This window comes from Erythrolamprus reginae, chromosome 4, assembly GCF_031021105.1.
Source record: "Erythrolamprus reginae isolate rEryReg1 chromosome 4, rEryReg1.hap1, whole genome shotgun sequence".
Classification (NCBI taxonomy): domain Eukaryota; kingdom Metazoa; phylum Chordata; class Lepidosauria; order Squamata; family Dipsadidae; genus Erythrolamprus; species Erythrolamprus reginae.
This window is the reverse complement of record NC_091953.1, coordinates 69,614,426-69,758,604: the sequence shown is the minus strand read 5'-3', so window position 1 is coordinate 69,758,604 and position 144,179 is coordinate 69,614,426. Positions and strand designations below refer to the sequence as shown.

General features: G+C 41.5%; 2 protein-coding genes across 16 annotated transcripts in view; one reads left to right on the top strand and one right to left on the bottom strand.

Moving 5' to 3' along the window:
* The window catches only part of RPGR (retinitis pigmentosa GTPase regulator), a 298,707-nt gene extending 228,124 nt beyond the window's left edge, over nucleotides 1–70,583 (bottom strand). For 11 of the 14 annotated variants that reach the window (XR_011559019.1, XR_011559020.1, XM_070750561.1 and 8 more), the window contains exons 1-4: nucleotides 70,443–70,551; nucleotides 56,259–56,384; nucleotides 33,430–33,522; nucleotides 32,964–33,026 (exon numbers count right to left, since the gene is read on the bottom strand). Coding sequence is in view for 12 of the 14 variants with exons in the window: in XM_070750561.1 (XP_070606662.1) it covers nucleotides 32,964–33,026; nucleotides 33,430–33,522; nucleotides 56,259–56,384; nucleotides 70,443–70,470 (310 nt within the window). In the remaining 2 variants the exon portion in view is untranslated. Of the gene's footprint in view, nucleotides 1–32,963; nucleotides 33,027–33,429; nucleotides 33,523–56,258; nucleotides 56,385–70,442 lie in introns of all 14 variants that reach the window. The other 3 variants (XM_070750562.1, XM_070750560.1, XM_070750559.1) reach the window with 3 other exon arrangements.
* A 5,613-nt stretch (nucleotides 70,584–76,196) lies between these two features.
* Nucleotides 76,197–143,921, top strand: OTC (ornithine transcarbamylase). Of its 2 annotated transcripts, XM_070750572.1 has the most exons (10): nucleotides 76,197–76,267; nucleotides 78,913–79,057; nucleotides 79,559–79,640; nucleotides 81,483–81,570; nucleotides 84,722–84,875; nucleotides 91,747–91,869; nucleotides 110,832–110,885; nucleotides 110,965–111,114; nucleotides 140,515–140,652; nucleotides 143,731–143,921. In XM_070750572.1, the coding sequence occupies exons 1-10, from the start codon at nucleotides 76,197–76,199 to the stop codon at nucleotides 143,788–143,790; spliced, it is 1,065 nt and encodes a 354-aa protein (XP_070606673.1). In that variant the 3' UTR covers nucleotides 143,791–143,921. The 2 variants fall into 2 exon arrangements, with proteins under 2 accessions (XP_070606673.1, XP_070606675.1); XM_070750574.1 differs by lacking the exon at nucleotides 78,913–79,057 and having other exon boundaries at nucleotides 76,211–76,267.
* Nucleotides 143,922–144,179: the final 258 nt, after the last annotated feature.

Here is a 144,179-nt window from a genome sequence, read left to right as displayed (position 1 = left end):
TTAAAAATGTTATTTATTGTAATTTATTTATTAATTATTAATTATTGATTAATAGTTGATAAGTTTGGAAGTGCGATAACTGTGATAAGATTGATAGATTGATTCTTCAAAGTAAGATTACTACTCCTTCCGTTAAGTAGTTGGTATTGCTCATTATATTATCTGTGTACTAGCTTTAATATAAATACAGAAAAATCTGGGAACATCTAGAGAGAATTGTGAATATGTCAACAAACTTTTCTAAATACCAGAAGAAATCTACACCTGGAACTCCCTCTACATCCAACAAGAAACCAAATATAGAAATGGAGACAATAGAAAAAACCTCTCTCCAATCAATACAGACTTCACTAGATTTAATCCAAGAATTTATGGTACGAAGCCAGGAATCTGCTTCAACACAAGAAACAATAAAACAAAACCAGGAGGAAACAAATAAAAATTTCAAAAAAATGGCAGGGAAAATTGAAGGTTTAGAGATGTGAATGGAGAATATACAAGAAATCATTATAAACCACGAACAAAGAATAAAAAGAATAGAAACTAATACAGTAAGAACAGAAGACAAAATTGGAGAAGCAGAGGGAAGACTGAGAGCTGCCAACAAAGACCTGGAGGGCTCGATTGCAGTGTTGGAGATGGAGAAATCGGCACATTTCCTGCATTTCCAGAACATTCCAGAGAACGCAGAAGAAGATTTATTTAACAAAATAGCAGAACTAATAAGTGAAAACACACAAATTGAAGAAGAGGAGGTGAGAAACCATATTGATGAGACATACAGGATTCAGACCAACTATGCTAAAAACCACAGATTACCAAGAGAAGTGCATGTATGCTTTACAAAGAAATCTATAAGAGATGAAATCTACAAAACAACAAGAAATGGGAAAGTAATGTATCAGGGGAAAGAAATAATTGTTCTTAAACAGATACCCAAAAGAATAAGAGAAAAAAGAAGAGATTACCACTACTTAACGGCCAAACTCATGAGAAGGGAAATACCATTCCAATGGTTAATACCAAAAGGACTGTTAATAACTTGGAAGGGAAGAAAATTCAGATAGACTCATTCGAAAAAGCTGATTACTTTATCGGACAACATCTTGAAAAAGAAGGAGACACTAATTCGGATACAGACCATTAGACGCTGGAAGAATCAGAGGAAAAAATGAGAGAAAGAGAACAGGACAGGGAGGAGACACAAAGGGAGGAAAGAATCATAACAAAGCAACAGTAGAGGAAAGAGAAGAGGAGGGGGGAGGGGAGGGGGGCAGAGGGGGAAAGAGGGGAGGGAGAGGAAGAGAGAAGGAAAGGAAAAGAGGAAAAAAGAAAAAGAAAAATATGGAGAAAACACTAAAATTATTTTCAGTAAACATTAACGGATTGAATTCACCGATAAAAAGAAAACAGACAATGACCAAATTATTATGCCTACAAGAAGTACATATAAGAAATCAAGACTCTAAATTGTTAGAAAATAAAAATTAGGTAAACTATTTACAGCACTAACAGATTCAAAAAAAGGGGGCATAGCTGCATATATTAGGGAAAAACTTCAACCTGAACAAATCTATGCGGATACGGAAGGAAGAATATTAAGCATAAGAATTAGAATAGGAAACAAAGAAATAAGTGTAGTCCTAATGGTAATATGTGCTACAAACTCAAATCAAAAAGAATTTTATAAAAAATTAGAAGAACATGTAAGACAGATAAGAGGAAAAAACATATGTATTATTGGAGATTTCAATGTGGTACATAATAGACAAAAAGACTATAAAACAATTAAAAAAAAAATAAAGAGAGGAAAACCTTACCAAAAGAATTTTTTGAGATGGTGAGAGAACACAGACTTTCAGATTTATGGAGGGAAAGACATATCCAGGATTTAGAATATACAATCTACTCACCACCCCAGAAGTCATGGTCAAGGATAGACATGATTTGTGCAGATAAGGAAATAGGAAAAATTATTGAAGAAATTGAAATAGGACCAAATATTTGGGCGGATCACCACCCAATAATAATAAAGATAAAGGAACCAAAGAAAGAATATTACAGATGGACTTTAAATCAAACATTGACTAAAGAACAAGATTACATTAATTATATCAAACAAGAATTTAAATTATTTTTTCAGGACATTTGGAACAACGATACTACAGTCCAGAACATATGGGACACTATGAAAGCATATATAAGAGGGCTAACAATAGCATATTCAGCTAAAGTAAAGAAATCTAAAGATAAAAAATTGAATGAATATAAAAATAAAATAAAACACTTAGAAATAGCAATGCAAAAAGACCTACAAAATGAAAAATTAAGAGAAGAACAGAATAAACTAAAACATAATATTAATTTATTAATACAAGATGAAATTGCTGGTAAAATTAGTATAGCCAAACAAAACCAATTTGAAAACGCAAATAAAACAGGTAGGTGGTTGGCATACAAATTAAAAAAACAAGAAGAATGATATACAGTGAACCCTCGAGTTTCGCGTCCTCAAGTATCGCGAAAGGGCTATTTCGCGAGTTTTCAACCCGGAAGTAAACTTCACCATCTGCGCATGCGTGCCCTTCCACGCATGCGTAGATGGTGGAGTTTCCCCGCCGGGCAGAGGCTTCCCTGGGTCTTCCCCCTTCCCCCAGAGGCTTCCCTGGGACACCCCAGCTCCGCTCCCCAGCTGGGAAGCGGCCCCAGCAACAGCGTGGGCGGGCGGGCGGTGCCCGCGCGCTTGGGGACATCCCAGCTCCGCTCCCCAGCTGGGAAGCGGAGCTAGGGAGTCCCCACCGCGCGCGCGTTGCTGGGGAAAGCGCGCGCGCTTGGGGACATCCCAGCTCCGCTCCCCAGCTGGGAAGCGGAGCTAGGGAGTCCCCACCGCGCGCGCGTTGCTGGGGAAAGCGCGCGCGCTTGGGGACATCCCAGCTCCGCTCCCCAGCTGGGAAGCGGAGCTAGGGAGTCCCCACCGCGCGCGCGTTGCTGGGGAAAGCGCGCGCGCTTGGGGACATCCCAGCTCCGCTCCCCAGCTGGGAAGCGGAGCTAGGGAGTCCCCACCGCGCGCGCGTTGCTGGGGAAAGCGCGCGCGCTTGGGGACATCCCAGCTCCGCTCCCCAGCTGGGAAGCGGAGCTAGGGAGTCCCCACCGCGCGCGCGTTGCTGGGGAAAGCGCGCGCGCTTGGGGACATCCCAGCTCCGCTCCCCAGCTGGGAAGCGGAGCTAGGGAGTCCCCACCGCGCGCGCGTTGCTGGGGAAAGCGCGCGCGCTTGGGGACATCCCAGCTCCGCTCCCCAGCTGGGAAGCGGAGCTAGGGAGTCCCCACCGCGCGCGCGTTGCTGGGGAAAGCGCGCGCGCTTGGGGACATCCCAGCTCCGCTCCCCAGCTGGGAAGCGGAGCTAGGGAGTCCCCACCGCGCGCGCGTTGCTGGGGAAAGCGCGCGCGCTTGGGGACATCCCAGCTCCGCTCCCCAGCTGGGAAGCGGAGCTAGGGAGTCCCCACCGCGCGCGCGCACCCCAGGCGCGAGCAACGGGGTGGGCGGGCGAAGGGCGGGCGGCAGTGGAAGCAAAAACACCATCTGCGCACGCGCAGATGGTGTTTTTACTTCCGCACCGCTACTTCGCTAAAAATCGATCATCGCGTGGGGTCCTGGAACGGAACCCTCGCGATGATCGAGGGTTCACTGTATATAAAGATTAGAAGGCGAAAATGGAAGTGAAAAAGAAAATTGCGGTTAAATATTATACAGAATTATACCAAAAAGAGGAGATAAAAAAGAACAATTAAACACATACTTAGAAAATGCAAAATTAGAAGAGATATCAGAGTTAGATAGAACAATATTAAATAAGAAAATAACGTTAACAGAATTGGAAAATGCAATACTGAAACAAAAAAATAACAAAACACCAGGCCCTGACAGTATACCAGGCAAACTCTATAAAGAACTAAAAGATAGGGGGGACTTCCTGTGGCTGTGTCCCCAGACCTCCGTTTTTGCCTGGTGGTCGCTGTCACGCTGAATATTGACAGCCCCAGAGACATTCAGAGACATTCAGTAATTAAATAGATCCACCTATTATGATGTAATATCCTGCCACATCATTATACAGTGATCCCTCGATCATCGCGAGGATTCCGTTCCAGGACCCCTCGCGATGATCGATTTTTCGCGAAGTAGCGGTGCGGAAGTAAAAACACCATCTGCGCATGCGCAGATGGTGTTTTTACTTCCACCGCCACCCGCCCTTCGCCCGCCATTGCCAGCTCCGCTTCCCAGCTGAGAAGCGGAGCGGGGGGGTGTCCCGAAGCGCGCGCACGCTTGCGGACACCCTAGCTCCGCTTCTCAGCTGGGAAGCAGAGCTGGGGTATCCCCGCGCTCGCGCGCACCGTCTGCCATTGCCAGCTCCGCTTCCCAGCTGAGAAGCAGAGATGGGGGTGTCCCGAAAGCGCGCGCGCGCTTGCGGACACCCTAGCTCCGCTTCTCAGCTGGGAAGCAGAGCTGGGGTATCCCCGCGCTCGCGCGCGCCGTCCGCCATTGCCAGCTCCGCTTCCCAGCTGGGAAGCGGAGCTAGGGAGTCCCCACCGCGCGCGCGTTGCTGGGGAAAGCGCGCGCGCTTGGGGACATCCCAGCTCCGCTCCCCAGCTGGGAAGCGGAGCTAGGGAGTCCCCACCGCGCGCGGCGTTGCTGGGGAAAGCGCGCGCGCTTGGGGACATCCCAGCTCCGCTCCCCAGCTGGGAAGCGGAGCTAGGGAGTCCCCACCGCGCGCGCGTTGCTGGGGAAAGCGCGCGCGCTTGGGGACATCCCAGCTCCGCTCCCCAGCTGGGAAGCGGAGCTAGGGAGTCCCCACCGCGCGCGCGCACCCCAGGCGCGAGCAACGGGGTGGGCGGGCGAAGGGCGGGCGGCAGTGGAAGCAAAAACACCATCTGCGCATACGCAGATGGTGTTTTTACTTCCGCACCGCTACTTCGCTAAAAATCGATCATCGCGTGGGGTCCTGGAACGGAACCCTCGCGATGATCGAGGGTTCACTGTATATAAAGATTAGAAGGCGAAAATGGAAGTGAAAAAGAAAATTGCGGTTAAATATTATACAGAATTATACCAAAAAGAGGAGATAAAAAAGAACAATTAAACACATACTTAGAAAATGCAAAATTAGAAGAGATATCAGAGTTAGATAGAACAATATTAAATAAGAAAATAACGTTAACAGAATTGGAAAATGCAATACTGAAACAAAAAAATAACAAAACACCAGGCCCTGACAGTATACCAGGCAAACTCTATAAAGAACTAAAAGATAGGGGGGACTTCCTGTGGCTGTGTCCCCAGACCTCCGTTTTTGCCTGGTGGTCGCTGTCACGCTGAATATTGACAGCCCCAGAGACATTCAGAGACATTCAGTAATTAAATAGATCCACCTATTATGATGTAATATCCTGCCACATCATTATACAGTGATCCCTCGATCATCGCGAGGATTCCGTTCCAGGACCCCTCGCGATGATCGATTTTTCGCGAAGTAGCGGTGCGGAAGTAAAAACACCATCTGCGCATGCGCAGATGGTGTTTTTACTTCCACCGCCACCCGCCCTTCGCCCGCCATTGCCAGCTCCGCTTCCCAGCTGAGAAGCGGAGCGGGGGGGTGTCCCGAAGCGCGCGCACGCTTGCGGACACCCTAGCTCCGCTTCTCAGCTGGGAAGCAGAGCTGGGGTATCCCCGCGCTCGCGCGCGCCGTCTGCCATTGCCAGCTCCGCTTCCCAGCTGAGAAGCAGAGATGGGGGTGTCCCGAAAGCGCGCGCGCGCTTGCGGACACCCTAGCTCCGCTTCTCAGCTGGGAAGCAGAGCTGGGGTATCCCCGCGCTCGCGCGCGCCGTCCACCATTGCCAGCTCCGCTTCCCAGCTGGGAAGCGGAGCTAGGGAGTCCCCACCGCGCGCGCGTTGCTGGGGAAAGCGCGCGCGCTTGGGGACATCCCAGCTCCGCTCCCCAGCTGGGAAGCGGAGCTAGGGAGTCCCCACCGCGCGCGCGTTGCTGGGGAAAGCGCGCGCGCTTGGGGACATCCCAGCTACGCTCCCCAGCTGGGAAGCGGAGCTAGGGAGTCCCCACCGCGCGCGCGTTGCTGGGGAAAGCGCGCGCGCTTGGGGACATCCCAGCTACGCTCCCCAGCTGGGAAGCGGAGCTAGGGAGTCCCCACCGCGCCGCGCGCACCCCAGGCGCGAGCAACGGGGTGGGCGGGCGAAGGGCGGGCGGCAGTGGAAGCAAAAACACCATCTGCGCACGCGCAGATGGTGTTTTTACTTCCGCACCGCTACTTCGCTAAAAATCGATCATCGCGTGGGGTCCTGGAACGGAACCCTCGCGATGATCGAGGGTTCACTGTATATAAAGATTAGAAGGCGAAAATGGAAGTGAAAAAGAAAATTGCGGTTAAATATTATACAGAATTATACCAAAAAGAGGAGATAAAAAAGAACAATTAAACACATACTTAGAAAATGCAAAATTAGAAGAGATATCAGAGTTAGATAGAACAATATTAAATAAGAAAATAACGTTAACAGAATTGGAAAATGCAATACTGAAACAAAAAAATAACAAAACACCAGGCCCTGACAGTATACCAGGCAAACTCTATAAAGAACTAAAAGATAGGGGGGACTTCCTGTGGCTGTGTCCCCAGACCTCCGTTTTTGCCTGGTGGTCGCTGTCACGCTGAATATTGACAGCCCCAGAGACATTCAGAGACATTCAGTAATTAAATAGATCCACCTATTATGATGTAATATCCTGCCACATCATTATACAGTGATCCCTCGATCATCGCGAGGATTCCGTTCCAGGACCCCTCGCGATGATCGATTTTTCGCGAAGTAGCGGTGCGGAAGTAAAAACACCATCTGCGCATGCGCAGATGGTGTTTTTACTTCCACCGCCACCCGCCCTTCGCCCGCCATTGCCAGCTCCGCTTCCCAGCTGAGAAGCGGAGCGGGGGGGTGTCCCGAAGCGCGCGCACGCTTGCGGACACCCTAGCTCCGCTTCTCAGCTGGGAAGCAGAGCTGGGGTATCCCCGCGCTCACGCGCGCCGTCTGCCATTGCCAGCTCCGCTTCCCAGCTGAGAAGCAGAGATGGGGGTGTCCCGAAAGCGCGCGCGCGCTTGCGGACACCCTAGCTCCGCTTCTCAGCTGGGAAGCAGAGCTGGGGTATCCCCGCGCTCGCGCGCGCCGTCCGCCATTGCCAGCTCCGCTTCCCAGCTGAGAAGCGGAGCAGCTGCTACGAGGGGCATTTCACCTTCCCTCCCAGGCAAAAAGATGCCGGCATTCTGGGATGATGGGGCCGGATCTTTTTGCCTGGGAGGGAAAGTGAAACACCGCTCGTAGCAGCTGCTACGCGGGGCATTTCACCTTCCCTCCCAGGCAAAAAGATGCCGGGGAGAGGGGCACGCCTTCCGCCTGGGAAGTCCGGCCCCATCATCCCAGAATGCTGGAATCTTTTTGCCTGGGAGGGAAAGTGAAACGCCGCTCATAGCAGCTGCTACGCGGGGCATTTCACCTTCCCTCCCAGGCAAAAAGATGCCGGGGAGAGGGGCACGCCTTCCGCCTGGGAAGTCCGGCCCCATCATCCCAGAATGCCGGTATCTTTTTGCCTGGGAGGGAAAGTGAAACGCCGCTCGTAGCAGCTGCTACGAGTGGCATTTCACCTTCCCTCCCAGGCAAAAAGATGCCGGCATTCTGGGATGATGGGGCCGGATCTTTTTGCCTGGGAGGGAAAGTGAAACGCCGCTCATAGCAGCTGCTACGCGGGGCATTTCACCTTCCCTCCCAGGCAAAAAGATGCCGGGGAGAGGGGCACGCCTTCCGCCTGGGAAGTCCAGCCCCATCATCCCAGAATGCCGGCACCTTTTTGCCTGGGAGGGAAAGTGAAACGCCGCTCGTAGCAGCTGCTACGAGTGGCATTTCACCTTCCCTCCCAGGCAAAAAGATGCCGGCATTCTGGGATGATGGGGCCGGATCTTTTTGCCTGGGAGGGAAAGTGAAACGCCGCTCGTAGCAGCTGCTACGCGGGGCATTTCACCTTCCCTCTCAGGCAAAAAGATGCCGGGGAGAGGGGCACGCCTTCCGCCTGGGAAGTCCGGCCCCATCATCCCAGAATGCCGGTATCTTTTTGCCTGGGAGGGAAAGTGAAACGCCGCTCGTAGCAGCTGCTACGCGGGGCATTTCACCTTCCCTCCCAGGCAAAAAGATGCCGGGGAGAGGGGCACGCCTTCCGCCTGGGAAGTCCGGCCCCATCATCCCAGAATGCTGGAATCTTTTTGCCTGGGAGGGAAAGTGAAACGCCGCTCATAGCAGCTGCTACGCGGGGCATTTCACCTTCCCTCCCAGGCAAAAAGATGCCGGGGAGAGGGGCACGCCTTCCGCCTGGGAAGTCCGGCCCCATCATCCCAGAATGCCGGTATCTTTTTGCCTGGGAGGGAAAGTGAAACGCCGCTCGTAGCAGCTGCTACGAGTGGCATTTCACCTTCCCTCCCAGGCAAAAAGATGCCGGCATTCTGGGATGATGGGGCCGGATCTTTTTGCCTGGGAGGGAAAGTGAAACGCCGCTCATAGCAGCTGCTACGCGGGGCATTTCACCTTCCCTCCCAGGCAAAAAGATGCCGGGGAGAGGGGCACGCCTTCCGCCTGGGAAGTCCGGCCCCATCATCCCAGAATGCCGGCACCTTTTTGCCTGGGAGGGAAAGTGAAATGCCCGTATCCAGCAGAAGCGGCGGGATTCAAAGTGCTGCGGTGGGGGGGGGCTGTCAGAACAAGGAGCGAGGGGGCTGCGAAGGGGCGCACGCGGCAGAGCTCCGGCGGAGGAGAGGCGGCGGGGAGAAGCTCTCTCTCCCTCCCCCCCGGAAAAAAGAAAGCAGCCTCAGCCAAAGACGCCCAGCGAGAAAGAGACCTCCGCGCCGACTTTTCTCGGCTGCTGCCTACGCCCGGCTCTCTTGGCAGGCAGAAGCAACAAGTCCGGCTCGGAGGCCTCTTTCTCGCTGGGCGTCTTTGGCGGGCGGTGGGTGGGACCAGCGGCGCGGAAGCCAGGGCTGTGGCAGCTCGCCCCCCCATCGCACGTATCCAGCAGAAGCGGCGGGATTCAAAGTGCTGCGGTGGGGGGGGTCCCGACAGCGGCGGGTGAACGGGGCGAGCGAACGAGGCGGGGAAACGAGGCGGGGGAACGGGGCGAGCGAACGAGGCGGGGGAACGAGGCGGGGGAATGAGGCGAGCGAACGAGGTGGGGAAACGAGGCGGGTGAACGGGGCGAGTGAACGAGGCGGGGGAACGAGGCGGGGGAATGAGGCGAGCGAACGAGGCGGGGAAACGAGGCGGGTGAACGGGGCGAGTGAACGAGGCGAGCGAACGAGGCGGGGAAACGAGGCGGGTGAACGAGCCGGGGGAACGGGGCGAGCGAACGAGGCGGGGGAACGAAGCGGGCGAACGAGGCGGGGGAACGGGGCGGGGGAACGGGGCGGGTGAACGAGGCGGGGAAACGAGGCGGGTGAACGGGGCGGGTGAACGGGGCGAGCGAACCGGGTGAGGGAACGGGGCGAGCGAACGAGGCGGGGAAACGAGGCGGGTGAACGGGGCGAGTGAACGAGGCGGGGGAACGGGGCGAGCGAACGAGGCGGGGGAACGAAGCGGGGGAACGAGGCGGGGAAACGAGGCGGGTGAACGCGGCGGGGGAACGAGGCGGGTGAACGAGGCGGGGAAATGAGGCGGGGGAACGGGGCGAGCGAACCAGGTGAGCGAACGAGGCGGGGGAACGAGGCGGGGGAACGAAGCGGGCGAACGAGGCGGGGGAACGAGGCGGGGGAATGAGGCGAGCGAACGAGGCGGGGAAACGAGGCGGGTGAACGGGGCGAGTGAACGAGGCGGGGGAACGGGGCGAGCAAACGGGGCGAGCGAACGAGGCGGGTGAACGAGGCGAGCGAATGAGGCGGGGGAACGAGGCCGGCGAACGAGGCGGGTGAACGGGGCGGGCGAACGGGGCGGGCGAACGAGGCGAGCGAACGATGCGGGGGAACGAGGGGAGCGGCGGGCGAACGAGGGGAGCGTCGGGCGAACGAGGCGAGCGGCGGGCGTACGAGGCGAGCGGCGGGCGAACGAGGGGAGCGTCGGGCGAACGAGGCGAGCGGCGGGCGAACGGGGCAAGCGGCAAACGGCGGGCGGGCATCAGCGGGATCCGAGGCGGCGGGGAAGACCCAGGGAAGGTTCCTTCAGCCGCCTAGCAGCTGATCTGCTCGGCAGCGCAGCACCAGCAAGGAGCCGAAGATCTTCGGCTCCTCGCTGCTGCTGCGCTGCCGAGCAGATCAGCTGCTAGGCGGCCACTCGAGAGCAAGAGGGGAGAGAAAGAGAGAGAAGGAAAGAGAGATGAGAGAGGGAGGAAGAGAGTGTGAGAGAGGAAGAAGCAACATAGAGAAAGAGAGAGAGAAAGAAAGATGAGAAAGGAAGGAAGAGAGTGACCTCATCGGGTGGGAAAAATCGCGATATAGCGTTCGCGAAGATCGAGATGGTCACAATTGCTGAAAAATCGCGATATAGCGTTTCGCGAAGATCGAGATCGCGAAACTCGAGGGACCACTGTACCTCATATCTGTCTTTATGCCCTGTTGTTCTTATATTCTCCATTCTTGTTCTAGCTGCCATCATGTGAAGATGTATTTTACTTTTGCCCCTCGTGACATATTTTGTTTTGTACTTTTATAATAAAAAGAAATCTTGCTTTGAAACTAAATGACTGCGCTCTCAGTCCATCATCTCCGCGATGGATTAGTGTTCAAACGGACATTAATCACCCACATCGTGACAGTCGTGACCCAGCGTTACGATCGGGCCCAGAGATCCCGATCAATAACAGATGGTCTCCATGCATCGGAGGGGGTGTTCGCCACCGCCCCCAGGTGCATGATTGCCCCGCAGCGCCAGGCATAAAGATCCAGGGCCAGATTCCACCGGCACCCGGCCATAGCGGCATCTCTACACAGAGGAAGTACAAAGAAAAGAACTGGTGAAGTCAAAAAGAGTGTCTGAAATAAAGAAAATTGAGAAGAATGAAGATTAAAGGTACAGTAATCATTACCCTACAAATAAATCCATACGTTAAACTAATAAGTTTAAAATAAGGCAAAGAAGAATTTTTAAAAAAGAAATTCTGCCTATGTGAGCGGACTTTGGGAAGTGGAAACGGCTTTAGGTCATGTAATTTAAATATGGCAAACGGAATATCAATTTAAAACTTTTTTTAAATGTTATTCCTGGAAGGTTATTTAGTACATTGAAACCGAGGGAATAAGAACTGTTTAAATTGTATGTAAAACATTCAGTATCCTTTTTTTCTCCTTGCCTTGAAAGTGGATTGTGCATGAGACATTTGTAGTATTCGAATGCAGTTTAGAGGGGGGGAAATCTAACATACAAGATGGAGGATTAACACTTACAAGAACAAAGAAGCTGACTTGATTTGATATGGACATGTTGAATTGGGGGGTGGGGTTCCGCTTTTATTATTTTCTTTTTTGAATATTATACTCTGCTTGGACTATAGTTTATTATTTCCTGACTCTTTTTTCTTCTGTCTATTTTGGGAAAACATTGTTAACGAAGATATAATTATTTTTTTTAGTTTAAAGCTTTATTTGGATTATTTGGACTATTTGGAATTAAAACCTGATTTTCTTTTTTTTTTCTCTGAAGAACAATAAGAATACTTCATTGACTTAAATACTGGATTTACAAATACCAAATAAATTAAATGAAATTCGAACATTGAACACTGATTTATTCTTAACTTACTTTTAACCTGGACTTTGGGAAAAAAGAAAAAGAAATATAAGATTGAACTGTTTCATTCTAATCACGAGAAGAATAATCTAAAAACGTTTTGGAGTCTTATTTAACTTTATAAATGAATTGCTAAATCTTTCCTCTCCCCCCGCTCTGTCTGGTGGCTCCCTGCACTTCTCTTTCCCCTTTTCACATACAGTTGTTTACCAAGTGTTTCTTTCTTATGTTTTAGGACTGTTCAGATTTATAGAATACTGTACATAGAAATTGTTTTAAAGCAGATCTATATAAAATTGCATTTTTCTTTCTTCCCCCCCCCCTCTTTTTCTGACTCTTTCTTTCAACTACTCTTCTTATTTTAACAGATTTTAAATGAGTGTCTAATAATAATTATATTATTTGAATCAGTGATCTAGTGATTTGGAATTATTTGAAATTATAATTTTACATTTTTCAATTGAAAATTAAGTTTGCATAGTAATGGAAGCATTCTTTTATATATATAAGTTGTCTAAGTATTATTGATATATTGATATATTGTTGATATATTTTCTCTTTTATCTTTTTTCAACTCTTGTTTCCCCCTGCCTTTATTGATTCTTAGCTGTATCTTTTTCAAAAAAATTGTTTTCATATTATGTTTTATTAATATCACCGTTATAATAACAATACTAAAGACTGTAAGATTACTAAATTGATGCCACTTTGGAAACGATTAAAATTTATAGGTTTTAGAAGATCCAGAAAAGCATCTAAGATGTCCACTACTTCAACTATCATAAAAACTTCAAAGAAACAAACTACAACCCCAACTGCTACACCACAAAGCTCCCCCTCACCATCGCCATCTCCCTTATCACAAAGAACAATAACAAGTATGTTGAGCAAGGAGTAAGAAAAGGAAAAAGAAAAAACTCCGGTACAACCAACCTTGCAGACTATTCAAGATACATTGTCCTTGCTTCAAATCTCCATGAAAGCCAACAGAGATGATGCACGTGAAGAAGCCCAAAAATATTACGAAGGCATAAAAGCAGAAATGAGTAATTTGAAGGCCGAGATGGAGAATGTGAAGGGAAGTATACAAGCAATGGATGGGAAAATGGAAGCAATGCAGCAAACTTTAAAGGAAAATGAACAATGGATGAAAAAGGTTGAAGACAAAATGGACAAAGCCGAAAAGAGAATGGATGAATTTGAGGACCATAATACAGTGGCAAATAGAGGGTTTGACGAAGCCATCACCAACTTAGAATTACAACGAGCCTCGCATGGGCTGAGATTCCAAAATGTGCATGAAGAAAAAGTTGAAAACTTAGGTTCGAAAATGGCAGAAATAGTAGGCGAGATCCTACAGAGAAACACACAGGACGTAATTAAGGAGATTGATGAAATTTATAGAGTCCAAACTAGCTATGTGAGAAAACATAACTTACCAAGAGAAGTACACATTAAATTTATCAGGAAAACCATAAGAGATGACATCTTGAATTGGTCAAGAGATGAAAGTTTAAAATATAAAGACAAAGACTTTATAATATTAAAACAAGTACCAAGAAGAGTATGCGAAAGCAGGAGGGAATACTACTTTCTAACAAGAATTTTAATTAAAGAAAAAATAATCTTCAGATGCCTGATTCCAGAAGGAGTACCTTTCTATTGGCAAAGATCCAGAATAAAATTAGAAACTGTTGATGAAGCAAGAACCTTTTATGAGCAATCCAGACTGTATAGGCACGACACATCATACAGAGAAATCAGAGCAGGAGGAGAAGAGCGGGGAGCGGCCTCCAAGAGGGAGGAAGAGACTCAAGACCCTAAGAATAAACAATCTCAACCACAACAAGAATTGGTACCAAGCACCAGAAGATAAAAATGAAGATAAAGTTTTTGATTTTTTAAGCTCAATAGACTTACCCACTTTAACAGAAGATCAACAACATAAATTAAATGCACCATTCACTAAGATAGAATTACAGCAATTACAGTACTTAAAAGTCAAAAAAACAACAAGGCCACTGGCCCTGATGCTATCCCTGCAGAATTTTATAAACTAAATAGTAACATACTTATAACAAATATGTTAGAGATATTCAATAATATAATACAAGATGGTAAAATTCCTAAAACATAGTCAGAAGCACTAATAACTTTAATACATAAATCTGAAACTGAAAAAGATAAAATTCAAACTTATAGACCAATTTCATTATTAAATGTGGACTACAAAATCTTTGTTTCAGTATATGCCTACAGATTAAAAAATATCATGACTGGATTAATACATGAAGATCAAAACGGATTCCTCCCAAACAGGCAGATCAAAAATAATATGAGAACAATTATAGATACATTAGAATATAATGAACAACATCCAGGAAAACAAATGGCATTAATATTTTTAGATGCACAAAAAGCATTTGATAATGTGGATTGGTCCTTCATGAAACTGCAACTTAACAAAATGAATTTCGGAACTAAATTTTTTAACATAATTGATGCTATATATTCTACTAAAACAGCTAAAATTATTCTTAATAATGACCAAACAGAAAAATTTGAGATACAAAAAGGTATTAGACAAGGCTGTCCTATCTCTCCACTATTATTTATTTTAACACTAGAAGTTTTATTGATAAAGATAAGGAAAGACAAAAATATAAAAGGCTTACAAATTAAGAAAGAAATATATAAATTACAGGCCTTTGCAGATGACGTTGTTTTTATATTAGAAGACCCAATAAATTATATTTTAAAGTTAATAGACTCATTAGAAGAATACGGAACAATGGCCGGTTTAAAAATTAATAAAAACAAGACACAAATATTAACTAAAAATATGACAGATTTCCAGACAAAACAACTAGAAATAAAATCAAATATGAAAATAACTAAAAAAGTAAAGTATTTAGGCATATGGAAATCAGCAAAGCCTATGACATTAAAAGAAGATAATTATACAAAACTTTTAAAGCAAATTAAAAACGATTTAAAGATCTGGAATAACTTGCAACTGTCATTGTTAGGCAGGAATTCTACAATTAAAATGAATATTTTACCTAAAGTATTATTCTTATTCCAAGTAATTCCGATAAACCCAGGAAAAGACTTTTTTATAAAACTAAATAGAATAACAAAAAAATTTATATGACAAAATAAAAAACCTAGAATAAAACAATGCGCATTAGAAGATATAAAAGAAAGAGGAGGCCTGACCTGTCCAAATTGGAAGTTATATTACTAAGCTGCAGCTTTGTAGCTTGGACCAAAGAATGGCTCACTTTACAAAATAGAAGACTATTGAACTTGGAAGGACATGATTTAATGCTAGGATGGCATGCTTTTATTTGGTATGAAAAGTATAAAACGCATTCTTACTTTAAGAGACATATTATTAGAAAGGCACTTATAGAAGTTTGGAACGATGTAAAAAAATATCATTTCTTAGTCATGCCCGAATGGATATCTCCTATTGAAGCTATAACTCCCCCAAATTTAATACAAGAAGATAAGATTTGGAAATATAAAGATTTAGTAGACAATCAGTGGAATTTAAAAACAAAACAGGACTTGTTGGAAGCAGGTCTGGCTATAGACTGGTGGCAATATACACAAATTAAGTCAAGGTTTCACAAAGATAAAACAATATATATATACTTAAAAAGGATAATAATATACTAGGTAAATTATTAACAACAGACCAAAGAAAATTGATAGGAAAAACATATATATTCTTAATTAATTGTAAAAATATAGAATGGATATTAAAGGATAACATGATTAGTTGGTGTAGAAATGTAAATAAAGAGATAGATTTAAATACCTGGGAAAGGCTATGGACGTATAACTGGAAAATAACAAAGTCAACTGCTTTTAAAGAAAATCAGATTAAGATGTTTTATAGATGGCACTTATCACCAAGCAGAATTTCAAAAATGTTTCGAACTAATTCGCCCAACTGTTGGAAATGTAAAACAGAAATAGGTACTTACTACCATAGTTGGTGGACGTGCCCAAAAGCAAAAGAATATTGGAATTTAATAGAAAAATAGCTGAGAGAAATAACATAACAAGAAATCAAGAAAATACCAGAATTCTTTTTATTAGGCATATCAAATAATAAATACAAAAAAGATATATATTACTTAATGGTTCATATATTAGTAGCAGCCAGGATAATTTTTGCACAAAAATTGAAAGACACTGAGATTCCAAAAGAAACAGATATTCTTAAGAAGGTTCTAGATTGTGCCGAGTTAGATATGATGACGAAATGGCTAAACAACCAAGAAGAATCAGAATTTTATGATATCTGGCAGAAAGTATATACGGTGGGAAACAAGGAAAAAGAGATAAGTGTGTTGCTATATTATTTTGAATATTTGAATTTAGTAGTAGAACTGTGTTGGAGGGCAATTATTTACTAAAATAAACATAATTTTTTCTTTCTTCTCTTAAAATTTCCTTTTCTCATATATATTTTTTGCAAATTTTGATATAGATTTAGATTTATTATATTAAAATTGTTATCTTTATCTTACACATTTATATATATTTTGTAGATGGATTTTTTTTTCATTATTATGATGATGACTTCTACTTTGAGCGGAGCGACTGTAGCTCCACTAAATGTTGTATGTTATATTTGTTATGTTTGTTTTTTCCTGAAAAATTAATAAAATATATTTTTTTTAAAAAGAACTAAAAGATACACTAGGGGAAATATTACTAATTATATTTCATGAAGTCTTAGAACAGGGAATAACACCGAAATCTTGGATAGAAGCGTTAGTAAGTTTAATACCAAAGGATACCTCAAGAAAACAAAATATACAAAACTACAGACCAATATCGTTGCTTAACGTAGATTATAAGATTTTCATGTCAATTATGGCAGATAGAATGAAATCAGGTGGGGCCAGGCTGAAGCGACGTGCAAGCTAGTAGCTCCTGGCTTTTACTCGAGATTTCTCGTTTAAAAGACCACTTTTGTGGTGTTAATTCTTCTCGGTGAGAAGATTTATAGTAAGGGGAAGCACTCTGCTGCGGGGGGGTCACAACTCCTCCCCTAGCGGGTGGTAAAAACCCCGTATTTGAGCAGGGAAAAAAGCCGGGGTTTGTCCTCGGCCTGAAGGCCTGGTTCACTGAGCTGTCATCAAGGAAGCCAAAAAAAAAGAGCGGCGGTAGCAGCGGTTTGTAAAATATTATCTACTTACCCAGAGGATCTAGAGGTGGAAAACACGGTTTTGTGAGAATTTATATAGTCTCCTGTGACCAACGAGCGGCGATTGAAGAGAGCGGAGCTTTTTTTAAAAAGGAAAAAGTAAGTTGCTGATGGTGGGCGGAAGTAGTCGCAGCCGGTTGGAAAGTTAAATAAGGAAGTTCTGTGTGGAGAATAGACGACAACTTGACGGAGGAACTAGAGGGATTTGGAGCTGTGTTGCTGGTGTGGTTGGTGATAAAGAGAAAGAAGGAGAAAGAACAGAGGCGAAAAGCAGGTACAGTGAACATCATATCGTGACTACAGAAGAACGTTCGGACGGAGAGCGGAGACCGGGGATCGGAGTGAGCGGAGTGAGCGGAGAGAGCGGAGACCGGAGGCCTAGACCGGTCGGAACGCATCGGAATCGAGTTGTGGAGGGTACCCTGTAGTCAAATACCTACCTGGAGGAGATAAAGAGAGACCAACGGAGGAAGATTGAAAGCGGAAAATTTGAGACAACCGTCGCTTGTTTTTTGTCTTTTTGTGTTCCCTCCCCCCTCCTCCAGCGAAACCAGTATCAATCGAGTGTGATCGTAGTGAAAGAGAAGCACAGCAGAGAAGAAAAAGCCCGGCTGGGAGACGGTAGGAGAGGAAGCGAAGGAGAGTTAAAGGTTTAAAGGCTTGATGCTTTTAGAATGGTCTGTGGGGGTTTTGTGATTTAATGGGATCAAAGGAGAGAAGAAAGAAGAACTGAAGGAGAGAAGACGCCTTTTCTTTTGTCTGCTTGTAAGGAGAGCTTAGAAGCTGTTACTGACATCCACGATAAACCAGGATACCTCTATTATCGGTGAACAACATTGACTGAACTGCTGACCCTCATTTAAAGTGACCGCTGCAAAATTTTGAGCTGATTGGAAACGTGTTACAATAGTAAAAGCTAATTGTTTATTTTTTTTACTTTTGTGTGAGTTTAAGGTTAAAATCATTGTCCTCCCTACTTTATTAGTTCCCCCTCTCTCCTCTTCCCCCTCTCTCTTTCCCTTTTCCCTTTTCTAATTAAGAGTAAGAAATATATCTTTTTACTTTACTTTATTTTCTCTCTCTTTCTTTGTAGGATCAAAAGTGATTAATTGATTAATTGGTGTACTAATTGTTATATTAAGACTCTTAAACTAATTGATAACTGACAACTGATATTAATTAAAACTATTTAAGATTAACTATTAATTATAGTGATTATAATAGTGCTTATAGAGTGTTTTAAGGATTTTAGGACTATTATAGAAGAAACTTAAGTTAGATTTATATTAATTAAGCTATTTATTACTGTTGACAACTGTTAATTATTAATTATTTTTATTAATTAACCTATTTAATCATTTAATACTATTTAACTATTACTATTATTAGATTATATTATTACTAACGATTAATTATCCACTTCAATTGTCTATTTAGATTCTATTTCCATATATACCCTATTTATTTATTGAAACCTGTTATTTGCTATTTATTTAATTGATCAATTGATAATAAGTGACTAGTTAAGAAATATATATATATACATAGTTAATTAGAAATTAGAAATTAGAAATTTTATATTTGACTCTTCTTTTATCGGACGATATTGGAGAACCTAGTCACGTTAGAACAAATTTAATTACTCTAACTTGTCAAGTGAGACTAGCTTTGAATTGTGATTTAAATGACAATCTTCCCCTCATTAATTAACTGAATACATGGAACGGACTCTATTTTGGACAACTCTGTAGCTATTTTTAACTGGAAAGAGAGTATGACAACCAACTTTTCAAAATATCAGAAAAAAACTACACTAGGAACACCGACGACTCAAAGTACAAAACTAAATACAGAAATGGCAACAACTGACAAAACTTCTCTGCAATCAATTCAGGCCTCTCTAAACTTAATTCAAGAGTTCATGGTCCGTAGTCAGGAGGCATCTACAGCTACTCAAGAAACAATAAGGCAAAATCATAAGGAAACAAACCAAAATTTTGAAAAAATGTCCGGGAAAATTGAAGGTTTGGAAAATCGAATGGAAGGCATACAGGAGATTATAATTAACCATGAACAGAGGATACAAAAAATTGAAACAGACACAAAAAGAATAGATGAGAGAAGAATCGAAGCGGAAGGAAGATTAATAGCGGCCAATAACGAGCTCGAAAACTCCATCGCAATCCTGAAAATGGAAAAATCAGCTTACTTTCTCCGCTTTCAAAATATCTCCGAAAATGCAGACTAAGATTTATTTAACATATTAGCTCACTTAATCAGTGAGAACACACAAATTGATCTAGACGAGGTAAAAAATCACATCGATGAAATTTACAGAATTCAAACAAATTATGCTAAGAACCATAGATTACCCAGAGAAGTCCATGTAAAATTTACAAAGAAATCCATTAGGGACGAAATATACAAATCAACAAGAAATGAAAAAATTATGTATCAAGAAAAAGAAATAATAATCCTCAAACAGATTCCGAAAAGAATAAGGGAGAAAAAGAGAGAGTTCCACTACTTTACGGCAAAGTTATTGAGAAGGGGAATCCCATTCCGATGGCTAATCCCGGACGGTCTCCTGGTAACTTGGAACGGAAAAAAAATCAAAATAGATTCGTTCAAGAAAGCTGATTATTTTATACAAAAACATCTAGAACAGGACTTAGAGGTCCGCCAAGTTGTAGAAGATACCACAAGAGGAGAGACGGGAGGGGGAGAGAAGAGAGGAGGAACAGGACAAAGGAGAACAACAAAAAGAACAAAGAGTTACAACAAGAGCGGCGGCTAAACGTCAATAAAGGAAAGAAAAGTAACCGGGAAAAGAAGGGAAGAAAATTACGTTAAAAACACTTGATTTAATCTCTGTAAACATCAATGGATTGAATTCACCGATAAAAAGAAAACAGATAATGATGAAATTATTAAAACAAAATTCAGATATATTATGCCTTCAAGAAGTACATATAAGAAATCAGGATCGCAAATTGTTAGAAAACAAAAAACTAGGCAAATTATTCACAGCTTTAACAGATTCAAAAAAGAGAGGGATTGCTCTATATATCAGGGACACACTACAGCCGGAAAAAAATTATTCGGATGAAGAAGGAAGAATATTAATTGTAAGAATCAAAATAGGACATAAAGAAATAGTGATAATTGCGATTTACACTACAAACACAAAACAGAAACAATTTTACAAAAAATTAGCAGAACAGGTAGGACAGATACAAAAAGGGGACATTTGTATCATTGGGGATTATAATGCGGTGAGTGACATTAAAAAAGATTTTAAAACTATGAGGGAAAAATCGAAAGATAGGAAAACATTACCATCAGAATTCCAGGAAATAGCGAGATAATATAGATTAGTAGATATTTGGAGAGAAAGACACCCATCTGCCCGGGAATAGACTTTTTATTCACCCCCCCCAGAAATCTTGGTCCCGAATAGACATGATCTGGGTAGACCAAAATATTGGAAAACTAATCCATGAGATTGAAATAGGCCCAAATCTATGGGCAGACCACCACCCAATACTGATGAAAATTAAAATGCCGACCCCAGGACAGCACCGCTGGTCCATAAACCAAATGTTATTCCAAGACCAGGATTATATTAAACATATTAAACAAGAACTCAAGCTATTTTTACGGGATAATTGGAATACTGATACTACTATTCAGAATATCTGGGACACAATAAAAGCATTTATGAGGGGGATAACAATAGCTTATTTAGCAAAAAAGAAGAAACATAAAGATTAAAACTGGATGAATACAAAAGTAAACTAAAATATCTAGAAATAGAAATTCAAAAAGACCTTCAAAATGAAAAAATAAGACAAGAGATAGATATAATAAAACATAACATTAACTTAATAATACAAGACGAAATTGTTACAAAACTAAGGAAGACTAACCAATACCAATTTGAAAACGCGAATAAAATAGGCAGATGGCTTGCTTACAAATTAAAAAAACAGGAAGAAGAACGGCACATACAAGTCTTAGAGGATAAAAACGGAGAAATACAACATATAATGGGGGGGGGAAAGAACATAGTAGTTGAATATTACGCCCATTTGTATCAAAGGGAAGAAATAAATCAAGATCAATTAAATGCGAAAGTACAAAAGATAGCAGAATCAGATAAAATTACACTAAACGAAGAAATAACTTTATCAGAAGTTGAATACGCGATAGCTAAACAAAAGAATAACAAAACCCCAGGCCCAGATGGGATACCGGCCGAATTTTATAAAAAATTAAAGGAGTCTTTACCTGAAATTTTAGTAATAATATTCAATGGTGTTAGAAAAAGGTTTGTTACCGGCATCTTGGACACAAGCCCTAATAAGCATAATCCCGAAAGATCCGGAGGGAAAAAAAACACATACAAAACTATAGACCAATATCCCTTCTCAATGTTGACTACAAAATTTTTATGACAATAATGGCAGAAAGACTTAAACCAATCCTGAACAAAATAATAAAGGATGATCAAAATGGATTCCTCCCAGGTAGATACATACGAAACAACACAAGAACAATATTGAATATTTTAGAATATTACGAGGCACATTCAGAAAAACAATTAGCGTTAATATTTTTAGATGCCCAAAAGGCCTTCGATAATTTAAGATGGGAATTCACCCTCGAATTAATTTAAAAAATGCAATTTGGTCCAAAAATGATAAAAATGATTCAAACTATATATAACACTCAGTCAGCCCAAATTATACTTAATGGTGAATTAACAAATTCCTTTCAAATCTCAAAAGGAGTCCGTCAAGGATGCCCCCTATCCCCGCTTCTATATATTTTAGCAGTAGAAACATTATTGAACCAAATAAGAACCAATGTAAGAATCACAGGCCTTAAGGTTAAAAAACAGGAATTTAAAGTCCAGGCCTACGCAGATGATCTGGCATTCATTTTGGATGATCCAACAGAAGCGGGGGAACATTTATTGAAAGAACTACAACAATACGGAGAGGTAGCAGGCCTAAAAATCAACAAAGAAAAAACTAAAATCATAACTAAAAATATGGGTATTAAACAAGAACAGGAGTTAGAAAGAATTCTAGGAATCCAAATTGTCAAAAAAGTAAAATATTTGGGCATAATATTAACTAAAAGATGCGGCACAATTCAAAAAGATAACTATGACTCACTTATCAAAAAAACAGAGCAACAGCTAATCAGATGGAATAAAATTCATATTTCGCTATCAGGGAGGATAGCTACAATCAAAATGTCTATCTTACCTAAATTTTTATATCTATTTCAGACCATTCCAGTAAAATTGAACAAAAACTTTTTTACCAAAATAAACACAACTATTTCTAAATTTATCTGGGAGGGGGAAAAACCAAGGGTAAGATTTAAATTTTTACAAGACAAAGTAGCACAAGGTGGATTTGGCTTACCAAACTTAGGAAAGCTATTACCAATCGGCGGTCCTCCTATGGGTAAAGGAGTGGATAACCCTCCAAACCAGAGACTATTGGCATTAGAAGGGCACAATATTTTACAGGGATGGCACAGTTTTTTATGGAATGAAAAAGAGAAGATTTCACTATATTTTAAAAACCACATGATTAGAGACTCCCTAATAAACACATGGTTAAAAATTAAAAAAGAGCACTACTCCAAAATCCCAAGGTGGTATTCCAGCCTCGAAGCCCTTAGACATCCTAATTTATTTCAAACACAAAAATTGCTGAGCTATAATCATATACTGGATGAGAAGGGAATTATAAAAACCAGGCAACAATTACAAAATCAAAACATCAATATTGATTGGTGGTCTTATTCCCAAATTTCGACAAAATGGAACAAGGATAAAAAGAAAGAAGGAATTCAAGAAAAAGACAGTTTAATTGATAAAATACTATTAGGACATGAAAAAAAATTATAACTAAAATGTACAACTATATAATGGGATATAACATGGAAACTGAAATAGTAAAACAAAATATGATTAGTTGGGCTCAAAATATAGGTTATAATATTCATATAGAACAGTGGGAGCAAATGTGGAAAAAATTGAAACTAACCAAATCAGTACCGTACAAGGAAAACTCACAAAAAATGTTCTATAGATGGCACCTAGCTCCAACTAGATTGGCTAAGATTTATCCCAATCTGAAACCAAACTGTTGGAGGTGTAATAACAAAACCGGATCCTTTTACCACTTATTGTGGACATGTCCACACATAAAAAAGTTGTGGGGAAAAATTCAAATATGGATTCAAGAGATCACGGCAATCACATTAAAACTAAGGCCAGAAATTTTTCTTTTGGGCATAATAGATTTGAAAGGTAAAAAAAGGACTTCTATTTAATACAACACATAATCACAGCTACGAGAATCACAATTGCGCAGAATTGGAAAAAAGAGAACACACCAAGCGAAAGAGAGATTATTAAGAAAATTTACGATTGTGCAGAAATGGACAGGCTCACCCAAAAACTTAAAAACAAAGAGGATTCAAGATATTATGAGACTTGGGAAAAAATTTATGATTGGGGGGGGGGGGGGAAAAGACAAAAGATAAAATGTAAACCAAATATAGGCTAATAGACAGGGGAGAAGTTTTGACACTGACAAAATATAAAACTCTGAATATTTTTATCGGACTGTTATCAACAATTTTTCTCAATTCAATTGGATCTTAACTCAAGTGTAGACTAAAAAAAAAATTGGAAAAACCGCGGCAACCATATGCCGCTCAATCATCAATCTAAGATCTTTAGAACTGTTAGCAACAGTTCACTGGGGGGGAGGGCGGGGGAAGGAAGAGTCAGAAGAGTCAAAAGATAACAAACTACGGAGATAGAACGTTTTTTAAAAAAATTAATTTTTAGCTGGGTAATTTGTTTGGTATTGATATGTATATTGAACTGATAAAGTTTATTTAAACAAAACAATTATATGTTACAAATATAATAAGAACATGTGATTATATGTCGATATAATGAGGTAAAACAAGATGTAGCCACTCTTCCTTCCTTTGTATATATTTTTGTAAATTTAATAAAAATTATTTTTAAAAAAAAATTAAAATGAAAAGAAACTAGGAACCTAAAATCCAAATTTGGAGATAACAAATTTAACTAATATCAATAAATATTAAAAATTATAGCATCATTATACCATTGAAGAAAAAGGAAGGATATATGACTGAATTATTGATAAGAAAATTATAAGATTGCATTTATGTACTAAATATATAACAATTGTTAAAAGGAAGATATTCCTTTATAAATGAGACATAAGCTGCACATAAATTACACTACTCTTTAAGTAGTGCAAACTGTAAATAATGATACCAAATATGTTATGTATAAAGCAGGATGCTTTATTGTTTTTCTTTCTCTTTCTTTTACTTTCTCTTATTCTCTTTTTTCCCTCCCCCTTCATATTTGTCATATGTGTATATAATGTCAAGATGTTGTCCCTTGTTGTGTATTTTTAATGTACATATTTAATAAAAAAAATTCAAAAAAAAAAACAAAGGGAATGAAACCAGTTCTGAATAAGTGGATAAATACGGATCAAAATGGATTTCTTCCAGGAAGATATATAAGAAACAATGTAAGAATGATATTGGATGTATTAAAATTTTATGCAGCACACTCCGAGAAACAAATGGCGCTTATGTTCCTAGATAAATTGATAATTTGAGATGGGAATTTATATTTGAACTATTACAAAAAATCAATTTTGGCCCTAAATTTACGCAAATGATACAAACAATATATCACAGGCAATCTGCCAAAATTATGATTAATTGGGAGTTAACAGAATCATTTCAAATTTCGAAAGGGGTACGTCAAGGCTGCCCATTATCTCCATTATTATACATACTATCTGTTGAAACAATGTTAAACCAAATAAGAACAAATGCAAAGATCACAGGTTTGAAGGTTAGAAAACAAGAATTTAAAGTACAGGCGTATGCGGACGATTTAGTCTTCATAACAGATGACCCAACAGAAGCAGGAGAACACTTAATGAAAGAAATAAAACAATATGGAGAGGTGGCAGGTCTAAAAATTAATAAATAAAAAACTAAAATCATAACTAAAAACATGAAACCAGAACAAGATCAAGAACTAGAAAAAACTTTAGGGATTCAAATTGTAAAGAAAGTGAAATATTTAGGCATAATACTAACCAAAAGATGCAGCACAATTAAAAAAGATAATTATGACACATTAATAAAAAAGACAGAAGAACAATTGATTAGATGGAATAAATTGCACATTTCACTCTTAGGGAGAATTTCCACAATCAAAATGATGATCTTACCAAAATTTCTTTATTTATTTTAAACGATCCCAATAAAATTAAGTAAAAACTTTTTTGTAAAATTAAACAGTACAATTTCCAAATTTGTATGGGAAGGGAAGAAACCGAGAATAAAGCTTAAATGGTTGCAGGATAAAACTAAACAAGGTGGATTTGGACACCCAGATTTTGAAAGCTACTATCAAACAACAATACTGCTTTGGATAAAAGATTGGATAGAGGTTAAAAATCAAAGATTACTAGCTTTAGAGGGACATGATATTTTACAAGGCTGGCATGGATTCCTATGGAATGAGAAAAATAAAGTTCCAACATATTTTACAAATCATATCGGGGGTAATTTTAGCAATGGATATTTGGGATCGGATGGAAGGCATAGTATGGATGAGGTAAATGGTAATTGTAATTTATATGAGATGAATGAGCGGGGTGGGTGGGATGCTATGCATGGGTACAATGGGGACAGTTTGAATGCAGAATTTAGCCTACCAGGCGGTAGAGAGACAGGAGGGATGGGGGCATCTTTATCTGGGGTGACAGAGGGCCAGAATATTCCGGTCCTGCTCGGGAGAGGTAGATATGGCGGGAGTCACGAGGCTAGCCGTTCTGGAGGAAAAAGAGATCGCAGCTTAATAGCGATCCCTTGTTCCGGTTCCATGAGCTCAACCCGGGGTCCTGGTGACGAGTGTAATCTGGGCCCTGGGCTCAAGCTGCTGCTGCTCAATGCCAGATCGGTAGTAAACAAAGCTCTCCTCATCTGGGATTTAATCCTGGATGAGGAGGCCGATCTGGCATGTGTTACTGAAACCTGGATGGGCCCAGAGGGAGGAGTTCCTCTCTCAGAATTATGCCCACCCGGGTTTCAGATATAGCATCAGTCTCGACCCCAGGGAAAGGGGGGGAGTGGCTATTGTAGCCAGGGAAAACCTTCGCCTGCGTAGACTCGTTGCCCCAGAGAGTGTGGATTCAGGGGTTCAGATAGGCTTGTTACTCACATACCTGTCTCCCAGCTGCGTGTCAACAGCCCTGCCTGTGCTGCTCGAGGAGGTGGCTGGGTTGGCGGTGGAGTTCCCCAGACTTATTGTCCTGGGAGACTTCAATCTGCCGTCACTCGGCAGTTCCTCTGGATTAGCAGAGGAGTTCATGGCCACCATGACAGCCATGGACCTGACTCAAGTAGTTCAGGGTCCAACTCACGAGGGTGGACACACACCCGACATGATATTCCTCTCGGAGCAATTGAATAATGGTCTGAGACTAAGGGGCTTAGAAGCATTGCCTTTGTCATGGTCAGACCATTTTCTACTGCGGCTTGACTTCCTGGCTCCAATCCTTCCCCGCAGGGAGGTGGAATCGACTAGGTGGTTCCACCCCAGACACCTGATGGACCCAGAGGGCTTTCAGAGGGCGCTTGGGGTTATTCCAGATGCACTCGTCCACAGTTCAGCGGAGTCTCTTGCTGAGGCCTGGAACAAGGCTGCAGAGGAGGCTCTTGACAGATTACGCCGTTGCGGCCTCTCCGTGGCACTAGACCCCGTAGAGCTCCATGGTTCAATGAGGAGCTCCGGGAGTTGAAACGCCAGAATAGATGTCTATAGAAGCGATGGAGGAAGACTAAATCTGAATCCGATCGAACACTTGTAAGAGCTCATATTAAGACTTACAAAGTGGTGCTCAAGGGGACAAGATGCACGTATCATGCTGCCTTGATTGCATCAGCGGAATCCAGCCCGGCTGCTCTGTTTAGGGTGACCGGCTCCCTTCTTAACCAGGGGGGAGTCGGGGAGCCCTTACAGAGTAGTGCCGAAGATTTTAACACGTTTTTCGCTGATAAAATCGCTGAGCGGACCTCGACTCCAATTGGATAACCGAGTCGACTGACAATGAATCAGTCGAGGTGACTGGGGCCTGTACCTGTCCACCTGTCTGGGAAAAGTTTGATCTGGTGACACCTAATGAAGTGGACAAGGCCATTGGAGCTACGAGTTCCGCCACCTGCTTACTGGATCCGTGTCCCTCCTGGCTGGTCTCGGCCAGCAAGGAGGTGACAGGGAGCTGGGTCCAGGAGATTGTCAACACTTATTTGGGGAGGGGCTCCTTTCCGGATCTCTATAAGGAAGCACCTGTGCGCCCCCTCCTCAAGAAGCCTTCCCTGGATCCAGCCTTTCTTAACAACTACCGGCCAGTCTCCAACCTTCCCTTTATGGGAAAGGTTGTTGAGAAGGTGGTGGCGCTCCAGCTCCAGCGGTCCTTGAAAGAAGCCAATTATCTAGGCCCTCAGCAGTCAGGATTCAGGCCCGGCTTCAGCACGGAAACTGCTTTGGTCGCGTTGATGGATGATCGATGGCAGGCCTGGGGCAGGGGTTTATCCTCTGTCCTGGTGCTTCTCGATCTCTCAGCAGCTTTCGATACCATCGACCATGGTATCCTTCTGCGCCGGCTGGAGGGGTTGGGAGTGGGAGGCACTGTCCTTCAGTGGTTCTCCTCCTACCTCTCCGGTCAGTCGCAGTTGGTGTTAGTGGAGGGTCAGAGGTCGACCTCTAGACTTCTCCCTTGTGGAGTGCCTCAGGGGTTGGTCCTCTCCCCCCTGCTATTTAATATCTAAATGAAACCGCTGGGCGAGATCATCCAAGGGCATGGGGTGAGGTATCATCAGTATGCGGATGATACCCAGTTGTACATCTCCACCCCATGTCCAGTCAATGAAGCAGTGGACGTGATGTGCCAGTGCCTGGAGACTGTTAGTGTCTGGATGGGTGTCAACAGACTCAAACTCAACCCTGATAAGATGGAGTGGCTGTGGGTTTTGCCTCCCATGGACAATTCCATCTGTCCATCCATCACCCTGAGGGGGGAATCATTGGCCCCTTCAGAGAGCGTCTGCAACTTGGGTGTCCTCCTCGATCCACAGCTCACATTAGAGAAACAGCTTTCAGCTGTGGCGAGGGGGGTGTTTGCCCAGGTTCGCCTGGTGCACCAGTTGTGGCCCTATTTGGACTGGGAGTCACTGCTCACAGTCACTCATGCCCTCATCACCTCGAGGCTCGACTACTGTAACGCTCTCTACATGGGGCTACCTTTGAAAAGTGTTCGGAAACTTCAGATCGTGCAGAATGCAGCTGCGAGAGCAATCATGGGCTTTCCTAAATATGCCCACGTTACACCAACACTCCGCAATCTGCATCAAAGTGTTGGCTATGACCTATAAAGCCCTTCATGGCATCGGACCAGAATATCTCCGGGACCACCTTCTGCCGCACGAATCCCAGCGACCAGTTAAGTCCCACAGAGTTGGCCTTCTCCGGGTCCCATCGACAAAACAATGTCGATTAGCAGGACCTAGGGGAAAAGCCTTCGCTGTGGTGGCCCTGGCCCTCTGGAACCAGCTCCCCCCAGAGATCAGAATTGCCCCCACCCTCCTCGCCTTTCGTAAGCTCCTTAAAACCCACCTCTGTCGTCAGGCATGGGGGAACTGAGATATCCTTTCCCCCTAGGCCTATACAATTTATACATGGTATGTTTGTGTGCTTGTTTGGTTTTTAATAAGGGTTTTGTTTAGTTATTTTAAATATTAGATTTGTTATATGCTGTTTTTATTATTCTTGTTAGCCGCCCTGAGTCTACGGAGAGGGGCGGCATACAAATTTAATAAATAAATAAATAAATAAATAATGAATACATTTTTACTAATACAATGATTGAAAAGCAATTAATTATATAATTAAGTGATCTCTGAGAAAATGTAATTATACTATAGATTGGAGGCTCTCTAGAAGCCAAAAATGCCTTCCCAGAGCCTCTGTGTGAGCCAAAAATCAGCTGGCCAACACACAAATGCACATTGGAGTTGAGCTAAGGCAACAGCTTGAGTGCCAGCAGATATAGCTTCACATGTCACCTGTGGCACCCATGCCATAGGTTCGCCATCACTGTGATAGGCTATGTATGTTTTTAGTAGGGAGAGAAATAAGGGGAAAATATTTTTTTTGTCATTAGAAAAGGAAGTAGGAGAGAAGGAGAGAATGGATTGAGAGTATAAAGGGATGTAGAGAAGCAAGAAGGAGGAGGAGATGGTAGTAAGGAAAGAAAGGAGAGTAGAAGGGGAGGTAGAGAAGGAGGAAGGAGGATGAGATGGTAATAGGAAAGGGGACAGAAGGTATAAGAGAATAGGTATTAGAGGGGGAATAGCCACCTGAGATAGAAAGTGGGGAGTGGAAAGTGAGAAGTTTGAGATAAATTGAATAATAAAATTAAAATTGGAATGTAATTTAGGTTATTATATTACTGTTTTTAAGTGATAATATAATCATATTAAGGTATATGTGATGTTATGTATGTTTCTAATGTGGAGAAAAATAAAAAAAATACAAAAATAATTTGACGTTTATAAAAAGTGTACATGTTTGTAAAAAGTATACATGTTTGTAAAAAGTATTCCACTATACTGGTATTTTATTAAATAATATATTACTACAACATTTGGTTCAAAATACTTTTTCCCTTGTTTTGCACCTTTAAAATCTAGGTGTGTCTTATACTCCTAAAAATATGGTATACAAGAAGCAAAAGTGAGAACCTGACATGGAACCACTGATTGGTTCAAAATTGGCAAAGGAGTCCGGCAAGGCTGTATATTGTCACCCTACACATTAAACTTATATGCAGAGCACATTATGAGAAGAGCCATTGACTTACCTGAACGGTCTTCTCGATGCACTGCATGCAGAGTCCAACGTGGGTTCAACTCTAGTAGGGACTGAGTTTTAAATATTTGTGCATGCGCAGATCGTCTGTGATGACATCCAGGCAGATAGGCAAAGCCTCCTGTAGTTGCCGCTACTGGTTCACTTGAATCAGGGTGAACCAGCAGCAGCCTATCACTGGCCTACACACAGTTCAAATCACCTTTTCTCTTCCAAATATGGCTCATTGCAGCTATTGCTTGTGTAAAGCCCACATTCACGCCCAGTTTCCCATTGATGTAAAGCTGAGAAAGGCCTTAGCTTATCTAATTAAGGTCATAATCTGTTTTTTTCTTTGGGTAACTAAAATTCTGATAAATCATAATTTTGTAGAACAAAATTTATAGTCTTACAATATAAAAATGGCCAAATTCATATCCAGTTCAGAAAATGTTCTTAGTATGAAGGCTTTTATCATCTTAACAAGGACATTACAATAGAGGCAACACAAGTTTCTCTTGGATGAAAATTCCAGTCTGATGCTGTTACCAAATAATGCCTCTGCCTAAGTCCAATATATACCGTATTTTTGGTGTATAAGATGCACCGGTTTATAAGACGCACCTAGATTTTAGAGGAGGATAACAAGGAAAAAAGCATTCTGAACCAAACGGTATAGTATTATATTGTTTAATAAAATACCAGTGTAGCAGAATACTTTATACAACTATGTATATTTTTAAAAACCATATATACTTTTTAAAACCATGTACACCTTTTACAAACTTCAAACTTGACAGCTTCAGGGCTTGTGGACTTTAATTCCTCCACCAGTCATGCTAGCTCAGAAATGGGAGTTGAAGTCCACAAGCCTTAAACTTGCCAGGTTTGAAGACATTTGCACTCCTAACCTCTGACTTAGGGGTCTTCCAGCTTGCAGCTTTAAGACTTGTGGACTTCAACTCCCAGAATTCCTCCACCAGGCTTGCCAGACTCATCTCTCCTCCTGGTTCTCTCCCCCATCCCCATACTCCCCCACCTCACGATTCAGGTTCACAAACCCTTCTGCTTTAGCTGGACTTAGAATTGAATTTGAATTGAATTTATTAGATTTGTATGCTGAAAACTTGGCATCTCACAACAAAGCAGCAATACAGTACAATACAAATCTAACATTAAAATTTTAAACTAAATTAAAATACATTGTCATAAAACCCCATTAACTACACAATCATACATACTCGGTCCAGCTAATCAATATAGAGGTCGGAGAAGAAGCGGGGGAGGTTAACCCCCCCACGTCTGGTGGCAAAGATGGGTCTTTAGCATTTTGCGGAAGGCGAGGAGGGTAGGAGCAGTTTGAATCTCCGGAGGAAGTTGATTCCAGAGGGCCGGGGCTGCCACAGAGAAGGCCCCTCCCCTGGGTCCCGCCAGATGACATTGTTTAGTCCACGGGACTCGGAGAAGGCCAACTCTGTGGGACCTAATCGGCCGCTGGGATTCGTGCACCAGTAGGCAGTCTTGTAGGTATTCTAATACAATGCCATGTAGGTGGCATTATGGATCATTACCAACACTTTGAATTCTGATCGGAAACTGATCGGCAGCCGGTGCAAGCCACGGAGTGTTGACAAAACATGGGCATATCTGGGGAAGCCCATGATAGAGCTGGCATCACTCTGCAACTTCATGACAATTCCAGGCTGTGAAGACATAGCAACTGCAAGTGGGAAGCCAAGCCCAGCTGAGGAAGATCTGAGGAAGGCTATGCACCTGGGATCGGTTTGAGTGTGAGTTCAGCTGGAGGCGGATAGCTTTCCACCAGGTTCTTTTCTTTTAAAAAGAGAGAGAGAGAGAGAAGGGGGCAGGTGAATAACCAGCTTCTCTAGAGAAAAAAAATTATTTCTTTCTTTCTGTCTTTACACTGCAATTGATGGGAGATACACATTTCTTTCTCTAGAGAAGCTTGTTATTTGCCCTCCCCCTTTTCTCTCTCTCTCTCTTTAAAGGAAAAGAACCTGGTGGAAAGCTAGCTGCCCCCATCTGAATTCACACCCCAGCCAATCCCAGGTGTGTACCTTCCTCAGATCTTCCTTACATTGCAAGTAGAGCAATGGAAAAAACCCTGCAAAGACTTAGGGTTTGGAAAACATTCTTCTTCCCAGAGAGTATAAGTGAAAGAGCTTGCAAGCGGGTAAAAGCTGAGAACATTGTTAGCACCTGGTTAGGGCTGAAAGAAACTTACTCAGAGCAAGTTAGAGTAATGAAACCCTGCAAAGACATAGGGCCTGAAAACATTCTTCACAGAGAGTAACAATGAAAGAGCTTGGGTATATTAATAGCACCTGGTTAGGGTTGGAAAGAAATATCTGGAGTAAGTAAATGAAAAAAATCCTACAAAGACAGATTTTGGGATACATTCTTGGCAGAAATTAACAATGAAAGAGTTTGCAAGTGGTAAGAGCTGGAAACATCGTTAGCACCTGGTTAGGGCTAGAAAGAAACTTACTCAGACTAAGTTAGAGTAATGAAACAAATCCTGCAAAGACTTAGGGTTTGGAAAACATTCTTCGCAAAGAGAAACAACGAAAGAGCCTGCAAGGTAAGAGCTGGGAAGATCATTAGCAGCTAGTTAGGGCTGGGGAAAAAGGCTACATTCAGTATATAAGACGCACCCTAATTATCAGCCTAGTTTAGGGAGGAAAAGGGTGCGTCTTATACACCGAAAAATGCGGTACTATATCAAGAAGTTGCTACCAGGCAGGTGGACCATTAGATTCAATATAAAATAGCTTTATAATCTCATGACAATGTATTTTGAAATTACATTATATTTTACATTACTGTCTACCAAAGCAGAAAGCTGCTACAGGGAAATTTCTTTGGCATATAAACAAATAAATTACATACCTGTACAGATCAATGTATGATTTCTCCCGCAGGCAGCTAGTTTCACTTTTTCAGGTTTTAGAACTATGGATTATGGACACAAAAGGTTATTATTGATGTTGTTTTAATAATTATAAAATGAATTGTTGTGAAATCTGCTATGTATCCTAATTTATAGGAGATTAATCTTCTAATCATTATCTATCCAAACATTTCATAGCACATCATCAGTAAGGTGGGGTTTCTATTGAGGTTAGGTCTGAATCATAAAAATAATTTAGCAAAACTGCAATCCTCTCAGCATTTATCTGAAAATTATTGAATACAGCACAATCTATTTCTCCATAAATACACGGAATAATTCTTAAAAACAATACTGAATAATGAGGCTTCAAGTCTTAATGCAATAAGATATCTAAAAGTATTTCATGTTGGAAATTAGAAATCAGATCTATTCTAAAACTTGACACATAAGTTAAAGACAAACCTTTCACACAAGTTGGCTTGCTGACAGTATTCTTTGTTCCAAGGCCTAGTTGTCCCCAGTTGTTGCTTCCAAACATGTATAGTTTACCATTTTCTGCAGAATACAGACATTAAAGAAAATAATTGATTGCCAACGCATTTGTGTTAAGATATAGCCAATATTTTCAATTTAGTTAGACACAACTAGAGAAAGAGATATAATAACCATGTAATAAAGACTACCGTATTTTTCGGTGCATAAGACGCACTGGTGTATAGGACACACCTAGATTTTAGAGGAGGAGAACAAGGAAAAAAGTATTCTGAACCAAATGGTGTAATATTAAATAGTAAGAAAAGAATAGAATAAAATAAAATAAAATAAAATAGAATTCTTTATTGGCCAAGTGTGATTGGACACACAAGGAATTTGTCTTGGTGCAGATGCTCTCAGTGTACATAAAAGAAAAGATACATTTGTCAAGAATCATGTGGTACAACACTTAATGATTGTCATAGGGGTCAAATAAGCAATGAAGAAACAATCAATATTAATAAAAAGCTTAGGATAGAAGCAACAGGTTACAATCATACAGTCCTAAGTGGGAGGAAATGGGTGATAGGAATGATGAGGGGGGAAAACTAGTAGTAATAGTAGTGCAGACTTAGTAAAAAGTTTCAGTGTTGAGGGAATTATTTGTTTACAAGAGTGATGGCATTCAGGGAAAAAATGTTCTTGTGTCTAGTTATCTTGGTGTGCAGTGTAATAATAACCTCTCCAGCCACGAAGGGGTGGGTTTGTGGTTTCTGGTGTTTTCTGTGGGAAATATGTCCCGTCCTTCTTTCCTTCCTTCCCTCCCTTCCTCCTTCCTTTTTTCCTCTTTCCCTTCCTCTCTCTTTCCCTTTTCTTTCTTTCTCTCCACTTCTATCTCCCTCTTTTCTCTCTCTCCCCCCCCTTTTGCTCTCATTTCTCCCACTTTCATTTTTCTTTCCTCTTCCTCTCCCTTTTTCTTTCTCTCCCCTTCTCTCTCTCATTTTGTTTCCCTCTCCCCCCTCTCTCAATCGTTCCCTCATTTCTCTCTCACTCTCTCCCTTTCATTTCTGTTTTTCTCTTCCCTCTCCCTCTCTTTTTCCTTCTCTCTCTCATTTGTTTGTTCTTCCTCTCCCGTTCTTTCCCTCCATCAGTTTCTCATTTTTCTCTTTCTCCTTTTCTCTCACATTCCCTCCACCTCTCACTTCCCTCCCCCCTCTCTTTCCCTCCGTCTCTGTCTCTCCGGGGATGAGCCAGTAACTTACCCCACTTCTTCTTAGTTTGTCCTCTGGGGATGAGTGGGGCGCGAGGCATCCAGCCGCCGGAGGAGCCTGCGGGGCAGCTTCGATCATCCAAATGGGGCTCGGCTCCATCAGCCCCCACCCCCTCTGCTCAAAGCACCTTCGCCAACCGCTGCGCCCTCCCAAAGGCACCCCCAAAGGTGGGAAATTAGGGTGGGGGCTGATGGAGCTGAGCCCTGTCCCAACGGATGATCGAAGCTGCCCCGCGGGCTCTTCCACTGGCTGGATACGTTGGGGGGACATCCTCCCGCTTCTTGGAAGCTGCTGCGGTGGGCTTTCCAGGCATTCCTCCCAGGGTCCCTGCTGGCACTGCCCCAGCAGCAGCGGCAACTGTCCCCAAGGCTGCCTGGCAATCATCGGCTGGAGGCTGGCAGCTCGGCCCGGGGATAAGTGGGGCGTATGGCATCCAGCCGGCAGAGGAGTGCGCGGGGCAGCGGACAGGGCTCGGCTCCATCAGCCCCCACCCCAATCTCCTGCCTTCATGGGCGCCTTTGGGAGGGTGCAACAGTTGGCAAAGGCGCTCTGAGCAGAGGGCACCAGCTGCAGAATTCCTGAGCTGAGGCAGTTTTTCTTGGAGCACCTTCGCCGACCGCTGTGCCCTCCCAAAGAGGCCCTGAAGGCGGGAGATTGGGGTTGGGGCTAATGGAGCCGAGCCCCATCCCCTCTGATGATCAAAGCTACCCCATGCGCTCCTCCACCGGCTGGATGCAATGAGGGGATGCCCGCCCACTTCTCCAAAGCTGCTGCCATGCGCCCCACTCATCCCTGGGGCCGAGCCGCTGGCCTCCAGCCAACAACTGCTGGGCGGCCTTGGGGATAGCCCCCATGGCTGCTGATCCCCGCCCCACATCCAGTGTATAAGACACACCCGTTTTTTGACGCACCATTTTGAGGTAAAAAGGTGGGTCTTATACACTGAAAAATACGGTAAGTCTGAAAAATGTTTCTCTCTCTCTCTCTCTCCCTCTTTCCCTCTATCTCTATATCTCAGTGTGCATGTGCGTGTGTGTGTGTGTATAAAGGTGGAGAAAAAGAGAGGCACCTGCTGGTAAGCTGGGAGGGAGGCAAACCCCCCAGGGACCCCAAAGCCAGGGACACAGCTTTGTCCTTTCAGCCTGCAGCAAATGGAAAAGGACCTAACGACCGATTAGGTCCCACAAAGTCGGCCTTTTCCAAGTCCCATCGGCCAGACAATGTCGTCTGGTGGGACCTAAGGGAAGAGCCTTCTCTGTGGTGGTCCCAGCCCTTTGGAACAAACCCCCTCTGGAGATGTGTACAGTCCCCTCCCTCCTGGCCTTTCGCAAAGTTTTGAAGACTCATCCCTGCTGGCAGGCATGGGGGCTGTAACTGCTGAGACTTAACTCTGGCCTATGATATGAGTGACTAGATGAATGTGGATGATGGGGTTAGGATAAATGGGGTTTTAGAAATCTTTATTCTTTGTAGCATTTTTAATATTAAATCTAATATTTAATATTTAATATTAGATTTCTATGCACTGTATTGTATTTATTATGTTGTACACCGCCCTGAGTCGGTTGAGAAGGGTGGCACAGAAGTCAAATAAATAAGTAAGTAGGTAAGTAGGTAAATAAGTAAAGAAACAAACAAAATGTCATCTTAGCTGTGGCAGCCACAAATGACAGGATTAAATTAGAAAGACTGGAGTTAACTGGGAAGAGGATTCTAAAGCTAAGTGCTGGAGAGTGTGGAGAAAACAGAAACTGGTGAGTGATTTTGCTCCTTGCGTCCCTGGCCTTTTTGACAATTAAATGGGGGAGGGGGGAGAAGACACCAGAAATTAAGGAGCAGCTATGTAGCAAATGGAGTTAAAAAGAAAAAAGAACTGTAACTAATGCCTAAGAACTGAGGAGCTTTGCTTTTAAAGACCTGGTGCAGATACGAGAAGTATAGAAGATAATAAGTTGAGGAGAATATCTTGGAAAGTAGAATGGAATCAAAATACGGAAAAGGCAAACTCAGAAGATCGAATGCAGAACACCATCTGTTAGGTGGATGATCAGGAAGGCTGTGAAATATGATTGTGTTAGCAGCTGGACGATTTTTTAAATGGATGCTTGGTGATCTTGAGAAATGGAGGTAAAAAATTCTACCAAAAATGTGCTGAAAAATCGGACCTCGCCTTATACTCGAGTCACTGACGGCGCTCGGGTGCTGCGATGCCCCAAGCGCCAGAAGGGACTCCAATTAGGAGCAGAGGTGCCCGCGGGAGACTGACAGGTATTGGGGGCGGCAGGCGAAATGGCGGCAGCTCTACATGTCAGCGGTGAGAGAAACATGTCAGTGGCCATAAAGCCCCAAGCCTTTTTTTGTCGCTCTACTCTCAGCCTTGGCAGGGCGCGGAGAAGCGGGGGTTTCGGAGTGGGGAGGCAAAAACTCTCAGAATGTCACTGATGAGGCGTTTGCCAACAGAGCAGGGGTCCCTCAACTTTCTTTCAACCCCGGCGGAGATGAGGATGGGAATGCGTGGTCCTCACCAACCATCCATCTGCCGGGAGAGGAGAAAGAAAGATGCTAGGAAGAAAGATGGAAGAAATATAGAAAGACAGACAGACACGAAAGGAAGGAAGGAAGGAGGGAGGGATGAAAGAAAGAAAGAAAGAAAGAAAGAAAGAAAGAAAGAAAGAAAGAATTGACCATAATTGAGCCCAAAATTTTGGTTGTTAAGCAAAAGCGTTGTTAAGTGAGATTCACCACATTTTACTCAATCCATGACATTTCCTAGCTCTAACAGTGATATGCAAGTTAGGGAAGTACATCTGAAGGCATGTGTTCTAGTTATGGTTAAATGTGTGGCAGAAAGTGGACTCTGGGTTTGTTTTTCCTATTACAGTAAGTGAGATTGAATGTTTATAATTTTACAAGAGCTCTGTGTGTGTGTATATGTGTATATATACATACATACAGTTTATATAGTAGATAATGTACAGAATACTTTTGTGTGCTATGTGTAATATGTATGTACACATATGGCATATACACATAGAATTAAATAGTATATTTTGGATATTCAATAATAGTAAATAGATAGAGAAATTGTATCTCTTTGAGGTAAGGAGGGGCCAGGTACCCTAACCCAAACCAGCAGGAGCAGCGGGTGATTCAGATAAGTACTTGCATTTATTTTTTATTTTTGCCTATACCTGCCTTGGGAGGACATATACCTGTTTACCCTCTTTTAAACTTACATAGCTAGTTACCAGTAGCCACTGCATTTTTCCACCCTCGACTTATATTCGAGTCAATAAATTTTCCAAAGATTTGCATGATGACTAAAGAAGAAGTTGGGGAATCGAAGTAAAGAAAGAGATTAAAAACGAACTACAAGAGGGACAAAAGTAGAGAAAGTAGAGGAAAAAACGATTAGAAAACACTGAGATATTCAGCGATGAAGAGGAAAAGAATATTGGAAATGAAATAAAGATGAATGACTATGTAGATGAATATATTGAAAATTACCATGGTTATAATTATAATTGTTATTTTGATAATTATGACTACACTGATAACTATAGCAATAAAAGAGAAACAGATATAAAAAATGAATGGGTTGAACATGGAGATTATTAATGACCAAATAACATACAGTCATACCTCGTCTTACGAACCTAATTGGTTCCAGGGGGAGGTTCGTAAGACGAAAGGTTCGTAAGACGAAACATTGTTTCCCATAGGAAACAATGTAAAGTCAATTAATCCGTGCAACCAAAAAAACCCCCCGCAAAAAACCGGCGTTTGGCGACTGCTGGGAAGCCGCGTGGCTATTTTAAAAGGTGACAGCCGGGCTGGGGGGCTTCCCAGCAACCTCCCGAACCCCGAACCCGGAGGTTCAGCAAAAGTTCGGGGTTCGGGAGGTTGCTGGGAAGCCCCCCAGGCCGGCTGTCACCTTTTAAAACAGCCGCGTGGCTTCCCAGCAGCTTCTCGAAGCCGAATGCCAAACCCGAACTTCCGCGTTCGGCAACTGCTGGGAAGCCCCGCGGCTGTTTTAAAAGGTGACAGCCGGCCTGGGGGGCTTCCCAGCAACCTCCCGAACCCCGAACCCGGAAGTTCGGCAAAAGTTCGGGGTTCGGGGGGGTGCTGGGAAGCCCCCCAGCCCAGCTGTGACCTTTTAAAACAGCCGCGCGGCTTCCCAGCTGTCTCCCGAAGCCGAACGCCAAACCCGAACTTCCGCGTTCGGCGTTCGGAGACAGCTGGGAAGCCGCGCGGCTGTTTTAAAAGGTGACAGCCGGTCTGGGGGGCTTCCCAGCAACCTCCCAAACCGAACCCGGGGTTCAGAAAAATTTTGCCTCTTCTTACGAACTTTTTTCGAGTTACGAACCGGCGTTTGGGAGGCTGCTGGGAAGTCCCGCCGCCCGGCTGTCACCTTTTAAAACAGCCGCGCAGCTTCCCAGCACTCTCCGAACACCGGTTCGTAACTCGAAAAAAGTTCGTAAGAAGAGGCAAAAATTTTCTGAACCCCGGGTTCGTATCACGAGTTGTTCGTAAGACGAGGGGTTCGTATCTTGAGGTACCACTGTATTTGCATATTCTCCAGCACTCCGTGGATTGCACTGGCTGCCAATTGGTTTCTGTACCCAATTCAAAGTGTTGGTTATGACCTATAAAAGCCCTATATGGCAGAGGACCAGATTACTTGCAGGACCGCCTTCTGCCACACAAATCCTAGCGTCCGATTAGGTCCCACACACTTGGCCTTCTCCAGGTCCCATGAACTAGACAATGTCGTTTGGTGAGACCTAGGAGAAGAGCCTTCTCTGTAGGGGCACCACTCTTTGGAATCACTTCCCCCAGAGATTCGCACTGCCCCCACTCTCCTTGCCTTTCATAAGAATCTGAAAATGCATTTATGCCATCAGGCTTGGGGCCACTGGACCCCAGCCTCTGCCTAGTGAATGTGTAGGATGTGGTACTATGCATGTGAATGTTTGTGTCAGCAAACCAACTAGCATCTGAGAAATAAATCATGTTCCATCCAGTGCTCTCACACACGGTTAGATTTATTAGCAAAGCCATGTTGGATTTGTAACTGCCATTCCAACACTAAATTCTCTTCAGTTCCCCATCCAGGTTAAGGTTCATCTCAAATCCCCACACCCACAAGTGCAGGGTGCACAATCCAGTGCAGGGATTCACTGGCTTCCTCATTTGTTCAGTTGACCTTTGACCCTGTGTAAAGAAATCTGTGGTGGTTGTCAACTTCTCTCTCTCACTCCTCCCGTTTCCCTATTGCTGTGCTGACTGTGACAGGCCAAAGCCTTTAACTTCACATAATGGCTTTGGGCCTGACAGATTGATTTTTAAATTGGATTAGAAGTGTCTAATATATTGTATTTTTTATTGAAATGTTGTAAGCCGCCCCAAGTCCACGGTGGGGGGGGGGCATATAAGGCCAATAAATAAATAAATAAATAGATAAATAGATAAATAAATAAATATTTAAGAAAAAGAGTTGTGGGAAAGATATGAAAGACAAAAGAAAAAAAGAAACTAAGGAAATGGGGATGGAGAAAATACATATATCAAAAGGAAAGAGTTGAGAAATTAAAAGGAAATGGATGATGGGTATTATAATATTATAGAATTGCTCCTTTTTTTCTTTTTATTATAATTATTACATTAGAATTAATGGTGATAAGAATAAGAAACATAGAATTGGATATACATAATTAATACAATTACTGGGTCAAGAGTCCTGGGTTTCTTTTGTATAAAAAACATTGTATACTAGGGAATTGAATAAAAAATATTAGGGTATTTTTTTATTTAATAAATTCTGAGGTAGAAGCTATCTTTATACAAGAGATTTGTTTAAATGAAAATTTGAAAATGTATTACGTGAAAGTCTAAATAATTAATTGATTTGAAATAATATAATGAATTTTGATGAAAATTACTTGATATATATAATTAATATAATTACTTTGTTAAGTGTTTAGTTCCTTTTATATATCACAATACTGTACATCAGTGTTTGATTAACTTTTGATTTAATACCAACTGAGGCAGAAATTACGCTTATATATGAGATCTATTTAAATGGAAAATTTGAAATTTATTTTGTGGAAGTCTGAACTGATCTGAAATAATATATGAATTTTGATTATTAATAGGGAGAGGTGAAATGTATAATTAATATGTGTATGAGATATTAAGATAAATTATAAATCAAAATGAACTTTTAAGAGGCATTTTGTTATGACAAAAGAGGGGACAAGAAAAACAAACAATGAGGAAAGAGATTAAGGAAGGAGAGGAACCAATAGGCCTAAAATTAAGAGGCACAAGAAATAATTATCTTGGAAAATTAAGCCAGCAATGGTTAAGTCGGAGTTAAACATTTAAATTCAATTGATGGAGAACCCAGAAGACAAAATAAATTTTCTTTTAGGAGAAAGCTTTTTCTTTTTCTTTTTTTTTATATATATATTTTTTATTTGTTCCTTCATATGCTTTAGTACAATGTCAAATATCTTCTATTTCAAGTACAATAAAATGCAGTATTTTGTTAGTAACTCTTGTATAATCCCCCCCAAAAAATCATAATACAAAATTATAAATCTTTTATCCCTTATTGCAAAAAATAATAATAATTATCTAATCTTGTCATCCAGCAATCACAATCATCATGTATTACCTCTCTTCATTAATGCTCCCTCAAATATATACTGACAAATATTTCTAACATCCTAATTAAGTGTGATAGACCACGGGGCCTCCTATTTCTCTTTACACATTTTACTTAAATCTAAAAACCCCTATATCAAATCACAAATATTGAAAATACTAAACAAGGAAAAAAAGAAAAAAGAAAAAAATCTAACTAATTTCATACATTTTTTTCAATACACCATAAATCATCTATTGTTCATTAATTCCATTTTTATGAATCTTTCAAAACCATCTCTGTTCTTATATATCAATTTTACTTATCAAATTCAACTTGCTTTATAAATATACTTTTTAAAAATTATCTCTATTCTTAAATTCCAATTTTACTTATCATATTCAATTTGCTTTATTTGTACATTTCAATAAAACTAATTAAGCTTATTTTAATATAATGAACCAACCTAATATTTCCTTAATATATTCATTAAAATAGTTTGAACCTATTTTAATATATTCAACAAATCAAGTACAGAAGTACATCGTCATACGAACCCCTCGTCATACGAAATTTTCAAGATACAAACCCGGGGTTCGGAATTTTTTTGCCTCTTCTTACGAACTTTTTTTGCCTTATGAACTCGCCGCCACCGCTGGGATGCCCTGCCTCCGGACGCTCCGCTGGGCGCCGCCGCCCGGCTGTCACCTTCCGAAACAGCCGGGGCTCTTCTTGGCATTCTCCCGAACGCTGAACCCGGAAGTTTGGCAAAAGTTCGGGTTTGGGGTTCGGGTTTGGGAGAATGCCGAGAAGTGCCGCCGCTTGGCTGTCACCTTCCGAAACAGCCAGGGCGCTTTTTGCCTTATGAACTCGCCGCCACCGCTGGGATGCCCTGCCTCCGGATGCTCCGCTGGGTGCCGCCGCCCGGCTGTCACCTTCCGAAACAGCCGGGGCTCTTCTCGGCATTCTCCCGAACGCTGAACCCGGAAGTTTGGCAAAAGTTCGGGTTTGGGGTTCGGGTTTGGGAGAATGCCGAGAAGTGCCGCCGCCTGGCTGTCACCTTCCGAAACAGCCAGGGCGCTTCTTGGCATTCTCCTGAACACCGAATCTGGAAGTTTGGCAAAAGTTCGGGTTTGGGTTCAGATTCGGAACAACGCCTAGAAGAGCCTTGGAGCTGTCGGCCGGTCGGGAGGCTCAAATGGAGGTGGGGAATCCCAATAGGGAATTCCAAGGGCGGAGCTTTTACATCACGGAGACATCCTTCCTGGCCGGCTGAAACGGCTGAATTTCAGAAGGTGACAGTTGGGCAGTGGCAGCCAGCGGACCGCCCATTTTTGTGATATTTTGGGGGGGGGGGCTTGCACGCACTAATTGGGTTTCCATTGTTTCCGATGGAAAACATTGTTTCATCTTACAAACTTTTCACCTTACAAACCTCTTCCCAGAACCAACTAAGTTCGTAAGACAAGGTATCACTGTATTTCCCAAAATTCTAAGCATACATGATACATTTTATTTAATTCAGTTAAACCTATTTTAATATAGTCAATAAACCTAAAATTTCCATAAAATCCACACATCAAATCTTAAATAAGACATCTAATAGAAGCTAATAATTAGAAATTAATCTAAATCTAATCAACCATTTTCATAATCGCAACCCTTCTCATAATCCCAAATCTCTTGTATAAATCCAAATTTAAACTTCTTTCTAGTAATTTTAAATACCCATTTCCTTCTCCTTCGTTTTTTATTCTGTCTCCTTTGCTTCCTTATGAATCCCAACCGATCAATTTTATTTTTAACTCTTCCTTTATTCTGGAAATTCCAGTGCTTTTGACCACATTTTTCCCCATTTATATTTGTGCTTGTCTCAATGTGCTCATAGTAAAATCTGTGGTCATCTGCCCTTTCCATATCCAGGGAATTCTTTAAAAATTTTGTTATATCATCACTCAAAATTTGATAATCGAAGTATTTAATATCATGTCCACTAACTAGTAAAATTTCATTCTTATTGCTTAGTTTGCTTGTTTCCTCAATCTGCAAATCCATAATAATATTTCCGTCTTCAAATGTCTCCTTTAATTCTGCCACATCGTGTAATTTTCTATTAGCTTCAATTGTAAGATCCTTAGTAGTTTGAAAAAATCCATTATCATTCCTCTCAATTCTTTGAGGTCATCAAATAAATTTTTACACAATTCTCTTATCTCTTGAATTTCCATTTTCTCAGGTCTCCTATCTCCAGATGTTCCAAGCTCTTCCCAGCAGCCTAGTTATATTTTGCAGAACAGTTCAAACAAGGTTCAGGCTGCCACAAGGTTTTGCAAGCCCTCCTTTGCAGAAAAAATGTCAATAATCCAGATAGATTATTTCCCAAGGCCAGTGCTTAAATAACAAATTCTCTAACAAATAAATAAAAGTTCTCATAAGCTTTCACCAACAGATGGCTCCACCAATTTGTTATTAAACAGTGATTAAAGATCATTTAAACCAAAATGATTCCACTTAACTGTTCTTTTAAAGTTCTTTTTTAAAAATCTTTTAAATCCAATTTCAAAGCCCCAAACCGTCCAATTTTTATCCAAATGGGTTTTAGAATCGCTCCCTTATTCTCCTTAATTTACAAGTTTAAAAGTTCTGGTTTCAATTTAGCCGCTTACCCCAATTAGTCAGAAAGTTCCTTTATCATAACACAGTTCTTTTTAAAAAATCTCTCCTCCGGCCAAAATGCAGGTCACAATCAATAATTATCTGTTTCACTTCCTCCAGCACAAAATTTACTTTCCTTTTCATTCCAGATGACATCAATGAATCAGTCCCATTTTCCATTATCCGTCTTCCAAGACTAAAGGCAGCAAACTGCTTCCACTCCACTGCTGTTGGAGGCAATGTTCCCTTTAAGGTGCGCGGCCGCATGGCCGCATGCCCAAAAACTACCTCCCGCACCGCCTTTTCCAAGGCCGCGCAATGTTGGAGTTGGGGGCGAGGAGTGACGAAAGTGCAGAGGCCGACAAAGGTTTTTTCTTATTTTGAATGTCAGGCGCGCGTGTACGTGTGCTCCCCATCTCCCTGCCAGCCCGCCAGGGAGGGGGGGTGCGAGGAGGCCACAACTGAGAGGCTTGGCACCGGCCCATCCACAGTGGGTGAGGGCAGGGGCAACACCCTTTCCTTCTCCCACCACCTATGTCTACCGCCGGCGGATGGCGCCAGCAGTAGACATAGGCAGTGGGAGAAGGAAAGGGAGCCGCCCCCGCCCCCACTCCCCCAGGCCCCCTTGCGCCCCTGGCCTCTTGCCGCTGCCCCCCACCCGCCCGATCTGCCCCTCTTTCTGGCTTTCTCCTCCTCCGCCTCCTGCCTTGGGGCGTGACTCCTCCCGCAATGGTGGCTGCAGCGGCGGTGATGGCTGCAGCTTCTCCTCATCATCATTCAGCCACTAGTGAAGGGGCTGCGAGAGCGCTTTCTCCAGGAATGCCCGCCCCACCCCCCACCCTCCCCCATAGCTCCATTGCTGGGAGCGCTGTCATGCTGGGCTGTCAGCGAAGGGGCTGCAGGAGAAGCGAGGCAGGTGTTACCGCAGAAAGCGCTCTCGCAGAGCACTTCTGGAACACCCACCCGGAACATTCAAAATAAGACCTTCGCCGGCCTCCGCAGAGAAGAAAGGAAGAGAGAGAAAGACAGAATGAGAGAGAGAGAGAGCAACAGACAGAGCGAGATTGAAAGAAAGAGAGAGGGAGAGAGAGAGAGAGAAAGAGAGAGAGAAAGAAGAAAGAGAAAGAAAACAAGGGATAAAGAGAGAGAGAGCAACAGACAGAGCAAGATAGAAAGAAAGAGAGAGGGAGAGAGAAAGTGAGAAAGAGAGAGAGCAAGAGGGGGAGAGAGAGAGAAAGAGAGAGAGAGAGAGAAGATAGGAAGGGGGAGAGTAAGAGAGAGAGAAGAAGAAATAAGAGAAAGAGAAAGCAAGAGAGAGAGAGAGGAGAGGAAGGTAGGGAGAGAGGGAAATGAGAGAAAAAATGAGAGAAAAAAAGAGAAATGAGAAAATGATTGAGGCAGAGAATGAGAGGAAAGAGAGAAAAACAGAGAGAGAAGTGACTCTTGATTTAAAACATATGGTAAAAAGCACCCAAATAATAAGAGGGGAAAAAACCCAGCCCTTTTCCTCATTTGTTTATTTATTTGTTTATTTGTTTGTTTGTTTGTTTATACTTCTATGCCACCCAGTCCCGAAGGGACTGCCGCTTAGACACTATACTTTTCCGCCCACACCGAAAAAAATTAGAGGGAACATTGGTTGGAGGTTCTTGGATGATGCCTGTGGGGTGTGCAAACAGGCACCAGATCAGGTTCCCTTCTTGCTCTCCCCTTCAGGAAGGTTCTGGAGTGATTCAAAAGAATCAGCACCCCCCAGACAGTGGGGGTTCAGCAATTTCCTGCAGGAGCAGAAAAATGCTGTGTTGCCTTAGTGGATGACCACGCCTTCTCAAAGCTTTTTTTTTCAGCGACATATACCTAGAATAAAGTCTTATATAAGTATTTATTTATTTATTTATTTATTTATTTATTTATTTATTTATTTATTTATTTATTTATTTATTTATTTATTTATTTATTTGTATGCCGCCCCTCTCTGCAGACTTGGGGCGGCTAACAACAATGATAAAAACAGCATGTAGAAATCCAATTAATAAAACAACTAAAAACCCTTATAATAAAACCAAACATACACACAAACATACCATGCATAACTTGCAATGGCCTAGGGGGAAGGAATATCTTAACTCCCCCATGCCTGGCGGCATAAATGAGTCTTGAGTAGTTTACGAAATGTCACAATACTAAGAATTTTTAGAAGAATCACTGTTAGTTTAAAATTTGAGAATATGCCATGTCTGGTACTTATGAGGTGAGTTAGGACAAAAAACACTCTGGGAAAGGTAACTGTATGAAGTTTGTATACATATAAAATATACCACATATTGGAGATCAATAAAATTGAATGTCCAGAGATATTTTACGAGAAGAGTACTACACTCCTTTGTTCGCAACAGAATACCTTATGCTCCCAGACTTGAAATTTTCAGCCTAGATAATTTAGAATTACGCCGCCTTTGATCTGATCTAAATGTAGCACACAAACATAAGCTCACAATAGATACAAACGTAATGTAAAGCAATCCAAACTTGTTTGCAAAAAAATTGACTTCAGCAACACAGTAAATACATTATCTGACTCTGTAGTTTCTTCCCCAAACCGCCAAAACTTCAACCTTAGACTGTCTACTGTTAACCTCACTCCATTCCTAAGAGGTCTGTAAGGGGCGTGCATAAGTGCACCATCATGCCTAACATCCCTGTCCTAATGTACCCATGTATTCGTAAAATTTCTTTTATTCAAACCATGTTTGTAATTCTTATATATCCATAACCATGTTTATACTTTGTTTATACTTTGTCTATAATCATATACATGCTTGTCAAAATAAATAAAAAATAAAAAGTTGGAAGAAGCTATGAAAAGTGAAAAAAGCAATTACAGTATATACTGAGTAAGCTTAAATTATACTAAAATAGTTGATGGGGTGATTGTTAACAGTTACATTTTTGTCGTAAATACAAAATTCTTATTATTCTTTTAAACTATATTCCCTTTTTTTGTTTGTTTATTCAGGGGGAAGCATGAACGTGACATATAAACTAATACATGGACAAGAATATTTTCTGGATCCTATTTACAATTAAAATACTTAATTCTTCAACATTGAAAGGGCAATAAATTAGCCCCAAGAATTAAATAGACTGAATCATTTATATATTTGCAATTTAGAAATTAATATTAATTAGATAGATTGGATATGGATGATTACAATGAAAAAGGGGTGGTGTTACTGAATTATATAATTTTTAAACATATAATGGATGATGGGTGGATTCTGAAAGATCTCCTGTATAGTGAATTAGTGCAGGGAAAGCGCCTCAGAGGAAGACCACAGCTGTGATAAAAGGGTATCTGTAAGAGGGATTTAAAGGCCTTGGGAATGGACATTAACAGCTGGGAAACCTTAACCTCTGATCTTTCAGATTGGAGGCTAAAGACACAGCATGGCCTTCTCTATTTCGAAGATACACTTGTACGGCAAGCCGAGGCAAAGAGGCAGTCCTGAAACCAGCGAAATCTGGGGGCCGTGCAGGGGACAGAATGGATCTATCCTTACTGTAGAAGGGATTGCCACTCTCAGATTGGCCTTTTTAGCCACACTAGATGCTGTTCTAGGAACTCTTTCCAGAGCACCATATCATAGTCTTTCAAGACTGAAGGTTGCCAATGATGAAACATATATTTTTGTCTAGGAATACATGCCTCTTATGCTTTTGTTTTATTTTATTTCTCCCTAAATTTAGTACAATTTATCTTTTTCCTTATTTTTGTTTCTATTAATAAAAGTAATTTATAACTTCTATAGTTATACAGAAGTTATAATTTATAACTTTTGTAGTTTGCATTAGGATTTCCTGTATTTATTCAGTAAACCTTTAAGACTTTTCAAAGTCTATTAGGCTTGAACTACTCATACATTTATAACATTCACAATCTATCTAATCTGTATTTTGATTTTATTTACAGACCCCAAGAGAGGTATCTAGAGCTTTACTGAATTTGACACTGCTGTTATATAATATCAATAAATCAATAAATCCAAATAGAGCTAGAAGGGACCTTTGAGATCTTCTAGTCCAGCCCCTGCTCAAGCAAGAGATCCTATACCATTTCAGACACATAAGTTTCCAGTCTGTTCCTAAAAACCTCCAGTAGCAAAGCCCCACAAGTTTTGAAGGCAAACTGTTCTACTGGTTAATTGTTCTCATTGTTAGGAAGTTTCTCCTTAATTCCAGGTTGCTTCTCTCCTTGATTAATTTCCATCCTGTTTCTTGTCCTTCTCATATACAGTGGTACCTCTACTTAAGAACTTAATTTGTTCTGTGACCAGGTTCTTAAGTAGAAAGGTTTGTAAGTAGAAGCAATTTTTCCCATAGGAATCAATGTAAAAGCAAATAATGCGTGCAAACCCATTAGGAAAGAAATTAAAGCTTGGAATTTGGGTGGGAGGAGGAGAATGAAGAGGAGGAGGAGGACAGTCACTGCTGAAGGAAGAAGGTGAGGTGAGGGGAATCAAAAAAATCCAAAACTTTAAGGCTTAAGAAAAAAAAGAGGGACTCTGAGGTGGTGAGGAGGAGCACACGCCTCCCATACATCCAGCACGAGGCTGCCTCCCATACACTGTGCCAGAGAAAGAAACCCAGGCAGGCAAGAGGGGGGGAACCTCCTGCTCCTTTGACCGAAAGGCTGCTGCTGCTGCTACCTCTTCCTTCCCATGCTGAAGGGCTCCCCTCTCCTCTTGCTCGCTTGCTTTGTAGCTGGCGCCTTTCTTTCACTGTGGTGACTCCTCGGTTTGGCTGAAGCCAAGTTGATCTGGTCGGGGAGAAGCACCCCCTTTTGCCTTTCTGCGCCCGGATGCTCCAGGCGGCAACCTCGTGCCGGGTATATGAGAGGCAGTGCGAGGGAGTCACCACAGTGAAGTGGTTTATTCCCTCTCCAAGCACCCAGAGAAAGGAAAACGCTCCATTCGCGCTGGGCTGCCAAAGCTTCCTTAAGCGCCACTGAAAGGCTCCTTTGGCAGCCCAGAAAAGCCCAAGATGGCCAGGATTAAAGGGGAAATGGTAGGAAACTATTGTCCACTCTCCAACCTTCCCTTTATGGGGAAGGTTGTCGAGAAGGTGGTATCGCTTCAGCTCCAGCGGTCCTTGGAAGAAGCCGATTATTTAGGCCCTCAACAGTCAGGATTCAGGCCTGGTAACAGCACGGAAACTGATGGAAGATCTCTGGCTTCTTGACCTCTCAGTGGCTTTCGATACCATCGACCATGGTATCCTTCTGCGCTGGTTGGAGGGGTTGGAAGTGGCAGGCACTGTTCTTCAGTGGTTCTCCTCCTACATCTCCAGTTGGTCGCAGTTGGTGTTAGTCGGGGGTCAGAAGTCGGTTTTCTCCCCCCTGCTATTCAATATCTACATGAAACCCCTGGGGGAGATCATCCAAGGGCATGGGGTGAGGTATAATCAGTACACTGATGATACCCAGTTGTACATCTCCACCCCATGTCCAGTCAGTGAAGTGGTGGAAGTGATGTGTCGGTGCCTGGAGGCTGTTAGGGTCTGGATGGGTGTCAACAGGCTCAAACTCAACCTTGACAAGACGGAGTGGCTGTGGGTTTTGCCTCCCAAGGACAATTCCATCTGTCCATACATCACCCTGTGGGGGGAGTTATTGACCCCCTTTGAGAGGGTCTGCAACTTGGGCATCCTCCTCAATCCACAGGGGACATTAGAGCACCATGTTTCGACTGTGGCGAGGAGGGCGTTTGCCCAGGTTCGCTTGGTGCACCAGCTGCAGCCCTATTTGGACAGGGAGTTACTGCTCACAGTCACTCATGCCCTCATTCACCTTGAGGTTCGACTACTGCAACGCTCTCTACATTGGGCTACCTTGAAAAGTTTTCGGAAACTTCAGATCGTGCAGAATACGGCTGCGAGAGCAATCATGGGCTTTCCCAGATATGCCCATGTCTCATCAACACTCCGTGGCCTGCACTGGCTGCCAATCAGTTTCCGGTCACAATTCAAAGTGTTGGTTATGACTTATAAAGCCCTACATGGCATCGGACCAGAATACCTTCATGACCACGTTCTGCCACACAAATCCAAGCAACCGATTAGGTCCCAGAGAGTTGGCCTTCTCTGGGTCCCGTCGACAAAACAATGGCGTTAGGCGGGGCCCAGAGGGAGAGCCTTCTCTGTGGTGGCCCCGGCCCTCTGGAATCAACTCCCCCTGGAAATTAGGACTGCCCCCACCCTCCTTGCCTTTCGCAAACTTCTGTAAACCCACCTATGTCACCAGGCTTGGGGAAAATGACATACCCCGAGCTGTTCCATTCTATGTATGGTTTGTTTGGATTATATGACTGTTTTTTATAAGGGTTTTTAAAATTGTTTTTTAATATTGGATTTGTATCTCATGTATTATTTGTTGTGAGCCGGTCCAAGTCTTCAGAGAGGGGCGGCCTACAACTCTAATAAATTATTATTATTATTATTATTATTATTATTATTATTATTATTATTATTATTATTATTATTATTATTAAACTGGCTGGGCCTTCGTGCCACTCTCAAATTTCCTGGGAAATTTTTCTGGGCTTGGGTTCTTAAGTAGAAAATGGTTCTTAAGAAGAGGCAAAAAAATCTTGAACACCCGGTTCTTATCTAGAAAAGTTCTTAAGTAGAGGCATTCTTAAGTAGAGGTACCACTGTACTGGAATACTACTATCATGTCCTTCTTTTCTCTAGACTAGCCAAACTCCAATTCTGCAACTGTTGTTCGTATGTTTTAGTTTCCACCCCTTTAATCATCTTAGTTGCTATTCTTTGTACTTTTTCCAAATTCTCAACATCTTTTTTGTAATGTGTTGACCAAAAGTGGATGTTAGCCCAACCAGCTAACCAGCCCAACCATCTAATCAGCTAACCAGCCCAACCAGCTAACCAATCCAACCAGCCAGCCACAGTGATACCTTGTCTTACTAACTTAATTGGTTCTGGAATGAGGTTCGTAAGGTGAAAAGTTCGGAAGATGAAACAATGTTTCCTATAGGAATCAATGGAAAAGCCAATAATGCGTGCATGCCGAAAACTCACCACTTTTGCCTCATTACCGCCGGCATTTGGATCATTCAGAGGTGGGTGGAGGAGGGAGGGGAGACAGGGGGGGAGACAGCACAGGCTGCCCGGAGGGAGCCTCGTGGGTGGATTGACCAAAAAGACAACAGTTACTGTCCAGCTGCAATGACTGGAAGGGAAGGGAGGGAAACACACAGGCCGTTTGTACGTGTGTCTTCTCCAATTTTTTGTTTCTGGGAGGCCCCACTGAGGTTCTAGGATCGTCTTGCAGGAGACTAGCAGCGGTTGGGGAAAGGTTGGGGAAGCCCTTGCCGGATTCGCACTGCGCTGCCACCCCTATTTGTTTTTTTATTATTATTGGTTTATTTACTAAATTAACAACGAACAAAAAATACATAAAAGAAAACGTGCCCAACACCATTAAAAACCCCACCACCATTTAGGGGGTTATATTATTTACAATAAGTTTCAATTTCTTCCTTAGCTCCGGTTTACATTTATTTACATACAAAAAGTGATTGGAATTTACCAGTACCAATTCTGGATTGTCCATTTATTGCTATCTTTCCACCCTAATACCACTACTGCTTGAGCGCTTTCCAAAGCTGCTGTTTTGATTTCTTTAAATTCTCGTAATTCCCCATATTTAACTGGTATTGCTAATTCTTTTGTAATTATCCAATTAATGTTTAGCATATTATTTATTTCATTCTGTACTTCCTTCCAAAATTTTTGAACTTCAACACATTTCCAGAGCATATGCATAAAAACTCCTTTTATTTGGCAACCATGCCAGCAATTTCCTTTCTCTTTCCTCTGGAAGTGTGCTAGTTTTACTGGCGTGAAATACCATTTATGTAAAATTTTCCTTCTCATCTCTCTAATTCTTGTATTCTTTATCTTATGTATATTTTCTACTACTTCTTCCATCTCACTTTCATTAATCCGTAATTCATTTTGCCAATATCTTGTTAGGCCTTTAATCACTTCCTCTAGCCTGTCCTTTTGTATCATTAATCTTTTCTTTTAATATTTTCTCTAGACAGTTTTCTTCTCTCAAAATGCTTCTTTATTCTCACTTTTATTTAAATATTTACATATTGCATTAATCTGCAACCATTTTTGTTGGCCCAACCATCATTCGAAGCGAGTTCTATTAACTCTTCCGTCTGTCTCATATAATTGTTCTATTCTCATTATACCTTTATCATTTAATTCCTTTATAACTCTACCTAGGTTAACATCATTATTTATATTCAAAACATGCAACATTGATCATTTTGAATTTCTATTTGCTAATTTCCCTTGCCATTTTGACCAAATATCTAAGGCTGCTTTCAAGGGATCGGCTAAGCTATTGATTTCTATTTTACTCCATTTTTTAAATAAAATCTCTTTATTTTTAATATTATTAATCTCCCTTTCAAGTTTCACCCACTTCTTTTCTGCCACCCCTATTTGTAACTTCAAGCAGAAACCTCTCTCTCTCCTCCCTCCCTCCCTCCCCCTCTTCCTTCCTCCCTGCCTCCCTCCTCCTTTTCTTCCTCCTCCCGTATTCCGCCTCCCTCCCAGCCGCATTCACCTTCTTCTGCCGCCAGCGGTGTCCAGCTCCTCCTCGCTTCTTTATAAGATGAAAGCCAGGCAGCAGCGTGGAGGCTGGGGGCGGCGTGTGTGTGTGGAAGAGGTCCACGGGAGAACTGATGGGAGCTGCAGTGCCTAGACGCCCGCCTGCAGCAAAGCCACCCCACGACCACCACCTTTGCCCCCAGGGGAAAGACCCCAGCCCATGCCTACTGGTTGCTCTCCTGGGGGGGGCACAAAGATCACCTTCGGGAGCTTCCCAGCCGGGTCCCTTCCACGGGGCAGTGCCAGCGAAGGAAGGAAGGTCCTCCTGCCCCCACAGCCAAAAACACAATGGAGGTCCGCCGCACCCCCAAACAACACAACGGAGGTCCACCGCCCCCCTGAAAACACAACGGAGGTCCGCCACCACCCACTTGAGCCAGGATGACAGGCAGGGCGAAGCGGCATGGAGCAATGGGAGGCTCCATGCCACTTAACCCTGCCTGTCATCCTGGGCAAAGCGCTGGGGGAGGGAGTCAGGAAGATCCTCCTGCCCCCCCCCAGCCGAAAACCCAAAGGAGGTCCTCCTGCCCCCCCACAACGGAGGTCTGCTGCCCCCCCAAAAACACAACGGAGGTCTGCCGCCCCCCCGAAAACACAATGGAGGTCTGCTGCCCCGCCGAAAACACAACCGAGGTCTGCCGCCCGCCCCCCCGAAAACACAATGAAGGTCTGCTGCCCCCCCGAAAACACAACAAAGGTCCGCTTCCCCCCCAAAAACACAATGGAGGTCCGCTGCTGCCCGCTTCAGCCAGGATGACAGGCAAGGCAAAGCAGCTTGAGCCTCCCTTTGTTCCACGCCACTTAGCCCTGCCTGTCATCCTGGGCAAAGTGCTGGGGGAGGGAGTTAGGAAGGTCCTCCTGCCCCCCCAGCCGAAAACATAACGGAGGTCTCCCGCCCCCCCAAAAAACCCACAATGGTGGTCCGCCACCGCCCCTCGCTTGGGCCAGGATGACAGGCAGGGCGAAGCGGCATGGAGCAATGGAAGGCTCAAGCTGGCTGCGGCGGCGAACCACCTTCGTGTTTTCAGCTGGGGGTCCAGGAGTGCCAGCCTGACACCCCACCCCCCAGCGCTTCGCTTTCTGCCAGCCAGAAGGAAGAGGAAGGGGGGCATCTTGGCCAGCTGCTGGAAAGCCAAGGGAAAATCCCAGGTGCTTCAGCTGGCAGTCGGGAGGCGGGGAATCTCAGCAGGGGCGGGAAACGAATGGGAAATCTCATCGGGGTAGTCACAAGGCAGGGGAATCCCTGCATCAGTAAGTGAGCGCACACGCAGTAAGAGAGCCCAGGGACCTGGCTCATGTTCATAAGACAGAAAGGGTTTTTAAGACGAGGCAAAGAAATGTTAACCCCTGGGTTCGTATCTCAAAAAGTTCATATGACCCGGGGTTCGTAAGACAAGGTATCACTGTATATGGAGTTGAAGTCTTCAATGAAACACAGCAGCATAAAATTAAATCAAGAAAGCAACTCCCAGCAACTTTTGAACAAATAGCCACTGAATTTGCCTTACAAGATGTATGGCGATATTATAACCCCAAGCTTCAAGAATATACTTTCTTCTGTTGGCCAGTCGGGAGGCTCAAACGGAGGTGGGGAATCCCAATAGGGAATTCCATGGGCGGAGCTTTGATATCACGGAGACGTCCTTCCTGGCTGGCCAAAACGTGGATTCCAGAAGGACATCTTCTGGACGTCAAAACTGCGACTATGGAATTCCCTATTGGGATTCCCCACCTCCGTTTGAGCCTCCCGACCGGCCGACAGCTCCGCGGCTCTTCTGCAAAGGTGACAGCCAGGCGGCGCTTCTCGGCGGCCTCCCGAACCCGAACTTTTGCCAAACGTTTCGGCTTCGGTGTTTGGGAGAATACCGAGAAATGCCCAGCTGTTTGAAAAGATGACAGCTGGGCGGCGGCGCTTCTCAGCGGCCTCCCGAACCCGAACTTTTGCCAAACTTTTTGGGTTCGGCATTCGGGAGAACACCGAGAAGCGGCGAGCTGTTTCAAAAGATGACAGCCTGGTGGCGGCGCCCAGTGGAGCGCCGTTTTAACGATATTTTTTTTCCTTGCACGCATTAATCCATTTTACATTGTTTCCTATGGGAAACATTGTTTCGTCTTACGAACGTTTCACCTTACGAACCTCCTCCTGGAACCAATTAAGTTCGTAAGACGAGGTATCACTGTATCTTAAATCTTTTAATTAAAATTATGGAATATGCTGAAATGTCCAAATTGACTATGGAACTACAAAATAAGAATGATACAGATTTCCATAGAGCCTGGGACAAGTGGTACAAGTAGATAAGGCAAAAAAAAACCCTTACAAATATTACCAAAAGACAACAAACCAACAAACCAATCCCCAACGAATGATAAAATACAATCTGTTACTATAACTATCAATGATATACAAAACCTACATACAACATTGGATGACCAGAACTAACGATTCTTAACATAAACTAGGAATAAATCTTTAAAACATCAATATGTAGATAAAAATGATAAAATTCGCAAATCAAATGTATACAATTTCTCGGAAATAGCACTCCAATTACATCTTCAAATCTGAGGTCGTAGTGAACTGTGATACCAGCCAAGTAGCTGGTCACTCTTCCATCTTTCCTATCCTTTCTTTTCCTCTTTCCATTCTGTATCTTCTTTCTTACTACCACCTAACCTTTCCCAACACCCCTTTTCCTATCTCTTATCCCCTCCTTTTTTCTTCCTTCTTGACTATCTCTATGATTATGTTATACTATTTTATATGATTTGATTGTGCTAAATTTTGTGTTATGTATTGTTGATTTATTTTATGTTCTTTTCTTTCCTCTTATTATCTTAAAATTCAATAAAGAAAATATTTTTTAAAAAAAGAAACACAGCAGCAGCAGGAAATCTTGCAAAAATATATTTACTTCTTATTTACACTACTATCTGTATTCTACCTTACTATACATACACTATACTAGTATCTCACTAATATCTCACTACAACTATCTCAATTACAGTAACTCACAGGGATCAACAGATCAGTACAGCAATACAGCAACAGGAACATCAGCTATCAGAGCAGAGCAGAGAACAGAGAGCACAGAGCAGAGAGAGCAATACAAAAGCTCTTGCATATTTAAATATTTATCACCCAATCAGATTGCTACATGCTTAATTACCTCAGAATGACTCAGCATTCTCTTTGTAGTCCTTCCTTCTGCATTAAGATATTACCTCAGGATATTGCTTAATCCTGACAGTATTCAGGTGTGACCTTACTAAGGTTTTATAAAACGGTGCTAATACTTCACATGATTTTGATTCTATGCCTGTTTTTATACAACCAAGGATTGTATTCACTTTTTTGGCTAACTTTAGACTTGGTGATCAGGAAAACCTATTTTATCTAATTCATTTTACAATAAAAGTGTCAATTTCTGAAAATACTAGCAAATGCCTTCATATAATACTATCAACACAATACAGTCTTCACTTTAAAAGTTAGAACATCAAAACATGTGGTTCTAAAATCTTGTTATACTAACCTGTAACAACAGATGTATGTTCATCTCCACATGACATGTGTAAAGGCTTGTCATTTTTAAACCAAAACTTGCTAGGTACATTTTCTGCAAATTTGCTTTTTCCGAATGTGAATATAGCACCTGATTCTAAAAAGAAAACAGTTAAATATTAGTCTAAAATCAATTTTATATAATTCTACTAACAACTAATTTTGCCTTTTAATATCAAAACACTGGCACTGTACACCTTTCTTTTTCAAAGTCTTAATTTTGTCCATATAGATACAGACATTTATTCCATAATTATTACTTAAACCCAGTGATGATCTCCTACTGGTACGGTCAGGTACGCAAAACCTGTAGAAAAATTTTGATGCGCCCCCCCTTCTGGGTATGTTTTTCCTATTGCAGTAAATGAGATTGAATGTGTATAATTTTAGAAGAGGTGTGTGTGTGTGTGTACATATATTTTATATTCTTTCTTTCTTCCTTTCTTTTCTTTCTTTATTCTTTATTGGCCAAGTGTGATTGGTGCATATGCTCTCAGTGTACATAAAAGAAAAAGATACATTTGTCAAGAATCATGTGGTACAACACTTAATGATCGTTATAGAGGTCAAATAAGCAATGAAGAAACAATCAATATTAATAAAAATCTTAGGCTACAAGCAACAATTTACAGTATTATAGTGTTAAGTGGGAGGAAAAGAATGATAGGAATGATGAGAAAAAACTAGTAGAAATAGAAGTGCAGACTTAGTAAAAAGTTTGACAGTGTTGATGGAATTATTTGTTTAGTAGAATGATGGCGTTCGGGGGGAAACTGTTCTTGTGTCTAATTATCTTGATGTGCAGTGCTCTGTAGCAAATGTTTTGAGAGTAGGAGTTGAAACAGTTTATGTCCAGGATGCGAGGGGTCAGTAAATATTTTCACCACCCTCTTTTTGACTCATGATTATCCTCTGAAGTCTGTGTCAGTCTTGTTGGGTTGCAGAACCAAACCAGTTATAGAGGTGCAGATGACAGACTCAATGATTCCTCTGTAGAAATGTATCAGCAGTTCCAGGAAGCAGATGCTTCGTGTACAGCCTCTTGAAGTTAGCTACGACCTGCTGATCCATTGGTTGCAGGATTGAAGTCGGGTTGGGTGTGAGGAATAAAACCTTTATAAGCTGAAATTCTTGAATGATGTCCTCTTGAGGAGCGGGCGGGTGGCCTGGAGCATTGTCGAGAAGCAGTAAGGCACGTAGGGGGAGTTTATTACTCGACAGATATTTCTTCACCGTAGGACCAAAAGCAAGATTTACCCAGTCCATAAAGAACTGCCTCGTTACCCATGCCCTTGCATTGGAGCACCACATGACATGGAGTTTTTCCTTTAGGATTTTGTGCATCTTGAACGCACGAGGATTCTCAGAATGGTACACGAGAAGTGGCTTTACTTTCCAGTCACCCGACACGTTTGCACACAATGCAAGGGTTAGACGGTCCTTCATGGGCTTATGTCCTGGCATGTGCTTTTCCTCAGCGGTAATGAAAGTCCTACGGGGCATTTTCTTCCAGAACAGGCCGGTCTCATCGCAGTTAAATATTTGCTGCGAAACGTAGCCTTCTTTTTCAACCAGGTTAGCGAAATGCATAATAAACCCATCCGCTGCCTTGATGTCTGCACTCGATGCCTCCCCATGCCTAACCACCGAGTGAATGCCACTTCTTTTTCTGAACTTGTCAAACCATCCATGACTTGCCTTGAACTCGTCTTGATCTCCCAACGAGGATGCTTCATTTTTCTTTAGGTCGGAGAATATTGCACGAGCCTTCTCACTGATGATCGACTCTATTACTGTATCTCCTGCCAGCTCCTTTTCTTTTATCCAAATTAGCAATAACCTCTCCATCTCTTCATGAACAGATGTCCTAAGTTGGGAATATATCATCGCACCTTTTGCTGCTTTAACACCTTTAAGGATGTCCTTCTGCTTAAGGATAGTACAAATGGTGGATGTACAGCGGTTGAACATCCTCGCAAGTTCAATAACACAAGTTCCTTTATCGTGTAAATTAATTATCTCCTGCTTCGTTTCTATGGATATCATCCTCTTCTTCTTCTCAGCGGCCTTTCCACTAGCGGATTCTTTTTTGGGACCCATGATGCACAGTTCAGATTAAAATATACACTCGCTCTAAATACTGACATGACCGAGACGAGGCTTTGTTTTGCGCGCTAACACGTGCGAATGCCCGAGATAACCAGAAGCAAGGGGATTCTGGGTTAGAGAGGCGATGTGCCAACTAGCGGTAGCATCCAATGAAGATGTTCCGCCCCAGACGCCTGATGGACCCAGAGGGCTTTCAAACGGCGCTTGGGGTTATTCCAGAGGCACTCGTCCACAGTTCGGCGGAGTCTCTCGCGGAGGCCTGGAACAGGGCCGCGACGGGGGCTCTTGACCGGATTGCGCCTTTGCGACCTCTCCGTGGCGTTAGACCCCGTAGAGCTCCATGGTTCAACGAGGAGCTCCGGGAGTTGAAACGCCAAAAGAGACGTCTAGAGAAGCGATGGAGGAAGAGTAGGTCTGAATCCGACCGAACACTTGTAAGAGCTTTTATTAAGACTTACAAAGTGGCGCTCAAGGGGGCAAGATGCGCGTATCATGCCGCCTTGATTGCATCAGCGGAATCCCGCCCGGCCGCTCTGTTTAGGGTGACCCGCTCCCTTCTTAACCAGGGGGGAGTTGGGGAGCCCTTACAGAGTAGTGCCGAGGATTTTAACACGTTTTTCGCTGATAAAGTCGCTCAGATCCAGGCCGACCTCGACTCCAATTGTAAAACAGAGTCGACTGACAACGAGTCAGTCGAGGTGACTGGGGCATGTACTTGTCCACCTGTCTGGGAAGAGTTTGATCTGGTGACACCTGATGAAGTGGACAAGGCCATTGGAGCTGTGAGTTCCGCCACCTGTTTACTGGATCCGTGTCCCTCCTGGCTGGTTTCGGCCAGTCGGGAGGTGACACGGAGCTGGGCCCAGGAGATTACCAACGCTTCCTTGGGGAGGGGAGTTTTTCCATCACTCTATAAAGAAGCGCTCGTGCGCCCCCTCCTCAAGAAGCCCTCCCTGGACCCAGCTGTGCTTAACAACTATCGTCCAGTCTCCAACCTTCCCTTTATGGGGAAGGTTGTCGAGAAGGTGGTGGCGCTCCAGCTCCAGCGGTCCTTGGAAGAAGCCGATTATCTAGGTCCCCAGCAGTCGGGTTTCAGGCCCGGTTACAGCACGGAAACCGCTTTGGTCGCGTTGATGGATGATCTCTGGCGGGCCCGGGACAGGGGTTTATCCTCTGTCCTGGTGCTCCTTGACCTCTCAGCGGCTTTCGATACCATCGACCATGGTATCCTTCTGCACCGGCTGGAGGGGTTGGGGGTGGGAGGCACTGTCCTTCAGTGGTTCTCCTCCTACCTCTCTGGCCGGTCGCAGTCGGTGTTAGTGGGGGGTCAGAGGTCGACTCCTAGGTTTCTCCCTTGTGGGGTGCCTCAGGGGTCGGTCCTCTCCCCCCTGCTATTCAACATCTACATGAAACCGCTGGGCGAGATCATCCAAGGACATGGGGTGAGGTATCATCAATATGCGGATGATACCCAGCTTTACATCTCCACCCCATGCCCAGTCAACGAAGCGGTGGAAGTGATGTGCCGGTGCCTGGAGGCTGTTGGGGCCTGGATGGGTGTCAACAGACTCAAACTCAACCCGGATAAGACGGAGTGGCTGTGGGTTCTGCCTCCCAAGGACAATCCCATCTGTCCGTCCATTACCCTGGGGGAATTATTGACCCCCTCAGAGAGGGTCCGCAACTTGGGCGTCCTCCTCGATCCACAGCTCACATTAGAAAAACATCTCTCAGCTGTGGCGAGGGGGGCGTTTGCCCAGGTTCGCCTGGTGCACCAGTTGCGGCCCTATCTGGACCGGGACTCATTGCTCACAGTCACTCATGCCCTCATCACCTCGAGGTTCGACTACTGTAATGCTCTCTACATGGGGCTACCTTTGAAAAGTGTTCGGAAACTTCAGATCGTGCAGAATGCAGCTGCGAGAGCAATCATGGGCTTTCCCAAATATGCCCATGTTTCACCATCACTCCGCAGTCTGCATTGGTTGCCGATCAACTTCCGGTCACAATTCAAAGTGTTGGTTATGACCTTTAAAGCCCTTCATGGCACTGGACCAGAATATCTCCGAGACCGCCTACTGCCGCACGAATCCCAGCGACCGATTAGGTCCCACAGAGTGGGCCTTCTCCGGGTCCCGTCAACTAAACAATGTCGGTTGGCGGGCCCCAGGGGAAGAGCCTTCTCTGTGGTGGCCCCGACCCTCTGGAACCAACTCCCCCCAGAGATTAGAACTGCCCCTACCCTCCTTGCCTTTCGTAAACTCCTTAAGACCCACCTGTGTCGTCAGGCATGGGGGAACTGAGACATCTCCCCCGGGCATATACAAGTTATGAATGGTATGTGTGTATGTATGCGTGCTTAGAAAATGGGGTTTTTAAAATGTTTTTAGTAGAAATTTAGATTTGCTGAAATTGTCTTCTGTTATTCTGTTGTGAGCCGCCCCGAGTCTGCGGAGAGGGGCGGCATACAAATCTAAATAAATGAAATGAATGAAATGAAAATCCTGAAGCTCGGCTCGTATCCCGAATTTGAGCTCGGGTGTCGAACAGAAATTTCACTCACGTCGCGGCTCGTAACTTGGAATACTCACATGTGGAGCAGCTTGTATCTAGAGGTACCACTATGTATGTATGTATGTATGTATGTATGTATGTATGTATGTATGTATGTATGTATAAATAAATAAATAAACAAATAAATAGACAAATAAATAAATAGGAAAAAAATTCCCTTCTTTATTAAATTAATAATAAACAAAACCACCTCTCTCTCTCTTTCTTTCTCTCTCCCTTTCTCTTCTCTCTCTTTCTCTCTCTCTTTCCCCCTCTTGCTCTCTCTATTTTTCTCACTTTCTTCCTCTTTCTTTCTATCTCGCTCTGTCTGTTGCTCTCTCTTTCTCTTTCTTGCTTTCTCTCTCTCTCGCTTTCTTTCTCTCTCTCTCATTCTCGCTCTTTCTCTCTCTTTTTCTTTTTTTTGAGCATCTAAGAACATAAGGGCTAGTTGTCTTTCCGAATGTACCTCATAAAATTCTAACACGTCCAATATCGTTCTTATATTATTTCTTTTATATCTCCCTGACAGAAATCCATTTTGATCATAGTTTATTTTTTTATTCATAATTGGTTTCATTCTGTCTGCCATAATTGACATAAAGATTTTATAATCCACATTAAGAAGCGATATTGGCCTATAATTTTGTATATTTTGTTTTTTAGAAATATCTTTTGGTATCTTTTGTGTCCATGTTTTAGGTATTATTCCCTTTTCTAACACCTCATTAAATATAATTAATAATATTTCCCCTATTATTTCTTTTAATTCTTTACAAAATTCCGCCAGTATCCCGTCTGGACCTGGTGTTTTGTATTTTTTTGTTTCAATGCTGCATTTTCCAATTCTGTTAGGGTTATTTTCTTATTTAGTATTGTTCTGTCTACTTCTGATATCTCTTCTAATTTTACATTTTCTAAATACATATCTAGTTGTTCTTTTGTATTTTCTTTTTGGTATAATTCAGTATAGTATTTGACTGCAATATTCTTTTTTTAATCCATTGTATATTGGTTATCTCCATTTTCATCCTCTAATCTTTGTATATATCGTTCTTCTTTTTTTAATTTATATGCTAGCCATCTACCTGTTTTATTTGCGTTTTCAAATTCGTATTGTTTAGTCTTCTTGAGTTTTACAGCAATTTCGTCTTGTATTAGTAAGTTAATATTGTGTTTTATTTTATCCCTTTCTTCTCTTATTTTTTCATTTTGGAGATCTTTTTGGATTTCTATTTCTAAATATTTTAATCTGTTTTTATATTCATTCAATTTTTTATCTTTAGATTTCTTAATTTTAGCTGAGTATGCTTTTGTTAGCCCTCTTATAAATGCTTTCGTGGTGTCCCAAATATTCTGAATTGTAGTGTTGTTATTCAAATTGTCTTTAAAGAATAATTTAAGTTCTTGTTTAATGTAATTAATATAATTTTGTTCTTGGATTAGTGCTTGGTTTATGGACCATCTGTAATATTGTTTCCTAGGATCTTTAATTTTTATTAATATTTGATGGTGGTCTGCCCATAGATTTGGGCCTATTTCAATATCCTGAATTAGTTTCCCAATTTCTTTGTCTGCCCAAATCATGTCTATCCTAGACCAGGATTTCTGAGGTGGTGAGTAGAAAGTATATTCTAAGTTTTGAGGGTGTCACTCTCTCCATATATCTGTAAGTCTGTATTCTCTCACCATGTCATGAAATTCGGCTGGTAGGGTTTTCCTCTCCTTGGATTTTTTTTCATTGTTTTATAATCTTTTTGAATATCGTATACCGCATTATAATCTTCGATAATGCAAATATTTTCCTTTTCTATCTGTCCTACATGTTCCTCTAGTTTTTTATAGAATTGTTTCTGATTTGAATTTGTAGCATAAATTGCTATTATGACTATTTCTTTGGTTCCTATTCTCATCTTTACACTTAGTATTCTTCCATCTTTGTCCGTGTAGATTTTTTCATGTTGAAGCTTTTCTCTAATGTATAGGGCTATGCCCCTTCTTTTAGAATCTGTTAATGCTGTGAATAATTTACCTAGTTTTTTATTTTCTAACATTTTACGGTCCTAATTTCTTATATGGACTTCTTGTAGGCATAATATATCTGAATTTTGTTTTACTAATTTCGTCATTGTCTGTTTTCTTTTAATAGGTGAATTCAATCCGTTAACATTTACTGAAAATAGATTAAGCGTTTTTGCCATATTTTCCTTCTTTCCTCCTTCCCGCTCCTCCCCTCTCCTCTACTGTCACTTTGCCGCCGCTCTTGTTATGATTCTTTCCTCCTTTTGGGGTTCTCCCTTCTCCTGTCCTCTCTCCCCTCTCTCCTCCTCCATTCCTTCTTTTCGAATTTGATGTTCTGTGTCTGAACTGTTGCCTCCTTTTTCTAAATGTTGTTTGATAAAATAATCGGCTTTTTCAAATGAATTGATTTTAATATTCCTCCCATTCCAAGTTATTAAAAGTCTTTCCAGGATTAACCATCAAAATGGTATTTCCCTTCTCATCAGTTTCGCCGTTAAATAGTGATATTCTCTCCTTTTCTCCCTTATCTTTTAAGATATCTGCTTGAGAACCTTTATTTCTTTTTCTTGATAGATTATTTTCTCATTTCTTGTTGTTTTGTATATTTCATCTCTTATAGATTTTTTTGTAAATCGTACATGTACTTCTCTCGGTAGTCTGTGGTTTTTCGTGTAGTTTGTCTGAATCCTGTATATCTCATCAATATGAATTTTCACCTCCTCAATTTCAATTTGTGTGTTTTCACTTATTAGTTCTGCTAATTTATTAAATAGGTCTTCATCTGCGTTTTCCGGAATATTTTGGAAGCTGAGGAATTGTGCCGATTTCTCCCTCTCTAGTATTGCAATCGAGGCCTCGAGTTCTTTGTTGGCAGCTTTTAGTCTTCCCTCCGCTTCACATCTTTTCTCTTCTATTTTTCTTGTGTCTGTCTCTAATTTTTGAATTCTTTGTTCATGATTAATTATAATCTCTTGTATATTCTCCATTTGATTTTCTAACCCTTCAATTTTATCAGACATTTTTTCAAAGTTCTTATTTGTTTCGTCTTGGTTCTGTTTTATAGTTTCTTGGGTTGCTGATGCAGATTCCTGACTCCGCACCATAAATTCCTGAATTAAATTTAATGATGCTTGTATTGATTGAAGAGATGTTTTATCCATTGTCGCAATTTCTATATTAGATTTTGTATTCACTATAGGAGGGGTTCCAGGTGTAGATTTCTTCTGGTATTTAGAGAAGTTAGTTGACATACTATCTTTCTGTTTAGAAGTTCTTAAAATTTCCTTAAATTTATCTTTGAAATTACTCTATAAAAGATATGCTCAACGGCGTTAATTAATTATGGGAGGGAGTAATAATTTTGTTTCGGGAGATCAATCAATCTGACTTATCAAGTTTTCCCAGATTATCACAGTTCTAATTCGTCAAATATTAAATATCGATAATTAATAAATCAATTTATGATGAAAGCCAACTTTAAAATTTCTAATTCTATATTTATACATGTATATCTTAATTAATCAGTAAATATAATCAATAAGTATCAGTAAAAATCAGTAAATATCAATGTATATAAATAATCAGCAATAATTAATAGTTAATAACAATAAATAGCAATAAATAATTTAGTTCAAATTTTCCTTAATATAACTAACTTACTATATATTATTATATTATGTGGTATATAAAACTAAAATTTATTCAAAACCTTTAATATATTCAATATAATCACAATATAATCACTATGTATATAATTAATCAGTTAGCACCTTACTATTTTACTATCTTAATCAAACAACTGATCACAATTCATCACACAAAGAAAGAAAGAAGGAGAAAGAAGGGAGAGAAAGAAAAGGATATGGGGAAATCCTCTAACAACTAACAAATAAACAGTTATAATAAATCAATAAAAGATAAAAGGGATAAGTAAGAGTGCAAGCAAGTAGGACAAGAAAGAAAAAGAGAAAAGGGGGAGGGGGTGGGGGTGGAACAGGGAGGAGAGAGAGCAAGGATTTACAATTAAACAGCAGCAATCAGATTTCAAACCACATGTAAATAATTAAATTATCCAAATACTTATAAAATTAATGTTATTATTATTATTAATATTAATTATGACTTATCAGTTATACGTTTGTAGAGGTTTCTAGGTTCTTGCGCAGTTGTTTTGTGGTATTTAACAGTTCAGTCTATGTCTCTATGCAGCAATAGTAGTATTCCTGGGTTACTGTGAATATTAATTTCGGACTCTAGTGTTCTTTCCTGTAGAAAAAGAATGGCGTCTCCTGTCTTTCAGTCACGTGCAGTCACGTTTCTTCTTCCTCTCCCCGACCTTCTGACTTTACCAACTCCAACTCCAACCAAGCCTTCAAACTTACGCTTTCTTTCACGATCTCGACTGATTCCAGATCTCTCACTGTTCCCACGCCTCCCACGTCTTGCCAGGCAATTCAGAAAACTCAAAAAAAACCTCAGGAAACTCGGCAGCTGTGTCAGGATCTCAACTCCTTCCCGGCTGGTTCCGTCTTTCTCCTCCATCTCGTCCCTCTCGTCACTCCTTCGCCGTCGTTTCACTCGCTCCTTCCTCCGGTCTCTGGTCTCGGACACCTCTCTCTGCTCTCCGCTCTCTGCCCGGTGGTCTCACATCTCCAATCTCCTATCGTCCCTCGTTTTCGCTCCACCAAACGGAGTGTTCAGTTGTCCTCTGCTCAGGTTCTGGTGTCTCCTCCGTGGGATCCGTCTTCCTCAACTTTCCTTCGGCCACCAGTCACTTCCGCACACCATCAACAACTTACTTTACCTCTCTTAGACTTCAAAATGCTCCGCTCTCCTTAATCGCCAATAGTTCATACTAAGGGGACTGCCTATTTTTTTTCCTTCTAGCATCTTTTCACCATTGATTATCACGGGTAAATATATTAAAGTAGTTAAATACAGACCGCTGCTACCGCTGCTCCTCTTTTGCTTCCCTGTTGTCAGCTCAGTGCACCAAGCCTTTGGGCCGGAGCTAAAAACTCCGACTTTTTTTCCCCACCAAAACATGGCAGTTTTGCCACCCGCAGTGGGGGGTCGCACCCCACCCGCTGTCAGATACTCCCCTTTACCCTAACTCCTCTCTCCGGGAAGAATTGTCCCCACAAAAGTGGGTTTTTGACGAAAAATCTCGAGTGTAAGCCAGGAGCTACTAACTTACACGTCGCTTCAGCTTGGACCCACCCCGGAAGTCTCCCTTTCTCTCTCTTTTTCATATTTCTCTCTCCTTCTCTTTTTCCTTCTACCTTCCTCTGTCTGTTGCTCTCTCTATCTCTCTCTCGTTCTCTCTTTCTCTCTCTTCCTTTCTTCTCTGGAGGCCGTGGAAGGTTTTTCTTATTTTGAGGCGTATGGAAAGCGCTCGGGGAAAGCGCTCCGAGCAAAGGGGCTGCAACTTGAGAAGGGCGGGGCGGGCGCTCCTGGAGCGCTCTGAGAAAATCCTCTTATAGCCTGGGAGCACTTTGGGAACACCTGCCCCGGCACTCTCATAGCCCCTTCACTAGTGGACAGATGAGGAGGAGGAGAAGCCGCAGCCGCCACCGCTGCAGGAGGAGCCATGCCCCAAGGTGGGAGGTGGAGGAGAAAGCCGGAGAGAGGGGCGGATCGGGCAGGCAGTGGCTGGAGGTCATGGGCGGGAGGGGGCCGGAGGCGCCTGGTGCGGGGGCAGAGAGGCTCAGCACTGACACTGGCACATCTGTGGCGGGCGGGGGTGGCTGACACCTCCTGATGCGCAGCCTTAGAAAAAGCTGCGCAGGAAGTTGTTTTAGGGCGCGCGGCCGTGCAGCCACGCACCTTAGAGGTAACATTGGTCTCTACTGTTGATACTGTGTTGTCATAGAAACATAGAAGATTGACAGCAGAAAAAGACCTCATGGTCCATCTAGTCTGCCCTTATACTATTTCTTGAATTTTATCTTAGGATGGATATATGTTTATCCCAGGCATGTTTAAATTCAGTTACTGTGGATTTATCGACCACGTCTGCTGGAAGTTTGTTTCAAGCATCTACTACTCTTTCAGTAAAATAATATTTTCTCACATTACTTCTAATCTTACCCCCAACTAACCTCAGATTGTGCCCCCTTGTTCTTGTGTTCACTTTCTTATAAAAAACACTACTCTCCTGAACCTTATTTAACCCTTTAACATATTTAAATGTTTCGATCATGTCCCCCCTTTCCCTTCTGTCCTCCAGATTATACAGATTGAGTTCATTAAGTCTTTCCTGATAAGTTTTATGCTTAAGACCTTCCACCATTTTTGTAGCCCATCTTTGGACCCGTTCAATTTTATCAATATCTTTTTGTAGGTGAGATCTCCAGAACTGAACACAATATTCCAAATGTGGTCTCACTAGCGCTCTATACAGTGGGGTCACTGTTTTGCCGGGCTTCACGTTACGAGCCCCAATTATGTCAGAAATGTAAATTCAAACACACACACTGTTGTAAAGTAAACAGAAAAGCCGTTTATCCAAAATAAAGCTGTGCACACATACTTTAAACTGAGCAAATTACTGAAAGTTGCGAGAACAAGAACAAACAAAGCAGATAAGAGCACCTGTGGCAGCGTCACAGCCAGACCTCTTCCAGTCAGTCCACAATTTTTTACTTAGTTGTGAAATATCCCCAAGAGTCTGTAAAAAGCCAGGAACAAAATGCAAACATGACGTCTCCTTCTCCAAATGGATAATCTCCCACACGCGCTCTGTGCAACGCTGGCAGTTTATCAGCAACCCCATTAGCATAATTGCCCCAGCCATAGGTGTTCTCTCTTATCGTCTATGATACCTGCACAGTTGTTCCCTTCTTGTCATAGACCTATGCCTACGAGCATCTATTAACCTATCTTCCTGAGTCTGATGACTCACTAATGGGGTCATTAGCTAATGGGCTGCCTGCATCTACCTCACTTTCCGATTCTGCTTCAATCCCAGCATCTGTCCTTGACAAAGAATCCTCACTATCCAAAGCTGTTGGCAATAAGACAAGTCTCTGGGAACCTGAGGATTCTCCAAAACCAATGTCCACAGTCCTCTTTGCAGGAGCTGGCCCAGAGCCAACCACAACAGTCACAATCTCCCTGTTCCTGCTTGTTATACCTCTAGCTATGCAGCCAAGCATTCTACTTGCTTTCCCTACCACCTGACTGCACTGTTTGCCCATTTTGAGACTGTCAGAAATCACTACCCCTAAATCCTTCTCTTCTGAAGTTTTTTTCTAGCACAGAACTGCCAATACAATACTCAGATTGAGGATTCCTTTTGCCCAAGTGCATTATTTTACATTTGAAAACATTAAACTGCCATTTCCATTGCTTTGACCACTTATTTAATAAAGCTAAATAATTTGCCATATTACAGACGCCTCCAGGAATATCAACCCTATTGCACACTTTAGAGTCATCGGCAAATAGGCAAACCTTCCCTACCAAACCTTTTCCTATGTCACTCACAAACATATTAAAAAGAATAGGACCCAGAACAGACCCTTGTGGCACACCGCCTGTAACCAGGCTCTACTCAGAATACTCGCCATTAACAACAACCCTCTAGTATTGGTGGAAGGATGGAAGGGTTTCTCCTAAAGTCTACCACCATTTCTACGGTTTTGAGTGTGTTCAGTTCTAGATTGTTCCGTTCACACCACAAGGTTAGTTGTTCAACCTCCCATCTGTATGCGGATTCATCATTGTCTTGAATGAGTCCGATCACTGTTGTGTCATCTGCAAGCTTCAGTAGTTTAACAGATGGATATTTGAGATGCAGTCATTAGTGTATAGAGAGAAGTGGTGAGAGTACACAACCTTGGGAGGCCCCTGTTCTAATTGTACATGTATCTGATGTGATTTTTCCTAGCTTCACCTGCTGCTTCCTGTCTGTTAGGAAGCTTGTGATCCACTTACAAGTGTGTTCAGGTACCGCTAGCTGATTTAGTTTGGTTAAGAGGATGTCCGGTATGATGGTGTTGAATACTGAACTGAAGTTTACAAAGAGGACCCTAGCGTAGGTCATTGGAGATTCAAGATGTTGAAGGATGTAGTGTAGAGCCATATTAACAGCATCATCTGTTGATCTATTTGCTCGGTATGCAAATTGCATGGGGTCTAACAGTAGATCTGTGATGGTTTTCAAGTGGAACATCACAAGCCTTTCTATGGTTTTCATAACTACAGATGTTAGAGCAACTGGTCTGTTGCTCTAACATCAGTTCCTTGACTGAATGCTTCTTCGGCACTGGGATGATAGAGCGTTTGAAGCAGGAAGGAACATAGCACAACTCTAGTGTTTTGTTGAATATATAGTATATATATATAGTAGATAATGATTATTTTTATGTACCTGTGTGTAATATGTATGTACACACATGGCATATATTCATAGAATTAAATAGTATATTTTGGATGTTCAGTAATAGTAAGGGAAATTCTATCTCTCTGAGGCGAGGAGAGGCCAGGCACCCTAACCCTAACCCAAACCCTTGACATGAGTGACATCAAGTTGGCAATCTTTAAGCCAGTCACCTGACCTTTAAGCCACCTCCAGTTGCATGTTCATCAAACCACTCCCACCTGGTCACATGGTCGGCAAGCCACACCCACAAAATAAACCACGTCCAGTGTGGTAGTAAAGAATTTTGCAGCCCTTCACTGCTTGCACCACAATAACTATCAAATAGTATCATATAAAGTAGTGGCTGATTGATGTATGTTTCCCCTTTACATTCAGAATACAAGTAGAATGGACATACAGTATACAATAGGAAACATAACCAGAGTTTGCTGTGCTCACTCTAAGAAGTATAGCAACTCCCTAAAATTTCTAAGCACACCAAAAGAATTCTTCAAAAAAGATGAAAAAGGCAATAGAGCATCCTATTGCATTCACAACCTTTTTCTATATTATTTGCAACATATATATTACTACAAAGCACATACAGCATGTATCCTGTAGTTCAACAGTCATGAAAGGCCTTATGTTAGAACTTTAGCCTTTCCCAGGTCTTTAGAAAGAAGCAAATCAAATTGCCTTACAACAATTCTAACTAGAAACCCCCTTCATCAGTTCAGTTCAGTTATATATGCTGCAAAGTCAGCAACTTATGAAAATTAAGGTTATTTGAGGCAGAGTGCAGGCTAAACTTTATGCTTTTGCTCCGCAAGCTGAAAAAGGAGATACACTCAGAAGACGGAGAACGATCCCCATATTGTAAAACAACAGCCGGCGGTCTCATGGACTATAACCTTCAAGGGCGCCTTCCGAGGAAATGAGGTCCCATTGCAAGCGGGCTGAGCCTCAAGCAGAGGAACCCCAAGAGCGGAGATGAGCAAGCTGCGGGGCACCCGCGCCGGCTCGCTTGGCAAAGTCCGCAAACGGCGCCAGAAGCGGAAGGGGGCTGCCGGCACCAATCAGCTTACTTCTCGATGTGAGGACGGGACTCACCGGGCACCTGCTCCTCGGCCTCCCCCATGACGGGCAGGAGGGGGGAGGGGGCTGTGCCGCTCTGGCAGATGGATCCGCAAGCAGCCCCGATCCCGGAAGTAAACAAATCTCCTGCCATTAGCAACGAAGCCCGGTTCTACCATAGAGTACATGTAAGGCTGCATAGAGCGTAAGTGGTGGGCACCATACAGCACCATCCTCCCCTTGACCTCCTTGTCTCCCCCGGTCCTTGAAGCAGTAGCTAAGGTTCGAGCTGCCGTTTAAATATATCAGAAGCCGGGCTTCCTAAATCACTAAATGAACTCCATAAACATTATTCGAGAGAATGGAGTCGCCGCTGTGCCTCCATATACCTGCCTGTAAATAATTATGCTTGTAAATAATTATATTTATAGAGACATAGAAGTCTGACGGCAGAAAAAGACCTCATGGTCCATCTAGTCTGCCCTTATACTATTTTCTGTATTTTATCTTAGGATGGATATATGTTTATCCCAGGCATGTTTAAATTCAGTTACTGTGGATTTATCGACCACGTCTGCTGGAAGTTTGTTCCAAGGATCTACTACTCTTTCAGTAAAATAATATTTTCTCATGTTGCTTTTGATCTTTCCCCCAACTAATTTCAGATTGTGTCCCCTTGTTCTTGTGTTCACTTTCCTATTAAAAACACTTCCCTCCTGAACCTTATTTAACCCTTTAATATATTTAAATGTTTCGATCATGTCCCCCCTTTTCCTTCTGTCCTCCAGACTATACAGATTGAGTTCATTAAGTCTTTCCTGATACGTTTTATGCTTAAGACCTTCCACCATTCTTGTAGCCCGTCTTTGGACCCGTTCAATTTTGTCAATATCTTTTTGAAGGTGAGGTCTCCAGAACTGAACACAGTATTCCAAATGTGGTCTCACCAGCATTCTATATAGCGGGATCATAATCTCCCTCTTCCTGTTTGTTATACCTCTAGCTATGCAGCCAAGCATCCTACTTGCTTTCCCTACCGCCTGACTGCACTGTTCACCCATTTTGAGACTGTCAGAAATCATTACCCCTAAATCCTTTTCTTTTGAAGTATTTGCTAACACAGAACTGTCAATACAATACTCAGATTGAGGATTCCTTTTCCCCAAGTGCATTATTTTACATTTGGAAACATTAAACTGCAGTTTCCATTGCTTTGACCATTTATCTAGTAAAGCTAAATCATTTACCATATTACAGACCCCTCCAGGAATATCAACCCTATTACACACTTTAGAGTCATCGGCAAATAGGCAAACTTTCCCTACCAAACCTTCCCCTATGTCACTCACAAACATATTAAAAAGAATAGGACCCAGAACAGACCCTTGTGGCACACCGCTTGTAACCTGACTCTGCTCAGAATACTCGCCATTAACAATAACTCTCTGATGTCTATGCTTCAGCCAGCTGCATAAGAAATAAGAAATAATGCATACATGCCTTATTTGTAAATAATTATGGCTAGTAGTGCAGTTAGGTAAATCAAAATTTTGAACAAGCAGAAATGAGCATATTAGATCGAGGTTCGAGATACACAAATTTATTTTAGGCTGGCATGTATGTGGCGCTAGAGATCAGAAGCAGGTCATATGTGGAAATAGGAACCATGTCCCATGTGTGGATGTAATGGACATGAGAGTGAAAAATATGAATTCTGATATAAACGGTCCTCAGTGTAAGAAGGGATTGCCATTCTTGAATTGGCCTTTTTAGCCATACTAGATGCTGAAGAAGGAGGAGGAGGAGGAGGAGGAGGAAGAAGAAAGAAGAAAAAAATCCCTTTTTTATTAAAACAAATTAATAATAAAACAAAACCAAAATTTATTATTATTAAAACTAAAACAACCAGCAAAAACAAAAACATAACTATTAATAAAAACAGGCGAAGGCTGGGTTTTTTCTCTCTGTTATTATTTAAGTGTTTTTACCATATGCTTTAAATCAAGTGTCTTCCCCTCTCTCTCTCTCTCTCTCTCTCTCTCTTCCTTCCTCTCTTCTCTCTCTCTCTTGCTTTCTTTCTCTCCCCCTCTCTCTCCCCCTCTCTCTCCCCCTCTTGCTCTCTCTCTTTTTCTCACTTTCTCTCTCCCTCTCTCCTTTTTATATCGCTTTGTCTGTTGCTCTCTCTTTCTCTCCCTCTCTTTTTCTCTTTCTCTTTTCTTTCTCTCTTGCTTTCTCTCTCTCTTTCTCTCTTGTTTTTTCTCTCTCTCTTGCTTTCTTTCTCTCTCACACACACTTTCTCTTGTTCTCCCTCTCTTGCTATCTCTCCCTCTCACCCCCCTATTTCTCTCTCTCTTTCTCACTTTCTCTCTATCTCACTCTGTCTGTTGCTCTCTCTCTCTCTCTCTCTCTCTTGATCTCTCTTTCTCTCTCTTCCTTTCTTCTCTGTGGAGGCTGGCGAAGGTTTTTCTTATTTTAAATGTTAAATGACGGGCTGGCAGGGGGATGGGGAGTGCGCAGGAGGTTGCAACAAGGCGCGAGGACAAGCAGACAGCTTGGCGGAGGGGAAGCACTGAGGGGCTCTCCTCCTTCCCCACCCCCGTGCTTCTCTCCTGCCCTGGACTTTGCTTCGCCCTGCGATATCCCTGCAGTTCAAAAGGAGGCAAGAGACGGCCTGGATGAAATTGCAGGGAAATCGTGGGGTGAAGCGAAAGCCAGGGCGGACTCGCAAAGGTGGGCTCGGGCTGCATGAGGAGAAAGAGGCGGAGGGAAAGAAGGCGACGGCTGCGGGACCTGCACCTCGGTGTGCGTCTCGTCACAGGAGAGAACCCTCTCTCTTTCTCATGGTGCCACCCCATCCTGTGGCTGCTCCCACCATGGCTGTGCGGTCCTGGCGCCTCTGACTGAGTGTCGTCCTGTGGCTGGTCTTGGGCTTCACGGTTGCTTCCTGGTTCCCTCTCCTCCCACCCCCTGTGTCTGCCGCCAGCACCTCCTTCCTCGGGCCGGAGCTGCCGCTTCCCTCCGGGCAGCCCAGCCACATGGCCATAAAAAGCGCACAGGTTATTGTCGCCGCCTCTGCCTCCACTCAGGGAGCCAGGAGGAGGAGGAATAGGAGAAGCCGCAGCCTCCGCTGCAGCCACTGCCGTGGTAGGAGCCAAGCCGGGCTCCAATGTTTGTAAAAGTTTCCGCGCCTCCTCTGCGGCCGTGGCAGGGAAGGAGGCCATGTTCTGCCTTCTGAGGTCGCAGGGGAGGTGGGCGCACGCAACTGCAGCCTACCAGAGCCGGAGAAGCCGGGGGTTTCTCCCCCACCCACAGCTTGGGAGGGGCGGATCAGCTGTCAGGCGGGGAGAAACGGTGCGGGCTCCTGTGTGCTAGCTTGAAAAAGGGTGCAGCATCCTTGGAATTTGCCCGCGCCCCAGCTCACTGCGCAGCTTAGAGGGAACTATGCCCCCACCCGCCAGCTGGCATGTTTCTGGGCTAAATTGTATCCTTCTGTGCTTTAAGAAATAATGTTACATATACTTTCTTCAACTATCTGCAGACCAGGAAGAAACTTTAGAAAAAGTGGATGCTATGGATGTAATATGTAGACATCCAGTAACTTGGATTACTGGTTTTGATTATATGCCCCATTCTGTAACATGCTCAAATTGTCACACACATACTTACTAGTGAGAAAAAGAAGAGCTAAAGAATGAGATAATTATCTAAGTATATGTGTACGGAACATCTGCATGGATACAAGATTATCATAGCAGAATAATAAAATAGCAGAGTTGGAAGCAGAGGCGGATTGCTCATACCTGCTGCTACCGATGCATTGAGCAGGCAGCATGGGGATTCTGGTGTGTGTGCATGCATACACATGTCCCCAGCATGATTTTTGCTTCCACTCATGCACAGGAAGCAAAGATTCCCTGAAATCTCACGCACACATGAGTGTCCCCTTGCAAGATTTTGCTTCTGTGCATGCATAGGAAGCAAAAAAGACCAAAAATTAAAGTAAAAAGATGGCCGTGCCCGAAGGACTGGCACCAGACCGGTCACATGGAAATTTATTTATTTATTAGATTTGTATGCCGCCCCTCTCCGCAGACTCGAGGCGGCTAACAACAGTAAAAAGACAATGTAAACAAAAACCCCAATTTAATGAACCAATTATACATACAGACATACCATGCATAAATTTTATAAGCCTAGGGGGAAGGGAATATCTCAATTCCCCCATGCCTGACAACAGAGGTGGGTTTTAAGAAGCTTACAAAAGGCAAGGAGGGTAGGGGCAATTCTGATATCCGGGGGGAGTTGGTTCCAGAGGGTCGGGGCAATTTGCATTGTGCAATTTGGCAGCAGCTACTGGTGCACATTCACCTACTGTGTTTCCCCGAAAGTAAGACAGTGTCTTACTTTCTTTTTATCCCCAAAAGCCCCACTACGTCTTACTTTCGGGGTATGTCTTATATTGGAAAAAAATTGAAAGGGTCGCGTTCCTGAAGGCGGCATCTCCCCAGACTCCAGAAGGGCAGCCGCGGGACAGGAGCCTCATGAGCCCTTTTCCAAGTTCAACCTTAGGGCTCCAAGCGGCGTGCACGCGTGGAGCTGCAGACGCGTGTCGGGGAAGCGTGTGTCTGGAGGGGGTTTGGGCGATGCGTGTAAGTTCTTTGGCTCGGCCCCGAGTCTCGGGTTTCGTTTTCCCCGGGAGGAGCCGCTCTGTGCAGTTGGGCAGCCCCACCTGCCTGCCGGAAAGGAGGCGGGCGAAGGAGGGCGCAGCTCCGCCCGCTCGCCTCGGAGCCGGTCGGCCTCGCTGGCTGCTTGCAGCCGAGCCTCGGCGGGACTCGGTTGCTGGGACGAGCGCCTTCGCTGCAAGCCGCCGCCCGCTCGGCTCGCTTCGGACCAGCGCCGTCCTTCGCTTTGCCAAGCCGGGGAAGAGGCGGTGGCGCTGCGGCGAGGCGAAGGCGAGGGGCGCGCGGGGAGCTTGGAAGCGACGTCATCGGGCTCCCCCCCCCCAGGAAACCCCGGATTTTAGGAAAGGGCCGAGTGGGGTAGTGGTTACAGTTACGGATGGGGGATACGGTCTCAGAAGGCCCCTTGTTAGCGGTGCCAATTCCGTAACGAAGTCGCTGTTGGATTCTTTCTTTCTTTCTTTCTTTCTTTCTTTCTTCTTCTTTCTTTCTTTCTTTCTTAATTTCTTTCTTTCTTAATTTCCTAATTTCTTTCTTCCTCCCTTCCTTCCCTCCTTCCTTCCTAGATGAGAGGGAGTATGGTACCGTGTTTCCCCGAAAGTAAGACATATGTCTTACTTTCGGGGTACGGCTTATATTTGCCGACCCCCCTGAAACCCCCGATAAGTCTTACAATCGGGGGTGTCTTACTATCGGGGAAACACGGTACCACACTGGTAGTAACCCACCACTGGTTGGAAGGAATCTTGGAGTTCTTCCTGCTCAGGCAAGAAACTCTGTACAGACGGACACCTTTTTTATCCAGGAACATGATCTGACCTTTAGTAATATGGAAAAACACTAGAATGGAACATAAGTAATGAAATCACATACTGATCTTGTCTTCTAATGATGCAACTGTGAATTTTGCAACTTGGCTAACTATTAACATTTTATCAATAGTATTTGTGTCAAGTTACATACCTTGCTTGTTGATATAACAAATACTAAAGATAATATAGTCTCATGGTTGTTTATCACTGATGCTTCACTAAAAACCAGAGCATTCACTATTTCATCTGGCTCTGATTAGAACATTTTCTTCTACAACTGAAAATTATTATTAATAAATATGTTTAATTTCAGATTCCTGTTTAATACAGCAAAAATACACAACATCAAGAATTTGGTACAATGTATTCAGTAAGTATATAGATATCTTACAGGTAAATCTTACAGGCTGTTCTTTTATATCTGCTATAAAATTTATGAGATTGATAGTCCTTATCTTCATTTTTAGTGTTTGTTTATATACCAAACCATAAAACTAAAACAAATCATTTTTTATTGAAAAACAAGTATGTTGATGATATTGATGACAACCGAGTCTTTGTCCTCTGTTTCTAGAGTATGTGATAATTGTATGTAATGGAAGTAATTTGCACATATACTTCAGATCAGTTATATATTCTATTATTTACAAATGGTTTGACACTTTTCCACTCTGATATATCTGAGAAATTATATAAAGTTCTTTTACAAGTATGGGGAAGGGAGACAAATCTTAGAAAAATTAATAACAATAACTTATTTATTTATTGGTATGAATCATTTTTAATTGTCTCAGTATAATGTGAAAGGAAACATGGTGGCAATAGATGTAATGTTAACTATGTCTTGGAATAATGCTGGTATGACAAAATAATTGAATTATATTATCAAAAATTGTGTTACAGTTATTCATTGATTTTCAATCACTCTTGATCTCTTGTCAATATGAAAAAGGAAAACAAAGAGATATTTTAGCATTAGCTTGAGTGCTCTCTAGATTATATGGACTTTATATCCTATATTTATTTGACCAAGAAGATTGTTGCATATGATCCTGAGAGCTGAAATATCACATTGATAAAGGCTGCAATACCCTTTGTCTTCAAAAATAGTCTACCACTTGGTTAGTTTGCATTGCTTCATATAAATCTTAACTATTTATCTACTGTACCTACATTTTAAAAGTAAAAATAAAAAGAGGCTATAGACTCTTATGAGGACATTTGCTTTTAAAAGAGAGCTCATAGTATTTTATTGCTAAAACGTGTCGGCTGGAGGACCTTGGGCCACTTATTTTCTCTCAGTCCTAGGAAGGAGGCAATGGCAAAAAACTTTTGGGGGGAAAAAACTTGCCATGAAAACTGCAGGGAATTTGTCAGGCAGTCTTCAAGAATCAGGCACAATTGAACAGAAGGGGGGGGGGCACCTTTATTCTACATACCAGCATGGCTAGCGGGATATTAACAGGTGGATAAAATTGCTGAAAGTTATGAATATTACCAGTAGCTATCAACCTTAACTCTCTTTTGCAGAGTCATACCATTACACAGATAATCTTTGATTTACAACATTCATTTAGCACTGAGCAGTTACAGCAGTATTGGAAAAAAATTACAACTGGTCTTCACACTTACAAGTCTTGCAGCATTACAACCTATAGTCATGTGACACATGGCAACTGATATGTACTGTATTTCTGAGGTTGCAGTGCCCCAAGATCATGTGATAATCCTTTTGACTTTCCCAGTAGGCTTCTGAGAAGTGAATCAATGTGAGAAGCTGAATTCACTTAACAACTGCCTAATTTATTTAATAACTGCAGTGATTCACTTAACTGTGGCAAAAAAGGTGTAAAATTGGGTGTGATTCATTTAATCACTTGTCATCAATCAAAATTCTGGTCCCAATTGTGTTCATAAGTCAAGAACTACCTGTTACTAAGTGTGTCCATTATTTGTGCACCTACTATACCATTGTTTTAATCTGTTCATTCCAGTTATCTATAATAACAGTGCAAAATACAGACACAGCTGATGCTCCATACCAGTCTTTTTTTCTCTTTCTTGTGGGTTTGCAAAAATATAAATGTATTTTAGGGAGTAATATCTGAGCCAAATATGAATTCTGTAGAAAGCAATTTTACATAACTATTTGGAGATTACTTATGGGAAAATAGAGAATAAAGGATAGAGTTCTTGATGAAGGCATAGTTATCACAGGAACCTCTGGATATTTTTTAATGTATTTATTCATATCCAGTTATTTAAAAGTGAAGTTTCAAAAGCAATCTATTTTTTAAGTCTATTTGTAATCTAAGAATGAAATTTTATGATGTCTTATTTTGATTGAAAATTTCTACATGTCTCTTCACCCATTTGTCTATTTCTTCCTATTATGTTCTGCTATTCCCCTCGACATGAAATCATAAACCCATAAAGCCTTCCTTTATCTAGTGACTTTCAGATAGTTTGAGCTACAGCTCACAATTCTATTGAATCTTGAGGCAGAAAGGAACTGCTATATATGTGCTGATGGCATCCTGATGTGCTGGTAGCACTTTTATCCTCAGAGAAGACATTACATCATTTGATATAACATTTTTATCAATCCTTTGCCATGGTCAAATCACTTTCTAGTTATATGTACTGTTAAGAATATATGTTTTGGTGCTTGTTGGATACTCGGGTTTTGTGGGAATGCTGGAGGAGTTCTTCAGTGATTTTGTGGGAAGTTCCTCTGTGCATCTTGCCAACTTCTGGACCTCAGAGGAGGGTGCAAGATGAGATTGGCTTTGAGTGGTCTTTTGTTCACACACATCTCAGAAGTCTCCTTGGTCTTAGAGCACAAGTAGAAGGAAATGAAGAATGAATGTGATCACACACATTTACATACTCCAGTTTGGGACTATAGAGAAATGAATAACCAGAGGGAACATAATCATAATTTAATATTATTTCTGAAAAGCAAATTCTTAACTATAAATATTGTTGTGTTGTCCCCCCCATTCCTTCCAATAGTTCTAAACATGGGCAACATATTGAAACTTCCACTCAGTTAAAAGGCCAGGACCTCTTAACCCTACAAAACTATACATGTGAAGAAATCAAATATTTGCTTTGGGTAGCAACAGATTTGAAAAACAGAATCAAATACAAAAAAGAGGTAATATGAATACTTTTGCTCTCATTTCTTTATGCTTTTTCTTCCCATATAAAATCTTGTAATTACAGTTATTAATGGGACTCCAGAAATTAGCAAAGTTTTAAAAACGCTTTAGTTTCTCTGTTAAAATGACATACTTATCATAATTTATATTTAGTATGTTATGGCTAATATATTCCAGCTAAAGACCTTGGGAATAAGTATCACTTATATCGCTTTGCATTATGTTATGCCCTTAAATGAAAGAAGGTAGTCTTAATCCCCCAATTAGTTTGGAACTGTAACTCCCAGCTTTCTTCATGCAAAACTTGAAAATACTTACCTGCTGAAAAGAAATATTTCATTTAAGAAATAAAGAAATATATCATTTAAGAAAGAAAGAGTCATATCCTTCATCTGAAAGTGATTCAACAGCAAAATATTATAAACTGATTTGATTCAAATAATCATTGTACATTTCAGTGTGTGATACATACTATCCTTTTTTCCCCTTTGTTTCAGTATTTACCTTTATTACAAGGTAAATCTTTAGCCATGATTTTTGAGAAAAGAAGCACAAGAACTAGATTATCTACAGAGACAGGTAAATATAAACTAAAATATTATGGCTATTATGGCTATTTTATTTATTTATTATTATTTATTTATTTATTTATTTATTTATTAGATTTGTATGCCACCCTTTGCCATCTTCTTGCTCCTGTTGCTCACAAAGTGTGCTTTCACTGGCAATTTGTGGGGCAGCTGTTAGCCATATGAGACCCTATTCCGCAGGTCTTACTAAGAAACTGCCAAGTGCAACCTGGGGAAGAAAAACCTCATGCAACCAGCAGCTACCTCATGAAGGGCCAGGGCAGGAATTCTTAGTAAGCAGTAGGAACAAGAAAACTGGTGAATGTCAACTAAGGCAGCAGGGGCCACAGAGTGCAGGGAGCCAAAAAGCCATAGACGGGGGAAGTTGAAGCATCCCTGCAGCCATTGAATAAACCCAAACCCCAAAACTTTACCCTTAGATTATCTACGGTTGACCTATCCAGATTCCTAAGAGGTCAGTAAGGGGCGAGTACAAGTGCACTAGAGTGCCTTCCGTCCCCTGTCCTATTGCTCTCCTATATCTCCTATACCTTTCTTCTATTCCTATATCTCTTCTTCTATTCTTTCATTGATATGTTCTATTACTATATCTTCTTTTCTATTTTTTCATAGATATATTTTACTATGAGTATCTCCTCTATAACCTTCATCATGTATTTTACTATATGTTTATATATATATATATACCCATTAAAACCCTCATTGTGTATTGGACAAAATAAAGTAATAAAATCAATAAATAAAATAAATAAATGGTCAGAAATATTGAAGTGGCTGTTGGACTTTTTTTAGTTCTATGCTAGTTTTCTTCCAAAATATTCCTGGAATTCAGGTAGCATCACTACAAAATAGCACGGAAATCATAAGCACTGCAGCCTAGTGACATCTGGAGATCATTAATTAGGGGAACTCTGGCAATATATTTCAGAAGCCATGGAGATAAAATTGGTCTTCAACAAAAGATTGAGAATGTCTATATTATCCTATATCCCTAGAAAAAGAACACGTTTTTTATTTTACAAAATAGAATTAATAGATACCAAGAATCACCAAGTCTGTCTGAAGCATTGATTTACATAGAATGTCTTATTGTTCTCTGCACCTTTATTATTGGAAGTATTTTAGGAATTGTAATAAACATATGGCTATCATATGTTGAGCACTATTACTAATAATGAATTTATCTCTTACTACCTTATAGGATATATATATATATAGCAATGCTTGTACTCCCATCTTATGGTGAGAATAAAGCAAATCTTAACACCTTAAAGAACACACACTTCAGTATACTATTGTCAAGGGAACAGGATAAGGAAACTGAATAGTCAGGATCATGACATAAGATTAGGAAAGTCCACATTCTAATGAGGATTGAACGATTCTTAGAGAAATGATTATATTGTTCCACAATTTCCATCTCCCATGTATATGTAACATGCAAACAAGTACTTTCACTGCAGAAAATTCATTTGATTGAAAGTGGTGCTATGTACATTCCAATATGGATTCCAAATTACCCTTTTTTCAATAAATCTGGATTGCTGCACAATACTAGAATTTGTGCATGGTTATACTTTTATAGATTACTTCTTTTAAAAAGCAAAGTTTTTTAAAACTTTGCTTTTTAAAAGAAGCTACTGAAATTCCACAGGGGAATTGGATTCTGTTTCCATAGATTTGCTTTGATTTTTTGGAGGAGCTCTGCAGCCTTTGGAAGGTGATTGTGCTTGTTACAATCTTTCAAGCAGAACAGACTCATTGTATCAAAGAATTTATGTGGTGTAGAAACTGCTGAACTATGTATGTATGTATCTATGTATGTATTCAGGATTTGCACTTCTTGGAGGACACCCATGTTTCCTAACATTACAAGATATACATCTGGGTATCAATGAAAGCATCTCCGACACAACACGGTTTGTAGAATATTCAGTGACTCTTCATTTTCTTGCATTTTTAGATAATGTAAATAAAAATTCAATGAATTTTATTCACAGATTAGATGTTTTTTTACCCCAAAAAATGAAGAAAAAAACCCTGATGCTTCAAGAGCATTGACAGCTTGAATCTAATGATAATAAAACTGTACTTCTGACTTTATAAGTAAGAAATAGCATCCTTCCTAAAACAAGGGCAAGGTGGAAGGTAAGATAGAGGTTGCTGTATTGCCAATATAGTTCACAATGCTGCCTAAAAAGTCTAAACATCCCCCCCTCAAAAAACCCCCAAATTTACCTGTGTGGCTATTTTTGTAGAGATCTGTGCAGGTTCGCCTGATGCACCAGTTGCGGCCCTATTTGGACCAGGAGTCATTGCTCACAGTCACTCATGCCCTCATCACCTCGAGGCTCGACTACTGTAGTGCTCTCTACATAGGGCTACCTTTAAAGAGTGTTCGGAAACTTCAGATCATGCAGAGTGCAGCTGTGAGAGCAATCATGGGCTTTCCTAAATATGCCCATGTTACACCAACACTCCGCAATCTGCATTGGTTGCCGATCAGTTTCCGGTCACAATTCAAAGTGTTGGTTATGACCTATAAAGCCCTTCATGGCATTGGACCGGAATATCTCCGGGACCACCTTCTGCCACACAAATCCCAAAGACCATTAGGAAGTTCGGCAAAAGTTCGGGGTTCAGGAGGTTGCTGGGAAGCCCCCCAGCCCGGCTGTGACCTTTTAAAACAGCCGGGCGGCTTCCCAGCAGCTTCCCGAAACCGAACGCCAAACCCGAACTTCTGCGTTCGGCGTTCGGAGGCTGCTGGGAAGCCCCGCCGCCCGGCTGTCACCTTTTAAAACAGCCTGGGGGCTTCTCGGCGGCCTCCCGAACGCCGAACCCGGGGGTTTTTTTTGGTTGCACGGATTAATTGACTTTACATTGTTTCCTATGGGAAACAATGTTTCGTCTTACGAACCTTTCGTCTTACGAACCTTCCCCTGGAACCAATTAGGTTCGTAAGACGAGGTATGACTGTATATATATTACCCCGACAAGATGGAGTGGCTGTGGGTTCTGCCTCCCAAGGACACCTCAACTCAATCTGTCCATCCATTACCCTGGTGAGGGGGAATTCTTGACTTCCTCAGACAGGGTCCACAACTTGGGTGTCTTCCTTGATCCACAGCTGACATTGGACCATCATCTTTTGGCTGTGGGGAGGGGGGCATTTGCCTGGTGCACCAGTTGCAGCCCTATCTGGACAGGGAGTCTCTACTCACAGCCACTCATGCCCTTATCTTCTTCAGGTTTGACTACTGCAATGCTCTCTACATGGGCCTATCTCTAAAGAGCGTTTGGAAACTATAAATTGTACAGAATGCAGCCTCGTGAGCAGTCACGGGCCTCCCAAGGTATGCCCATGTTTCTCCAGCACTCTGCGGGCTGCATTGGCTGCCAATTGGTTTCAGGATGTGTTGGTTATGAGCTATAAAGCCCTACATGGCATCAGACCAGATTACCTGCAGGACCGCCTCCTGCCGTATGAATCCCAGCATCCGGTTAGATCCCACAGAGTCGGCCTTCTCCAGATCAATTAGACAATGTCGCTTGGCGAGGCCTAGGAGAAGAGCCTTCTCTGTGGGGGAGGGGCGGTCCTCTGGAATCAGCTCCCCCCGGAGATTCATATTGTCCCCCCCTCCATGCCTTCCGCAAGAATCTGAAAACCTATTTATGCCGCCAGGCTTGGGGTCACTAGACCCTAGCCTCTGGCCAATGAGTATGTAGTATGTTTGTGATCTGAATCTGTTTTAGCTTTTTTAGAATGGTTTTAGATTAGTCATTTATACTAATTGGATTTCAAATGTCTTATTGTATATTGTTTTTTTATTTGTTGTGAGTCGCCCCGAGTCCACGGAGAGGAGCAGCATATAAGTCCAATAAATAAATAAATAAATAAAATAGTTAGCTTCATACATCCCTCCCTAAATAATGTTTAGTTTAATTATTTTACTTTAAATAATGTTATTGTATTATTTTGAATAAATTTGATATAGAATTTCAGCAACTATATATTTTTATGGTTTAATTCAGCCAATTTACATTGATACTGTGTATTTGTGTGCATCCCCTGCAACATAACTAGCACATAGACATGTAGCGCTACATATTTTAAAGTGTGTAAATGGTTAAAATTATTCAGGTAGAAGGAAAATTGGGAGATATTTTATTTTATTTATTTATTTGTAAAATTTATATGCTGCCCAACTCCACTTGGACTCTGGGGGCTTACAATGAAAACAACAATTAAAAGACAATTTAAAACGCTTTAATAACCTTTAAAAATGCATATCTCACAATCATTCATGGCTGAATCAATATACTAACCTAGAGGCTCCAGGCCTGCCGGAAAAGTCAGGTCTTAATGGTTTTCTGGAAGGCCAATAAGGTGGGGGTAGTATGGATCTCAGGAAGCAGTTGGTTCCAGAGCATTGGAGCCACCACAGAGAAGACCCTTTCCCATGACATTGTTTAGTAGACGGAACCTGGAGAAGGCTGACTCTTGGGCCCTTATTGGCCACTGGGAGGTGTGCAGTAGAAGAAGGTCCCATAGGTAATCTGATCCTAAGCCATGTAGGGCTTTAAAGATGATAACCAACACCTTGAATTGCGTTCGGAGACCAATTGAGAGCCAATGCAGCTCACAGAGAATTAGAGTAATGTGGGCGTATCTCGGTGCACCTACAATAGCTTGTGCAGCTGCATTTTGGACTAATTGAGTCTCCGAATGCTTTTCAAGACTAGCCCCATGTAGACCATATTGCAATAGTCAAGGCATGAGGTGATGAGGGCATGAATGACCATGTGAAGAGCCTCCTGATCTAGGTAGGGTCACAACTGGCACATTAGGTGAACCTGTGCAAAGGTCCCCCTAGTCACAGCTGAGGGATGTTGATCTTGTGTCCGCTGGGGATCTAGGAAGATGGCCAAGTTGCTAGCCTATTTGAGGGGGTTATTTCTTCCCCACCTCCAGCACCAAAGACAGACAGATGGTATAGTCCTTAGGGGCAGGATCCAGAGATAATTATTGGATTGATAATTTGCAAAAGCTTTATATTTTGTTTTCAATAGGGTACTGTCAACCATGACAGATGCAATCATGGCCAGAGTATATAAACATTGTGACCTAATCACACTGGCAGAAGAAGCCGTAATCCCAGTGATAAATGGCTTGTCTGATTTTGAACATCCTATCCAGATTTTAGCAGATTATCTTACACTTCAGGTAATAGTTTTCTATTCTTCGATTTAAACTATACTTTTAGCAATTTGTGCTCTTCTAAAAAGTTCAGTATATTTGAGTTTAAGAATATATGTAGGTCTATCCTAGAGAGTTAAGATTTGAACTGAAGTTAAGAAATCAATAGAAAAAAATATTTGTATCTCGGGGTTGAATTGTGGGACTTCTTAGTGTACTCTGAGCTTAGTGGTTTTGTTGCGGACATTTCATTACCAACTAGGTAACATCATCAATGCACAAGGACCCATAGTTAAGAAATTACTGATTCAATTCTTATTTCAGATTCAATCTCCCAGCAAGCTGCTGTTATACATTGCTCCCATATCTTGTACTTGGGCAATAATATTGATATATTTTATAGAGTCAACATAGGCTTCACTGGTCTCTTCTCCATCAAGAGGTTCCAGTTTCCACATCTTTTGGGATTCTGACAACCCCCTTTTATTACTGCATGTAGGGACAAATGACACAAAAAAGGACTTGAAAACAATATTGAGTTATTATGAGCAGCTAGGCAAGAAAGTTAAGGACTTAGGTGCACAAGTAGTTTTCCCGTCTATACTGCCAATGAAAGGACAACATCTGATAAGAGAACAAAGAATTCTAGAAGTGAACCACTGACTAAAAGGTTGGTGTCACCAAAACAACTTAAGATTTCTGGACAATGGACTGTACTATCCAAGATTGCAGGGAGAGGTAAGGCAGAATTTTATTTTCTTGTGCTAATCAGACTGTGCTGAAACTGTCTGTTTGTTGTTTGCTGCAAGGACAATAACTATAAATGCCTATAGAATGTTCAAATTATTGGACTTATTTTTTTAAAGACTGCTTTATAATTGTTCTAGACTACTTAACAAAATCAAGAAGCTTTTTTAAAAATAAATGCTTCATCTGAAGAGGTCCAGTGCTACTGTATCTTATTTTAAATAGTATAGAATAACCATACTTCCAGAAAGTCATATAAATTTTAACATGATCTGTAAAAGTATAATCTGAAATGTAGCAGTGGTCCTGTTTAATATTAAGATAAGGCAACTGAATTAAACCCTGAATTAGTCATGTTTGGAGTAGATCTATATTGGGAGGAGTTAGTGGACTACATTTAAGAAAACTTGCTGCCATAATATAGATTTCTCCCTATTTCTAGGGGTCAAAAGCACATGCACAGAAATACACAGCAAACAGTGTATATCATTAGATTAGATTTGGTTAGGTTAGGTTAGGTTAGGTTAGGTTAGGTTAGATTAGATTAGATTAGATTAGATTAGATTAGATTAGATTAGATTAACAGAGATGGAAGGGATCTTGCAGGTCATCTAGTCCAAACCCCTGCCCAAGCAGGAGACCCTACATTTGCCTCTATGTAGGATCGAATGCACAAATTCCTGATTGTGAAGCAAGAACTCCACCTCTAGGCCACAGCAGCTGTAAATCATCTATGCTGTTTGCTGGTTGCTGGGTGCCAAATTGCTGGGAGGCAGAGGCAGATTGGTTTTTTGTTTTGTTTTGTTTTCCCCAAAACTCAGGTACTTCTTATACTCCAGTGTATCTTACACTCTGAAAAATACGGTACACATAACCAAAGAAGAAAACCTCCTGGAATGCATATGGGTCAACATACAGTAAAAGAAAAAAGAATCATATGGCCATAAGAGTATACTGTAGGCCACCCAATCAAGCAGAAAAAGTGGATATCCTTTTTGCCAATCAACTAATGAACATATGTAGGAAACACACACAGTAATAATGGAGGACTTCAACTACCCAGATATCAATTGGAAAAGTTATTCTGTACCAAGTGAGAAATTAAATAGGTTCCTAACCAACCTAGCTGACAACTTAGTTGTCCAAAAGGTAGAGGAGGGAAGTAGAGGGACAGCTATACTGGACTAAACAGCTAAACAGAGAAGAAGTGATAGAGGGAGTTGAAATTGCAGTCACCTTGGGTTAGAGTGATCATATTGGACTTGGAGGGTCTGCTCCAAGAACGGGGTCTCCTGGATCCTGAGGGGTAGAGCGCCACTGCCCTGAAGGGAAGGGATTGTCTCGCAGCTCCAGGAAAGAAGAACCGGGCTCCAGACATGGCTGGCACCTGGCCATAGCAGCGTGACCACGAAGAAGGAAGGGAAAACATTCTAAAAAGAAGTCGATCAGAGAAAACAGATCAACAGAGGGGAAGACATGGTAAAAGAACAAAGAAAATAAGAAAAAGATCTTAGATTCCACAAGATCAGTTGTTTAAACATGCCTGGGATAAACATATATCCATCCTAAAATAAAATACAGGAAATAGTATAAGGGCAGACTAGATGGACCATGAGGTCTTTTTCTGCGGTCAATCTTCTATGTTTCTATGTTTCTTGATGGATCGTGCTTAATTTGTACGTCCCGCACAATTCACTTCTTTCTCATTATCAATAATATGTAACTTGGTTTTATAGTATAGATCTTGTTCTTCCCTTTTTATCTGCCAGGGCTGCTATAACAGATGACGTTTCATTAATACCTTTTCTAAAGCACAAGCAAGATGTCCTATTTACCTGTGGTTATATTGTGAAGCAAACCAGGGAAACATAGTTAACAAATCAACTTACACTTTTGATAGTACTACTACCTCATTACTACATCATGCGTCATATTCATGGGTGAGAGATCTGTTACCCCTATAGATATTCTCTTGGTTTGGATCAAACAACACTAGGGATATAGGCCACTGCCCTGGTATATGTTCATAATAAGGTACATGTGGTATATGTACTGTTTCTCCACCTTCTGGGACATGTTCATATGTTGGTTCTTTCACCTCACCTTTCTCTATTACAATTTCTGTATGTAGATGGCTATCATGTTATGGTGTTCATTTCATAATAGAATTGTGTTTCTTGATTAACATCTTTAAAATGTGCTCCCCTCCATAAATGTGGTTAGGCATCCTATGGTGCAGGGCCCACCTACTGTATTTACAGAAATGAATGTATACGCATATAAGCCACAGAATAAAAATAGGTAAGTATAAAACTTGTCCTACAGCTTCAACTTCTTCTTTTTCAGCACAAATGAATGCATTTTCTGTAGGTACAGATGTGTATACAACTTTTTCTACCTTTTTATCCAGTTGCCCATATACTACACAATCATAGACTGGTAATATGTGTTTTAACAGTTTCTTTTGATTTGTCCATTTAGTGGGTCTAACTGCACTCCCAAACAAAGTAAGTTTGTGCAAGTTTGTAATTATTAGGAGTTATAATAACTTTAACTTTTTCAAATAAAAACTCTATGTAGATTTTTATCATATAGACATTATATCTGGAACTGTTGTTTCTCCTTGCACAGAAATTGAATGCTACTTTTATCAGTTCCAGAAAAACATTTCCCTCTTTCTTTATTGTGTCTACCACTTCCCTTGTAAATCTGTGTGGTGCTTTCACATAACCAATTGCACATCTACTTTTCCATGTGAAAGGCAGCTTTATTAGGGCCATATTGCCACATAAGAATACAAGTTTGGAAGGTGCTTTTATTTCTTGATATGACAATAATAACCCCTCTTCTATAATTCTAAATTTCTATTATTAGGATGTGCAATTCCTATACCTTTCAAAACATTGTCATTTTAATAGTCACATCCCAATCTTTCACCCCCTCATCATATGTACAGTTGTACTTCGGATATCTTCCCACTGGCATCCCATCAATGAAAGTGAATCTAATGAGTCAAGGCTTCTGTTAGTGAAATCCAAAAAGGTGCTTTAATATAGTGTTTACTTTTCATTTTTCCCCAAATTGCATATGACGTCTGGAAGTACCCATGTATTATTTGTTTTTCATACCACACAAATGCATGCCGTCCTATCTGTAAATCATGTCCTTCTAACGTCATAAGTCTTTTATTTCTCAATATTATCCATTCTTTAATCCAAACCATTGCTGTAGCTTGATAGTAAAGCTCCCAATTTGGAAGTCCAAAACCACTTCTCATTCTAACATCTTGTAACATTTAAATACTAATTATCGTTTTTTCCCTTCCCAAACATATTTTGTCATAATCTTATTCATGTCATTAAAAAAAAGTTTTGTCAATTTTAATTGGAATTGTTGAAAATAGAAAAATCAGACGTGGTAGTATATTCATCTTAATGCAATTCTACCCATCAAAGATAGCTGGAAAGTTCTCCGTTTCTCCAAGTCTTTTTCAATCTGTTTTTTCACTTTTATGTAATTATTTTCTTTTAATGACGAGCATCTTGATGTCATCTGGATCCTTAAATATCTTAATTTTTCACAGTTTATATGTCCAAAAGTCCTCTAAGTTCCATTTTTTAAAATCTCTGTCATGTTCTTTATGATCAAATTTGTCTTGTCTTTATTAATTTTAAGCCCAGCAACTTCTCCATAACTTTCAATTTGCAATAAAAGCTTTGGGCCCAATGTAATTGGGTCTTCAAGTATAAAAACCAAATCATTTGCAAATGCTTGTAGCTTATATTCTTCCTCTCATATTTTAAGTCCTGTTATCTCATTGTCTGCTCTTACATTTCTATTTAATACTTTTAATGTCAAAATAAATAACAATGGTGTCAATGGATAGCCTTGCCTTGTTCCTTTAATAATATCCACTTTTCCAGTCATTTCTCCATTTATCACTATCCTTGCTGTTTGTTTGCCATATATTGCTTCCACAACATGTAAAAATCTCGTCCCAAAGTTCATATATTGTAGCTGTCTATTCAAAAGTTGCCAGTTTACAATGTCAAATGCTTTTTGTGCATCCAAAAACATCAAGACCATTTGTTTCTCTGGATGTTGCTCATAATACTCTACAGTATTAAGAATTATCCACATATTATCCCTTATTTGTCTTTTAGGAAGAAATCCATTTCAAATATCTTTTAAGTCTATTAGCTATTATTGTAACAAATATCTTATAGTCAACATTTAGTAGTGATATTGGTCTATAATTCCTCACTTTCAAAATATTTGTTCCTTCTTTTGGTATCAAAGATATTTAAGCCTCTGTCCAGGAATCTGGAATTATAGCTTCTGACATAACTTCATTGAATAACTCTAGCATTAATAGAGCAAATGTTTCTTCAAGGTTCTGTATACCTCAGCTGGTATACTATCTGGTATACCTCAGCTGGTAGACCATCCGATCTTGGAGCCTTTCCATTTTTCTATTTTTTAATAGCTCCGGATAGTTCCATCATTGTAATTTTACTATCAAGTGCTTCTTTGTAGGATTCTGGAATATTCAGTAAATTTGCCTTCTATAAATATTGACATATCTTTTTATCATCAATTATCTCTTGTTTATATAAATTTTTATAATATCTCCATACTCGTTCCTTCTTTTCTTCTTTATGATGTAAATGTCCATTCTCATCTTCTAACAATTTTATCAATTTTTTCTCTTTCCTTCCTTATTTTATAAGCCAACCATCTTCCTGGTTTATTTGCATGTTCAAAAAAGTTTTGTCTCATTGCTTTAATCTTCTTAGCTACTTCCTCACTTTCTATTAAATTTAATTTACATTTAATTAAATCCAGCCTCTCTTGTGTTTCTAAATCTTGTGGATATGATTGTAATTGTTCTTCCAGGCTTCAATGTCTTATTTCTAGGTTTCATTTGTATTCCATATTTTGTCTGTTCCTCTTGGCCATACAAGTCGACACTAAACCTCTAAAATATGCTTTAGTAGTATCCCAAAGTATTTGTAGAGACGTATCTTCCTTTTAATTTTCTTGGAATAAAAAACCAATTTCTTTATTTATAAATAGTTCAAAGTCCTTCTCTTGAAATATTTCTCATTTTAGAGTCCACCTCAGTCTTTTGATTTTGCCTTTCCAAATAATACTAATAGGATTATGATCTGCACACACATTAGTTTCAATATCAACTCTTTGAACTCTATCTATCAAGTTCCATGTTGCCCATAATGTACTCTACATTATCAACCATATGTCTTTTTCCCCCTTAGATTCTGGGATGTAAAAGGACAGTGCAATGGAAATTACTGTTTGGCTTCCATCATCTGATATAACTTTTATTGAGGGATTAGAGAACACCTTTTATTGGCTAGCCATGGCAAGCAATAAATAGATATTAGAATTATCTAAGGCTATTATCCTAAAGGTGTTTTTTTTCAAAAGGCAACTGTACTTTCTGTTTTTTCTTTGAAGACATTTTGTGTCTCATCCAAGAAGCTTTCGACTGAATGGTGGGGAATGGAAGGATTTATATTCTCTGCAGACAGATGTTCAGTTTGTATTCTTTTAGTGGGTTATTAAGGTCATCTGGAGGTTTGGATGAGAAGTGAAATGTCTTCAAAGGAAAAAAACCCAGAAAGTTCAGTTGCTCCATGAAAAAAGCACCTTTGGGACATCCATGACCTGGATGACCGAGAATCTCCTTAGACACTAAGGCTATTATGATAATAGTCGGCCAAAATTAAAAAAATTAAAAAAAAAGCTATTGCAAAGTTAAATATGATTTCCCATTTATTATTATAACAATATTGTATTGATTCAGTCTTGGCTAAAATACTAATTCATTAATAATAATGAATAATAATGAACAGTTATAGCAATAATTGCATTAACAAAATACCCTGTGTTGAAATAAAAAAGAGCAAGTAAAATTTAGATTGAAAACTAATAAGCCCAAACCAATACTTATTGCCAATTATTACCTGTAATTTATGAGTAAAATATTCAGATTTAACAAATATACAATGCTATTGATATATAATGCATATTAACCTTTTTCTTTTTGCTTCTTATCTCAAAAGATTCCAATTTCTATATTCTCTCTCTTTCCTTCTCTCCCTCTCTCTTTATTTATTTTTTGGGATAGGAACATTATAGGTCCTTGAATGGATTGACCCTCAGTTGGATAGGCGATGGAAACAATGTTCTAAATTCTATTCTGTTGAGTGCTGCTAAATTTGGGATGAATCTTCATGTTGCTACTCCAAAGGTAAGGGGGTTTAACTGTTATAAACAGAAGTTAGTTTGTGATACTTCAATGTTTAAAAGGTTTTAAATATAGTATGAGGTGTACAGAAGAAGTACACGATCATCTTTTTTTTCTTTTACCTACTAAGTCTAGGCATAGAGTTTAACTATGAGGAACTTGGTGAGCCAGAAATAATTTAATTTAAAATAATTTAAAAGAGAGCATTCTTGTCCACATTTTGCAAATATGACTTGCAAATATTTGCTACCATTTCACCTTATTCCCTTTGAATAGCCTTCATCCAAAATGGACTTTCCAAATATGGTAGAGTATAATTCAGGATTATCATTCTGAGTATACTGCAGTAATGGGTTCCATTACTATGCTACCACTTTGGGAACGGGAATGTGCAGGTGTGCCTGCAAGCTTCTGTGCCTGCCCAGAGCATTTTTGATTATGTCCAAGTGGGTGGATGGAGTCTCTCACCACCGCTACTGGTTCACCGAACCAATGTGAACCAGTAGCAACCCACCACTGGGATACTATATTAGGAAAGCAGAGAAAATGGAGAAGAACTCTTATTAAGTTTCATTATTACAGACAGAAAGTGAATTTTGTTTCTTCTTTTTATCCTCCCACTCCCTGCTTTTCCTCCACTGTGTATTTTGTAGCTGAATGTGTATCAGTAATAAATCAGCTCATTTGTTTAACACAGGGTATACCACAAATCACAGGCACTCCTCCAGTTATGATAGCAATTGGAACTTGGATTGCCATTGCTAAGTAATGCAATTGTAAATCACAGTGTTACATGACTAAATCACTTAGCAAAGGAATCCAGGGAGTCCCTGTTATTATCTTAAGCCAAGACGTTGGGTTGTTATGGGAGAAACATCAGGAGTCTGGGAGGAGAGTGTTGCAAGGAAAGGCCCTGGAAAGCCTGTCACAGGCAATACATGAGTTGGAATGGGTGATGCAGTTCAGCACATACAGTGAAAGTGAGGAAGGGACCAGGGAAGGAGAGCACCAGCTGCATATGAGCACAGTGAGGCCAGAAAAAAAGGGTATGGGATGCATGCAAGCATATGTGCAAATGCAGGGAGGCCCAAGAAAGCAAGGTGGGATTCAGAAATGCAGGGGTGGGAGGCATACCAGAGCAATTTGCAACTTTCCCTGCTCACTTCCTTGTTAACTTAAAGCTGGCAATAAAGTGGTCATGTGACTGGGACATTGCTGCAACCATTGTAAAAATGAGGTAGTTGCCAAGCATCTGAACTACAATCACATCAAAGATGGGTTCCCAACAGTTTGGACAGGTTCTATAAAAGAGGAAGTAACTGTGGCCTGCCTTCCCCACTAGACCGATTCTTTTAGTGGTGCAGTAGGCACCGCCATTTTGTTTTTTTCACATACGGAGAAGCCTTTTTTTAGTACAGTAGAACCCCGACTTACGAGATTAATTGGTGCCGGAAGGAGGCTCGTAAGTCGGAAAGCTCGTATGACGAAACATTGTTTCCCATAGGAAACAATGTAAAGTCAATTAATCCGTGCAACAACAAAAAAAAACCGCTGCCGCCCGGCTGTCACCTTTTAAAACACCCACGCCGCTTCGCAGCTGTCTCCTGAAGCCGAACGCGGAAGTTAGCGTTCGGCTTCAGGAGACAGCTGCGAAGCGGCGCGGGTGTTTTAAAAGGTTGCAGCCGGCCTGGGGGGCTCGGGGGGCCCCCGAGCCCCCCAGGCCGGCTGCAACCTTTTAAAACACCCGCGCCGCTTCGCAGCTGTCTCCTGAAGCCGAACGCTAACTTCCGCGTTCGGCTTCAGGAGACAGCTGCGAAGCGGCGCGGGTGTTTTAAAAGGTCGCAGCCGGCCTGGCGGGCTTCCCAGCAGCAGCTGCCCCGAATCCTCCGAGGCTCGTTGGAGGCGCCGCGCGTGCTTTTGCCTTCTTTGAGATGAGGCTCGAGGCAGGGTGAGGGCAGTTAATTTTGCTCCTTGGCGCTCGTATCCCGAATTTGGGCTTGTAAGTAGAACAAAAATATCTCTCCCCTCCTAGCTCGCATCTCGAAATGCTCGTATATAGAGCAGCTCGTATGTCGAGGTTCTACTGTACTGTGCTTGCAAACATGCCTGTGTGGTGTTCCTTGAGTGAACAGCAGTAAGACAATTTGGGTATTCATAATCCATCCAGTGCTACCTCCTGTACTTTTGACATCTGGATAAAAATTAGTTATTCAAATTTCTTATATGCATTTAAAAAGTTATTAACGAATACAGTTTCTTTTAGCTGCTTCTTTTCGTATTACTTCTGATCAGTGTTCCCTCTAATTTTTTGGGGGGCTGGGCGGAAAAGTATAGTGTCTGAGCGGCAGTCCCTTCGGGACTGGGCGGCCCAGAAATAAATAAACAAATAATAAATAAATGAATAAATAAATAAACAAATAAACAAATAAACAAACAAACAAACAAACAAATAAAAAACCCACCCTGTTTTGCCTCAGAGAATTTCAAAATAAAATACTGTACTGTGTGTCTATAACAGTGAGCTCATAATAGGGCAACTCTATCAATATCAAAATGCCACTTAAATAGTTGAGCTAGTTTCAAACTAGATTTTGATTTTCTTTCTCTCTTCCTTACTCCCATTCTTTTTTTTTCTCTTTTCCTTCCTCTCTTTTTTCTATCTGTTTCTCTCTCTTCCGGTTTGTGGCCAGGAGGATAAAACAACTTGTATCAGAGAGTTTAATGTGTGGTTAAGGCAGTGGTGTAAAGCTGAAGGTTTTGCCTATGTAAGTCATGATGTCAGTAGGTGGTCTAATAGGGAGTTGTTTAAGAGGGATGGTTTGCATCCATCATACAGAGGTACCCAGGTGCTCGGTGAGGAATTCAGAACTGTTTTGGACAGGCATTTAAACTAGGTAAAGGGGACAGAGATGTAACAGATGTGGATGATTTCTGTCCCCGACCAATGAGGATAAATCAGTTTCTGGAAGCTTATGAAAAGGGAGCTGTAAATAAAATAGATGTAGTTGTTGATGATAAGGGGAAACTAATAATGATAATAATGTTCTTCGGGTAATGTGCACGAATGCTCGAAGCTTGAGCAACAAGCTCTGTGAGTTAATGGCCATAATATCTAGAGATAATTTGGATCTGGTTGCCATAACTGAGACATGGTTTAAGGATTCTAATGAATGGGAAATATCCATACCAGGATATACACTGTATAGGAAGGATAGACTAAAGAGAAGGGGAGGTGGAGTAGCCATTTATGTTAAAGAAAGTCTAAAAACAATACTAATTCAAAATACATGTAAAGATCTGGAGACCCTCTGGATTTGCATGCAAAATAAAGACGGTTCTGTCATTAGAATTGGGGTGATCTATAGGCCTCCAGTGCAATCTGAGGAACATGACAACAAGATGGTGGATGAATTTACCTTAATGGCAGTAAAGGGAGATATTGTGGTTATGGGTGATTTCAACATGCCTGATGTCGACTGGAATATCCCCAGTGCCCTCACATGCAAAAGTAAGAATATAGTAGGGGCCTTTACAGGAGCAGCTCTGGCACAGCTAGTTAAGACACCAACTAGAGGGGAGAATATTCTAGATTTAGTTTTTATGAATGGGAATTGGGTTTCAGAGGTGAAGATGGGAGAAAATTTAGGTTGCAGTGACCATCTATGTTTGTGGTTTGATGTAAAAACTGATTGTGAGCAATCCTATACTGCAACCAAAGTATTGGATTTCAGAAAAACAAATTTTAATGCAATGGGGGAATGTTTAAATAATGAATTAAAGGGGAGGGATAAAATGGCAGGAGCAAGCACCCAGTGGACTGTATTGAAAAAGGCCATCTTAAAAGCCACAGGACTGTATGTAAAGCAAATAACTAAAGGTAAAAGGAAGAAGAAACCGCTATGGTTTAGCAATGATGTAAGGGCTATAGTCAATGAAAAAAAGGCTGCCTATAGGAGGTATAAAGAGTCTGGAAGTATAGCTGATAGAGAGGTTTATAAAATGAGACAGAAGGAGGCGAAACAGATAATATAAGCTGCTAAAGCCTCAAAAGAGGAAGAAATTGCAAAATCTGTAAAGAAGGGGGATAAAACCTTCTTCAGATATATTAGTGATAGGAAGAAGAAAAACTGCATCATCACAAAGCTTAGTACCGGGAATAATACATGCATTGATGGGAATAAGGAGATCGCTGACCATTTCAATAGCTACTTCTGTTCAGTTTTCTCAAAAGACACCTTACAAAATAATACTATAGAGGGATATAGCATTGCTTCCAGCTGTACGGATTCTTTTTTTTTTTTAATAATTTTTATTGATTTTATAGGTTTACATAAAACAAACATATAACAGTGCACAGTGCATGTGCCCGTCACCTAACAACACACACACACCGTCACCCCCACCACCCCTACAAAGGGATTCAAAAAAAATATTTTGCTTATTTATCTATCTATTAATCCTTGGCTCTATCTTGAACAAATATTACTGAAAGAGTGATTGTAATTTATTTTTCATATTTACATCACAGATTCTACTTAACATATAGTCTTTTACCTTGTTCCATCGCATCATCAGCTTCTCCAATTTCTTCTCATCAAAATTATTTAATCTTATTTCCATAATTTCAAAATGTATGTGGTCCACCATATACCAGTACCAATTTTGTACTGTCCATTTTGTAGAATCTTTCCAACCTAATACCATCACCGCTTGAGCACTTTCCAATGCTGCGGTTTTAATTTCCTTAAATTCTCCTAGTTCCCTATATTTAATTAAAATTGCTATTTCTTTTGTAATAATCCAGTTAATGTTTAACATTTTATTAATTTCATTCTGCACTACATTCCAGAATTTCTGAATTTCTGCACACTCCCAGATCATATGCATAAAAATTCCTTTTTTCTGGCACCCATGCCAACATTTACCCTTCTCTTTCCCCTGGAAGTGTGCAATTTGTACAGGTGTATAATACCATTTATGTAAAAATTTTCTTCTCATCCCTCTAACTCTTGTATTTTTAATCTTGTATATATTTTCTATTATTTCTTTCATTTCTCTTTCATCTATTTGTAAATCATCCTGCCAACATCTTGTTAAACTTTTTGTTACTTCTTCTTCCATGTGCAATAGCATTCTATATATATTACCAGCTTGTGCTTTACTTTCATTTATCTTTTCACTTAATATTTTTTCTAAACTATTTTCTTCCCGTAAGAAAGCTTCTTTATTCTCACTTTTGTTTAAATATGTACATATTGCATTAATCTGCAACCATTTCTGTTTACCAATCCACCATTCCAATCTGGTTCTACTAACTCTTCCATCTTTCTCATATAATTGTTCAATTCTCGTTATCCCTTTACTATTTAATACTTTAATAATTCTACTTAGATTAACATCATCCCCTATATTCAATACATATAACGTTGATAGCCTGGATACCTTTATTCCACTTTTCCTTTGCCATTTAAGCCATATTTCTAAACATGCTTTAAAAGGATCACTTAAGGTACTGGTTTCGATTCTACTCCAATTTTTAAACAATAGTTCTTTGTTATTTATATTATTAATTTCTTTTTCTAATTCTACCCATTTCTTTCCCCCCCATAACTGTAGCTCCATTAACCTTTCCATTTGAAAAGCATTTCTATATAATAATAGATATGGGCTGCCCCAACCCCCCTCTTTCTCTTGTGCAAACTGCCAGTGCTTCCTTATTCTGGGTTTTTTATCTCCTTCAATCCAAAAGTTTAGTCTATTATCCCATTCTCTTAATTTTGCCTCAGGAAAACTACCCGGTAGAACCTGAAACAAATACATCATTTTTGGTATTATCATAATCTTAAGGGCTCTAATCTTAGCCATTCTTCCTAACTTTTTACCCTTCCAATTTTTAATCTGCTTCTGGATTTTTTTCCATATTAGGTTATAATTGGCCGTGACTATTTTTATTGGATTTTTGAACAACCAAATTCCCAAATATTTCATTTTTTTACAACCTAATTTCAATCCTGAAATTTTTTGAATCTCGATTTGTTCTTTGGGGCCAGTATTTAAACATATTATCTCTGATTTATCTATATTAACCTTAAGTCCAGATTGATCTTTAAATTCCTGAAGCATTATCATTATTCTTTTCATCATTTCAATTGGGGTTTCAGACATCACTATAGCATCATCTGCAAATAAGTTTAATTTCAATTCAAGTTCCCCTATTTGATAGCCTCTCCATTCCTTATCATTTCTAATTTTGTTTGCTAAGGTCTCAATTGCTAATGCAAATAACATTGGGGATAGTGGGCAACCCTGCTTAGTTCCATTCTGAATTTTAACCATTTCTGTTCTATTGCCATTTACTCTGATTTGAGCCACATTATCCTTATATATTGTTTCTATAACTCTACAAAATATGTCTCCCATATTTAAGTCTTTACATAATTGAAATAGGTAGTCATGGTTAACTTTGTCAAAAGCCTTATAGACATCTAATTTTAAGATACTTAATTTTCTTTTGGTACTGGTAGCATGGTGTAAAACATTGACCACGTTTCTTATTGGTTCATAAATTTTCCTTCCTTTAACAAATCCATATTTGCTCCAGTGATCTTAGAAGCCGATGTCTTAGAAGAACTTGAACAATTAAAGATAAATAAGGCAATGGATCCAGATGGCATCCACCAGAGAGTTCTTAAAGAACTCAGATCTGTCATTGCTACCCCCCTGACAAATTTGTTTAACCAACCCCTGTTAACAGGAGATGTTCCTGAGGATTGGAGAATGGCCAGTGTTGTGCCTATCCACAAGAAGGGCAGTAGAGAAGAAGCTGGTAACTACAGGCCAGTTAGCTTGACATCAGTTATAGTTAAAATGATGGAGACTCTACTCAAAAAGAGGATAAATCAGCACCTAAAAATAATAACTTATTGGACCCAAATCAGCATGGCTTTACTGAAGGCAAATCATGTCAGACTAATCTCATTGATTTCTTTGACTATGTCACAAAGGTGTTGGATCAAGGTGGTGCCGTGGATATTGCCTATCTGGACTTCAGCAAAGCCTTTGATACGGTTCCACATAAAGAGCTGATAGATAAATTAGTGAAGATTGGACTTAATCCCTGGATAGTTCAGTGGATTTCAAGCTGGCTGAAGCATAGACATCAGAGAGTTATTGTTAATGGCAAGTATTCTGAGCTGAGACAGGTTACAAGCGGTGTGCCACAAGGGTCTGTTCTGGGTCCTATTCTTTTTAATATGTTTGTGAGTGACATAGGGGAAGGTTTGGTAGGGAAGGTTTGCCTATTTGCCGATGACTCTAAAATGTGCAATAGGGTTGATATTCCTGGAGGGGTCTGTAATATGGTAAATGATTTAGCATTACTAGATAAATGGTCAAAGCAATGGAAACTGCAGTTTAATGTTTCCAAATGTAAAATAATACACTTGGGGAAAAGGAATCCTCAATCTGAGTATTGCATTGGCAGTTCTGTATTAGCAAAAACCTCAGAAGAGAAGGATTTAGGGGTAGTGATTTCTGACAGTCTCAAAATGGGTGAGCAGTGTGGTCGGGCGGTAGGAAAAGCAAGTAGGATGCTTGGCTGCATAGCTAGAGGTATAACAAGCAGGAAGAGGGAGATTGTGATCCCCTTATATAGAGCGCTGGTGAGACCACATTTGGAGTACTGTGTTCAGTTCTGGAGACCTCACCTACAAAAAGATATTGACAAAATTGAATGGGTCCAAAGACGGGCTACAAGAATGGTGGAAGGTCTTAAGCATAAAACGTATCAGGAAAGACTTAATGAACTCAATCTGTATAGTCTGGAGGACAGAAGGAAAAGGGGGGACATGATCGAAACATTTAAATATGTTAAAAGGTTAAATAAGGTTCAGGAGGGAAGTGTTTTTAATAGGAAAGCGAACACAAGAACAAGGGGACACAATCTGAAATTAGTTGGGGGAAAGATCAAAGGCAACATGAGAAAATATTATTTTACTGAAAGAGTAGTAGATCCCTGGAACAAACTTCCAGCAGACGTGGTTGGTAAATCCACAGTAACTGAATTTAAACATGCCTGGGATAAACATATATCCATTGTAAGATAAAATACAGGAAATAGTATAAGGGCATACTAGATGGACCATGAGGTCTTTTTCTGCCGTCAGTCTTCTATGTTTCTATGTTTCTAAGACTAAATTGTGGAATCTCCTGGCAAGTGATGTTCGTACATCTCTATTCCGTGATGGTCAAAAAGATCTTTTTCCATTCTTTGACCAGGAAAGTGGTATTGCTATTTGTAATTACATCTGTGGTTTAATGTTGGCCATCAACATAGATTATAATCCAGTTGAGTGGAAGTTGTTTGTTAATATTTCTTTTTTTAAAAAAATTCTTTTTATTGTTTTCTTAAGTACATATATCACAAGTTGTTTGTTCCATAAACAGATCTTATCCAACTTTTTTACCTGTTACAATCGTTCTTAGTTAAGTTAGGTCTTAAAAATAACATTATCTTAATACTATGCAATAATAAGCGTCATAAAAGCATTTGAAAGGTATTTGTTGTTTACAATTTGTACTGCAATTTTGTATCCTGTTATGTAAGAATTTTTTTCTGAATCCATTCGTGCCAATTACACCACATGCTTTTAAATTCGTTAATTCTATTTCCCTTAAGTAAGTTTGTCATTTCATCCATCTCTGCGCATGAATATATCTTATCAATTATTAGATTTACATTGGGGATCTGTTCACTTCTCCATGTTTGCGCTATTGCAATTCTAGTCGCTGTGTTTATATGTGTCAGTAGGAAGAGTGTTTGCCTTGAGTATGGTCTTTTCCAAATTCCAAGAAGCATGCCCTCGGGCGAATACTCTATTTCTTCCTTTGTAATTTCCTTGAGCCAATTATGAATAGTTTTCCAGGTCTTTTGAATTTTCGGGCAGGACCACCACATATGGAAGAAAGTGCCTTTCTCTTTCTTACATTTCCAGCATATGTTTTGTAGTGCTGGATAGATCTTGGCTAATCTCGCCGGTGGAAGGTACCACCTGTAGAAGAGCTTGTAATAATTTTCTTTATATGCGGATGATAGGGTAATTTTGGTTATTGCATTCCATGTTTTTTCCCATTCCGCTATATGGATTTCTCTTTGTATATTTTTCTCCCAAGCTACCATAGGGTTTTTAATCACTTCCTTTTCCTTGTCCTGTTCTAATAGAATCTGGTATAATTTAGTTATCTGTTTGTCCTCGCCTCCTGTTAGTATCTTATCTAGGGTTTGAGTGGAGATTGCTATGCCTGGAGTTTGTTTATCTTTATTGTATCTAGATTTGATTTGTGTATATGTCCACCAGTCAATCTTGTAGTTTTGTGACTCCAATTCTTGTCTAGTTTTTAGGTCACCATTTGGGTGTAGGATTTCTTTATAGCTAATAATCTTAGTTGGGTCTATTAAATTTGGGTGTGTTATAGCTTCCATGGTGGATAGCCATCTGGGAATTTTATTGTAAAAAGTTTTTTTAATCTCGTACCATGTTTTAAGGAGCGATTTTCTTATGAGATGTTTATTGAAGGTAGTTAGTGTTTTTTTTTCATCTTTCCATATGTAGGCATGCCAGCCCATCTGTAGGTCATGCCCTTCCAATACCAGTATTTTTTTATTTGTAAGGTTAATCCACTCCTTTATCCATGTTAGGCTCGCTGCCCTGTAGTATTGTTTTAGATCCGGAAGCCCTAATCCTCCTCTTTTTTTTTCATTTTCATCTAATGATGCATGTAGTTCTCCCAATTTAGTATATTCTAGAAATTTCTTATGGGCCAATTTAATGTGTACTTCTTGTAGACATATTATTTGTGCTTTCTGGCCGAGGAGTTTGGAAAAGACCTTTTTTCTCTTACAGTTGTTGTTAAGACCATTTTTATTTATTGAGATCAATTTGGTGTCTGAAGACATTTAATTCGGTGTCCCCCTCAGGGGAGAGAAGAGTTAGTTTTGCTTATCTGCTGCAGCTGCCATTTGGGATCTAGTCTTGGTTCCTTCCTCTTTCCCTTTCTCCTTCCCTAATTCCTCTGAACTTATTTGGTCTTGTTTCCTTTCTATTTGTCCTTCTGTTTCTATTTCCTCTTCTTTACTTGATTCTAATCTGTCTCCACTCTCTATTTCTGAGTCTAGGGTGGTTATACGTTCATATATCTCCTGTGCCTTTTCTGGGTTATTGATTTTCACCCTTCTTCCCTCTATTTTTATCATCATTCCCTCTGGTGTTATCCATCTAAATGTTATTTCTTTTTTGTTCAAGAGGGAAGCTAGGCTTTTGTATTCTCTTCTTTGTTCTCTGATCTTTCTGGGAATTTGTTTTAGGATGTTTAGTTCTCTACCTTTGTACGTCATTTTCCCCTCTCTAGAGGCTGCGTATACCCTGTCCCTTGTGATCTTTCTCGAGAATCTTAGATGTATCTCCCTCGGTAATCGGTGTCTTCTCGCATAATTCGTATTAATTCTGTAAATTTCGTCTAATTCGCTTACCACCTCCTCTCTGTTAGTCCGTAATATCCCTGAAATTATTGTTGTCATAATCTCCCCCAGATTTTCATTTTCTGCTTCCACTACATTTTGGAATCTTAGGAAATATGATGATCTCTCCAATTCCAACTGGATAAGGGAGTTTTCCAATTCTCTATGTGACTCTATAAGTTTTTGATCTACCTGTTCCAATTTTTTTTCATGTTGTTCAGTCTTTTTTTCCACTGTTTGTTAATATTTCTAAGATGAGTCTTAAAACTGTATTGCTGCATAATGGCAATTGGCTGCCATCCGTTCCAGTTGCTTATGGAGTTGCAATGAAAGAAACATATGAAAATTTGAAAGAGCTCTTGAGACACATTAACTACAGTCAATATCAATGGTAAATCTGTGGTGACCTGAAAGTGGTTGCTATCTTACTTGGTCTTCAAGATGGATATACTAATTATTGCTGCTTCTTGTGTGAATGAGACAGTCATGTGAAAGAATTGGAGACCTGGACCACTGGAGACCTTCCAGAAGACTGGAAATGAGCTGACGTAGTCCCCATTCACAAAAAAGGTAAAAAGACTGACCCAGGCAACTACAGACCAATCAGTCTGACTTCTATACCTGGAAAAATACTGGAGAAAATAATTAAAAAACAACTTTGCCACTACCTAGAAACAAACAACATTATATCCAACAGCCCGCACGGGTTTGTCAGAAACAAATTATGCCAAACCAACCTCATATCATTTTTCAACACCATAACCAAATCAGTGGACCAACACAACGCAGTAGACCTCATGTACTTGGACTTCAGCAAAGCTTTTGATAAAGTTGACCACAACCTCCTAATCCAAATTAGAAAAAACGGGGTAGGTTACAACACATGCAGATGGATAAACAGTTGGCTGTCCAACCGCACGCAACGAGTTGTCCTCAACGGTTCCAAATCCACATGGAAGAAGGTAGGCAGTGGGGTACCACAGGGTTCTGTCCTGGGCCCTGTACTCTTCAATATTTTCATCAATGACCTGGTCGAGGGAGTAGAAGGGGAACTAATCAAATTCGCAGATGACACCAAGCTGGCAGGGGTAGCCAACACCCTAGAGCAGAGGTCCCCAACCTTCTTTGCACCAGGGACCGGCTTTAAGCTAGACCAGTTTTCCATGGCCCGGTGGGGGGGGGAGCTAGCTGTCAGCGGCGCCGTAAAAGGGGCGATCAAGAGAGGAATGGGTGAATGAATGGACGGAGGGTGGGAAGGAAGGAAGGAAAGAGGGAAGGGACAGGAACAGAAGAAAGGTGCAAAGGAAGCAAGGAAAGGTGTGAAAGGGGAGAGTAAGAGAGGAAGGAGTGAAAGAAGGGAATGAGGGAGGAAAGAAGGGAGGAAGGAAAAAGAAAGCAAGAAATGGAGGGAGGAAAGGAAGGAAGGAAAGAAAGAAAGAAGGGGGGAAGGGACAGGAACAGAGGAAGGAAGCAAGGAAACTTATGAAAGGGGAGAGTAAGGGAAGAAGGTAGGAAGGAGAAAAAAAAGAAGAAATAGAGGAAGGGAAGGTAAAAGAGAGAAAGAAAAAGAGCAAGAAAGAAAGCAAGAAAGAGAAAGAAAGAAAGAAAGGCAACTTCAAAGAAAGGCTCACTGAGCATCTCTCACTCTCTCTCTCTTTCTATCCCTCTTTCTTTCTTTCTCTCTCTCCTCTTCCTTTATCTCCTCTCTCTCTCCCTCTCTCTTTCTCTCCCCCCTCTCTCCCCTTTCCCTCTCTCTTTCTCTCTCCCTCTCTTGCTATCTCTCCCCCCTTTCCCTCTCTCTTTCTCTCTCTCCCTCTCTTGCTATCTCTCCCCCCTCTCCCTCTCTCTTTCTCCCTCTCCCTCTCTTTCTCTCTCTCTCCCCTCTTTCTCTCTCTTCTCACTTTCTCTCTCTTGTTTTCTTTCTGTCTCTTTTGCTTTCTCTCTCTCTCACTCTTTCTTGTTTTCTTTCTCACGCTCTTTCTCTCTCTTGTTCTCTCTCTTGCTATCTCTTTCTCCCCCCCTTTCTCTCACTCTCTCTTTCTCACTTTCTCTCTATCTTGCTGTCTGTTGCTATCACTCACTCTCATTCTCCGTTCTTCTCAGCGGTGACGAGCGCACGCCCTGCCCGCCTCACCTTTGCGAGAGCACTTTCGCCCCGGGCTCTCAGCAAGGGGGTTTGCAGGAGAGGTGGGGCCGGCGAAGGTGATATTCAATGTCGGGGGCGCACAGGCGGTTGCACGCGCTCCCTATCTCCCTGCTAGCCCACTCGGAATATTCAAAATAAGAAAAGCCTTCGCCGGCAAAGGTTTTTCTTATTTTGAATACTCCGAGTGGGCTAGCAGGGAGATAGGGAGCGCGTGCAACCGCCCGTGCGCCCCCGACATTGAAGACCTCCGCTGAGAAAAGCCTTTGCCGGCATTTCCTGTCGGCGTCAAGGAGGCGCAGCGGCAGGCGGAGAGAGGGAAGGGGGGGGAAGCGGCGTCCCTCCTGGCCTTGGCGGGCCGCCTGACCCTCCCCACCTCCTGCAAACGCGGCGGGGGGAGAGCGAGGAGACGGTTCCGGCGGGCGCAGGGCTTGGCTGGCTGGCGGGGGAGCGCCGCTGGTGGTGCGGAAAGGCCGAGGGGGCCCTGGCGCCGCGGACCGGCTGAAAACCCCCAACGGCCCGGTGCCGGTCCATGGACCGGCGGTTGGGGACCTCTGCCCTAGAGGACAGGCTCAAAATACAGAAAGATCTGGACAGATTAACACTATGGGCTCACAATAACAACATGATGTTCAACGTCGACAAGAGCAAAGTCCTTCACCTTGGTAAAAAAAACCTAGACACACATACAGCCTGGGAGAAACCCCGCTTAGCAGTAGTGACTGCAAAAGAGATCTTGGAGTCTTGGTGGATAATCAACTAAACATGAGCCAGCAATGTGCAGCAGCAGCCAAAAAAGCCAACACTATCCTAAGCTGCATCAACAGGGGGATACACTCCAAGACCAGGGAAGTATTAATACCACTCTACTACGCCCTGGTCAGACCACATCTGGAGTACTGCATCCAATTCTGGTCACCACACTTCAAAAGAGACATTAAAACTCTGGAGAAGGTGCAGAAAAGAGAAACCAAAATGATTAGTGGACTTTAAACCAAGACTTACGAAGACAGATTGCGGGAACTGGGCATGGATAGCCTAGAGAAAAGAAGGGCCAGAGGGGACATGATAGCTGTATATAGGTATATGAGGGGTTGCCACAGAGAGGAGGGGGCCACTCTATTCTCCAGAGCACCAGAGGGCCGGACGAGGAACAACGGCTGGAAGCTGACCAAGGAGAGATTCAACCTAGAAGTAAGGAAGAACTTCCTGACGGTCAGAGCGATCAACCAGTGGAACAGCCTGCCTGCGGAGGTTGTGAACTCCCCAACTCTGGACACTTTCAAGAGGCGATTGGACTGCCATTTGGCTGGGGTGCTTTAGGATTCCTGCTCAGGCAGGGGGTTGGACTTGATGACCTGCATGGTCCCTTTCAACTCTAACAATAAATAAATTGCACTATATCAAAAAAGACTGGCTGCTACGGAAGACACTGCAACCAGGGAATAAAAATGTAAAGTATCCAGCACTTGTAGACAGCAACAAGATTTTACTACCTCCAACAAACATCAAGTTGAGATTAATGAAAAACTTCGTGAAGGCAATGGACAGGAATAAAGCAGACTGATGAGTAAATTTCCATCGCTTAGTGCTGCAGAAATAAATGAAGGAATTTTTGTTGGCCCACAGATCCAAAGGCTTAGTGCTACAAAAATAAATGAAGGAATTTTTGTTGGCCCACAGATTATTAACAATGATGTGTTTCTTTGTTGCATGGCAAGGAAAAGACATGGATAGGATTCATGTTAGTGACATAAAATTTTCTTGGAAACAATAAACTACAAGGAAGTGGTTGAAAAACTCATCCAGGCCTACACAAATCTTGGTTGTAAAATGTCCTTAAAATTCATTTTTTACACTGTCATCTGAATTTCCCCCCCATCAAATTGTGGAGCAGTGAATGACAAGCATGGGGAGCACTTTCATCAAGATATTTGTCAAGCCACTGCAGAAGTTGGTGATAAATTAATGGCTTGCCACATTATCTATAGAAGACCTGATATTTCTGGGAACTTGGGAGGGGTGAATGTTAGGAGGGAACAGATGCAGCTACAAAACATTATTTCAAGTGGTTCAAGGACATGCCTGTCCACCAGGGTGAAAGTGAAGAAAAGACTGGCCACACTGGCCCAATCTGAATGGAAAACATGATAAGTTTGGGGTAGGGGACAAGGGATGTGAATGTTCAACTGAGAAATTCAGATCCAAGTTTCCCTGTATACATGCCAGCATGGCTCTGGAAATAAATTGGAACTCCGAGGAATGCTGTGACTCAGATTTTGATTTAGTTTGGATGTTATCTGGAAACTTGACAATGTTGTAACTATGGGAAAAAGATATCAAGATAAATGGAGCCCATCAATGCTTGCAGACTACTGTTGGACAATTGTAAGAAACAATCCTTTATTTCAATACCAAAAAAAAGGCAGAAGCAAAAGGAACACAAACTGAAGACAAGGTTAATGAGAAATTTAAATTTTTGAACATTTTAAACTTGTTAACTAATTTAGTTTTTCTTGATAAACATATAAAATATATTATTTCATGTATTCATTGTTGTGAATATAATTTGTTTAATTTTAATAAAAATATACAGGTTTATATATACGTATTAAGTTTTGGTGCATTATTTGCCTATTACCTGTAGTTGAAAAATATAAAATGTCTGTTGCATGAAAACTAGAGCAAACTAACAAATTTCATTATTATATTTTATATATTATTATTATATATTCATTATTGGATTTTAGCATAACCACTCTGTCTATATTCCTATATAATTTAGTTTATAATTTCAGTTATATTTTAATATTGATTATATTAATTAATACTAATTTTAGAATAATTTTTTAGAGTAAATTGGGTTTTTTTTTAAAAAAATTGATGGATAATTGGGGCGGGTGTGATAATATGTATGAAATGAGTTATTGCTATGGGTGGGGTGGGTGGGATTTTGGTATGGATGAAATGAATGGAAATGGTATGAATGATTTAATTGGCCTACCTGACACTGGAGAGGCGGGAGGGTGGGGGCACCGATCTCTGGGGTGGCAGAGGGTCAGAATATTGTTGCTGGGGAGAGGCAGATATGGCGGGAGTCACGGAGCTAGCCATTCCAGGGGAATGAGAGATCGCTGTTTAATAATGATCCCTTGTTCCGGCTCCGATCTCTCAAACCAAGGCCCTGGTGATGAGTGTAATTCTGGCCCTGGGCTCAGGATGCTGCTACTCAATGCCAGGTTGGTGGTAAATAAAGCTCTCCTCATCCGAGATTTGATTCTGAATGAGGAGGCCAACCTGGCATGTGTGACTGAAACCTGGCTGGGCGCGGAGGGAGGAGTTCCTCTCTCTGAAATTTGCCCAGCCGGGTTTCAGATATGGCACCAGCCTCGACCCCAGGGAAGGGGGGGAGGAGTGGCTATTATAGCCAGGGAGAGCTTTTGCCTGCGTAGACTTGTTGCTCCAGAGATTGCGGGTTGTCAGTCCCTCCTGGTGAAGTTGGACTTAGGGGTTCAGGTGGGCTTGTTACTCACATACCTGCCTCCCAGCTGCGTCTCAACAGCCCTGCCTGTGCTGCTCAAGGAGGTAGCCGGGCTGGTGGTGGGGTTCCCCAGACTTATTGTCTTGGGGGACTTTAACCTACCGTCACTCGGTGAAACCTCTAGGCTAGTGCAGGAGTTCATGACCACCAAGACAGCCATGGACCTGACCCAAGTAGTACAGGGTCTGACTCACGAGGGGGGGCACGCACCCGACATGGTATTCCTCTCTGAGCAACTGAGCAATGGTCTGAGACTAAGGGGCATAGAAGTGTTGAATTGTCATGGTCAGACCATTTTCTATTGCGGCTTTACTTCCTGGCTCCAATCCTTCCCCGCAGGGAGGCAGAACTGACTAGGAAGGCGCTTTGGGTTATTCCAGATGCACTTGTCCACAGTTCGGCAGAGTCTCTTGCTGAGGCCCAGAACAAGGCTGCAGGGGAGGCTCTTGACCAGATTGCGCCATTGCAACCTCTCTATGGCACTAGACCCTGTAGAGATCCATGGCTCAACGAGGAGCTCTGGGAGTTGAAATGCCAGAAGAGACTTCTAGAGAAGCGATGGAGGAAGAGTAAGTCCGAATCCGATTGAACATTTGTAAGAGCTCATACTAAGACTTACAAAGTGGCGCTCAAGGTGGCAAGATATGTGTATCATGCTGCCTTGATTGCATCAGCAGAACCCTGCCCTGCCGCTCGGTTTAGGGTGACCCGCTCCCTCCTTAACCAGGGGGCAGTTGGGGAGACCTTACAGAACAGTGCCGAGGATTTTAACACATTTTTCGCTGATAAAATCGCTCGGATCCGGACGGACCTCGACTCCAATTGGATAACAGAGTCAACTGACAATGGGTCAGTCGAGGGGACTGTACTTGTCCATCTGTCTGGGAAGAGTTTGATCTGGTGACACCTGATGAAGTGGACAAGGCCATTGGAGCTGTGAGTTCCGCCACCTGTTTACTGGATCCGTGTCCCTTCTGGCTGGTCTCAGCTAGCAGGGAGGTGACATGGAGCTGGGTCCAAGAGATTGTCAACGCTTCTTTGAGGAGGGGTCCTTTCCTGATCCCTACAAGGAAGCACTTGTGTGCCCCCTCCTCAAGAAGCCTTCCCTGGACCCAGCCATTCTTAACAACTATCGGCCAGGCTCCCACCTTGCCTTTATGGGGAAGGTTGTTGAGAAGGTGGTGGCGCTCCAGCGGTCGTTGGAAGAAGCCGATTATCTAGACCCTTAGTAGTCAGGATTCAGGCTCGGCTACAGCACGGAAACTGCTTTGGCTGCGTTGATGGATGATCTCTGGCGGGCCCGGGACAGGGGTTTATCTTCTGTCCTGGTGCTTCTCGACCTCTCACCAGCTTTCGATACCATTGACCATGGTATCCTCCTGCGCCGGCTGGAGGGGTTGGGAGTGGGAGGCACTGTTCCTCAGTGGTTCTCCTCCTACCTCTCCGGTCAGTTACAGTCGAAGTTGGTGGGGGGTCAGAGGTCGACCTCTAGGCTTCTCCCTTGTGGGGTGCCTCAGAGGTTGGTCCTATCCCCCCTGCTATTAATATCTACATGAAATCGCTGGCGCGATCATCTAAGGGCATGGGATGAGGTATCATCAGTACGCGGATGATACCCAGTTGTACATCTTCACCCCATGTCCAGTCAACGAAGCAGTGGATGTGATGTGCCAGTGCCTGGAGGCTGTTGGGGTCTGGATGGGTGTCAACAGATTCAAACTCAACCCTGATAAGACGGAGTGGCTGTGGGTGTTGCCTCTCAGGGACAATTCCATCTTTCCGTCCATCACCCGGGGGGGGGGGGAAATCATTGACCCCCTCAGAGAGGGTCCACAACTTGGGTGTCCTCCTTGATCCACAGCTCACATTAGAGAAACATCTTTCAGCTGTGGCGAGGGGGGCATTTACCCAGGTTCGCCTGGTGCACCAGTTGCGGCCCTATTTGGACCGGGAGTCACTGCTCACAGTCACTCATGCCCTCATCACCTCGAGACTCGACTACTGTAATGCTCTCTACATGGGGCTACCTTTGAAAAGTGTTCGGAAACTTCAGATCGTGCAGAATGCAGCTGCAAGAGCAATCATGGGCTTCCCTAAATATGCCCATGTTACACCAACACTCCACAGTCTGCATTGGTTGCCGATCAGTTTCCTGTCACAATTCAAAGTGTTGGTTATGACCTATAAAGCCCTTCATGGCATTGGACCAGAATATCTTCGGGACCACCTTCTGCTGCACGAATCCCAAAGACCGGTTAGGTCCCACAGAGTTGGCCTTCTCTGGGTCCCGTCGATTAAACAATGTCATCTGGCGGGACCCAGGGGAAGAGCCTTCTCTGTGTCAGCCCCGCCCCTCTAGGACCAACTCCCCCCCCCCCCGAGATCAAAATTGCCCCCACCCTCCTTGCCTTTTGTAAGCTCTTTAAAACCCATTTCTGTCATCAGGCATGGGGGAATTGAGATATTCCTTCCCCCCAGGCCTATGCAATTTGTGCATGGTATGTCTGTGCGTATGTTTGGTTTTTAATAAGGGTTTTTAGCTATTTTAAATATTAGATTTGTCATACGCTGTTTTATTATTGTTGTTAGCTGCCCCGAGTCTACGGAGAGGGGCGGCATGCAAATAAATAAAATAAATAAATAAATAAATAAATATTTGAATTCAGTGTATGAAATTCATTAAGAAATGGCACATTTCATTTCTGAAACTAAAAAAATAAATAAAAAATTTGTAGAATTGTAATATGTTTCTTCTCATTTGATAGGGTTTTGAACCAGATCCTACAGTAATAAAAATCGCTGAAGAATATTCTATAAAGGTATGAGCATTACATGTTAAAATGTGATTTCTTGTCTACTATGTTAACTTAGCATACCTCTTTTCCTTTATTTGATCAGTATGGCACCAAATTGCTTCTGACAACTAACCCACTGGAAGCTGCCAAGAGAGCCAATGTTCTAATTACAGACACATGGATAAGTATGGGGCAAGAAGAAGAGAAACAAAAGAGGCTAAAGGCTTTCCAAGGTTACCAAATAACAATGGAGGTAAAATGTGTTTTTCTTTCATTCTGTGGTTTATTGATTCTTAAAAAACACCTTCAAAAATAATGCTAAGGATTTGCTAACTTATTTGGGAAAAATTAAAGGAGATATTTATTTTGATAAACTTTTAGTTTTATGAAAGAATGAAAAGCTCCTATTAAGGGGAAGAAGACACTAAAAATTAATCAAATCTTTAAAATTGCCCTTTGGGAAATGTTGTTGTCCAATTTAAATCCAATCTTATATTTGTCAGTATGTAATAATTAAATATTAGACCGTGTATGTTGTGGCCAGTAAATTATATATTTGTTGCACCTATAACGTTTAGATTTATATGAGTTAGAACTTGCACAGATTAGAAACTAAATTCGACTAAAGACAGAATCTTTTTTTAAAAAAGTAAAATTTCTTTAAATACAGTGGAACCTTAAGATACGAACTTAATTGGTGCCGGGGGGAGGTTCGTAAGACGAAAGGTTCGTAAGACGAAACCTTGTTTCCCATAGGAAACAATGTAAAGTCAATTAATCCGTGCAACCAAAAAAAACAACCGCAAAAAAAAACGCTGCCGCCCGGCTGTCACCTTTTAAAACAGCCTGGGGGCTTCTCAGCGACCTCCCCAACGCCGGGTTCGGCATTGGGGAGGTCGCCGAGAAGCCCCCAGGCTGTTTTAAAAGGTGACAGCCGGGCTGGGGGGGTTGCTGGGAACATCGGCGCGGGAGGCAGGAGATGATCGGGCGACCGGAGCAGCAACACCGCCGCCGTCGCCGCCACGTCTGGCTCGGCTTCCCTGGCTGCTTGGCCGGGGGGGGGGCTCGGGCGAAAGGGGCTGCAGATGCAGAGATTTGCCTCCCACCCCTCGCCCGTGCCGCCGGCGCATCATCTTCCCTCCCAGATAAAAAAGGCCGGCTTTCGGGGAGCAAGGGGCGTGCTCGGCTCTGCGTCTCCAGCCCCTTTCGGCCAAGCCTCCCTGGCCAAACAGCCAGGGAATCCGGGCCGGGCGTGGCGGTGAGGGGCTGGAGACGCAGAGCCGAGCACGCCCCTTCCTCCCCGAAAGCTGGCCTTTTTGTCTGGGAGGGAAGATGACGCGCCGGCAGCACGGGCGAGGGGTGGGAGGCAAATCTGCGTCTCCAGCCACTTTCGGCCGAGCCCCCCCGGCCAAGCAGCCAGGGAAGCCGAGCCGGGCGTGGAACATCGGCGCGGGAGGCAGCTCGGCCGAAAGGGGCTGGAGACGCAGAGCCGAGCACGCCCCTTGCTCCCCGAAAGCCGGCCTTTTTGTCTGGGAGGGAAGATGACGCGCCGGCGGCACGGGCGAGGGGTGGGAGGCAAATCTGCGTCTCCAGCCCCTTTCCTCCGAGCCCCGCCGGCCAAGCAGCCAGGGAAGCCGAGCTGGGCGTGGCTGGGAACATCGGCTGGAGACGCAGAGATTTGCCTCCCACCCCTCGCCCGTGCCGCCGGCGCGTCATCTTCCCTCCCAGACAAAAAGGCCGGCTTTCGGGGAGGAAGGGGTATGCTTGGCTCTGCGTCTCCAGCCCCTTTCGGCCAAGCCTCCCTGGCCAAACAGCCAGGGAATCCGGGCCGGGCGTGGCGGTGAGGGGCTGGAGACGCAGAGCCGAGCACGCCCCTTCCTCCCCGAAAGCTGGCCTTTTTGTCTGGGAGGGAAGATGACGCGCCGGCGGCACGGGCGAGGGGTGGGAGGCAAATCTGCGTCTCCAGCCCCTTTCCTCCGAGCCCCGCCGGCCAAGCAGCCAGGGAAGCCGAGCTGGGCGTGGCAGGGAACATCGGCTGGAGACGCAGAGATTTGCCTCCCACCCCTCGCCCGTGCCGCCGGCGCGTCATCTTCCCTCCCAGACAAAAAGGCCGGCTTTCGGGGAGGAAGGGGCGTGCTCGGCTCTGCGTCTCCAGCCCCTTTCAGCTGAGCCTCCCTGGCCAAACAGCCAGGGAATCCGGGCCGGGCGTGGCGGTGACGGCGGCAGTGTTGCTGCTCCGGTTGCCCGATTGTCTCCTGCCTCCCGCGCCGATGTTCCACGCCCGGCTCGGCTTCCCTGGCTGCTTGGCCGGGGGGGCTCGGCCGAAAGGGGTTGGAGACGCAGAGCCAAGCACGCCCCCTCATCCCCGAAGGCCGGCCTTTTTGTCTGGGAGGGAAGATGACGCGCCGGCGGCACGGGCGAGGGGTGGGAGGCAAATCTCTGCGTCTCCAGCCCCTTTTGCCCGAGCCCCCCCGGCCAAGCAGCCAGGGAAGCCGAGCCGGGTGTGGCGTGGAACATCGGCGCGGGAGGCAGGAGACGATCGGGGGACCGGAGCACAGCCAAGCATGCCCCCTCATCCCCGAAGGCCGGCCTTTTTGTCTGGGAGGGAAGATGATGCGCTGGCGGCACAGGGGCGAGGGGCGGGAGGCAAAGCTCTGCGGCTCCAGCCCCTTTCAGCCGAGCCTCCACGGCCAAGCAGACAGGGAAGCCGAGCCGGGCGTGGCGGCGACGGCGGCGGCGCTGCTACTCCGGTCACCCGGTCCTCTCCTGCCTCCCGCACCAATGTTCCCCGCTGCGTCAGGCGCTGCCAGCCCCGAGTCAGACACACCCTCGCCGCCACCACCACCGCACCCAATCGCTGCCCGCCCCGTCTTGCTGGAGGTCTAGCCGGAGTCTGAGCCGGGCCCGCTCGGCCGCGTCTCCTCGCCCGCCCAGGATGCTGACCTGCTGCCTCGCCCCGCGCCCGTCGCCGCCCCGATCCTGCGCCTCCTCCTTCCCCCCCAGCCAAAAATACAAAGGCAGTCTGCCGCCGCCCACGGGGCAATGGGAAGCTGAAGCCGCCGGCGGTTTCAGCCTCCCTTTGCTGAGCGCTGCTTCGCCCTTGCCTGTCATCTTGGCTCAAGCGGAGACCGTCTTTGTGTTTTTGGCTGGGGGGAGGGAGTCAGGAAGGTCTTCCTGCTCCCCCCCAGCAAAAAACACAAAGACGGTCTGCCGCCGCCTGCTTGAGCCAGGATGACAGGCAGGGCGAAGCAGCGTGGAGCAAAGGGAGGCTGAAAACGCGTTGTCTTGGGAGAAGTACTGGTGGGAGACGACAGCTGGGCAGCGGGACTTCTCAGAGGCCTCCGGAACCCGAACTTCCGGGTTCAGTGTTCGGGAGGTCGCCGAGAAGCCCCGCCACCCGGCTGTCACCTTTTAAAACAGCCGGGGGGTTTGCCGTTCGTAAGACGAAAAATGTTCGTAAGAAGAGGCAAAATTTTTCTGAACCCCGGGTTCGTATCTCGGGTTGTTCATAAGACGAGGGGTTCGTATCTTGAGGTACCACTGTACTTGATATCCTGTATCTATATCATATGGATGTGGAAAAAAATAAAATATATCTGTTCTTCACAATATGGAGTAATTTTCCATCTCCCTTAGTAGAATGCAATGGATTATTAAATACAGTGATACCTCATCTTACGAACTTAATTGGTTCTGGGACGAGGTTTGTAAGGTGAAAAGTTTGTAAGACGAAACAATGTTTCCCATAGGAATCAATGGAAAAGCGATTAATGTGTGCAAGCCCAAAACTCACCCCTTTTGCCAGCCGAAGAGCCCGTTTTTGCGCTGCTGGGATTCCCGAGGCTCCCCTCCATGGGAAACCCCACCTCCGTACTTCCATGTTTTTGTGATGCTGCAGGGGAATCCCAGCAGCGCAAAAAAGGTGCTTCACTGGCAACAGAAGTTCAGAGGTGGGGTTTCCCAGCAAGGGGAGCCTCAGCGAAATTGCAGCATCGCAAAAACGTGGAAGTCCTCGAAACCCCACCTCCGGACTTCCATGTTTTTGTGATGCTGTGATTTCGTTGAGGCTCCCCTCGCTGGGAAACCCCACCTCTGGACTTCCATTGCCAGTGAAGCGCCCGTTTTTGCGCTGCTGGGATTCCCCTGCAGCATCGCAAAAACACGGAAGTCCGGAGGTGGTGTTTCCCATGGAGGGGAGCCTCAGGGGAATCCCAGCAGTGCAAAAACGGGCACTTCGCTGACAACAGAAGTCCAGGGGCGGGGCATCCCAGTAGCAGCGGCTTGCGTTTGTAAGGTGAAAATAGTTTGGAAGAAGAGGCAAAAAAATCTTAAACCCCAGGTTTGCATCTCGAAAGGTTTGTATGACGAGGGTTTTGTAAGTCGAGGTATCACTGTACATGGAATGCATGTGAATAGAGAAATAGATTCCACTATAAAAAGGTGGCGGTGATAGGAGGAACCTACAGTACATTAGTTATAAATGCATCAAGATCCTAATATAAAGTATTGGCAATTTTCTGATCTGAAAATTAAATTAGTATTATGTGAAACATGAGGTAAATTTATATTTCATATATAAAGCTAAAGCTCATTCTACTTCTTTCTATGAACTCTCATATTAATGACATTTTAAAAAGGAGCACAAACATGTGCTGTTTATTGAACATTATTTGTATATTTTGGATTGCTTGTACCAAGCTGAATGATATTTTCTTATTAACAGAAGTGCAGCATGTGTTTATTTCTCTAACTTTTGATATTTATTTGTAAAAGATTCTGATTAAACCAGTAGTGGGTTCTAAAACCCATTGCTACCAGTTTGGGTGCATGCTTTTCTCTATCCACCTTTTCTATCCCATGTATGATTTTATACACTTCGATCAAGTCACCCCTTAAATGCTGTCTTTCAAGACTGAAGAGACCAAGGCGTTGCAACCTGGCATCATAAGGGAGGAGCTCCATATCCTTTATCATTCTTGTTGCCCTTTTTTGCACCTTTTCCAGTTCCAATTATATACTTCTTGAGATGCGGTGACCAGAACTGTACACAGTACTCCAAGTGTGGTCGCACCATCGATTTGTACAGAGGCAATACAACACTTACTGACTTATTTTTGATTCCCCTCCTAATCATGCCAAGCAGCCACATGGCTACAAAGGTTGCCCAGCCATCTTCCCCTCTTCCTGCTAGCCGGTACCTCCTGACATTTGTTCAGAGCTTCTCCAGGTGGCACATGGTACTGCTGAGGTAGGAGGGAATGGAGGGTGCTGTTCCCCACTTTCCCCACCATGCCTGCAATTTTTATCAGGAGGGGCTGGCCAGTAGGGAGAGAGGGAGACAGTCTGGGAATTTTTGTAGCCAACGGTTGCAAAGTTTTCCAGGTCAGCTTCTTTGTCCCTGCTGGCTAGCATCTTGATAAAAGTTGTAGGCATGACCCACTCCCACATAGCCATGATGAAAATTAATGTTTTGTTAGAAGCAGGCAGACTCTCAGCTGGCAAAACATATTTTTTGTGTAGCTAGGTGGGGAGGCATAGCAGGGAGCAGCTTGCCTGGGTGGCAGCTGCAACAACCATGGGAAGAGAAACCCTTCTCACCTCTGTTGTAATGCATCAGAGGTTAGAAAGGTTTTTTCTCCCATAGATGGTTGCAGAGACTTGGGGCAAATTTTGGGTAGGTGAAGCTCATCGGTCAGCTCCACTGCCTCCAGGTGGGAGAAGAGGGGGAGGAAATTTACTCCCCCAAAAAGTTTGGCAGGGTTCCAGAGAAGCGGTGTGGTGTGCCCACTGCCCAGTCCATCACATGTTGCCCAATGTTCATGCAGAAGAGGTCCGGCGAAGGAAACCCAAGAGAAGCAACAACATCCCAAGTACAGTGTTCCCTCGATTTTCGCGGGGGTTACGTTCCAAGACCTCCCGCGAAAGTCGAATTTCCACAAAGTAGCGGTGCGGAAGTAAAAACACCATCTGAACACGCGCACCCTTTTTCCAAGGGCTTGAAGTTGGAGGCGGGGAGCGACGAAAGTGTGGAGGCTGGTAAAGATTGTTTTTAATGTCGTCCACCCACCCAGCGCCTCTGGCCTCCTCGCCGCTACCCCCCGCCTGCCCGATTCGCCCCTCTCACCGGCTTTCTTGGGGCATGAGTCCTCCTGCAGCAGCGCTGGCGGCTACGGCTTCTCAGCCTCCTCATTTGGCCGCTAGCCGCTCTGAGTGCTTTGAGAATGCCCGCCCCACCCCTCTCGTAGTCCCTTGGCTGAGAGCGCTTTCGTCCCAGCTGTCAGCGAGGGGGGCTGCAGGAGGCGGGACAGGCGTTCTCACAGAGAGCAACAGACAGAGCGAGATGGAAAGGAGAGAGGGAGAGAGAGAGGGAGAAAGAGAGAGAAAGAGCAAGAGGGGGGAGAGTGGAAGGTATATATATAGAGAGAAATGATAGAAAAAAGGGGAGGAAAACAGAGAAATGAGAAAATGATTGAAGCAGAGAATGACAGGAAAGAGAGAGAGAAGTGACTCTTGATTGAAAGCATACAGTATGGTAAAAGCACTTAAATAATGACAGAATAAAAACCCCCAGCCCTCACCTGTGTTTGAAAATGGTTCAAGAGTTCACACACAAACACACACACACACACACAGGTGTGGGGGGAATTTACATACAGGTACAATATTCATTCATTCACTCATTCATTCATTCTTCTATGTCACTCAGTCCCAACACTTTTAACCCATAAATTACCATTTCCCATCCCCTTAATTACCATTTCCCCTTCCCATTACTGTACAGTACTCTACTGTACCTCTACCTGTACCTGTACTCACCATTGAATAAGACACTTAGTCATCCTGATAGTTATAAATGATAATTATTTATTAACATTTTTGGGTTTTTTTTTTAATTTGCAAAAAATATTAGCATAACTAGGATAACTAGGGATCTTCTTCTATCACCATTTCATCGGGCACTTCTACAATGGATGCTGAAGGTGATGGTGTGACAGACCTCTTGGTTTTCGTGACAAACATAGTTATGGGCAGTTGTTGCCGCAGTTTCTTTTTCTGGGCTAACATGGCTCTGTATGGTGCAGTGATGTTGTCAAGGGAGGCCTTAAAGTGTATAGAGCGAGTCATGTTGGGATCCCAAAGTTCCACAATCTGTTGGAGATGTGCAGCAGCTCTGTGCACTTCTGCAAGCCGCTCAAGCGTTAGGCCAACATCTTCTTCTTCCTCAGCTTGTTCAGCTTCCTCTTCTTCCTCTTTTTCACTTGCTGACCTGGTCAGCTCCTCCAGATCTTTGTCTGTCAGCGGTAGGCCATGCTCATCAAGCAAACCATTGACTTCATCTGGTGTCATGTCAATGAAGCCTTCTCCACCCAGTGCCTGTGCCAGCTTCACAGATTTCTGGACTGCAGCATGTTGAATTTCTTCGGGAGCAAATCCCTTGTAATCATGTACCACTTCTGGCCACAATTTCTTCCAGCAGGCATTCATTGTCTATGACTTCATATCCATTAAGGCATTCTGAATGTTCTTCAGACACAATGCGATCGTGTACTGACGCCAGTAGCCTTTCAATGTGAAGTTTTCATCAGCGTCCATTGCTTCCATGAGGCTTCCAAGGGAATTGCGCGTGTACAGTGCCTTAAATGCGCGGATAACACCTTGATCCATTGGCTGGATAAGTGATGTGGTGTTTGGTGGCAAGAATTCGACTTGTACCCCAACATGTTCATGTGCCAGGTCATCATGGCCTCCAGCATTGTCCATTAGGAGAAGCACTTTGAAATTGAGTCCTTTGCCAGCCAAATAATCCTTCACCTGTGGGATGAAGCACTGATGAAACCAGTCCCGCGTGAGGGCTTTTGTAATCCATGCTTTAGGATTATGCATCCAGTACACTGCCAATGCATTCTTATTTCTGTTCTTGAGGGCTCTTGGATTTTGTGACTTATAAATTAGCCCTGGCTTCATCATGAAGCCTGCTGCATTTCCACACATGATCAAAGTTACCCGATCTTTCTGGACCTTAAAACCAGGGGCTTTGGCTTCATCTTGCATCAAGAAAGTCCGTGAAGGCATCCTCTTCCAGAACAGGCCTGTTTCGTCCATGTTGAACACCTGTTCTGGAAGGTAGGCCCCTTCTTCAATTAGGTCTTTAAATGTGCCATGGACATACTGCTCGGCTTCACGTGTATCTGCTGAGGCAGCTTCTCCGTGCAATGACACACTCCTCAGGCCATAGCGCCATTGAAATTTATCGAACCACCCTTTACTTGCTGTGAATGTGGATGGGGCCGAAGAAGCAGTGGATGTTGATGGCTGGGGGTCTTCTGAGTCATCAGCACCTTCATCAGCATCTTCTTTTCCCTCATCTGCATCGCCTCCTTCTGTGTTTGCAAGACAGGTGTAGAGTTGCTGTGCCTTTGTCCGTATGGTATTGGTATCCAAAGCAATGCTCTTTTTACGGCAGTCTTGTACCCACACGGACAAAGCAGCTTCCATTTTCATAAGGCGTTTGTTTCTAGGCGTCACCATCCTTTTTGTTGCCTTGTTGAATGTTATCATAGAAGTTTGCCTTATCTTCTTTTCGTCTTTCCAAATGTATCGCACACTCGATTCGTTGATCCCATAATGCTGACCAACATCTGCATAAGAGAGTCCCTCTTTTAGCATGTCCAAAAGTTCAATTTTCTCCTTAATTGTCAGCATCTTCCTGCTCTTTTTAGTGTCGCCGCCTCCGCTCCGCGTGCAACGTTTAGGAGCCATCTTCCAACAAGTTGTAACAAGTTGTAAAAGTTCCAAAGCACGCTGGGATAACACCACTGACTGGCCGAGATTTCTGTCCATCAACATTGTCGGGCGAAATTTTTGCAATGACAACGCTGATTGGCTGAGATTTCGGTGCATCAGCAATGACGGGCGAAATTTTTGCGATGACAATGCTGATTGGCCGAGATTTCGGCCCATCAGCGTTGTCGGGCAAACTTTTTGCGATGACAAAGCTGATTGGCCGAGATTTCGGCCAATCAGCAATGGCAGACGTAAGTTTGGTGATGACGTATGACATCATCAGGCGGGAAAAACCGTGGTATAGAAAAAAACCCACGGAGTATTTTTAAATTAATATTTTTTGAAAAACCGTGGTATAGCTGTTTCGCGAAGTTTGAACCCGCGAAAATCGAGGGGACACTGTATCCCATTTGCCTCATCTACATGGCTCTGCTTTTTTCAAAGAAAAGAAAAGGGGGAGGAGAGGGGAGAAAGTATCTCTCTCTCTCTTTTGATGAGCCCTGCCAAGTCGCTCACTCACTTGGCAGTGCCAGTTTTTGGAAAATAAAGTGGAGACAGGCATCCGTGGGATTGGAACTGTCTAGGCTTTTGCACATGCCTAGCTCGATTTGGGGCAGGGAGGTGGGGGGAAAAGTCCCACGTGGTTTGGTTGTTTCCTCCCATTTTTTCAGCATTTAAAGGTGTTTGGAAGCTGAGTGATGATTACTACTGTGTTGTGGGGCCAAGTGCCTCATTGGTGGCTTCTCTTTAAAAATACATTTGGACATTGGTGATCTTGAACCAGCATTGAATCCTCCTGTTCCCAGTCAGTGTTTTCCTAAAGGTTCTGGGGAGGGGGTGATAGAGAGCAGTCCAGCAACTTTGTAGGGTGCTTTGAATCCTCCCATCCCCAGCCAGTGCCTTTTAATGTCTGTGAGGAGGGGGAGTGGGGAGAAAAGGGGCAGTTCGGCAACCTTCGTGGGAGGGAAAAAAGGAAAGGAGGGGAGGGAAGGGAAGGAAATGAATGACAGATAATAAGAATGACCAATAATAGTGATGTAATAATAGCTGTGAGTTTATGTCATCTGCTTTGCCATGGCAGTGTTAGTTAATAGTAATACTCTCAGATTTCCTTAGTTAATTTATTCATGGATGAAATCCTCATTTTTCAAAAAAGAGGTTAAACGGTGCACATATGGCTTTGTTTTTTGCCAGTGCATTGTATTTAGTGTAGGCACCATTTTAGGTGAATTGATTCCATTGTGGGAAAGGAAAGGAGAAAGAAAGAAAAAAAGAAAAGAAAAGAAAGAAGAAAGGAAAGAAGGAAAGGAAAGGAAAGAAGGAAAGGGAGTGGAAGGGAGGAGAGAGAAGGAAAGGAAAGGAGGAGAAAAGGAAAGGAATGGAACAGGGAAAGGAAAAGGAAGCTAAAGGACAGGAAGAGGAGGGGGGGGAGAGGAAAGGAATAGGGGAAAAGAAAGGAAAAGAAAATGAAAAGGGGAGGGGGAGGGACTACAGCTACAGCTCTGGAATATGGGATTGACTTTCCCACCAACATCAGCAAGTCACTGTCAGTCTGCCTATCTCCGTTTTCCTTCACTCAGATTGTCCAAGCTTTTTGAGAGAAGAAACACAAAAGAGATTTCCAGGGTGTGTGCCTAGAGCAGGCACTTTCTCTCAGGCTTCCCACCTGGAGGCCTTACAGGAGCAGAGATGTAGGCCTGAAAGGCGGCTGAGCTTCCCCCACCTCCAGTGGTCCGCAGGATGTAAAATTATGGATTTGATGGTCCCTGAGGTCCAAACGGTTGGAGACCCCTTGTCTATCACACTTCTGGCTAAAGTGTGTGAGTGGTCCATGAAAATGCATCTATAGCATATAGATAATAAAGGTGGGGTGGGGGGGAAAGGTGAACAACATTTTTACAGATCTATAGATACCTTGAAGCCGAGTGTGACAAGGAATTGCTGGGAGGGGAGGAACCAGGAAAGCCACCCCTTGACATGAGTGACATTGAGTTGGCCACCCCTACCTGGTCACATGACTGGCAAGCCACCCCACCTGGCCACATGACTGGCAAGCCATACCCATAAAATAAGCCACACCCACAGATTGGTAGTAAAAAAATTAGGAATCCTACCTTGAATTTATTTTATTTTATTTTATTTTATTTATTTTGTCAAACAATTATAGGGTGATAATTTGTACAAATTAAATATTAGATAAGTAATGATAAAAAGTAACAAAAGAAGACAATAGGACAGGGATGGTAGGCACAGCATACCAATACTTTCAAAGGCACTACATAAGAAACACCTTATTAGTGGTGTGGAATAAAATCAAACAACAAAATTATATGAAAATACCAGTCTGCCTCTCCACCTTAGAAGCATTGATACACTCGAACATTATAAATATGGGGAAAAATTGTTACAAATAAGGATATACTAAATGAGAAGGCTGAATTGAAGATGATGTAAATGAAGAGTCAGGAGGCAGGATAAAATGAGGGAAGGCACTCTTGAACAAAGTACAACCATCCCCCTTTATTGTCTTCAAGTTACATTTCATTAGCCATCAAGTTACAACTCAAAGGGTGTTTGGGAACAATTTAAAGAAGCTCATTGGCTGATAAAATGCATGGTAGCTTCATGACCACCTTGTGGACAATGAGTGATCAAGGTATGCCTGAATTCATTGCCTATGTGCAGTTTTGGGTATCTCTTCAAAGTTGTTTGCAACTAAGAAGGAAGTATGCTCTTTTTAGGAAAAGGTGTGTGGATTTCCGGGTTGACGCTCGATCATGCCGGGCGGGCAAAGACATCGCTCTGACTTCGCCTGGCCTTTTCCCTGCTGCAGGGCGCATATTTACGCTTTGCCTGAGCCCGGAGGGTTCGGCATTGAACAGGGGGTTTCCTGGATCCCTAGGGGCAGATCGCCACTGCCCCGAAAGGTAAGGAAAGCCCCGCGGCTGCAGCAATGGAGAACCATGCCCCAGCAGCTGCAGGGACACAGCCATAGTGATCGGTCTATGGAGGAAGCTAAGAAAATATCAAAGAAGTCTTTAAAAAGCAGATCCACAGAAGGAGGAAGAGGAAAGCACTTACCTTTTAAGTGCTTTTCTCTTCCTCCTTCTGGTTTTTTTGGTACCTGATATTAGAAAGTGAAGATCTTGAAAGTAAAAGGCAAAGTTAAATAAAGTTTAAAATCTAGATTGAAATCCTTCCGCAAAATAAGAACGGTCGGATCTACTTTCCTTTGTCTTGGAAAAGAAAAAAAAATTGAAAATTGACGCTTTTTATATTTTAATTATTATACATTGACTTAGGGTTTTTAAAATTTTTAGATATTTGGACTGATAATCTTAATATACCATCAATATCATATAAATAACTGGAATGAACTTTTAACTGGATAAACTCAGAAGAAATCCTGATAGGTGTCTTAATTCTTTTTAACAAACTATATCTTGTTGGATCAAATTAAATTCTTTTTTCGGACCTTTTATTTCTTTTCTTTTTTTGAAATTGAATTACGTTAGACATTTATAACTATTTATAACCATTTATAATTAAGAAAATAAAGAAGAACAAGATTTGTACCAATTTGGAGGTATCCATTGAAGGACTATTTTTCCTGATGACAAGAGTGTAAGGATCAAGTTTAAAAAGATGGATTAGAACTTTCTTATTTCAATTTTTCCGGATTTTATATCATTTGACTTTTATATTAGTAACATAACTATTATATACATTTTTTTTCTTTCTATATCTCTTTGTGGATTTTGGACTTATTTTTGGACTTATTTTCTTCATTTTCTGCTTAATAAAAGACTGAGAATCAAGACAGAGTACCCTGAAAGAAATTTAAAATCTGTTTTTTTTCTTTTTCTTTTTCCTTTCACATTTTTAAAGCTACTGATACGCTTTTTAATTTTTATTCGTATTTTTAATATCAGTATTTTTTTCTTCACTTTATAATTTTTAAATTTTTAAATCTTTTATTTCTTATATTTCTATATTCTTATATTTTTCTTTATATTTACTTGGATTATTTTCCTTTTGATTTTTTTCTTTTTCTTTGAGTTAAATTTGATACTTAAAATGTGCTAGAACTTTATTCTCCCTTTTCATTATCTGGTGTATCCCCCTAAACTAATAACATAGTATAGTGTCTATTGTATAGCCAAGTGAATATTTTCTTCTCTCCCTTTAGTATTATCCTTTCTTTTTTATTATTTTTCCCTTTTTTATTTCTGTCAGTGTAACCTTTTTTCTATCCTCTATCCTCTAAATATATAGCAAATACTTTGTTTACTTTTTCTTTTTCTTCATTTTATATTTTCATATTTTTATTAAAATTGATCTCTTAAGGATTGTTAAATTTCCCTTTCTAAATTGTTTATAATTATTATTTTAATTATAAAGCAAAAGAAGCTTTATTAAGATATTGTATAATAAACTGCAAACTTCTGAGATATGAAAGGTTCCTACAGGGCACAAAGTGTGACTTCTGTTACAACAACAACAACCCGAAAACAAGCATCAACTCCAACTCCAACTCCCACCCCAAAGGTATCTCCAATATCATCCCCTTTACAACAAAGAACAAAAACAACAATGCTAGCCAAGGAGAAAGAAAAACAGAAGGAAAAGCCACCAGCTGAATTAAACCTTCAGTCTATTCAAGATACCTTAGCTGGTATCCAAGATTTTATGCAGAAAACGCAAACACAAACCAAAATTCAACTAGATACAAATAAAGAAGAAGTGAAAAAATACTTTGAAGAAATGAAACAAGAGATGAAAAATGAAATGGGTACTTTAAAAACTGAACTTAAGAAGGAGATCGGCGAACTTAAAACTGAAATGAGTGAAGTTAAAGGGAGCATGAATGAGATGGATGGAAATATGAAAGTAATACAACAGACTTTACAAGAAAATGAAAAAAGAATAAAAGCAACAGAAGAAAGAGTTCAAGATATAGGACAAAAGGTGGAGGAATATGAAGAACATAACTATGCGACCTGTAGAGGCTTTGACAAAGTGATAACTAACCTGGAACTTCAATCAGCATCTCATGGCTTGAGATTTCAAAACATTGAGGAAGAAAAAGATGAAGATTTATCCGCAAAGATGGCAGAGATAATAGGAGAAATATTACAAGCAGACCCACAAGAACTTATTAGATAGATGAAATTTACAGAGTTCAAACGGGCTATGAAAGGCGACACAACTTACCAAGAGAAGTCCACATCAAGTTTGTAAGAAAAGTAATCAAAGATGACATCTTAAAACAGGTGAGAAATCAGACATGGAAACACAAAGGGAAAGATATCACAATTTTGAAACAAGTCCCAAAGAGGGTAAGAGAAAGTAGAAGAGAGTATTATTTTCTTACAAGTGTCTTAATCAAAAAGAATATAGTTTTCCTATGGTTAGTACCAGAAGGGCTTACCCTGACTTGGCAAGCAATGAAAGTCAAGATACAGAGTGTGGACGAAGCAAGAGCTGTTTTCGCTCAAAGTGGACTGACTAAAATTGACCAACTACAGATAGAACTTAAGGATAAAGAAGATGTACAGGGAGCCACCAGTAAGGAAGGGGAAGAAAGGCAAGACGTTAAAAAGAAACAACCACAAACTCAACAACAATTGGTGTTAAATAGTAGATTACGTGAAGCGAAAGAAATAAAAAAATACTACAAATAGAAATGTCACAAGATTTGAAAATCTTTTCAGTTAACGTTAATGGTTTGAATAACCCTAGGAAAAGAAACCAAATATTAGCTAAAACAAAAAGCTCAAATAAATATTTTACAAGAAGTCCATATTAAAAAATCAAAGAGAAGCCTTCTTAATAACCCAAAATTGGGAAAACTTTACACTAGTTTGGCGAATCAAAAGAAAAGAGGGGTAGCAATGTATATTGACGAAATAATTGAATCAAAACAAATATACAGTGATAGTGAAGGCAGAATTTTAATGGTACAACTAGAGCTAGAAATGAAACCTCTCGTAATTATCTTAATTTATGCACCAAATGACAATCAAAAACAATTTTATAAAGGATTGCATGACAAAATAATTAAACTAGCAATAGAAAATATGATAATAATAGGTGATTTTAATGCAATTTCAGATAGTCAAATGGATTATACAGAGGGGGGAGAAGAAAAAAAAGGTAATTTTACCTACAACATTTTGGAAAATGAGTACAGAATTATTATTAAAAGATATATGGCGTGAATGCCACCCACAAAACAAACAATACACTTTTTACTCTAATCCTCATTAAACTTGGTCTAGGACTGATATGGCCTGGGCACCAGCATATACGATGGAAAAGATCAGAGAAATTGAGATTGAAACTAATAGCTGGGCAGATCATAATCCGTTAGTTATATATTGGAAAGGTAAGAGAAAACTAAATAACTGGTCAATGAATAGAAATATATTACGTGACCCTGAATATAAAGAATGAATAGAGAAAGAATTGGAAGTCTTTTTCAAAATAAATAAGAACAATGATACTACTCCACAAAACCTTTGGGACACAACAAAAGCATATATACGTGGGCTAACAATTTCCTATACGGCAAAAAAGAATAAAGAGAAAAAATTACAATATCAAAAGTTAGAAGATGAATTAAAAAAATTAGAATTAGAAATGCAAAAAGATGAATACGATGATAAAGTCAAAAACCAGAGGGATGTATTAAAACATAAAATAAGGTTGATAGAACAAGAATCAATGGTGGAACAAATAAAAAGAGCAAAACAAGAATACTTTGAACATGAAAATAAACCAGGAAGATGGTTGGCATATAAACTTAGGAAAGAGAGAGAAAACAAAATTATTAAAAACTTAATAGATAACAAAGGTGTAATAAGACATAGAATAGATGAAAAAAAGGAAATAGCATTAGAATTTTACAGGAAACTATATGGAAAAGAAGAAATAAAGGAAGATTTAATTTTTGATTATTTAAGCACTGTGGAAGTGTTAATGGAAGTTCAACAACAAAAACTAAACAAACTTATTACAGAAATAGAACTACGACAATCTATTAAAAATCAGAAAAATAATAAAGCTACTGGTCCAGATGCGATACCAACAGAATTTTACAAACTAGATATTGAAATATTATTTTCAAATATGTTAGAAATATTCAATCAAATAATAGCAGATGGTAAACTACCAAAAACATGGACAGAAACTTTAATAACATTAATACACAAAGTGGGAACTGAGAAGGAAAAAATTGAAAATTATAGACTGATATCATTATTAAATGTAGATTATAAAATTATTATATCAATATTTGCTACCAGGTTTAAAAACATAAACGGAATAATACATGAAGATCAGAATGGATTTTTACCAGGTAGACAAATTAAAAATAACCTAAGAACAATAATAAATACCTTAGAATATTATGAACAACATCCTGAAAAACAAATGTCACTTATATTTTTAGATGCTAAAAAAGCATTTGATAATGTAGATTGGAATTTTATGAAAATACAATTAAACAAGATGAATGTAGGAACTAAATTTTTTAATATACAGTAATTGATGCTATATACTCTAACCAATCAGCGAGAATTATAATAAATAATGAACAAACAGGAAAATTAGAAATACAAAGAGGAGTGAGGCAAGGATGTCCAATATCACCATTATTATTTATTCTAACACTGGAAGTGTTATTAATAAAAATAAGAGCAAAAAAAGAAATAAAAGGGTTGAAGATTAAAAAAGAAACATATAAAGTAGAGGCCTTTGCAGACGACGTAGTTTTTATAATAGAAGATTCTTTAACATCAATCTTGAAGTTAATAGACCTTATAGAAAAATATGGGAAAGTTGAAGGTTTGAAAATTAACAAGGAGAAGACACAGATACTAACAAAAAATATGACTGAACCACAGATAAAATATCTTGAAAACTTGACAAACATGAAAGTTACAAAAAAAAGTGAAATATTTGGGTATATGGATAACCTCCAAAGCTATATCTCTAAAAAATGACAACTATATAAAGTTGATAGGACAGATTTAAAAAGATTTGGAAATATGGAATAATTTGCAGTTATCCTTAGTTGGGAGAATTTCCACAATTAAAATGAATATCCTTTCTAAAGTATTATTCCTTTTCCAAGTTATTCCAATCAATCCTGGACCAAATTTTTTTAAAGAACTAAACAGAATTACAAAAAAAATTATGCGGGTTCGGGGTTCGGGGGGGTGCTGGCAAGCCCCCCAGGCCAGCTGCGACCTTTTAAGACAGCCGCGTCGCTTCGCAGCTGTCTCCCGAAGCCGAACGTGGAAGTTCAGCTTTAGCGTTCGGCTTCAGGAGACAGCTGCGAAGCAGCGCGGGTGTTTTAAAAGGTCGCAGCCGGCCTGGGGGGCTTGCCAGCACCCCCCGAACCCCGAACGCGGGTTCGGGGGGGTGCTGGCAAGCCCCCCAGGCCGGCTGCGACCTTTTAAAACACCCGCACCGCTTCGCAGCTGTCTCCCGAAGCCGAACGCGGAAGTTCGGCTTTAGCGTTCGGCTTCAGGAGACAGCTGTGAAGCGGCACGGGTGTTTTAAAAGGTCGCAGCCGGCCTGGGGGGCTTCCCAGCAACCTCCCGAACCGAACCCGAGGTTCAGCAAAATTTTGCCTCTTCTTACGAACTTTGTTCGAGTTACAAACCGGCGTTCGGGAGGCTTCTGGGAAGCCCCGCCGCCCGGCTGTCACCTTTTAAAACAGCCGCGCGGCTTCCCAGCAGTCTCTGAACGCCGGTTCGTAACTCGAAAAAAGTTCGTAAGAAGAGGCAAAATTTTTCTGAACCCCGGGTTCGTATCACGAGTTGTTCGTAAGACGAGGGGTTCGAATCTTGAGGTACCACTGTATTGAAGTTTTAAGGATAGTTTTATATTAAAAAATTTAAAGGACAAGGTTTTTTAGAGTGAGTAATTGATTTTAAATATTTTATTATATTGTTAAATTAGATATAAAGAAGTAGATTTTGAAATGTATAATTATATAGCATTGCGGTATTTTAAGAAATTTTAAGTACAGTGGTACCTCGAGATACGAGTTTAATTCGTTCCGGACCTGGGCTCTTAAGTCGAGCAGCTCTTATCTCGAACGACTTTTCCCCATAGGAATTAATGTAAATAATTTTAATTGGTTCCAGCCCTCAAAAAACTCACAAAGTTAGTCTAAATTATGCAGAAAGACATGTTTTTAATGAAGAAATGTACATGTACATATAAATGAATAATGAAGTTTCTTTCACTTAACTTGTAAACTTTCTTAAACTTTTAAATTTACATATGTTCAACTTCTCTGCCACCCAATCCTGTAGGACAGAGGTCCCCAACCCTTTTTGCACCAGGGACCGGCTTTAAGCGATCAAGAGAGGAATGGGTGAATGAATGGACGGAGGGTGGGAAGGAAGGAAGGAAAGAGGGAAGGGACAGGAACAGAGGAAGGAAGCAAGGAAACTTATGAAAGGGGAGAGTAAGAGAGGAATGAGTGAAGGGAGGGAGGGAGGGAAGAAGGTGGGAAGGAGAAAGAAAAGAAGAAATAGAGGAAGGGAAGGTAAAAGAGAGAAAGAAAAAGAGCAAGAAAGAAAGAAAGAAAGAAAGAAAGGGGGAAGGGACAGGAACAGAGGAAGGAAGCAAGGAAACTTATGAAAGGGGAGAGTAAGAGAGGAATGAGTGAAGGGAGGGAGGAAAGAAGGTGGGAAGGAGAAAGAAAAGAAGAAATAGAGAAAGGGAAGGTAAAAGAGAGAAAGAAAAAGAGCAAGAAAGAAAGCTGCAAGCACCCCCCCGAACCCCCCAGCCCGGCTGCAACCTTTTAAAACACGCGCGCCGCTACGCAGCTGTCTCCTGAAGCCGAACGCGGAAGTTAGCGTTTGGCTTCAGGAGACAGCTCCTTGGCGCTTGTATCTCGAATTTGGGCTTGTAAGTAGAACAAAAATATCTCTCCCCTCCCAGCTCTTATCTCGAGTTGCTCTTAAGTAGAGCAGCTCTTATGTCGGGGTTCCACTGTATAAGCTTTTTTGTTTAATTAATTGGCTTTAATTAGTTTAATTATATCATTAAAATGAAAATATAAAATTGAAATGTTATATTTTAGTAGTATATTGATATTAGAATTGATTTTAACTAAATGAACTATAATATCAAAATGGAAATATAGATGTAGAATGTTGTCAATTGTTTTTCTGTATGGATCTGATCACAGTTAGAATTGTTTCTTTCTGTATTAGTTAGACTTCTATGACTAGTGGAGCAACTGTAGCTCCTTTAAATGTTAAATGTGGTTCATGTTGTTTGTCTGAAGAAAAATCAATAAAAAAATTATTTTTAAAAAAGGAAATGTATGGAAGTGTATGGAATGTCATATAGTCAACGTAGTTTTTGCTAGCCTTGACCTGGTGCCTTTTCACATTAACCAACGTGGTTTGCCAGCGATGGCCTAGTGCTTTTCTGTCTCCACATCTCCTCCTTTCTTTTTTATTCTTTGTTTTAAAGTAATTTATAAGCATTCAAAATCTCTTCCCGAGGTGGACGCTTATGGGGCCGAAAAATAGAAGCCAAATTTGATAGGCAATGAACAGCAACAACAACAGATTAAAAGAATAATAACAATAAAGGTTATCAGAACAAGATGTTTGATCCATGATAAGTTTAGTAGCCATGACCTGAGCCATTCCCAAGGAGAAGGCACAGAATTAGAAGTTATTGGATTGTTAGACACCATTTGTTCCATTTGTTCAATAGTATGAGTTAAGTTTGCTTTGAAATTAGAAATGTAAGACAATATCGAAGGCAAATCTGTTTTGCAAAGCATCTTCTTGAATCTTAGACATTTCTATGGTAAGTAACTTCAAAGGCTTTATGGTATCATTAAACAAAGCAGTAGTCCAACTAGCCCAAATATGCAGATCTCTATAATTCATGGTGATTCCCAATGGTGGTATCATGCCTCTAGAATTCCGTTTTACCAGGCATAATCCCTCCAACCTGTTTTGTTAAAAGTGATAGCATGTATTACAAAACTTCCTTGAGTATGTGGTGGAATATGCATACAAATCCAACATTCATTATAGTTCAACATCATAGATAATTTTTTAACATCTGTGATAAAGGCGTTTGTACTCCATAGTCCTTGTTCAGAGATAGCAATAACTAGACAAAATATACATGAAAATAAGATACAAAATATAAGAGTAAAATAATTAGCATTTAAACAAGAAAAAGCAGCTAAAAAAAAGTTCTTTGGAGTTTTCCTTCAAGTTTTGCTCTTCCCACAGCTGAGTGGATTGATTAGATAGTGCTCTTATTTGTCCCCAAGTCATTTGTTGATTTTTCCAAGGAATCCAATTCCTGTCCTTCTGAGTATTTTGAAGATTCAGGGAAGTGTTTGGAATCAGGTTTTGCAGCCTCCTTTGATGCCATGTCAGCTTTATAGGTTTTACACAATGAACTGGAACCCAGACAGATCTGAAGAAGTAAGCACAGTAGCATATTCTCGCCCATATGTTAACAAAGGGACAGGTCCATGCTATTCAGAGTTAGGTAACATGTTATACAAAACTGATGGTTGTGGGTAACTAGTTTTGGCTCCAAAATGATTATCCACCGGGGTGGATGAATTTGAAATATTTAAGTGATTTAAATAGTACCTTGTTCAGCCATTCCTGTTTAGGTGGAAAGCCTGGAGCATTCCCTCTTTTTTGTTTATGTTTGTTTAAAGCAGGCTTTAAAGTCTGATTGCTCTTTCAACAATAATTCGACTAGTGTGTAACATGCCATTGTTGCCAAAAATCAGCAAAAGATTGGATATAATAGGCTTGAGCCATTATCAGTTTTAATGGTAGAAGGTAAGCCCATAACCTCAAAGGTGCAGATATAATTGTTAATAGCATGCTTAGCAGATTCACCTTTTTGAGGTATGGCCCATATGTAATTAGAAAATGTATCCACAGTAACATGGAGATATTTCCATGGGGTGAAAGGAGAATATTAAGTGACATCCATTTGCCATAAATTATAAAATTGTAAAAACTTCTCCTTGAAGATTTAACACTAGAATGAGGAATATTGAATAGAGTCCAAAAACGGTGGGAAGAAATATTAAAAAGGAAAAATTGAAAAAAAATCTTAAATTTTTCTTATTAGGAATAGAACATGAAAAATATGAAAAATGTCAAACATATTTAATCTTACATATAATATCAGCAGTAAGATTTACCTTTGCACAACAGTAGAGAAGTAAAAATATACGAACTGAAAAAGACTTAATAGAAAAATAATGTCTTATCCAGAAATGGATAAATCAACAATGAAGATATATATATATCTTATATATAATTTATGTATGGTATGTTTGTATGTATGTCTTTTTAATAATGGGTTTTTAAAAATATTTTAAATTGTAAATTATTAGATTTGTCATGAACTGTTTTATTGTATTGTGAGCCGCCCCGAGTCTACGGAGAGGGGCGGCATACAAATCTAATAAATAAATAAAATAATAAATAAAAAGATAAAGATGAATTAGAATATTACAAATGTTAAAAAAGGGCGACTTCCGGGTGGCGATCAAGACACGGTGGGAGGTTGGGGATAGCGCTCAGTTCCTGTATCTCCTTTTTTCACGCTGTAGGTCGCAGATTGCGATTCGGTCGAGCTCAGAGGGCCCGACCTAGAACAGGGGGTCTCCTGGATCCCGAGGGGCAGAACGCCACTGCCCCGGAAGGGAAGGAATACCCCGCAGCTCCAGCGATGAAGAACCACACCTCAGTCTCAACTGGGTCGTGGCCATAGTACACGAAGGAGGAAGTGAAAATATTTAAACAGAAGTCAACAGAAATAAAGATCAACAGAAAAGAAAAGCACAGAATAAGGAACATTTTTGGACTTTATAATCTTTGAAAAGTGAAAGAACTCGAAATAATTAAGGCGAACAAAGAAAACTTTTTTTTCTCTTAAGAATTAAATCCTTGGGTGAAAAGTTAAGCTACAACCAGATCTACTTTTTTTTCCTTTTCTCTTAACTATTCACTTTTTTTCTACAAACGAACTGTTATAAATAAGATATATCCTTGAGTATTTTGCATCCCTGGAAAAGTATAACATCATTTGACTTGTATACAAATAGGGGATGAAATTAAAATAAAAGGTGAAAATGAAAATATTGTGTATTCAATGGCTTCCAGTTTTTGAAGATTGATTTTTTTTCTTCTTTCTTAAAAGACAAATATATACAAATTGGATTAAAATATTAGAAGACTAGATATTGGACATTGAAAATTGTTGATTGAATCTTGATGAACACTGATGAAATAAATTAAATTTGACTCTAAAAAAATGGATTTTTGAACTTTGGATGAATTTATAAGAGGGACAATTTTACAAGAGATTGCAGCAAATGGACATTGCCTAACGGATCTACACACAAATGGATAGAATTTCCAATTTGGATTATAAATAGAAGATAAATCCTTATTTCTTACCTCTTCTTCCTTTTCTTTTTGGATTGACGTTAACCCTTTTGGACCCTTTTTTTACGGATTAAAACAACGGCAAGATTGAGGACTAAATAAACATTACAGCCTAAACATCAAAGATTAAAAGACAAAGGAAACAAAGAAAAAGAACCAAAGAAGGATATAAGAAAGACTAAATTAAATACCCTCTTCTCCACCCCCCCCCCTTTTTGGAATTGCTTATTTTGAAAATACAACTTAAGTATATTTACTGATTTTCTCATCCTATAATATTTTATATTTTATGGTTTCTTTAGATAGTTAAGGTATAGAATGATGTGCTAAACTTTTAATTCCCCCCCCCTCGATCTGGTATACCCCCAAACTTTTTATACTTTGTTTTTGTTTTTTTTCTTCTCCTCTTCCCCTCTTCCCTTAATTTCTCTTTTCCTGCTGACTTTATAGATTAAATAGAATAATAGGTTGGATTAAAATTAATAATTAATTAATTAACTATACATTGATATTTTCTTTTCTTTTTTCTTTTTCTTTTTTCTATTTTTTAAATATATATATATATATTAATTGATTGGATATAAGTACATTGATAAATATTTGCTTTATTGAAGTGAAAATAATTAATTTAGAGTGTGTTTTGAAAACTATATATTTAGCCTTTTAATTACGTTTTCTTTTTTCTTTTTTATATTACCCTATATTGGAACTTATATATTTTCTTTATTTTTTATCTCTTAATTGTATTATTGTATTTAGTTTGATTATAGTTGTTACAACAATATAGTTGCAATATTAAGAATAATAAGTAATAAGTTATGATATTGTATTATCAATTGGATGCTAGCTTGACAAATTATTTTTAGAGGTATGAGAAGTTCTTCTAAGATGTCAAGCACGACTATCATCATACAACAAAAAAGCAGGCATTGAATCCATCCTCTCCTCCACAAGGATCTCCAGTACCATCTCCATTACAACAAAGGTCAATAACAACGTTAGACAAGGAAAAAGAAAAAGAAAAGGAGAAAGCTCCGACAGAACCAAACTTTCAGACTGTACAAGATTCCTTGGCAGTTATCCAAGATTTTATGCAGAAAACTAAAAATTTCCATGGATACAAATAGAGAAGAAGTGAAAAAATACTTTGAAGAAATGAAAGTTGAGATGGGAGAAGTGAAAGAAAGTATGAAAGTAATGGATGGAAAAATAGAAGTTATACAACAAAATTTGAATGATAATGAACAAAGAATTAAAAATATGGAAGACAAAGTGGAGAACTCTGGACAGAACATGGAAGAATTTGAAGAACATAGTTACATAATCCACAGAGGCTTCGATGAAGCTATAACACATCTGGAATTACAATCTGCCTCACACGGGTTGAGATTTCAAAACGTGAGTGAAGAAAAGGATGAAGATTTAAGTATAAAGATGGCGGAGATAATAGGAGAAATTTTGCAGATGGACCCACAAGAACTCTTAAAAGAAATAGATGAAATTTACAGAGTGCAGACTAGCTATGCCAGGAAACACAACCTGTCAAGAGAGGTCCATATTACATTTTCTAGGAAAACAATCAGAGACGACATCTTAAAATGGACAAGAAACCAAAATTTGAAATATAAAGGAAAAGACATCATAATCCTAAAACAAGTTCCAAAAAGAGTAAGAGAAAGTAGGAGGGAATATTATTTTCTCACTAGAATATTAATAAAAGAAAATATAACCTTTCGATGGTTGGTCCCAAAAGGACTCTCCTTATATTGGCAAGGATCTAGGATCAAGATAGAGAATGTAGAAGAAGCTAGAGCATTTTTTTGCGCAAAGTGGTTTGAATAGAACTGAACAACTACGTATAGAATCCAAAGACAAAGAAGAGGAACAGGGAGCTTGCCTGTAAAGAGAGGGAGGAAATACAAGATGTCAGAAGGAAACAGCCACAAATACAACAAGAATTGGTATTAAGCAGCAGACTACGAGAGCCTAAAGAAACCAAGAAATACTACAAATAAAGATGTTACCAGGTTTTTAAAAAAATTCGGTTAATGTAATGTAAATGTAATGTAAATGGGTTAAATAATCCTAGAAAAAGAAACCAAATATTTACTAAACTCAAAAAACAAAGAGCACAAATAAGCATTTTGCAAGAAGTACATATTAAAAAATCAAATAGAAAATTACTAAGTAATCCAAAATTAGGTAATATCTATACAAGTTTAGCTGATATAAAAAGAGGTGTGGCAATGTATATTGATGATGCAATAGATTCAAAACAACTATATAGTGATCAAGTAGGTAGAATCTTAATTGTACAATTAAAATTAGAAACATAGAAACATAGAAGTCTGACGGCAGAAAAAGACCTCATGGTCCATCTAGTCTGCCCTTATACTATTTTCTGTATTTTATCTTAGGATGGATATATGTTTATCCCAGGCATGTTTAAATTCAGTTACTGTGGATTTATCTACCACGTCTGCTGGAAGTTTGTTCCAAGGATCTACTACTCTTTCAGTAAAATAATATTTTCTCATGTTGCTTTTGATCTTTCCCCCAACTAACTTCAGATTGTGTCCCCTTGTTCTTGTGTTCACTTTCCTATTAAAAACACTTCCCTCCTGAACCTTATTTAACCCTTTAATATATTTAAATGTTTCGATCATGTCCCCCCTTTTCCTTCTGTCCTCCAGACTATACAGATTGAGTTCATTAAGTCTTTCCTGATACGTTTTATGCTTAAGACCTTCCACCATTCTTGTAGCCCGTCTTTGGACCCGTTCAATTTTGTCAATATCTTTTTGTAGGTGAGGTCTCCAAAACTGAACACAGTATTCCAAATGTGGTCTCACCAGCATTCTATATAGCGGGATCATAATCTCCCTCTTCCTGCTTGTTATACCTCTAGCTATGCAGCCAAGCATCCTACTTGCTTTCCCTACCGCCTGACTGCACTGTTCACCCATTTTGAGACTGTCAGAAATCATTACCCCTAAATCCTTTTCTTTTGAAGTATTTGCTAACACAGAACTGTCAATACAATACTCAGATTGAGGATTCCTTTTCCCCAAGTGCATTATTTTACATTTGGAAACATTAAACTGCAGTTTCCATTGCTTTGACCATTTATCTAGTAAAGCTAAATCATTTACCATATTACAGACCCCTCCAGGAATATCAACCCTATTGCACACTTTAGAGTCATCGGCAAATAGGCAAACTTTCCCTACCAAACCTTCCCCTATGTCACTCACAAACATATTAAAAAGAATAGGACCCAGAACAGACCCTTGTGGCACACCGCTTGTAACCTGACTCTGCTCAGAATACTCGCCATTAACAATAACTCTCTGATATCTATGCTTCAGCCAGCTGCAAATCCATTGAACTATCCAGGGATTAAGTCCAATCTTCACTAATTTATCTATCAGCTCTTTATGTGGAACCATATCAAAGGCTTTGCTGAAGTCCAGGTAGGCAATATCCACGGCACCACCTTCATCCAACACCTTTGTGACATAGTCAAAGAAATCAATGAGATTAGTCTGACATGATTTGCCTTCAGTAAAGCCATGCTGATTTGGGTCCAATAAGTTATTGTTTTTTAGGTGCTGATTTATCCTCTTTTTGAGTAGAGTCTCCATCATTTTAACTACAACTGATGTCAAGCTAACTGGCCTGTAGTTACCAGCTTCTTCTCTACTGCCCTTCTTGTGAATAGGCACAACACTGGCCATTCTCCAATCCTCAGGAACTTCTCCTGTTAACAAGGATTGGTTAAACAAATCAGTCAGGGGGGTAGTAATGACAGATCTGAGTTCTTTAAGAACTCTGGGGTGGATGCCATCTGGACCCATTGCCTTATTTATCTTTAATCGTTCAAGTTCTTCTAAGACATCGGCTTCTAAGATCACTGGAGCTGAATCCGTACAGCTGGAAGCAATGCTATATCCCTCTATAGTATTATTTTGTACGGTGTCTTTTGAGAAAACTGAACAGAAGTAGCTATTGAAATGGTCAGCGATCTCCTTATTCCCATTAATGCATGTATTATTCCCGGTACTAAGTTTCGTGATGCCGCAGTTTTTCTTCTTCTTATCACTAATATATCTGAAGAAGGTTTTATCCCCCTTCTTTACAGATTTGGCAATTTCTTCCTCTTTTGAGGCTTTAGCAGCATATATTATCTGTTTCGCCTCCTTCTGTCTCATTTTAGACCAAATTAGAACCAAAACCTCTTGTTATTATATCTATATACACACCAAACGATAACTAAAACCAATTTTATAAGGAATTACAGGACAAAATAACTGAATTATCAATAGAAAATATGATGATAGTAGGTAATTTTAACGCAATTGCTAACAGTCAAATGGACTATTCAGACAAAAAGAAAGAAAAGGGAAAAAAAGACAATTTTACCAACAACTTTTTGGAAAAGGAGCACTGAGTTATTCTTAAAAGAATATCATCCACAATATAAACAATATACTTTTTTCTCAAATCCCCACAAAATTTGGACTAGGATAGACATGGCTTGGGCACCAGTCCATACAATGGAATGGATTACAGATATTTGCCCAGGTTCACCTGGTGCACCAGTTGCGGCTCTACTTGGACCGGGAGTCACTGCTCACAGTCACTCATGCCCTCATCACCTCGAGGCTCGACTACTGTAGTGCTCTCTACATGGGGCTACCTTTGAATAGTGTTCAGAAACTTCAGATCGTGCAGAATGCAGCTGTGAGAGCAATCATGGGCTTCCCTAGGTATGCCCATATAACACCAACACTCCGCAGTCTGCATTGGCTGCCAATCAGTTTCTGGTCACAATTCAAAGTGTTGGTTATGACCTATAAATCCCTTCATGGCACCAGACCAGAATATCTGCGAGACCACCTTCTGCCGCACGAATCCCAGCGACCGGTTAGGTCCCACAGAGTTGGCCTTCTCCGGGTCCCGTCGACTAAACAATGTCATCTGGCGGGACCCAGGGGAAGAGCCTTCTCTGTGGTGGCCCCGACACTCTGGAACCAACCCCACAGAGATTAGGACTGCCCCCACCCTCCTTGCCTTTCGTAAACTTCTTAAAACCCACCTCTGCCATCAGGCATGGGGGAACTGAGACATCTCCCCTTGCCTATGTAGTTTTATGTATGGTATGTTTTTGTGTATGCTTTTTATATGATGGGGTTTTTAGGCTTTTAATGTTAATTGTTATTTTAGACTTTAATATTAGATTTGTTATTGTATATTGTTTTATCACTGCTGTGAGCCGCCCCGAGTCTGCGGAGAGGGGCGGCATACAAATCTAATAAATAAATAAATAAAGTAAATAAATTTGAAAGCTCCCTGATGGGTTACAGTGGTTTGAGCCAAAGCAATGGCTTCATCCACCAGGAGCTGCTGATAAGCTTGGGCAGGATCCAACTTGGCTGAAAATGGAGCCCCAGCTGAAGGAGTGCAGGTGGTGGTGTACTACTGGAACAGGATACGGATTGGCCTGCAATGCCTTGTTAAGCATCATTTTATAGTCAGCACAAATTCTGATAGATCCATCAGATTTTAGGGGAATTACATTTGGGGTTTCCCATTTGGAGTGATCCACAGACTATAACACCCTCTGGCCAATGAGTTATCCAGTTCTATATCTACCTTAGGCCACACAGCCAGAGGTATTCACCTGGGCTCCAAGTGTATTGGGGATAACTGGATGGTCCAAATTAAATGAAATGGGGCTGCTCATATATTCACCCAGACCAGAGTTGAATACATCAGTGAAGTCAGAGGTGAGGACAACCAAGATGTTGTCCTAGCAGTGAGGGCAGCTGGCTGTTGATGCTGATGAGTGGCACGGTGCCCTCAAAGTCTCTGTCAAAATTTGGCAGGAGTTGGTTGATGGTGAACCAGGAAATTAGGAGATTTGGAGAAGCCAGTGTCAATCTCCTTCTTGTAGGGTTTGCATCCGAGCTTGACTGTTGTATAGAGTTTGTAAGGCGAATTGGACAGGGTTGCCTGGCTCACAGCCATGGTGTGAGGCTGGGTGGTTCTGGAGATAGAGAAACAGTCATCCCTGTGATTAGGAGGTTTCCTCTTAGGTCTTGGCTGGAAAGATGGTAGTGAGGGTTTGCATACCCTGGACAGGTGGCCTTACTTGCTACAGCAGTGGCAAATAGTGATTCTGAATCTGCAGTCAGCCCTATTGTAGTTTCTGCCACAGCTAAGGCAAGAGCTCTGAGGTGATTTTCCTGTGCATGGTCTTGAGGCAGCTGACATCTGCTTCTTCATCTGAGGGATTCAACAACTCAATCTGTTCATAGTGTACTGTTTGGCTTTTGGGCTGATTAGTTTGTGGCAGAAACCACTGCATTTCAGTGACTGATTTTTTGGATAGTTAAGAAGTCCTGGCTTCATTTAGGACTGTCAAAAGGGTCATCTCTTTTTGGGCCAGCAAACAGTGTTGGAGTTGCAAATGTTGCACCCCACAATGAGTTGATCAAAGAGGGTGTTCTCTAGATCTGTGAACTTGGAAACAGTGGCTGGGCAAGGGGCAACCATGTAATTGTTAATTACTTCCCCTTCTTTTTTAAACCGCTGACGGAGTGTGTGCCTCCTTGCGATAAACGAAGGTGCAGGAGAGTAATGATTTCTTAGTTTTTCTAACAAAGTTTCCCATGGCACCATATAAATGGGCTGAGGTGCTGTCAGGGGCTCAGACCATGGCGAATATTTTGCAGCCACAGAAACTGAAGAAATAGCCTAGTTTGGGGGATCCAGATAGCTCTGTGAAGTCGTTCACCCTCAGAATGCATTTAAATTGGATTAAGTAGTCATGCCAGGTTTCTGTTGCTGGCTCAAAGGGAGTGAAGGGAAGGTTGCCATACTGACAAGGATGGTTTCAGCACTCATTGTCCAGCCAGTGACTGGATCAGCTTATGTTTCAGCTATATGTGACTCTCATATAGGCTTGAAATCGTGTGTTCCTTCAGACATCCATCCCACCCTCACCACCAGTATTAAATCAGTGGATCAGGACTCACAGGAATGGAGACAGACTCGAAGGTGAACAGCAAACATTTTTATCAGCACCACAGCAACAGAACAGAGAACTGTCAAACTTAAAAACAATCGAGGCACTCCATTTTCCTGTTAGCTGGCTGCTGCATCATAGCCAATCAAGCTTGACTTGCAGCCAGTGCAGTTGTAAGTGTGAGGACTTAACACTTCCCATGTCACTGATGGGGGCGGGGAGAGAGAGAGAGAGAGACTATAAACTACATATAACACTGTCCAGAGTTGCTTTCTTAGTGAGATGCATAAAAACAAAGTTATTTTTCCTTTCTATTAAAACATTACTTATTAATGAGATTCAATTATATGTTTTTATTTAGACTGCACAGGAGGCTGCTTCTGATTGGACTTTCTTACACTGTTTACCCAGAAAACCAGAAGAAGTTAACGATGATGTATTTTATTCTCCAAAGTCACTGGTTTTTCAAGAGGCTGAAAATAGGAAATGGACTATTATGGTATGAACTTTGTAATCCTTTAGATGTGAGCAATTCTGTTCTGTAGGTGATGGAGCTTTACAGGTAGTCCTTACAACAATTCATTTAGTGATTGTTTGAAAAAGTCGCTGAAAAAAGTGACTTATGATAATTTTTTCATACTTACAACAATGGCAGCATTCCCATAGTCATGTGATCAAAATTAGATGCTTGGCAACTGATTCATATTTATGATAATTACTGTGTCCTTGTATCATATAGTCATTTTTTGCAACTTTCTGTCAAATGAAGTCAATGGGTATTCACTTAACAATCATTTACTAACTTAACTGCAGAAATTCACTTAACTGTGGCAAGAAAGGTCATACAATGGGGCAAAATTCACTTAACAAATGTCTCATTTAGTAAAAGAAATTTTGGAATCAATTGTGGTAAGTCAAGTACTACCTGTTTTTCTTTTTGATAGATGAAATCACATCAACTATTCAATATACAGTATATTAAATTTAGGCCTGCAATAGTAATCATTTTTAACCTTGACTAAATCATCTTCAGTTGCTTAATAGCAAAAATGGCACAAATGTCCTTTTCCAGCACTAGTGTTACTAATGAGTGGGAGGGAGAGGTAGGGTGGTGTACTAAAAATAAGAACAAGGCAAGGCAAGGAAGTTTTGATGGATGTAGTCTTGTTATTATGTATTAGACACACTTGTTGATCAATGGATAATTGGCTAAGTTTGAATGAATGAATTAATGATTGTCAACATGGATGCATTAGGGCAGTGCTTCTCAATTATTTTCTGTTATGCCCTCCCAGAAATGGGCAGCCAAAATTTTTACTGCCACACTGTGTGTGTGATGTATTTTTTGGGTGTGGCTTAATGGTCATGTGACTGGGTAGGAGTGGCTTGCCGGCGATGTAACCATGTGGGGAGTGGCTTGGACGATCATCATCATTCAAGTGAACTGTTAAGTCCTCAACTTACAACCTTACCAGTGTCGCTCGCTGGGGTGACAATTTGCTTTGCATTTCCTGTGCTCTCTTTCCTGGGTCGCCCCCCCCCCCGCCACAAGCTGGGTAGCTAAGTGAACAGGTGTTTCCAGAAGCATAAATGCTGCCAGTCCTGCTTCCACCCACACCTTCTACTTGCACCTCAGGTGGGACAGGGCCGCGTAAGGCTGGAGGGGAGCTGGGGAGAGAGGGAAGCTCGTCCGAGGCCAGAAAGGAAGAAAGAGGAAAAAAGCAAGGAGCGCAGATGCAGCAACAACAGCAGGGGAAAAAAGGAGAGCCGAGCCAAGACCAGTAATCCAGGAAGTGACAGTTGCTGATCAGCTGGAGGTGTGCACACATCTTCATTTCCGCCGGTGGAACTGCATTCCACCCTGTCCTGCCTGCTGCCCACCCCAAGAAGTAAACATTTCGCATGCCCCCCAACTCTCCACCAGGACAATTGTTTGCAATATTTGTGTGATTGGGATGTAATGTGTTTAAGTGATGCCTTAATTTATTTGGCTTCATGCTGTCTACTGCCAACATTTTTAGACACAGTAAACATATTGGTCTTTCTCCCACCATAGTCACAGTGAAACCAAGTGCTACATATGCTTTGTCATATTTCCTCATCTTAGCTTTACATTTGTCTCATTATCTCTGTCTCTCTCCTCTTTTCTTTTCATCCCTGTTAAATATTTATCCATGGTGTCTCTTAAAAGTTTGTTATCTGCCCTTCATATCTCTTGCTCTGTGCTGTGTGTTATTGTATGGTGCAAAACAACCCCTATTCCCTGCAGCAAAGAATCCCGCATTCCCTGGGGTCATGCACCCCCCCAGCATTGCTACCCAGGGGGGGCCACCCCACTATTTGAGAAGTACTACATTAGGATGATTTAGAAGGCAGCACCCCTAAGTTGAGGCTAAGCATCCATTACATGAGCTGACAGAATATTTTTTTTTAAAAACTCTTTAAAATCTACCAATGTATCTTTATAGGAGATCACTGACTCTTCCATTCTTAGAATGCACTCACTTCTCCCTTTGTTATATGACCCAGAGGGGATATGTTATTATGCGGTTAATTGTAGTTTTCTTTATATTGTTTTTTCTAGATTCTTGTTCTCTGCTGCCAAATATATATTTTTAAGATAAGCAAATCAATCACCACAAAAGCAGATGATCCTCACTAACTAACTAACTCTTTCTACAGAGTTAGATAAATTTCTTGCTGATAAGGCTTCTCAATTACTTTCTGTTATGCCCCCTCTATGAAGACGTAAACATTCCATGTCCCCCCCTTCCCCAGTTCTCCACCAGGACGATTGTTTGCAATATTTGGCACATTTTTGCTGAAAAAACTCAAGCGGCTTATCAGCATGATTGGGGTGTAATATGTTTAAGTGACACCTTAATTTATTTGGCTTTATGCTGTCCGCTGACAACATTTTTAGACACAGTAAATATATTGGTCTTTCTTCATCTCCCACTGTAGTCACAGTGAAGCCAAGCGCTACATATGCTTCGTCATATTTCCTCATCTTAGCTTTCAGCAGACTTATGTTTGCCTTACTATCTCCGTCTCTCTCCTTTTTTTCATCCCTGTTAAATATTTTTCCATAGTGTCTTTTAACGTTTTTTTAATCTGCACTTCATATCTCCTGTTCTGTGCTGTGTGCTATTGTTCGGTGCAAAAAACCCCTGTTCCCTGCAGCAAAAAAAACCACGTTCTCCAAAATCATGTGCCCCTCCTGGCATCACTCTGCGCCCCCCCCCCAGGTGGGCCTGCCCCATATTTGAGAAATACTGGGCTACAATGATGTTTATATGCTACCTGCAAGATTACAATTGGCAAATTTTGAACTCCATTTGCCAGCAAGCTATAATAGGAAAAGCTTTTATTCCCTTGTCTCATCTGTAACATTCCCATGGATATCTAGTTAGCCTTTTGGGAAAATGGGATACTGAATATCTTTAGTCTTGTTCAACAACATTTAATCATGACCCATTCTATATACAATTACTATTATTATTAATTTAACAAACTAAACCCACACTATATATGTAATATTTTTTCCTAATGTAATTGTTTTAATTCTTTTTTCTAGGCTATCATGGTTTCGCTGCTGACAGATTATTCACCACAACTGCAAATGCCTACATTTTGATTTTGAAATTTCTGCCAAAGAAAATATTCCTTATACCAAAATTATTTGCTTTAGAAAGGAACTTTTTATTTGAAAAGCAAGATCAAATTGGGGATAATTATTTAACAACATATAATAACATGTTATATTTATACACTGGATCTGTTCTTTTATTTAAACATTATAACTGCACTTTTTCTATTGCCTACCTCTTCTGTGGTCGTATCGTATATGCTCAAGTATAAGTCGACACAATTATAAGCAGAGGCACCTACTTTTGCCAGAAAAACTGGGAAAATGTATTGACTCAAGTATAAGCCTAGGGTGGAAAATGCAGTGGCTACTAGTAACTTATAAAAATGGTATATTTCTCTACTCTAGCTTCTTAAAATTGTTTTTGTAGGAGAATA

Coding starts and splice junctions, on each gene's coding strand:
- OTC (XM_070750572.1), top strand. CDS start 76,197: ATGTTTAATTTCAGATTCCTGTTTAATACAGCAAAAATACACAACATC. Junction 76,268..78,912: donor AATTTGGTACAATGTATTCA/GTAAGTATATAG, acceptor TCCTTCCAATAG/TTCTAAACATGGGCAACATA. Junction 79,058..79,558: donor GAATCAAATACAAAAAAGAG/GTAATATGAATA, acceptor CCTTTGTTTCAG/TATTTACCTTTATTACAAGG.